General features: G+C 41.0%; 3 protein-coding genes across 4 annotated transcripts; all 3 read left to right on the top strand.

The window, feature by feature from the left end:
* Window positions 1-13,017: 13,017 nt before the first annotated feature.
* SHOC2 (SHOC2 leucine rich repeat scaffold protein) lies at window positions 13,018-59,465 on the top strand. Of its 2 annotated transcripts, XM_065894239.1 has the most exons (8): window positions 13,018-13,948; window positions 28,888-29,025; window positions 43,536-43,666; window positions 47,934-48,122; window positions 53,229-53,351; window positions 55,297-55,434; window positions 55,745-55,862; window positions 57,366-59,465. In XM_065894239.1, exons 1-8 carry the CDS (start codon window positions 13,246-13,248, stop codon window positions 57,572-57,574), a joined length of 1,749 nt encoding a protein of 582 aa, XP_065750311.1. In that variant the 5' UTR covers window positions 13,018-13,245; the 3' UTR covers window positions 57,575-59,465. The 2 variants fall into 2 exon arrangements, with proteins under 2 accessions (XP_065750311.1, XP_065750312.1); XM_065894240.1 differs by lacking the exon at window positions 28,888-29,025 and having other exon boundaries at window positions 13,246-13,948.
* A 21,705-nt stretch (window positions 59,466-81,170) lies between these two features.
* LOC136135979 (uncharacterized) lies at window positions 81,171-82,483 on the top strand. The gene is made up of 3 exons (XM_065893885.1): window positions 81,171-81,240; window positions 81,535-82,044; window positions 82,227-82,483. The coding sequence occupies exons 1-3, from the start codon at window positions 81,171-81,173 to the stop codon at window positions 82,481-82,483; spliced, it is 837 nt and encodes a 278-aa protein (XP_065749957.1).
* Window positions 82,484-83,210: 727 nt separating this feature from the next.
* Window positions 83,211-84,608, top strand: ADRA2A (adrenoceptor alpha 2A). Its single transcript, XM_065894305.1, has one exon. It carries the CDS (start codon window positions 83,211-83,213, stop codon window positions 84,606-84,608), a length of 1,398 nt encoding a protein of 465 aa, XP_065750377.1.
* Window positions 84,609-121,896: the final 37,288 nt, after the last annotated feature.

Raw genomic sequence — 121,896 nt, 5'->3', positions numbered from 1 at the left:
AATGTTTGGAGATTGCGAAGATGAGAAGGAACCAGCACAGGATACTGAGGAGTGCCAGTGAGATACCAAGGGAGAGTGGTATCCTGGAAGCCAATTGTAGAGTGTTTCAAGGAGAGAAGGATGATCAGTCTTGTTAGATGCTGTCGATAGTTTTGAGTAAGACAAGGATGAGGAACTGACTGTTAGACTTACCAATGTGGAAATGCTGAAAGTTTTTTATTAATATGTCAAAATATAAACTCTGAAAAATATTGTCTGCTTTTATGTGAAGAGGAAAAGGAATATACTCATGTTTAGAACTAGAATTATTTGGGGCAGGAGTCCTTAGTAGTAAGTTGGTTCAAAACAAATAAAATTTGTGACTTTCTGGTTCTGAGCCTACATGAGAAAAAAAAAAGGCTGCTATAGCCTAAAATATGATCTAGCTAATAACATACAGCATTGACATTGTGTCCAAATCAGTATAACTTTTCTTAAGTTGTGAGCTCCCAGGGAACAAAAGCTCTGTTTCCTCAATTCAGTTAATATAACACTTAACATGGTACCTAACTTTGTGGGAAGATACAAATAAGTGTGATTCTTGTAAATGATTTTAGTAAGTTAAATTCTTATGTATTTATATAGGAAAGAATTTGTAATAATTTACTCAAGTAGCTGGGTATGTTATAAGTGGAAATAACTTATCCATTAGATACGTATGTATGGTATAGTAGAATGCGGTAGCAGAAAGATCCCTAGAAAGTAAAGCTTTGGTTCATTCCTGCCTCTGCCACTGATTGACTCTGTGAATAAAGAATCAAAGACTTGGCTATCTAGAATCATCTGTCAGTACCTAGTTAGGTGACAAGAAAATGTTTATGTTGGCATTAAAAGGATAGTAAAGTCATTTTTTGTGCAATGATTTCTTAAAACACTTTTCTCTTTGAAATTAAGTTAAATATCTGATTTCATTCTTTTAATATGTTATATAGTCTTAGTTTGTAAGCTATAAATAAGTTTTAAATTTATCCATACTATCAGGGATACTCTCTCAATTTGACTTAGTCATTTAGCTCATATTTATTCAGCATCTACTATATTCCAGACTGATACAGATGCTAACAGTATACCTGTGAAGAAGACAGACAAGGACTCTATCTTATGGAAGTCTTATGGAGTAAGACTTCTTTCAGGGGACCTCAGGGAAAAATAGAATTTTTTAACCAAGAAACACATTATCTGAGGTAATCTCATTGCTCTGTCTTCTGTAGTTTTTTGTTTCAACCAGTACTTAAGAGCAGATTCGTTCAGCATTGAAAAAGTTCTGCTCTCATTGAACTTACATGCCAGTTGGGGAGAGGGAAGAGTATAAAGGCATATAAGAAACAACGAGTAAGGGCTCCCCTGGTGGCGCAGTGGTTGAGAGTCCGCCTGCCGATGCAGGGGACACGGGTTCGTGCCCCGGTCCGGGAAGATCCTACATGCCGCGGAGCGGCTGGGCCCGTGAGCCGTGGCCGCTGAGCCTGTGCGTCCGGAGCCTGTGCTCCACAACGGGAGAGGCCACAGCGGTGAGAGGCCCGCGTACCGAAAAAAAAAAAAAAAAGAAACAACGAGTAAAATACTTTCATATAATTTAGAGGTCATTGTCATAATAATCATAGGATATGACAAGAGTTATAAATAGTGGAAATAGGCTTATTAAGTATGTGGGTAGCATGAAGCTTAGATAAAAATTACTAAATTGAGGGCTTTGTAGAGTCACCTGTGTAGTTTCATTTACTGTCCATATGTGCCTAATTGCCTGAAGTGGCTTCTGTGGGCTCAGCAGGTTTTTACAATCCATGACTTTAAAGACCACCCTACTATACCAGTCTAGCCCTGGTCTGTTCACATAGAGAGGCAAGGGTCTGGAGAGAGAGCGCAGAAGCATGCAAGGCCTCTTGCAGTCTAAATTGGTACAAAATTGTTTTTGTTACATTTTGTAGGTTAATGAAAGTTAAAAAGGCCAGCTCAGGTTGAAGGCATGGAGAAATAGGTTCTAGCACCTAAGTTTTGCCTCGGGCCTTATTTTCTGTGAAGCTCAGACTATGAGATTGTCTGTCACGCTACAGTTTTGTTTTGTTTTGTTTTTTCTTTAGCCAATGTCCTTGAATATGCTTAATTTTTTTTTTGGTATAAGTACTATTAAGGTAGGATTAATAAAAATAAAACAATACAACATTGTAAATCAACTATACTCCAATAAAAAATTTTTTAAAATTATATATAGTCCCATTACCTCCACAATAAAACAGTCCATTATTTTCCAATTTTCTTTTCTAATGCTTTTCCATATACATAAAACATTTTGCAGTAATTCCTCCTTGGCTACTTATCATAATATATTCAGCATTTTTCCTTTTTTAACCTCACCCCAACATGATAGTCATTACCACTACTGAATTATCTTCAAAAATTTTCCTAATGGCACAATACTCCAAATTTTGAGAGATCTGACAGATTATTTTCATTTTTGTTCTATTATTGACTCTTTGTGGTTTTACTATTAATGATACTCATAAAAATTTATATATATTTTCTGACCTCTGCTTTTCTAACATGTAGCATGATTGAATAAAAGATCAAAGAACTTGATATGAACAATCAGTATAAAATGTGTTGCAAAATATAGTCACTAACAATAATCTGATTGTTAGCTTTATAATTTTGTGCAGTTTATATAAAAGAGATGAATTGTTTGATTTGTTCACTCAAAAAATATTTGTCATATGCCAGGCATCATTGTAGCCTTCTTAAATACAAATACAAATAAAATATGGAATTGACCTAAAAACAACAAAAACAAAAACACCCTGCTTCTTCGGATACAACTGCTTGCAACTTGTGGTCTGTGGTACTTTTGCTAGTTTTATATCTTTGTATATATATCAAGGACTCCTTGTCCTAAAGTTTCCCTCACTGCATTCCCACTTAAATTTTTTCTTTCTGCTTATAGTCCAGTCAGTTGAAATATGTACTTTCCCAAATCAAGTGATATCTATGAATGGGTATATATTTTTATCTTATACTGAACAAGATTGAGAGAATCTTTTCCCAGCCAATTTGAATTGCTTATTCACTTATTTTAAAAAATTTTGATTTTCAAAATATGCTTTTTTCAAATGTGCCTTTTAAACTTTCACTTATTTAAGAAACGCCAGTATACTTCTTTGTAATCTACATACGGTAGATTTGTATCGTCCATTGTATTTTATTTTTTACATTTTTCTTTTGAAATAATCTTAGACTCATAGAATTTATAAAATTATTAGTACAGAGAGTTCTCCTGTACCCTTTACTTATTTTTCACCAATGATAACATCTTACATAACTGTAGTACAATTATCAAAACCAGGAAGTTGACATTGGCACAATGCTGCTAATGAAACTACAGTTCTTGTTTGAGATTTCACCAGTTTTTCCATGCAGTCTTTTTTTGGAGGGTGGGGGTTCATAGTCCTATGAAATTTGATCACATGTGTAGATTCTTATAACCACCAATAACCACCACCACAAAGTACAGAGCTATTTCATCACTTCAAAGAAGCTCCCACATGCTACTCCTTTATAGTCACACTCCCACCCTAGTCCTAAGCCATGATAACCGCTGACTTGTCCCCATCACTGTACTTTTGTCACTTAAGAATATTATGTGAACAGAATCATGTAGTGTGTAACCTTTTGATACTTTGTCACTAACCCCTAATGCCCCTGAGATTCACCGAAGATTTTGTGTGCAAGGATAGTTTGTTCCTTTTTATTGTTGAATAGTATTCCATTGTATGGATGTACCACAGTTTATCAGTTCACCCAGTAAAAGGCGTTTGGGTTGTTTTCACTTTGGAGGTATTACAAATAAAGCTGCTGTGAACATTTGTTTACAGATTTTTGTGTGAACACAAGTTTTTATTTCCCTAGGACAAATATCTAGGGGTGCAATTGTTGGGTTGTGTGCTACAAGTGTATGTTTAACTATGAGAAACTGCCAAATTGTTTTCCATAGTGACTCTACCGTTTTACATTTTCATCAGTTTCTCCACATTTTCATCAGCACTCGGTAACATCTGTATTTTTAAATTTAGCTTTCTAGTAAGTGTGTAGTTATATTTGCATTTTTCTAATGGCTAATGATGTCCAACATGTTTACATGTGCTTATTTGTCATTTTTATCTTTGGTGGAGTGTCTCTACAAGTCTTTTGCCCATTTTCTAATTGGATTGATTGTTTTCTTACTGATTAAAGGTGTCCTTTATGTATTCTTGGTACATTTTCTCCCAGGCTGTAGCCTGTCTCTTTGTCCTCTTAACTGAGCGATACACAGTGCAAAAGTTTTTAATTTTGATGAAGTCCAGTTTATCAATTTTTTCCCTTTAATGTTTGTGCTTTTGCTGTCTTATTAATTCCTTGCCTAACCATAGGTTATAAAGAGTTTCTCCTATGTTTTCTTCTAAAAGTTTTATAGTTTTTTTTTTTTCACATAGATCTTTGATCCGTTTTGAGTTAACTTTTTTATAAGGTATGAAATTTAGGTCAAAGGTCTTTTTCTTGCTTATAGAGGTCCAGTTATTCCAACAGCATTTGTTGAGAGGCTGTTCTCCTCCATTGGGTTGCTTTTGCATGTTTGTCAAAATCAACTGGACGTTGCCAAATGCTAGCAAAGATGTGGAGCAACAATGCTGGTGGGAATGCAAAATGGTATAGCTACTTTGGAAGGCAGTTTGTTCGTTTCTTACAAGACTAAACATACTCTTATCATTACAACCCAGCAATCACTCTCCTTGGTATTTACCCAAATGAGTTGAAAGTTTATGTCTGAACAAAAACTTACACAAGAATGTTTATAACAGCTTTATTAATAATTGCCAAAACTTGGAGGCAACCAAGATGATCTTCAGTAGGTGAATAGATAAATTATGGGACATCCAGACAATGGAATATTGTGTAGCAGTAAAAAGCTATCCAGACCCAAAAAGAAATGGAGGAAACTTAAATGAAGGTCATTTTTTATTTCTTTCATCATTGTTTTATAGTTTTAAGCATACATATTCCATATTATATATATACCTAAGTATTTAATTTTTTGGAGTGATTGCAAATGGTATTAATTTTGGTTTCCACTTGTTTGTTTCTAACAAAGAGAAATATGATTGATTTTTGTGTGTTGACCTTGTTTCCTTTGACCACACTAAACTCTCTTATTAGTTCTATGAGTTTTTTGAGAATCCCTGTAGTGTTCTACATAGATAATCATTTCATCTCCAAACAGGGACAGTTTTATTTCTTCCTTTGTAATCTGTATGCTGTTTCTTTTTCTTGCCTTATTGCACTGGTTAGGATTTTAAGTACTGTGTTCAATAGGAGTAGTAAAAGCTGTATTGATTTGTTTATATGTCATTGAAGATTTTTGCATCTCTGTTTCTGAGAGCTGTTGGCCTGTAGCTTGCTTGCTTGCTTTTTTTTCCCCTTATTGTTGTTGTATTGTCTTTATCTGGTTTTGGTATCAGGATAATGCTGGCTTCATAAAATGAGTACTTCCTGGAAGAGACTGTGTAGAATTGGTGTTATTTCTTTTTTAAATCTTTGTTAGAATTCTCCAGTGAAATCATTTGTGCCTAGCAATTTCCTTTTTGGAAAGTTTTAAACTATTAATTCAGTTTCTTTAGCAATTATAGATAGGACTATTTAGATGATCTGTTTAATCTTGGGTGAGTTTTGGTAATTTGCAGTTATCAAGGATTTGGTCCACTTTATCTAACTTGTTGAATTTAAATCCAAAGAGTTATTTTTAGTGTTCTCTTATTATTCTTTTAATGTCTGTGGAGTATTTAACTATATTCTCTGTTTCATTCCTGATATTGGTAATTTGTGTTCTCTTTTTTTTTTTCTTTGTCAGAGTTGCCAGATGTTTATCAATTCTGTTGATCTTTTTAAGGAACCAGCTTTTGGTTTTATTGATTTTTCTTTATTGCTTTTCAGTTTTCAATTTCATGGATTTCTGTTCTATATTGTATTTTCCTTCTGCTTGCTTCGTGTTCCTTTTGCCCTTTTCAAGTTTCTTGATGTGGGAACTTAGATTATTGATCTGCAGTTTTTCTTCTTTTCTAATGTAATCTAATATAATCATTCAGTAATATGTATTTCCCTTTAAGCACTACTTAAGCTGCGTCTCATAAATTCTGATATAATTTTATTTTTATTCAGCTCAATGTATAGTTTAATTTTCCTTATTACTGTTTTTGACCCACAGATTATTTAGAAGTATGGTGTTTAATTTTCAGGTGTTTGGAGATTTTTGTTATCTTCCTATTAGTGATTTCTAGTTTAATTCCATCACAGTAAGAGAACATACTTTGTATGATTTCAGTTCTTTAAGATTTTTTATGATCTAAGATACAGTCTATCTTGGTGAATGTTGCATATGCCTTGAAAAGAGTATGTATTCTACTTTATCAAATGGAGTATTCTGCAAATGTCAATTTAAATCCATTTGATTTATGGTATTTGTTTGTTATCTTATATCCTTGCTAACTTTCTGTACTGTAGTTTGTCCGTTACTGAGAAGGGCTTTGAAATCCCCAACTGTAATTGTGGATTTGTGGATTTTTCTTAGTTCTATCAGTTTTTACTATGTCTTTTGAAGCTCTGTTCTTTGGTGCATACACAGTTAGGAAATGTTTTATCTTATATCTTATTGGAGAAATGACCATTTTCTTTTTATAGTCTAATCTCCCTCTTTGTCCCAGGTAGTTTTCTTTGCTCTGAATTTTATTTTGCTATTAATACATCCACTCAAACTTTCCTTGATTAGCATTTGCATGGTATAACTTTTTCTATACTTTTAACCCTCCCCCTTTGTTATTAAATTTGAATTGAGTTTCTTGTAGACAGTATATAGTTGGGTCATGTTTTTAAAAACTCATTCTGACAAATTCTTTTAATTGGTGTGTTGAGAATGTTTACATTTAATGTAATTATTGCTACGTTTGGATTTAAATGTGCCAGTTCATAATTTTCTTTTTGTGCCCTCTGTTTTTCTTTTTTCTCTTTCCCTGTCTTACTCTGGGTTGCTTGAACAAAGATTTCAATTTATCTGTAGTGTTTTTAAGTATACTTCTTTCTATATTTTTTCTTGTGGTTCTAGGAAATACAACATACATTCTTAAGTTATCCTAGTCTACTAGTATCAACATTTTGCCACTTCAAATACAATGTAGTAATCTTAGCATCACTCAGATCCTTTCACTCTCATTCCCTTGTCATATACTTGTCTTAGTACCTCTATATACATTGACAACCACCTCAGAGATACATTCTTTGCTTTCAGCAGTCAAACATAATTTACAAAACTGAAGAGGAAAAGAATTGCCAGTTATATTAATCCATATTATTACTCTTTCCATAGATCTTTCTTCATTCTCTATGTTCTAATTTTCATTCTGTTTGCTTTCTTGTCTGAAGGTCTTCCTTTGACAATTATTTTAGAGCAGATCTGCTGGCATCAAATTCTCTTTGTTTTCCTTCATCTCAAAATGTCATTATATTTCCTTCATTCCTGAAGAAAGCTTATGCTGAATGAAGAAGGCTTGGTTGACTTCTTTTTTTTTTCAACACTTGAAAAATATCACTTCCTTAGGCCTGTTTGATTTCTCATGAGAAATCCACTGTCATTCAAATCATTGTTCCCCTATAGGTTTATGTTGTTTTCTGGCTGCCTTAGTTTTCAGCAATTTTATTATCATATTCTGAGAATGAATTTCTTTGGGTTTTTTCTGTTTGGGATTTGCTCAGCTTTTTGTCTCTGTAAGTCCAACCCCTTCCCGCCAAATTTCAGATGTTTCAGTCATTGTCTCTTTAAATAATTTTTCAGCGCTATATTCATTCTCTTCTTCTGGGATTCTGAAGAAACAAATATTAGACGTTTTGTTTCTGTCCCACAGCTTACTGAGGCTCTTTTGAGTTTTTTTTTTTGCGGTACACGGGCCTCTCACTGTTGTGGCCTCTCCCGTTGCAGAGCACAGGCTCCGGACGCGCAGGCTCAGCGGCCACGGCTCATGGGCCCAGCCGCTCCGTGGCATGTGGGATCTTCCCGGACCGGAACACGATCCCGTGTCCCCTGCATCAGCAGGCGGACTCTCAACCACTGCACCACCAGGGAAACCCTCTTTTGAGTTTTTAAAATCTATTTTCTTTCTGCTGCTCAGATTGGATCATTTCTACGGATCTTTCTTCAAATTCACTGAATTTTCAATAATCTCCATTATCCTATTGAGCCCCTCCAGTGAGTTTTAAAATTTATTATATTATTTGGCTCTAAAATTTTCATTTGATTCTCGATTTACCTTTTCTTTGTTGAGACTTTATAGTTATTTGTATGTTTTCAGAGTATATGTAGTTGTTGGAGCATTTTTTTGGTCTTGTTTTTTGAGACCTGCTTTAGAATCCTTGTCAGATAATTCCAACATCTGTCATCTTATTGTTGGTGTCTGTTGATTGTCTTTTCCCGTTCAAGTTGATATTTTCCTAGTTCTTGGTATGATGAGTAATTTTGGATTATATCCTGGACGTTTTGAGACTTATAAAATTTTGATTTCTTTTTAAGCCTTCTATTTAGCAGTCAACCTGTTTTGTTTCAGAATACATGCCCTAACCCATTTTTGTGGTTTTTGGTTCCAATATAGTTTTTTTTTTTCTTTTACATCTTTATTGGAGTATAATTGCTTTACAATGGTGTGTTTCTTTTATAACAAAGTGAATCAGTTATACATATACATATGTTCCCATATCTCTTCCCTCTTACGTCTCCCTCCCTCCCACCCTCCCTATCCCACCCCTCCAGGTGGTCACAAAGCACCGAGCTGATCTCCCTGTGCTATGCAGCTGCTTCCCACTAGCTATCTACCTTACGTTTGGTAGTGTATATATGTCCATGCCTCTCTCTCGCTTTGTCACAACTTACCCTTCCCCCTCCCCATATCTTCGTCCATTCTCTGGTAGGTCTGTGTCTTCATTCCTGTCTTACCCCTAGGGTCTTCATGACATTTTTTTCCCTTAAATTCCATATATATGTGTTAGCATACGGTATTTGTCTTTCTCCTTCTGACTTACTTCACTTTGTATGACAGACTCTAGGTCTATCCACCTCATTACAAATAGCTCAATTTTGTTTCTTTTTATGGCTGAGTAATATTGCATTGTACATATGTGCCACATCTTCTTTACCCATTCATCCGATGATGGGCACTTAGGTTGTTTCCATCTCCAGGCTATTGTAAATAGAGCTGCAGTGAACATTTTGGTACATGACTCTTTTTGAATTATGGTTTTCTCAGGGTATATGCCCATTAGTGGGATTGCTGGGTCATATGGTGGTTCTATTTTTAGTTTTTTAAGGAACTTCCATACTGTTCTCCACAGTGGCCGTATCAATTTACATTCCCACCAACAGTGCAAGTGTTCCCTTTTCTCCACACCCTCTCCAGCATTTATTGTTTCTAGATTTTTTGATGATGGCCTGGTGTGAGATGATATCTCATTGTAGTTTTGATTTGCATTTCTCTAATGATTAATGAAATTGAGCATTCTTTCATGTGTTTGTTGGCAGTCTGTATATCTTCTTTGGAGAAATGTCTATTTAGGTCTTCTGCCCATTTTTGGATTGGGTTGTTTGTTTTTTTGTTATTGAGCTGCATGAGCTGCTTATAAATTTTGGAGATTAATCCTTTGTCAGTTGCTTCATTTGCAAATATTTTCTCCCATTCTGAGGGTTGTCTTTTGGTCTTGTTTATGGTTTCCTTTGCTGTGCAAAAGCTTTGAAGTTTCATTAGGTCCCATTTGTTTATTTTTCTTTTTATTTCCATTTCTCTGGGAGGTGGGTCAGAAAGGATCTTGATGTGATTTATGTCATAGAGTGTTCTGCCTGTGTTTTCCTCTAAGAGTTGGATAGTTTCTGACCTTACATTTAGATCTTTAATCCATTTTGATATTATTTTTGTGTATGGTGTTAGGGAGTGATCTAATCTCATACTTTTACATGTACCTGCCCAGTTTTCCCAGCACCACTTATTGAAGAGGCAGTCCTTTCTCCACTGTACATTCCTGCCTCCTTTATCAAAGATAAGGTGTCCATATGTGCGTGGGTTTATCTCTGGGCTTTCTATCCTGTTCCATTGATCTATCTTTCTGTTTTTGTGCCAGTCCCATACTGTCTTGATTACTATAGCTTTGTAGTATAGTCTGAAGTCAGGGAGCCTGATTCCTCCAGCTCCGTTTTTCGTTCTCAAAATTGCTTTGGCTATTCGGGGTCTTTTGTGTTTCCATACAAATTGTGAAATTTTTTGTTCTACTTCTGTGAAAAATGCCAGTGGTAGTTTGATAGGGATTGCATTGAATCTGTAGATTGCTTTGGGTAGTAGAGTCATTTTCAATTTGTGGATTCTTCCAATCCAAGAACACGGTATATCTCTTCATTTATTTGTATCATCTTTAATTTCTTTCATCAGTGTCTTATAATTTTCCGCATACAGGTCTTTTGTCTCCTTAGGTAGGTTTATTCTTAGATATTTTATTCTTTTTGTTGCAGTGGTAAATGGGAGTGTTTTCTTGATTTCACTTTCAGATTTTTCATCATTAGTATATAGGAATGCCAGAGATTTCTGTGCATTAATTTTGTATCCTGCTACTTTACCAAATTCATTGATTAGCTCTAGTAGTTTTCTGGTAGCATCTTTAGGATTCTCTACGTATAGTATCATGTCATCTGCAAACAGTGACAGCTTTACTTCTTCTTTTCCGATTTGGACTCCTTTTATTTGCTTTTTTTCTCTGATTGCTGTGGCTAAAACTTCCAAAACTATGTTGAATAAGAGTGGTGAGAGTGGGCAACCTTGTCTTGTTCCTGATCTTAGTGGAAATGCTTTCAGTCTTTCACCATTGAGGACGATGTTGGCTGTGGGTTTGTCATATATGGCCTTTATTATGTTGAGGAAAGTTCCCTCTATGCCTACTTTCTGCAGGGTTTTTATCATAAATGGGTGTTGAATTTTGTCAAAAGCTTTCTCTGCATCTACTGAGATGATCATATGGTTTTTCTCCTTCAGTTTGTTAATATGGTTTATCACATTAATTGTTTTGTGTATATTGAAGAATCCTTGCATTCCTGGAATAAACCTCACTTGATCATGGTGTATGATCCTTTTAATGTGCTTTTTAGGGATATTCTGGTTTGCCCTGTTTGTATGCCACCCCAAGGCCAATCTGAAAAATAGGTGATATTCCACACTACTGTTCAGTTCTCAAAGCATTTGTTGTTTTCATTCTGGTTGGTTTCTTGCTGAGCTTCTAAGGAGTGTGATTGGGAATACACACATTGAAAGAATCCCTTTCTCCAGCTCCCTCCTCTCCATAATTTTCTCCTTCCCCCTCTAGTTGTGAAGGAGTGGTGTGCTGTCTCTTTGCTAACATTTGCTTAGTGCACGGCAGGGGATGATCCATAGGATTCTTCCTCATAGTACAGCTTTTGCACCAGTGGGGAGGGAGAGGGCTACCACTTCTTGGCTGACATTTACTAAGTACAGGGTGGGGATGGTCAACAGGGCTCTCCTCCATAGTTTCCATGGCTGCAGTACTGATGCCAAGCGGGATGTGTACTGCTTCTCTTCAAGTTAGTGCAGAGCTGGGTGGTTGGCAGAGTTTTACTCTACAGTCTTTGTGGCTTCAGTGCCAGTTGGGAGGGGTGGGACATGACTTCTTATGTGGTGTTCAAGTGGAATAAGGAGGGGTATAGTCAAAAGGGTTCCATCCTGCAGTGCTATTCTCTTCATAGTCCTTTGACTAGAGACAGCAGACTTTTCTTGGACCTTGTTTTAGTCCATGCTTATTGGTGTTTTGGGTTTATGGGCTTCTCTACTGCCCAGGCCAGGATATATAGGAAATAAAAACAAAGCAAAACAAAAAACCCCTAGAGTACTAACCACCAGGTCATCTGCAAACCAAGGTTTCTAACCAGTCTGCCTTCTTTTCTCTACCTTTCAGAATATTCTGCTAGTTGCTTCATGTATTTTGTCAGGGTTTTAAGTTGTAATTAATGTGAGGAACAAGGTAGAGTGGGCTTATTCCATCTTGTATGGAATCAGAAGTCTTGTTTATTGTAATTCAAGATTCAATATTGTAAAGCTTTCACATCGGCATTTAATGTAAGACTAAGGAATATATTTAGTATATATGGTCTATTGATGTGGTTTTTTAAGTAAATAATTATTAAATGTGATAATCATTATAATCTTATACCAAGAATAGATCTTATTAGGCTAGTGCTGTCTCACTTCTACCTCCCCTCATCTTTTCAATCTCTCTGGATCATTTTGGGTCAGGCATGTTACCAGTGAACCTTTTGTACTTCTAAGAACCTTTAATCCTTCTCACTATCAACTAAAAAAGCTACCTTTGCAGTTCCTAGAATCTGGTAATTAGCTGCAGATAGAGCAGTTTTACCGTAGTGATTAAAATATAGGCAGTGTACCACCTACATTGGAATCTCAGCTCTGCCACTTTTCCAGGATCCCAAAGCTAATTACTAAAAATATTTCTGTGCCTCAGTTGTCCCTGTGTGTAAAATAGAGATAAGAATTTATCTCATAGAGCGGTTATAATGTTTGTAAATTCAATACAATAGTGCTTGTACATAGAAAGCGCTCAGACATTAGCTGCTGTTGTGATTTCTCCCACTTTTCAGCTCTTAAAAACATTTGCAGTTTGGTGACTTGCATACCTATCTTACCTCTTCCTGTTAGATTGTAAATTCCTTAAAGAGAGAGCCCGCCTTGTTAATTTTTATAATGTTTCAATGGATTTTGCAAAGTAGAAGGTGTTCAATAAATATTTACTGTATCAAATCTTAGGAAAATAGCAAAATTTTCAGTAAGATTGTTTTACAGAGCCCATTTACTTAATATAAATTTATAATCTAAAGTAATATAATACTCTCTCTGTATTATATTTCAGGAATTCTAATGAATCATTGATTGACCAGCACCATTTTACCAGTTGGAATGAGTTATCAGAAATGGGCATAGTGCTTTTAGATCCAACACGTAACAGATGGCGATTACTTCTTCAAGCCAACACCTTTTTTGATTGTGTAGGATTTTTGTCTCTTCATCTTTGAATTCCAGTTTCTGTTGTTGGCAAATAAAAGGAGTTCATGTAGTTTTTGCCCAAGATTGAGTCACCATGAGTAGTAGTTTAGGAAAAGAAAAAGACTCTAAAGAGAAAGATCCCAAAGCACCATCAGCCAAGGAAAGAGAAAAGGAGGCAAAAGCCTCTGGAGGTTTTGGGAAAGAGAGCAAAGAAAAAGAACCTAAGACCAAAGGGAAAGATGCCAAAGATGGAAAGAAGGACTCCAGTGCTGCCCAACCAGGGGTGGCTTTTTCAGTTGATAATACGATCAAACGGCCAAATCCAGCACCTGGGACTAGAAAGAAATCTAGCAATGCAGAGGTGATTAAAGAGCTCAACAAATGCCGGGAAGAGAACTCAATGCGTTTGGACTTATCCAAGAGGTCTATACACATATTGCCATCATCAATCAAAGAGTTGACTCAATTAACAGAACTTTATTTATATAGCAACAAATTACAGTCCCTCCCAGCAGAAGTGGGCTGTCTAGTAAATCTCATGACACTTGCTCTAAGTGAAAATTCACTTACCAGTTTGCCTGACTCTCTTGATAACTTGAAGAAGCTGCGGATGCTTGATTTACGGCATAATAAACTGAGAGAAATTCCTTCAGTGGTGTATAGGCTGGATTCTCTTACCACTCTTTACCTTCGCTTTAATCGAATAACTACTGTGGAAAAAGACATCAAAAACCTGTCAAAACTCAGCATGCTTAGCATTCGAGAGAACAAAATCAAACAACTACCTGCTGAAATTGGTAAGAGGCCTTGGGTTACTATTATTGTTTGTAGTATTTGTTATACTCAATAATTTTGTCCAGTGCTTTTCCATATCAGAAAATATCTGATACTTGTCTAAAAAACAGCTGGTTTCTAAGTTTTGTCTTCTTTATGGTTTACTTTAATCAGTTATAGCGATATTAATAGTACACGGTTTGAGATTATTTTATAGACCTAGATAATTAGTTAGAATGTAGATGTAATTGGGCCTTTTTCACACAAATCTAATCTGCTTTCATTTTCATTGGAAAAAAGTAAATTTGAAGCAGAAAAAAATTTTTACCTAATTTTTTAATTGTTACCACCTGTTTTTAAAGTATTTACAAGATATGATTATATAAGGTGCTTTAAGGCTGCATTTTCTCATTCTCTGACATCTTTTTTACCTAAAAAGTGTTTGTTTAAATTCATATTACTTTTCTACCTAATTTACCACAAAAGATTGGCATATCAGAGCCTTGTGAAGAAGCAGGGTTGTAAGAAAGTTGAAAAAAAAATTTCATTTTGAAAGTACTTACATGTTCATTAAAAACAATCTAAGGATACAGAAAAGTAGAAAAGTTAGCGATAGTTAATGCCAACACTGTTAGTATTTTGGTAGATTTCATTCTTGTTTTTATATGTAAAGCTAAATTGTACTGAAAAAAGGGGACTGTTTTTAAAAGAATAGATAGTAGAATAAAAAATAGGAAATACACGTGTGTAAACAAGTCAGTAAAAAGAAGTTGTTTTGATATTTTTGATTAAAAAAAAATTTCAGCAACTTTTGGAATGTAGTCAACCGTTGACTTACCAATTTTGAGAAATTGATAGAAGGTATTATCTTTGTGGGCCCTTTTTATGAGAGTTTGAAAAATTGACATAAAAATTGATTATACAGCTTTTAAAGGGAAGTTTCCCTTTTTGTGTGTGAAAGACAAATTTATTCTGAATAAAACAGGTTAAATATATTGGTTGAGCATTGGTCTTATAGTGGTTGATGAAGGAAACTTTGTTTTTAGGCTGTGCAGCTATGTAGAGATATAATATTCTCTGGGTGTTTTAAATTTTTTATTTAGCTTTGAGAAAGATGCAGTTTAAATTTTAGGTATGGTGTTCTATTATATTTAGCTCTAACCAGACACTTAATTTAATTTTGGTTTAATTAAATGTATTTAGAAAATCCACAGTCATTTTTCTCAAGCAATGTACTTGTATTTATAAAGTGTGACACACTTATGAGATACTAAAATATCCCTAGGAATTCGAATGGATATGTTCCTTTCCATGTCTTCAGATAACAATGTGGTTGTTGAATGACATTTGATTTTTGTACCAGATTCAGTCAAAATTTGACCTGTTTGTATGACTCATTGTAGAATAGAATTATAAGCTGTTGGGGAAAGAAATGCTGAATTTTTATGTAGAAATATAAAATGTTATTTCCAGTCTTTGTACTTATTGTTGTTTTGTGCATGTGTTACACTCCATTCTAAAACGTTGGCTTTCATTCATATGAAAGTCTTTCTTTAAGGATTTTTTTTTTTCTTTAAAAGATGTTGTCAAATTACCTGGGAATTAAGAACATGCATTTCTTAAGCAGGAAATTATTTCATAGGACTTTAAATTTACTTCACTTTGCTCTTGAGCAGATGGTTACAACATTTTTACTAAAAAGTGAATTTATTTTTAAAAATTGGCAAATTATATTTAATTAAATGGTTGATTTTTGTGGCTGCCTAATCTTTGGAACTTTATTCCTAAATTTGTAATTTATAAAATAACCATTGATTTGTTTTTTAATGAGCGGCCTCCCACCATTAGTGACATTGAAGTTTTGTGTTCTTGTAATTTCTGTATTTCTATAAAAATAGTAACTTAATAAATGTCATTTATTTCCGAGCAGAGCATCAGATAGAAAGTAAACTGCTTTAAAAAATAAAACAATATTTCTTATAAGGAGTTAGAATTTATAAGGTTTAACTTACATGCATGGATTTGGGAGAAACATTGCTGAAGTCTGCGTTATCTGTTTCCTTATAGGGAAAAAGAAAATAAAGATCTAGTAAAAATAACGTAATTGTAATAATAAGAGTAGCTGTTGTTTGAGCACAGTATGTCATATAACATACACTATTTTGTACATGTAAATTTACATCTAATATCTCATTAAATTCTTACAGTAATCCAATGAAATAGGTACTTCTCACCTCATTGTACTGAAAAAGGAACTGAAAATTTAGTGAGATTAGATAATTTACTAAAGATCATACAGTTAAGAAGATGGCATAGTCAGAGTTTGAATCTAGGTCTCACTGTACTGCTCCCACTAGTCTAGAAGAGTGGGTCTCATCCCATAGATTATGATTTACTGGTCTGGCAGGTCCAGGGGATCTGTACTTTTAACGAGTAAGTTGGGTTATTCCAAGTGTAGCTGCAGTTGAAAGCTATTACAGTAGATTTTTTTTTTTTTGAGAGGAGACAATGTTAACAGCTTAATTGAGATATAATTCACATACCATATGATTAATGCATTCGAAGTATACAATTCAGTTGGTTTTAGCATGTTCACAGACTTGTTCACTATCACAAACAATTATGGGAGATTTTCATCACCCCAGAAAGAAACTCTGTTCTGTTTGGCAGTTACCCCACCCCACCCATGTTTTCTCCCAACTCCTTAGCCCTAGGCAAACACTAATCTACTTTCTTTTTCTATAAATTTACCTATTCTGGACATTTCATATAAATGGAATCATAAAATATATAGTCTTTGGTGGCTAGCTTCTTTCACTTAGCATAATGTTTTCAAAATTCATCCAGGTCATAGCATCTATCAGTACATCATTCCTTTTTATTGCTGAATGATATTCCACTGTATGATTATACCACATTTTGTTTATCCACTCATCAGTTGTTGAACATTTGGGTTGTTTTCACTTTCTGGCTATTATGAATAAAATAACTATGAACATTTGTGTAAAAGTTTTTGTGTAGACATTTGTTTTCATTTCTCTTCGGTGTATACCTAGAAGTAGATTTACTGAGTCATATGGTAACTCTATGTTTAATCTTTTGAGGAAATACTGGACTATTTTCTTAAGTGGCTACACCATTTTACCTTCCCATTAGCAGTGTATGAGGGTTCCAATTCCTCTATATTGTCAACATTCTTGTGATTATCTGTCTTTTTTTATTATAGCCATTCCATGAGTGTGAAGTGGTATCTCATTATGTTTTTTATTTATAGTTTCCTGATTATTACTGATTTGTTTTTAACTCTTGAAGGCTATCTTTTATTATAAAGGAAAGACAGAAATAGTTATTTTCTGTGATGCAGATCTTGCTTTACTGCTTTTTTAATTACAAAACCCCCCCCAAATCCTGAGCTCCTTTGAGAATGCTTACAAAATAAGACTCATGCACCCAGATCAAATAAAATGGAATTTGACATTTCTAAAAGTTATACGTCTTTAACGCAATTTGACTTACTGCTGAAACTCATAACAAGAGAATTTACAATTCAAAATATGTGCTAATTATCATTTTGTTAAACTTTCATTTGTACGTATTAGATCCACATTATTATAGATATATATATATTAGATTTATATTATGCATATTAAGTGCTTATTCTTCTCTGTTGTTTTTATGAGTATACCACTTTCAATCATGCCATCCAGTTTGTGTTCAGCAGTATATTTGAGGAATGTGAGAAATTAGAAGTTTGTGAAACATAGCCTAGTATTTAGTTTAAATAATGTATTTGGAATTTAGCAGCTGTGCTGTTGCCTTTATAGGGAAATTATATTAAAATCTGAATACCTGTTTAAGCATTAATAGTATCTTTATTAATGCCATGTGATTTGATACTAATGATGCATATTCACGTGGGTGAATACTGGCAGAAAGCAGTAAAAGGATACTGAAAGACATACGAAGAGCCAGACATAATACATTAGAGAGCAGCCAAGAAAACTCTTCACTTGGTAATATTGATTTACTTTTTTCCTTTTGTATGGTAAGTCATGGACAAATAAAGTAAATGTCCTATCTTTTTGTGTTAAATAAGATAGATGGAAACCTTAGTCATTGCTTTTTTAGATTAGTGTTTCATTCTTCCTGCCCATACCTCCTTTCACCATTTTTAATCTTGAAAGAGACTGTTCACTGAACACCAAGGCACTCAAGAAATCATGTTTTCAGAGGGAAAACAGTAAATAACCACTCCCATACCCCATCCTTCCCTGCATCGCCCCCCCTCCCCCCGCAACTGGCCCGGTTCCTTTGAGTTTCATGTTAGAGATGTGCTTTTGTAAATTTTTTTGGGTGGGCCTGAATAGATTAGAGTGAGGGTCATCAGGTTGTCAGTTTGAATAATTAATCACTTTACTTAAGGAAACTGATTAGTGAAGTTTTAAATGATTTTGTTTTTCTAGAAAGAAAATGATTACTCTTTGAAACCAGAAATAAACTCCATCTTTGTCTCTTACTAATATTCCTACAACTTTTCCTTCATTGAATTAAAAGCTGGTTTAAGATTGCTTCTCCTTAAAGTTTCCTCCTATTTATTATTATTTATAAAAATGGCTAAGTTAGAGGGAATCTTAAAAAAATCTGTCCTATATTGTATGTTCAATAAAATGCTACATCATTTATATTGTATACAATTTTGTGTAAATTTGTCTTAGGAGAATGATCTGCTATGTTATGTATGCTTTTTGAGAACCCAGATCATTTTTACTCATTAAAAAACAAAACTCACAGCATTCAGATATATGAGAAATTAGAAACAGCAATTTTTTAACCCATATGACTCATTAACATTTATTGAAAACAGTCAGTTTTCTACTATATATACTATAGTACTGCAGTTATATTTTATGTCAAGTAATATATAATAAATGTGTATGTATGTATAATCAATATATATAAAAATACTAAGAACAGAATCAGCAATTTTTTTAAATTGAAGGACCTTAGAGATCTTACTTAATTCCCTATTATGTAATTTTCTATGAATTTTTGCAGGTAATAAATGGTGGGTTTTCAGTAAATGTGGCTTGAAGTGAATTTAGTGAAGCCAAATACTATTACCCAATTTTTAATATTAACCCAAATTGTAACCCTTAGTTCCTAAAATTCTTGAAGTTCTCCTAGGACTGCCAGAGGTGCTGCAATTGCTTTCATGGTCCAGGTAACATTATTTAATGATCTCATTTGAGTGTTTTGTACAAGTGCTAATGAGTAACTTAGTTTGGCAGGAAAACGAAATCAGGAAAGGGAGTTCATAGTTGTTAATAAATAACTTCTTTTCACTGGAAATCAGTAAGAAACCTTAGAGGCCTAGAAATGAACTGTTAACTTAGTTGATTGTTATCAAATTGTCAGGTGTTTCACTAAACAACAGAAACCTGGAAAAGTTACTCTTATTGCTAAAGGAGGATGTAAGAGAACAGAGAAAAAAGCAACACTTCAACCATCTTAGAAGGATCTGATAGAACCAGAGGATACATTTGACTTCCCACACTGCTAAGGTGTAGGGAGGAGGGCAATCATTGTACTCTAATGATAGCATGCTATCCATTCAAAGAATATAGACACTGTTGTCCATGTTGCTTAGTTACAGAAGCGCTTGCTCAGAAGAACTACTAAAGTTTTCTTTGCAATGAAAGGGAGAATTAAGCTTTCAAGACAAATTTATGCAAATATAATAGTGTATATTCTGACCTAAGTCCCTAAATCTATTCAAGCTTGTGTAATAAGTATTTCCAGCCCTTGTTAATTATGTAGTTTTACAAATGTATTTTAGTAAGATTTGATGTGATTTTTATAGAGCTAAGCTCTGAATGTTTGAAAAGTAACCCTATAAGCTCAGGAACGAGAGTTACTTTAAAAATGTAAGCATCCTTATTAACGTGAGTCAAATGATAATATACAGAAGGCCACAACTTATGAAAGAAACCTAAATTATTTATTTACCAGTATTTGAGTGCCTGTTAATAGATATGTTTTAATAGGGCCTTTCTGTATGTTGCTAGGTTTAATTTACTAAAATTTAAAGATTTTTTGCATTTATATTCATCATGGATATTGATCTGTAATTTCTTTTTTTTCTTCTATTTTTTTGTAATGGTTTTCTGTCAGGGCAATGCTGGCTTCATATTGTGGAATGAGTTGGAAAGTGTTCCTCTTATGTTCTGGAAGAGTTTGTGAAGAACTAGTATTATGTCTTCAAATGTTTAGAAGAATTTATCAGCCTTGTAATCTGGGACTGGGGTTTTCTTGGTAGGAAGGTTTTAAATGACTAACTTAATTAATAGGAAGTTATTTGGGTTTTCTGTTTCTTCTCAGTTGAACTATGATAGTTTGAATCTGTCAAAGCATTTGTCTATTTTATTTGATCTGTTGAATTTTTTGGCATAAAGTTCATAATGGTTCTTTATTCTTCTAAGGTTTGTAATATATATATTATCACATCCCTCTTTCATTCAGTCCTGATATTGGCTTTATTGGTCCTTTCAAAAAAACTGCTTTTGATTTTATTATTTTTTAAATTATCTTCCATTTTTTTTGTTTTCTGCTCTTAATTATCTAGTTCCTTATTACTTTATGTTTAATATGTCCTTTGTCTTCTGTCTTAAGTTGTTAGATTGGTTTTGTATCTTTCTTCTTTGCATTATGTAAGGGCATTGATAGCTATAAACCTCCAAGTACTATTTTAGCAGCAGCACATACATTTTGATATGTTCTGTTTTCATTATTATTTAGTTCAAAGTATTTTCTAAATATCTCTTGTTATTCTCTAATCCATGGATTATTTAACAGTGCATTGTTCAATTTCCAAGTATTTCAGAGATGTTTTCATATTTTCTTTCCGGTTTTTTAACTTTTTGGCTGCACCATGCGGCTTGTGGGATCCTAGTTCCCTGACGAGGGTTCGAACCTGAACCCTCAGCAATGAAAGTGTGGAGTCCTAACCATTGGGACTGCCAGGGAATTCCCTATTTTTTGTTACTGATTTATAAAATACAGTCTGTCTTGGTAAATGTTCTATATGCAGTTGAAAAGAAGGTGCATTTTGCTGTTATTTTTGGAGCAAGGTCAAATTAGTTGATGATGTTATTAATTTCTTGTATACCCTTATCGATTTTCTGTCTACTTTTTTCTTCAATTAGTAAGAAATGAGTGTTGAAATACCCAACTATAGTAGTAGATTTGTCTTTCTCCCACTAGTGCTATTATTTTTGCTTCTTACATTTTGAAATTCTGTTATTAGTTGTATATATATACTTAGGATTTTTTTTTTCTGATGAGGCAGTTTATATCATTATGAACCATCTGTCTTTATGGTAATATTTCTGGTAGTATCTCTTTTTCTAAATTCTGATTTTATTTGATATAGCCATATCTTTTTCTGTCTTTTTCTTTTTGTGTCTTTATATGTATTTAAAATTGTTTCTTGTAGACATCACATGGTTAGGTCTCTTGTTTTAGCGTGACAGTTTTTGCCTTAATTGGAGGGTTTAGACCATTTACATTTAATATAGTTATCAATATGATTGGTTTAAATCTGTCAGCTGGCTAGCTATTTTCTATTTGTGCCATTTGTTACTTTTCCTTTTACCCTTCATTTCATGCCTTCTTTTGGATTTTTTTATAGATTCCACTTATCTCAACTGCTGCATATTAGTTGTACATCTCTGATACCTTTTTTAAGTGTCTGCTCTAATATTTACAGTACATATCATAGCAATACAGTCTACATTTATATAATATTATACCACTTTACATGTATCCTAAGAACCTTACAATAGAACACTTCTGTTTCTCCTGTTTTTTGTGCCATTATTGTTATACAATATATGACAATATACGTTATATATATTATGTTATTCATATATCATAAATCCCATAATAATATATTGCCATCATTTTTACTTTAAACTTTATCTTTTTTTTTTTTTTTTTTTTTTTTTTTGCGGCACGCGGGCCTCTCACTGTTGTGGCCTCTCCCGTTGCGGAGCACAGGCTCAGCGGCCATGGCTCACGGGCTCAGCTGCTCCGCGGCATGTGGGATCCTCCCAGACCGGGGCATGAACCCACGTCCCCTGCATCGGCAGACGGACTCTCAACCACTGCGCCACCAGGGAAGCCCTAAACTTTATCTTTTTTAAGCTTTCCATTTTGGACAAATTTTAGAGTTAAAGAAAAGTTGCAAAACAAATACTGAGAGTTCCTTGGTGGTTCTTCCCCAAAACAATTATTACTATATTCTAATGATGATTTTTTAAAATTTCCCTTGTTCCTTTTGCATTTATTAATTGAAATTCTTCTATAAGGAAGAGCTGTCCTTCACATTATTCATCATATTGGTGTATATAGTTAGAGAATATTCCTTCTCATTACTGCATAATATTTCATAGTGTGAATATACCATGATTTTATTTATTCATTCTATTGTTGTTGGTTGAACAATACCAAATGCTGGTGCAAACTCTAATTCATTACTGTGGGAATGCAAAGTGGTACAGACAGTTTGGAAGACGAAGACAGTGGCAGTTTCTTCCAAAGCTAAACATAGTCTTACCATACAGTCTTATCAATCATGCTCCTATTTACTCAGATGAGTTGAAAACTTATGTCTATGCAAAAAACTGTACACAAAATGTTTTTAGGTGTCCTATTCATAATTGTTAAAAATTGGAAGTAACCAAGATGTCCTTCAATAAATGAGTGAATAGTAAACTAGTACACCCATACAATGGAATATTTGTTCAGTGGTAAAAAAGAAATGAACTATCAAGCTACAAAAAGACATGGAGGAACCTTAAATGCATATTGCTAAATGAAAGAAGTCAATCTGGAAAAGCTGCATATTATATGATTGCAACTATACAACATTCTGGAAAAGGCAAAATAAAAGATCGATGGTTGCCAAGGGCCCCAGGAGAGAGATGGATCAATGAGTAGTGAAGCACAGGGGATTTTTATTTTTATTTTTATTTTTTTATTATTTTTTTTTTTATATGTAAGTACAACTTTTTTTTTTTTTTTTAAACATCTTTATTGGGGTATAATTGCTTTACAATGGTGTGTTAGTTTCTGCTTTATAACAAAGTGAATCAGCTATACATATACATATGTTCCCATATGTCTTCCCTCTTGCGTCTCCCTCCCTCCCACTCTCCCCATCCCACCCTTCCAGGCTGTCACAAAGCACCGAGTACACAGGGGATTTTTAGAGCAGTGAAACTTCTGTATGATACTGTGATGATGGATACATGATATTATGCACTTATCAAAACCTGTAGAACTGGACAACACAAAGAGTGGGTGGCGATGTAAAATATGGACTTCTAGTTAATAATAATAATGTATAAATGTTGGTTCATCAACTGTAACAAATGCACCAAATGCAGGATGTTAATAATAGTGGAAACTGTGGGGAGGTGGGGTATGTGGGAACTCTGTACTTTATGTGCAGTTTTTCTGTAGACCTGAAACTGCTCTAAAAACAAACAAAAAAACTACTCTTACTACCCTCACCACTACCTCCTTAGTCAAAGCTGAAGTCCTTACCTTAGCCCACAAGACCCTGACTCCGGGCTGCTTCATCTCCTATCACTTTCTTCCTTACTCATTATTCCAGCCACACTGGCTTTCTGTTGTGTTTCAAACTACTGTCTTGCCTCAGAGTCTTTGTGTTTGCTGTTCACTCAGCTTCCCCCAGATATTTCCATTGTTTCTTCTCCCATTATTCAGGTGTATACTCAAATGCTACTCCATCGGGGTTACTTTCCCCTTCTACTTACTATCAATATCTCTAATCTCCCCTTCCCCCCATCACACTCTTTTATCCTGCTTTATTTTCTTTTATAGCTTTTATACGTCCTCACCTTGGTTATATATTATTTATTTTTTCCATATTAAAATATAAGTTCCATTAAGGCAGGAATTTTTTTTTGTTTTGTTTGTTTGTTTGCGGTACGCGGGCCTCTCACTGTTGTGGCCTCTCCCGTTGCGGAGCACGGGCTCCGGACGCACAGGCTCAGTGGCCATGGCTCACGGGCCCAGCGGCTCTGCGGCATGTGGGATCTTCCCGGACCGGGGCACGAACCCATGTCCCCTGCATCGGCAGGCGGACTCTCAACCACTGCACCACCAGGGAAGCCCAAAGGCAGGAATTTTATCTCTTTTTTCCCTATTGTATCTTCAGTCCCTAGAATAGTGCCTAGTACATGGTAGGTGCTTAATAAGTATTTGTAGAATGGATCAGTGAATGAAGTCTGTGTTCTCTCTGTAGGCAAATCTATGTAGGAAGTCAAACTTAAAAGATTGCTTACTAAATATGGAATATGAGTCATAAGATGCATCGTATTAATGGCTTGTGTCATCAATATGATAACATGATGTGTTCATTTTCACTAAAAGATACATCTGCTCCACAGACAGGAAACTTCTATTTAAGAGTCAAAAAATGCTCTTCCATGTACAGTGTAGGAGAGACTGCTAGTATTTACCTCCTGAATCTCCCTTTTTTTTTCTCTTTAGATTAAAAAATGTGTAAAAACAAGGAAAAATCACAAAATACAAATATATAAAGTAGAAAATAAAAACCACTCTTCAACCCAGCCAGAGACAAGTCACTGTTAAGATCTTGATTATTGTCCTTTAGAACCATCTGAGATGAACTTATATTTTGTTAATAATATTTGGATCATATAGTAAAATGTTTAAAGTACTAACTGGACAGAGTATAGAAATAATAAATAGTGTGAAAGTAGTTTATGAACTCCTTAAATATTTAATATTCTGTCTTTTGTGATTTGTAACACAAGCTCTTATCCTGGCACAGTATTGTCTAGTGCAGAATTTATCATATATTCAGAATTTTCAAATGGTTTTGATTATTTGAATATGAACAAGAAAAGCTTGGGCAGTTAGGAGTGTTGCTCTAAATAAGAGAGATCTTAAACTCCTTTTTTTCCCTCCTCACACTAAAAATGTTTTGTTAATTGCATTTAATAGGACATTTTGGATTAGTTCCAAAAATATTTTAGATTTTTCTGGAAACTATCTTTTATTAATTATAAACTTTCCTGAAGTTTTTAAGATCTTTTTCATTAGACTGAAGAAAATTCAAAGTTCCTAAGAGAAAATGTTTTGCATGAGTCCTTTAAAATGTATACGTGGATTTTGGGGAAAATCTAAAGTTTCAAATTTAACTCAATAATATATATAATTTACTTGTGAGTTTATTGTATTTCATGGACTAAAATAAAATTTAAAAATCGTGTTACTTTTGTGTGCTGATGCTGTTAAAAACTTAAATCACATTTCCTGAGTTTTAAGCATTTTCAAAACTTTTCGTCATTACTAGATTGTGAGAAAGAAGTATTAGTGTTATTAGATGACACTCTTCTTAATGTATCAGTGTTAACATGATTTCCTGACTTTTCAGAGTGTTGTATTGCTGGAGGATAATTTTCTGGAGAGAATATATACTCAAAATAATTCAGTTATTATATGGTGACTTATATAAATCAAAAAAGGATTTAGGGTTTAACTTAATTTGAGTCTAGATAATTATATTCCCTGCTTCTTAAAAACACTTATTTTTTAGTTTAATATTAGATAGTCATATGTAAGTTCCTGTCCTAAGATATTGGTAATTCATCTGCTTCTGTGTTCAGAGGTGTCAAACTGACATCCTGAACATTGAAAAAAGCCCACAGATACGTTCGATAACACAGTGTTTTGTTCTGTTTCAACCTAAAAATTAGTTGTTAGTATTTGAACATTAGAAGATTTTATATGAAAATATAAATTTCCAGTTTCTTTTGACAAGCATGAGAATTGGACAATATTGAGCTTTCTCGTCCCAACATTGCTGTGATTCTCAACCAGGGGCAATTTTGGCAGTGTTACAAAAAAGGACATTTGTCAATGTCTAGAGATAGTTTTGATTGTCATGACTTGGTGGGGAGGTGCTATTGGCATCTTATGGGTAAAGGCCAGGGGTGCTGCGTATGCACAGGACAGCCTCCTACAGCAAAGAATTATCTGGTCCAAAGTACTTCAGTATTGAGGTTGAGAAGTCCTGTAGTGTAGCAATAATTGACCTGAGTTGAATCATATCTGTTCCGAATAGGCTAAAGTTAGCGACAGTCTCCTCCCGACTTGCTTTATTTACTTGCTGGGACTCTATACACTTTTGAATTTGTGCATATTCCTTTAAAGTAGTGGGATTTACTTTCATGGGAACTGAAACAACTTCAAGTATTATTAGAAAGGTTGCGGCAAATACAAAAAATATTTATTACTTCTGGCCTGAAGAGTATTAGAATCCAAGTTTTATTTTCCCCAGTTATCATCATTTATTCTTTCAGTTGAACATGGTTCTGTGTACTAAGCACTATACTAGATATGGAAGAGATGAGCAGCTGCTTACACTTTAAGGATTATTATGTCTTGGAGATATGTTCTGTTTATCATTATGTAATGCTTTCTATATCTCTGATAATTTTCCTTGCTTTGAAGTTGACTTTGTCTGAAATCTATGTAGCTACTTCAGCTTTCTTTTGATTAACATTAGCATTGTGTTTCTTTCTCCATCCCTTTATTTTTAATCCACCTGTGTCTGTTTTTCGAAGACAGTACTATTTAGTTGGGTCTCGTTTTTTAATCCACTTTGATAGTCTCTGTCTTTTATTTGGTGCATTCACATTCACATTTGAAGTGTTTATTGATTTAGTTGGCTTTTTTTAAATTAATTTTTATTGAAGTATAGTTGCTTTATAATATCAACTGTATTTGGAACTGTTTTCTATTAGTTGAACTTGTTCTTTTTTTTTTTTTTGTCTTTCACCATTTTTCTGCATTATCTGGGTTTAATTGAGCATTTTGTATTATTTCATTTTCTCTCTCCTTAACATATCATTTATACTTGTTTAAATTTTTTTTGTGTGTGTATGTATGTATGTATGTGTGTGATTGCCCTGGAGTTTGCAATATGGATTTACAGCTAACATAAGTCCACCTTCAAATAACACTGTACCATTCAGGGGTAGTGTGGGTACCTTAAAACAGAATATTCCCAGTTCCTCCCTCCTGTCCCTTGTAACACTGCTGTCATTCATTTCATTTATCCTTAATCTATAATCACCTGCTATATTGTTGCTGTTAATACTTCTAACAAACTGTTATCTGTTAGATTAAGAATAAGAAAATAAAAGATTTTATTTTGTCTTTATTTATTACTTCTCTAAAGTTCTTCCTTTCTTTATGTAGATCTGAGCTTCTGACCTATATCATTTTCCTTCTTTCTGAAGAACTTATTTTAATATTTCTTGCAAGACAGGTCTGCTGGCAACAAATTCCCTCAATATCTGTTTGTCTGAGAAAGTCTTTATTTCTTCTTTACTTTGAAGGATAATTTCATTGGATATAGACTTTTAGGTTGGTGATTTCTTTTTTTCTCTCAACACTTTAAATATTTCATTCCGTTCTCTTCTTGCTTGCATGGTTACTGAAGAGAAGTCCAATGTGTTCTTATCCTTATTCCTATATAGGTAAGGTGTTTTTTTTTCCCCCTCTATCTTCTTTCAGAAATTTCTCTTTGTCTTTGATTATCTGTATATGATTTTGAATATGATATGCCTAAGTGAAAATAGGAGGGGACTTTTATATTCACCCTGAGAACCTGGGGTGGGCCTCCTGGAGGTAAAGCACAAGGATTCCAATTTCTCCACATCCTTGCCAACATTTGTTTTGTTTGTTTGTTTTCTTTGTTTTTTTGTTTGTTTGTTTTGATTGTAGCCATCTTCATGGGTATGAAGTGGTATCTCATCGTATTGATTTGCATTTTTTAATGATTAGTGATGTTGAGCATCTTTTCATGTGTTTATTGGCCATTTGCGTATCTTTGGAGGAATGTCTGTTCCACTTCTTTGTCCACTTTTAAATTGGGTGGTTTGTTTTTTTGTTGTTGAATTATGGGAGTTCTTTATACATTCTGGATAATTAATCCCTTAGCAGATATGTGATTTGTAAATATTTCCTCCTATTCTGTGGGTTGTCTTTTCATTCTCTTGATAGTGTCCTTTGATACAGGTAAGTTTTAAATTTTGATGAAATCCAATTTACTTTCTCTTTTGTTGCTTATGTTTGTAATATGTGGCTTAATAATATGCCCTACACCCATTTTTCAGTTTTATGCACTTCATTTGCTTATCTTCCTTTTTCAGTATTTCCAACCGCTGCCAAAAAAAAAAAAGGAAAATCATGAGAGAGCCAATATAACTTTTATAAATAAGTTTTTGAAGACAGAAAAACACTAAGAATAATCTGAATTGCCAAATACAGTCCTTTCAACCAGAATGAGGAGAAAAATACCTTATTTTCTATCCTTTTGGAGTACTATTAAATTGAGAAGCAGTTTTAATTTATAAATCTCAGTTTACATATTTATATAACATCAGAACATATGCTTATTTGAAAGCATACATATTTTGAGGTAAAGGTGACCCTCAAGTTAAACTCAAGATGTATCTGATATTATTGTGTTTAATTTGGTTTAAAAAATTAGTAAGCTGTTTTTGAAGTAATGGAATATACAAATGTAAATGTGGTTAAATTGGTTACTTTAAGTTAAAAAAATATATAATATTGGTTGGTACTGATTTACAACCAACATTTTAACATTATCAGATGTCATTTTCCTTTTTTCTTTAGGTATAATTGACATATAACCTTATATTAGCTTCATAATTCAATATTTGCAAAATGTCATTTTCAAATAACAGCTTCAAATTTTGTGTTTGACTTTTACTTTTTCAGAAAAAGTATAGTTATGATATAGAAAATGTTTTTTCTTTCATTATTTAATATATTGTTTAAAAATTCTTATTAAATTTTTATGTTGGTCAATTTACAGGTGAATTATGTAACCTCATTACGCTGGATGTAGCTCACAATCAACTTGAACACCTTCCAAAGGAGATTGGAAACTGCACACAGATAACCAACCTTGACTTGCAGCACAATGAATTGCTAGACCTCCCAGATACTATAGGTATGAGAGGAGAAAGAAGATACTGTTCATCATTTATAGCTACTTGGACATTAAAATCCATTTTGATAATAAAAAATTAAAATTCAGTGTTGTCAAAGTGGTAAAACTTCTAAAAGACAGTATTTTAAAATCATTTTTTAATTTTCCAGGCAAAGAAAATAACTAAATTTTAGGAAATGGTCTCAATTAAATTGTAAAGGAGATAGAATATTGAGTAATATGTATATGTTCTATAAATCTGCTTAAATTGCAGAATGGGTGCATTTTCTGTTTTTGCTTATTTCAGAATGTTGCATGCTCTTGTATAGGGTGCGGTCCCTTCTTTGCTAAAATAGACCACACTGAAAAAATAAAATCATTGCTGTTTAGTTTTTAAAACATGGCCAGTATATTTTAAAGTTTGTTCATCTTAATATTGAGGGACTAAAAGATGTCTCAGAGTGCAAAATGTGTTTTGAAAGTGCATAGCCAAAGAACAGAAAGTTGGATTGCACTTACTCTGATGTGTTCCATATTTATATATTCTTGTTTCTTTTTCTAAATGACCCCAAATTTATACAAACAGTAGAGGGAATTTTTACATTAGAAAAAAATTACTCTGTACTAAGTTTATATAATTTTGGTAATGAATATTTGCAAGGTTCTCTTACTAAATCATTTGAGGCCTATGATAATGTTATCTTTCTCCAGAAGGATTTTTGTTTTTTTGTTTGCTTCTCTCAGGTACCTAGGGTGACCACTTTATTCCATCTGTGTTCTAAGGTTTGTGATTTTTCTGGTCCCCCCAAGTGATTCAGAGACAAGCGGCAGACTAATTGGAGGGTTGTTTTAATTCCGGTTTACCCCTTGTACTAGGGTGCAGCCCTGTAGGGTCCCAGTTGATATTGATTACTAGACTCCCCACCCTTGGCAGGCTCTAGATTTTGACTTTTGGTGGAAACATGCCTTAGCCTTTCAGCTGCATCTTCTAGCTAGGAAAGCACTCTCGGGACAAAATCTTCTCCAGTGTTTTGCTTGTTTCTGGGTTCCCAGCTGGTTTCCAGCCTGGTTACTAGTCATTATCTTGTTAGCTTTCTGATTTTTGTTTTAGAAGTGTTTTTAGTTTTCTTCAGTGGGAGAGTTGCTTGAATTATCTAGTCTACCACTACTTGAAACAGAAGCAATTGTTATGGAATTTTTTAATAAGTTACAATAGACTGTCTTTGGTTAGATGACACCTGTTCACAGAAGAGTAATCTGAGACTTCTTCAGGATATAATAGCTAGCCATTAGAACCTATATCTTTCTGATTCTTGTCCCCTAGAGTCTAGAACAGACAGAAGAATACCAAATAAATACAAAATAAATGAAAAAAAAAGTCATGGGAGACAGGACTAGAAGTTCTAGAAAGAGAATAGAGTAAGACAATGAAGAAGCTATAAAATATAATTTAATATTTCCCTGAACTTGACAAAAACCCAGATAATAAGATTGAAATTGCTTACCAAGAAGAAATAATGAAAAAACATACATTCTGGTAGATGTTTTAAAAATTAGATTTACTTAATTAATTTTAACAATATATTCATACATAATGTTATAAAACCTGTTTTTGTCTAGTTTCAGTTTCAGGGTAATCCTGGCCATATATAATAAGTTGGGAAGTACTCCCTTCTCTTCAATTTTTGCAACAGTTTGTATAAAATTGACATATTTTTTCCTTTAATATTTGATAAAATTAATTGGTAAAGCCACCTGGGTCAGGATTTTTCTTTGTTGGAATGTTTTTGAAAACAATTTCAATTTCTTTGATAGACATAGGGCTATTTAGGTTATCACTTTCTTTTTGAGAAAACTTGGTCATTTGTGTCTTTCAAAGAATGTGTCCATTTCGTTTAAGTTGTCACATTTAATGGGCATAAAATTGTTCATAATATTCCATTATTATTTCAATATCTATAGAATCTGTGGTAATGCCATTTCTCTCATTCCTGATATTGGTAATTTATATCTTCTCTCTCTTTTTTTTTCCCCCTAATCAGTCTGGTTAGAGGTTTATCAATGTTACCAGTTTTATTGATTGTCTCAAAGTATTGATTTTTCTCTGTTCTTTCCTTGGTTTTTGTTTCATTGATTTCCACTTTGACCTTTCTTCTTCCCTTTCATCTGCTTACTTTGAGTTTTATTCTTTTTCTAGTTTCTTATGGCGGAAGATTGAGATTATTGATTTGAGACCTTTCTTCTCATACAGGCATTTAGTGCTATAAATTTTGCCTTACATACTGCTTTAACAACATCCCACAAATGCTGACATCTTGTGTTTTCTTTTTTGTTTTGTTCAAAATACTTTCTAATTTACCCTTTTGTTTTCTGTGATCTGTGTGTTATTTAAAAGTATGTTATTTAGTTCCCAACATCTGACAGTTTTCCAAGGGTTTTTCTGTTATTGATTTCTAGGTTAATTCCGTTGTGGTCAAGAACATACTTTGTGTGACTTGAATTATTTAAATGTATTGAGACTTATTTTATGGCTCATTGTATGGTCTATCTTGATAAGTGTTCCATGTGCAATTGAATGTGTATCCTATTTTTGTTGAGTAGAGTAATGTAGATGAGGCAATCAGTGAATTTATTCTACTACTTGCCCTTTTTGGTCTCTTTTCCTCCCAATTTTTATTAGCTTTATTATTAGGACATGCAACATTTATGTTATGTCTTGTTATGCCAGTCTGTATTTTTATTTTAATCATAATGTTCATCATCAATGCTGTTGCCATAATTGCCCAAGTCATTTCTTGGTTGGCTGAAGTCAATCTTGTAGTAGTTTTCTCAGAAATGGTTCATGAACAGTAGTTCCCTAGTTCTTGTATGTTTGTAACCTTTATACTTAAAAAACAGTTTGATGGATGTAAAAATCACTGGGTTCAACTACTTTTCCTTGAGCATTTTAGGAGAACTAGGAGGTAGCTCTGTTGTCTTCTGGAATTGAATATAAAGTATGAGGCCAGTCTAATATTTTTTCCATTATAAGTGACTTAATCTTTGTGCCTGGCCACCCAAAGTGTTCTTTATTTCTAAAGTTCAAGAACTGTATTATATCCCAGGGCCCATTTCCCTAGGATACTCTGAGCCAGTTCAACATATAGGTTTAATCTTTATTTCAGTATAGTTTTCTTAAATTACATATTGACATATTTACTTTGTGTTGTATGTTCTTACATTGAAATATGTCTAAATTTGCTTATTTTGAACAACCAACTAATTTTAATAGTAAAGGAGGAAAGAAAGAATAATGCATTTTAACATGATCACTTTTCGGTGGAATGAAACATGAAAGCACTTTAGAAAAGAAACTTATAAAATTAAAGGCTTGCTCAGTCTTAGAAAAAAGTAAAGGTTGTTTACTCTAGCAAATCAGACAGGGGAACTGAAATTAAAGATGCTTGAAATGTTATAAAGTTACGTCCTTATCACTCTCATTGAGGGATAATTATTGTATATTTCTTAGGATATTATAGATGCATATACTTTATTGTTCCTTGAGCATATCAGCCAAGTTCTAGCCTCAGGGTCTTTATACTTCTCAGTTTCTCTGCTTAGAACTCTTTTCTCCTAAATATACACATGATTTCCTCTACTCTTTCAACTGATCATATGGATATATAGAGTTCTATAATGGGCATGATCATCAATCAGCCCTGTTCTTACTCTCAAATTATCTAACAATATTTTGTTATTTAGTATTTTATGCATGTGTCTGTTTTCCTGTCTTGTTAAATAACAATCAAAGAGGGATGCAATTAAAGTACTAAAATGAATAGTCTTGGCAAACAGAGATAGCATAGGTAGTGGAGGATGGTAAAATCATCCAGTTAGTAAGACTAGGGTCCTATGGATTCACTTCCTCTGACAAAGGGTAACTTCTCCATGTATCCTTCTTTCTCCTGGCTTTCTTAATTTTACATTTCTTTTCTCTCTTCTATCAGAAGTAATTCTTCTGTATTTCAAGTGTGTTTATTAATATGAAAACATTTGACTTCATTATTAATCTCTACTAGTTGACATGTTATCTCAGAATAACACAGGTGCCTCACTTCTAGCACATTCTACATGGTCAGATTACAAATATGTATTGTAAATCAGTGAGAACTGAAACATTAACAGTAATAAAAATTTAAATATCTCATTTATTTTTATATGCTTTGATAGTTGTCAGCAAACTAATACAGCTGTTATTCCAAGTAGTAGCAAAGTGAATAAGTATTGTTTATTGAAAGTTTTTATAATATTGTAGTCATTTATCATATACCATGTTTATTAAAATAATTCTTTTGCCTTTCTCCATCCCTCTCATTCCCCATATTTTGATTGTATAGCGGAAGGTTGAGATTTGGTGAGAAATCAGAACATTTTGGTCTTGGTCTGTTACAAATCTCAGCAGTCATAATTGACCTTTGAGATCCTCCCTCTCATCTACTGGAGAAGAGCAATTCACCCCAAACCGTTAGTGGCAGACTTTTAGAATATAGTTTTCCTGATACTTTTCTTCTCTTTTCTGGTCTGCTTCTTGAAAAGTATAACTTAAAATGAAAAACAACAACAAAAAATAACACCTATCCTGCAGAGTTGATGCTAGTCCCACAGAAGTTGCCCTGCTCTTTTCCCTGGTCTAAAGAAACTAGCCCTAAACTCACAATTGAAAAATCAAATCTTCTATCGCCTTAAAATCACTTTTCCAAAAATCACTTTAATTCTTTGCCTTTTCTTTTTCTTGTAAGTAGACCCAGATATTTTAAACCCTCTCTTTATTTAACACAAATACTCCTAGAGTAGTTACCATTCTTTGGCAGCACGCACTGCCATTTACTTCCAGGCTGAGCAGTGCCAGGATCACTGACAACTCAGGATGTGAAGAAGAGGCAGAAGGAAATGGGGAGAGGGGCAGCTGGTTGCTGTTAAGTGAAAGAGCGCTTAAAAACATATTTAGAGTTTCTCTGATTTAACCATTAATCTGCCCTGTTGAAGAGTATAAAGTATATTCTTTTCATGTGAATATTTTCTAATTCAAGAATCAGCTATAAACTAAAGAAAATGTTAAGATTCATTATAGAAGTCGTTTTGTTTCAAGCTATGAACCTGATATCTTGAAGCCTTCTGAGGTCTCAGGTGGTTTTATGAAATCAGGGAGAGGAGGGTCTGAAGTAGGAAAAAATATTTTATTTTCTATTTCTTTTCAGAATGAGAGAAATAAGCAACAAGTCCTTGCCTTCAAGGCTGGAGCACAGAACAATTCACAGAGGTCTTTTTGTTGCAGTGGTCTCTGAAGAAGCGTTACAGTAATTATGGTTATATCAGCAAGCAGAGTTTTAGTGATTCAATTTTAGGTAATTACAGTGCTGCTTACATGTAACAACTTGTTTGTTTGTTTTTTAATGGTGGCATTCTTTTGAGTTTTTAACTTTTAAGAATTTTTGTATAACTTTTCAGTTTATTTTCAGTTTCTCAGTTTAATGTTTCTGGAAAAAATTGTACCTTTGACATTATTTCATCGTTATAACTTGTGTGCCTTTTCTACTGATTTTTTGCTACTTTGTTAAAATAAGATAAAGACTATTTGAGGTAGAGTCTTACTCAAAAGACTAAATTAACCTAAAAATGCTGATTATATTTGCTGAAATTGAAAGCATCTAATTTTAACTCATAGCCATTTGATGTTTCCATATTTTAAAAATCTGACAGCATAAGAAAGCAAGCTGTCAGAGCAGAACACAGAGCAACTTACAGTCAAAGTTAAGCACAACTGAATGCCAGTGATTGGCAGTGATCAGCCTACATTTATACACAGAAGCTCAGCAACATTGATTTTATTTCTTAGTCACAATGGATCAATATTAAAGCAAGCTATGGCTTGATTTCTAGGTTGCAGTTTAGTTTGTGGTTAAAACCACTTATTGAAAGAGGTTAGAGTTGAAACCACTGCAGGGGGTGAATCACGGTAAATGCCAGACTTCTGATGTCAGGTTTTCTTCTGGCATAAGAAAGCGTTGATATTTTATCCTTACTTTTTTTCACCTCTTTTGTTTTGCTGGGAGTAACGGACTTTGACAAAATGTGGATGACTCCTTGAACATGCCATGCTCTCAAGAAAGTGACAAGTGCTTTGCAAATGTTAGTTTCTTCATCAGAATAGCATATTCTCATAGGTTACAATTTTTAAAGTTCAGGCTCTTCTACACCACCCTCCACCCCCCAAAAAAAAGGAGAAAAGAAAAAAAAAATGTTTAGGAAAGTAGGAGGTATCATTTTTGTTTAAATAACCACTAGTTTTGGTACTAGATAATTTCATGTGGCATTTTCACTACTTCGTTTTCATTTTATAATTTTTATTTTTTTTTTTTTTTTTTTTTTTTTTTTTTTTTTTTTTTTGCTGTACGCGGGCCTCTCACTGTTGTGGCCTCTCCCGTTGCGGAGCACAGGCTCCGGACGCGCAGGCTCAGCGGCCATGGCTCACAGGCCCAGCCGCTCCGCGGCATGTGGGATCTTCCCAGACCGGGGCACGAACCCGTGTCCCCTGCATCGGCAGGCGGACTCTCAACCACTGCGCCACCAGGGAAGCCCCTATTTATTTTTTAATTAAAATTTTTTTTTATTTTTTAGTTTTTTTGGCTGTGCCGCACGGCATGAGGGATCTTAGTTCCCTGACCAGGGATCAAACCTGTGCCCCCTGCAGTGGAAGCACCAAGTCCTAACCACTGGACCACCAGGGAATTCCCCATTTTGTAATTTTTAACTTCTAGAAACCTATTCTGACTTTAAAACTGAGAAGCTTATTTTGCTTTTGGAAGAGAAATTTCAGGAATGTGGTTCTATTTACTGGGTTTGTGAGTTGATAAGCATTTAGAATTTGGTTACCATACTAATCTTTGTTACCAGAGAAAGTTTTTGGGTTTCATTGAGAATAAAAATTGGTTAAAATATTGTATTCACCTACTTTTCTACTGTAAACAATTATTGAGGCATGTCAGTTGGTGGAGCAAAATTATGGGGACTTTCTGCTATTAATAAGCCCTTTCCTCTTCTGGCAGATTTCATAGACCCTTTGGTAAATGCTTCTGCCATTTTATTACGATGGAACAACTTTCTTTCATAGGGAAAGCAGTGGTATGAAGGAGAGAAAGGGATGAGCTTCTTTACTTCCAGTTCTTTTTTAAGATTGAGCCTCTTTTATCTTCAACTTTGTATAGCAAATTAAAATTTTATCAGAAGATTTTGACATTCTTTGTAGTCAGACATTATCACTGCTTGCAAGAAAATTTCCACCTTTACCAGCCTTGTAGCTATAGTGGCCGTGGGCACGGGATAGACAAGGGATAAAATATTGATACCTTCCCTCCCTCCCCATTTTGAAAGGATATGAGTAAATGGCCGCTGTCCTTCAATTTTGGTGGGAATGAAATCGATATAGCCTAGTGGCACTGTCTTATCAAGATTTAAAATATCTATATCAGGGCTCCCCTGGTGGCGCAGTGGTTGAGAGTCCACCTGCCGATGCAGGGGACGCGGGTTTGTACCCTGGTCTGGGAGAATCCCACATGCCGTGGAGTGTCTGGGCCCGTGAGCCATGGCCACCGAGCCTGCGCATCCGGAGCCTGTGTTCCGCAACGGGAGAGGCCACAACAGTGAGAGGCCCGCGTACCGCAAAAAAAAAAAAATCTATATCTTTTGATACATCAGAAATATTTTCACATGTACGCACAGGTATGTATTAGAATGTCCATTATAGAATTCCTTTTAAAAAATTAGAAACAAATGCTGTCAGTTGGGGAATGTTTAGATAATGGTGCACATCGTAGAATACAATGGTTAAATAAAATGAAGTATATCTGAATTTACTCACCAGAAAATATTTCTGTGACCTGTTATATAGGGGGAAAAGTACGTAAAATGATCCCATTTATGGAAAAATAAACACGGAAACATTAAAAAAAATCCTGTATTTGTATATGTGTAAGTAAATGCTTACAGAAAGATCTCAATAGGTACATATTAGACTACAAACCATTGTTCTCTGGGGAAGAGAGTAAGTTGCATGTATATATTTTGTAATTAAAAAATGATTTGGTGGGATGGGAGGAGTGCAAAGAGTTGGAAATGATTAGTTCGTTCTCTGATATTTAAAAATGGGCTGCGTAGACATTGGGTGTCTCAGAAAAAATTATTGCAGATATTTGTAGAAGAACTAATTTGTACTCAGACCAGAGAAATCTGATATGTATTTTAAAACCATGTCCAGTTAACATCTGTGTTTCATAGACAGGCTATTTTATAAGATGAGAATGGGTCAAAGAAAAAATCTTTTTATGAACCTTTCATATAATTTTAAGTTTTTGCATCTTGTTCCTAATGGAAAGGAGGACAAAGTGAAATATTTTAGCTTCTATAATTATTAAGAAAGTATGAATGAATGCCTGCTGTGTGCTTAGCACTGAATTCTGTATGGAGACAGAAGTACATAGCAACCTCCCTTACTTAAAGGATTTTCAGTCTTTTGGGGGAGGTAACTAATCCATGAAACAGCTAACAACATAAGACCAAATATAAGTAAATGCCAACGTATGATGAAAACAATGTGTGGCCATGAGTCCAGTTTATAGGGAGATCAATAAGGTCTTCATAGAATGGCCAGAGAAAGCTTCATGAACAAATATGCTGGACTCAGTATGGAATAGAAATGCATTCCATGAGCACAACAAGGACAGTCAAACAGCGTGGAGGCAAGAATGAACATATCATCCTTCTGTGTCAGGAGGAAACAAGCTCACTGGAGCAGAGTCGATGAAATTCACAAAAAATGATTACTTGATAAGGAGCCAACTGAGTTTGATTCTAGCTCTGCCATTAATTCACTTTGCATATCTTATGCTAAAGTCCGTGTTGAGTACTCTCAGATGGCTCTTACAGCTACTTCTTGGGTATCTTTCTTATCTCTTGTCTTTTTTATCAGAATGGCTATCTAAAACTTCAAACTACCGTGCTCTGTTTTTCCACAACTTAGCTCATATCCTCACTGTATGGAGAAAATGAGCCTCACAATGTAAAATGTCCAAACATCTTGGTCTACATTAGTATAAAACTTCTTCAAAATGTAAAATATTCATTGAATAAAAGGCTGGTATAAAGATATCACAGTTTTTAAAAGTAAAATGACTTTAGAATTATAGACTTTTTCTTTATCAAAAGGGTGTTTTAAAATTACAAAATTATAGAAAATTAAGGAAATTATAGACAAGTTTACAGAAAAAAATTTAATCTTCCATAATTCTATCATGCAGAGATAACTGTTAGGGTTTTTTTGGTTTTTTTTTTTTTTTTTTTCTTTTGCGGTACGTGGGCCTCTCACTGCTGGGGCCTCTCACTGCTGTGGCCTCTCCCGTTGTGGAGCACAGGCTCCGGACGCGCAGGCTCAGCAGCTATGGCTCACGGGCGTAGCCGCTCTGCGGCATGTGGGATCTTCCCGGACTGGGGCACGAACCCGTGTCCCCTGCACCAGCAGGCGGACTTTCAACCATTGCGCCACCAGGGAAGCCCTAACTGTTAGTTCTGATGTGTTTTTCCCCACTCTTTTTGCATGCATGTGTTTTTTACAATGTTGAGGTAATAAAAAGCATGTGATTTTGTTATCTGGCTTTTTTCATTTAATATCATAACTTAGTCTTTCACATCTTAAAGATTTTTGTAACATAATTTTAATAGGTACAGACTGTAACAGAATATAGAAATACCGTAGAATAAAATCATGTTTTGAAGATCTGTTAGGTATCAGTCATTGTGCTAAGTATCTTACACACATTGTGTGAGTGACCCTGTCGGATAGGTGGCATTATCCCCACTTTATGAGTGAGGAGATAGACTCTTGTTAAATAACTTGCCCAGGGTCACATAGATAATATAATATCCTTTGTTTTTTCTATTACACTGTGGTGCCTTCAATTTCATCTATTCTTGAACATATAGGTTGTCCCCATTTTTTGCTATTAGAAATATGACTATAATTAACATACTTCATCATAAAGCAGATTATTTTTTGCCATCCCAACTTCTAAGTAACATTTGTATCAAATTCAATGTCACAGTGCAGTGACAACAATAGTAAATATTATTCTTGCCCTTATTTCTGATCTCTAAATTCTCTGGAGCTTTGAAAAGTGACCCAGCCCTCTGCTTGTTTGTTTTTTCTCCCCTTCCAAAATTGACACATCTCACTGGAGTGTCATCAGAAAGATACTAGTGAAGCATCCTTAGTTAATTTAGAAAACAATTTAAAGGCAAATTTAACTTGTCTTTGCTAAGTGGTAGTTTTTATTGTTGCTTTTAAATTCAGTTTTCTGCCTGTTGGAATCTTAATTAATCATAAATAGCAAACTCTGGGCCCAGTTTCCAAGCACTGTTATAAGAAAGTAATATAAATGAGCATAGCATACCTCTGTAATAGTTCTAATTGCAGGAATTGAAATGGTTGCTAAGGTTTTTTTCACATTATAGTTGGCTAGACTTATGGTATAGAATTATCATAGTATTTTTAAAAAATATTTATTTGGCTGCACCCGGTCTTCGTTGGGGCATGTGGGATCTTTAGTTGTGGCATGTGGGATCTTTAGTTGTGGCATGCAGGATCTAGTTCCCTGGCCAGGGATTGAACATGGACCCCCTGCACTGGGAGCACAGAGTCTTAACCACTGGACCACCAGCGAAATCCCCAGAGTATTTTTTTTTTTTTTTTTTTTTGGCTGTACGTGGGCCTCTCGCTGTTGTGGCCTCTCCCGTTGTGGGGCACAGGCTCCGGACGCGCAGGCTCAGCGGCCATGACTCACGGGACCAGCTGCTCCACTGCATGTGGGATCTTCCCGGACCGGGGCACGAACCCGCGTCCCCTGCATCGGCAGGCAGACTCTCAACCACTGCGCCACCAGGGAAGCCCTCCCCAGAGTATTTTTGATAGCAATACTAGCTCTTGAAAATGTAAAGGGTAAAAATTAGCTCCATTTAGTCATTTCTTAGAATCTTGATCACTGTTTTCTTCAGCAAAAGGGAAGGATGCAAATGAGTGTAACAGGATAAGGAATATGAGGCATGGTGACTGCCCTCCTAGGTTTAAGACTTAACTTATTCTATAGGCTAATATATATTTTCTGTAAATATTGGAGTAATGTTAGACATATCTAAGAAAGAAAATTATTCGTACAGCAACTTTTTGAAAAATGGTCAAAGCAAAAAGAAAGAAATGGACAAACATCAGAAAGTTGCTGAAAGTTGAAAGGCGTAAAAATATTTATCTCCAAAAAGTTAAGTGTGACACAGGCATCCACTTCTATACAGGCATACCTTGGAGACATTACAGATTCCATCTCAGACCAGCACAACAAAGCGAATATCACAATAAAGCATCACACAAATTTTTTGTTTCCCAGTGTATATAAAAGTTATGTTCATACAGTACTGTAGTCTGTTAAGTGTGCAATAGCATTATGTCTAAAAAAATGTACAAATCTTAATTTAAAATAGTTTATTGATAAAAAGTACTAACCATAATCTGAGCCTTAAGGGTCTTGCCTTGGTCCTCATGGCTGCTGACTGATCAGGGTGGTGGCTGCTGAAACTTGGGTGGATGTGGCAGTTTCTTAAATCAAACCACATAAAGTTTGCTGCATTGACTGACTTTTCCTTTCATGCAGCATGTAATGGTATGTAATACCATTTTACCCACAATAGAGCTTCTTTCAGAATTGGAGTCAGTTCTCTCAAACCCCTGCCGCTGCTTTATCAATGAAAGCTTATGTAATATTCTAAATACTTTGTTGTCATTTCATCAGTCTTCACAGCATCTTTACCAGTAGAGTAGGTTCCACCTCCAGAAACCACTTTCTTTGTTCATCTATAAGAAGCAGTGCCTCATCTGTTAAAAGTCTTATCATAAGATTGCAGCAATTCAGTCACATCTTCAGGCTCCACTTCTAATTCTAGAAGTCTAGAGAGTCAGCTTGTCTGAAGCTTTGAAGCCAAGCATTGACTTCTCCTCTATAGCTGTGAAAGTTCTAAATGGCATCTTCAGTATAAGGCTGTTTTGTCTACATTGAAAACCTTGTTTAGTGTAGCCGCCTTCATTAGTTATCTTAGCTGCATCTTCTGGATGACTTGCTACAGCTTCTACATTAGCACTTGCTGGTTCACCTTGTACTTTTTTTTTTTTTGCGGTATGTGGGTCTGTCACTGTTGTGGCCTCTCCCGTTGCGGAGCACAGGCTCCGGATGCGCAGGCTCAGCGGCAATGGCTCATGGGCCCAGCCGCTCCGTGGCATGTGGGATCTTCCAGGACCGGGGCACGAACCTCCGTCCCCTGCATCGGCAGGCGGACCCTCAACCACTGCGCCACCAGGGAAGCCCACCATGTACTTTTATGTATGGAGAGCCATCTCTTTTCTTAAACCTCATGAACCAACCTCAGTTAGCTTCTAACTTTTCTTCTGCAGCTTTATCACCTCTCTCAGCCTTCATAGAATTGAACAGAGTTAGGGCCTTGCTCTGAATTAGGCTTTGGCTTAAGGGAATGTAGTGGCTGGTTTGATCTTCTATCTGGACCACTAAAACATTCTTTACTTCAGCAATAAGGCTGTTTTCCTTTTCTATCATTCACGTGTTCACTACAGTAGCTCTTTTAATCTCCTTCAAGAACTTTTCCTTTGCATTTGCAACTTGGCTGACTGGCGCAAGAGGCCTAGCTTTCAACCTAGCTGTCCACATGCCTTTCTCACTAAGCTTAATCATTTCTAGCTTTTTATTTAAAGTGAAAAACATGCGACTCTAACTTTCACTTGGTTAGAGGTCACTGTAGGGTTATTATTGGCCAAATTTCAATATTGTTGTATCTTAGGGGAGAGGGAGAGAGACAGGGAAGCAGCTGGTAAGTGGAGCAGACAGAATACACACAGCATTTATCAATTTAAGTTCACTGTCTTAAATGGGTGCAGTTTGTGGCACCCCAAAGCAATTATACTAGTAACATCAAAGACCACTGGTCAGGCTTCCCTGGTGGCGCAGTGGTTGAAAGTCCGCCTGCCGATGCAGGGGACACGGGTTCGTGCCCCGGTCCAGGAGGATCCCACATGCCACGGAGTGGCTGGGCCCGTGAGCCATGGCCGCTGGGCTTGCGCGTCCGGAGCCTGTGCTCCACAATGGGAGAGGCCACGGCAGTGAGAGGCCCGCGTACCGCAAAAACAAAAACAAAAACAAAGATCACTGGTCATAGATCACCATAACAAGTATAATAATAATGGAAAAGTTTGAAATATAGCAAGAATTACTAAAATGGGACACAGAGACATTAAGTGAGCAAATGATATTGGAAAATGGCACCAACAGACTTGTTCAATGCACGGTTGCCACAGACCTTCAATACATAAAGTTGCAGTATCTGTGAAGCACAATAAAGCAAAGTACAGTAAAATGAAGTATGCCTATCATTTCTAATACTGGTGATACTGTTTAATTTAAAACTAGAGGCTACATTTAACATTTTAACCTAGCCCAACTAAAAACGTTATAGCAACAATTGCAATGTGGAATCAGAAAAGAAATTAACCAGTCATGGCAAAGAAATACATTGAACTAAATTCTCATTACTCTTATCTTTTTTGCTATCAAAATGAACTTATTTTCTGATGTATATTTGGGAAATTAAATTTGATTTAAACCTTCTATGATAGCAGATATCATCATATTCATCCATGTAGTTTACATGTAGCTTGCCATGGGTCTTAGCAATAAAAGTAGAAAATGTCTATTTTTATGCTTTGCTTATTTTAGTTATTCAATAGTGGCTAATATGCTCAAGCTGGATATGTTTAGATAATAAGAGAGACTATAACTTTCACTTCTGTTTGTAAAAAATTACTTAAGAGAAATTTTTTTACCATCAGGTCAACTTTTTAGAGAAATTTTGTAATGTTTATATTTAAATTCATGGAAAATATCGAACCTTTCTGATCTCACAAAATAGTTGTGCATCTTATATTTTAAATAATACCATTTTAGAAATTTGAAAATTTTTTCTTCAAAATTACATGTACATTTTTATATATAGCCACTTGTTCTATATTGGATCACTATCGCATAGATACAAATGGGATTAACTATTATAAATTTAAAATATTTACTACTTGATGTTTTACTAATTGATGTTATTCAATTAGGCCTTATCTAAAGGTTATTTTTTTATTAAAGTATGACAATACTTTACAATAATTGATTTTTAAAATTGACTTATAGCTGTGTATTTCATTATTTCTCTAAGAGGGCACGAAAGTGGTTTCAGTTTCATCCTAATTGATAGAGTGTAGTGTGCAGTTTCTTGGTACAAAAAGTTAAGGATCTTGCTAAAATAGTGCTTCAAAGTAATTCATAAATACTGGTTGATAGCCTGGGACAGTGACAGGCTCATCGGATTAAAAGAAATTCCCTTTTTTTGTGTGTTCACAGGAAACCTGTCCAGTTTAAGTCGTCTTGGTCTGAGATATAACAGACTGTCAGCAATACCCAGGTCATTGGCAAAATGCAGTGCACTTGAAGAATTAAATTTAGAGAACAATAACATTTCTACTTTACCAGAGGTAAGAAGTGGATTACGGTAAACTCTTGAAACAAGCCTGCAAGATAATGAAGGGAAAACTAGTCAATCTTTACAGCTGGGTAAATAATATGATGATTGAAATTGCTTAAATAATGGGTATGCTGTGGACATATAGCCCACCACTAAGATAAAAATTCCGAAAAAGAAAGAGTAGATATGATTATAGGAACAGAAAGGAAGGTGGAAAATCAGTGTTCTACTTTCCACTTTAGTACCATGTAAATCTTTCTCATGTCATTTGGGACTTGACAATAAAAGCCATTGAGGAGAGGTTGTATAGCTGGTTTTAAAACTCAGCTACCCCACCCAGTTCAGTAATAAAAGAAAAAAGATATTGTAGAAAGATGATAAAAGAATGACTATATAGAATACACTACTTATTATCCAGATTAATATGAGCTGCAACATGCCTGTGACTCAAATTATTGCCCTGCTTATACAATAACATTAAAGCCTGTTTAGCAATACCAGTCACCAGAATCTGCTATTTTTTTTAACACATTATTTTAAATTTGGGTTTTGTTGGTTCTGTTAGAAAAATATTTTCACTTTTGCATAGAGATTAATTGGGCAAGATGCAATATTCTTTTTTAAATTGTTTTTCTCAACTTTATTATTTTTTACTCTTGCCATTTCTTTTGCTACCTGCTGTTTTAGCGTACCCAACAACTAGTAAGTTTGCTTGTAGTTATTCAAGCATAATATCTTACTGTAGTATTCTAACAAGCAAAAGAATGGAATTGTGGAGTTATGGATTGATTGAACTTTGCAGTCTTTTTTCTCTAATAATTAAAACTATATAAGTAGCCCTATTATGTTTAGATTATTACTAACTTTCCCATCTGTGTGTGTGTGTGTGTGTGTGTGTGTGTGTGTGTGTGTGTGTATTTGAATTAAGAATAAAGGTGCTTTGGATGAATGTTTTTCAGATGTATGCTTTGATTTATAATGAACAATTTGAGTAGGTGAGGCTCTAGGTTTGTAGCAATTAGTTTATCAAATAAATTTATTTAATTAATTTGTTTCTTAGGCATACAGAAATAAAGTAGCACCTATTAATTTGGTTCCTATTAATCTAGATGCTTGCGTTTTCAGAAAAAACTTAGAGTACAAAAATGAGTTTCCCAGGATTGTAGTTTCTAGTCTGGACCAGTTCACTAAAACTACTATGACAGTATATCACCTGTGGCAAAAGAGTACTATTGTTAGTAGTAGTTTAAGTGGGATAAGGATTAGACTCCACAGATTGTAGATATCGCCCTGACAGCTAGACTGTTTGGATTTTTTAATTTCTGTGATGGTGGTAATTTACAGTGATCAGAATGGATGAGGTTCTACTGTTTAATGTCATCCTCTTTTTAACAGTAATTCATATCCATAATAAGGGAAATAATTAGCATATTAATTAGACCTTGTTGGGATTTTTTTAAGATGTGATTTGTGAGCTTAAGTAAGACTGACTGCTTTTACAATGTCAGTATGCCTAAATATAAAGACTGGGTGTATATCAAGTTTCACCAAGTGAGAAATTTTAATATTTATTTATATATCCAGTCTTATTGTTACTGAAGGGAAACATAATTATTGGAAACCTCTTAGGATAAAGACACGTGCTAAGTATATAATATTTTGTTACTGAAATAAGTTAGGATTTATTTTTGATAAGAGAATTATAAAGAAGACAGCTCTCTTCAGTCTGGCTGTGGAAGAAAGGGTGTATGTGTATTTAAACAGGCCTGTTTTCAGATAGAGAAGCTATGGGAGAAATCCTTGATTGGCCTTGTTCAAATATTGGAAAATATTGTTTTATTTAAAAGTAGTCTATGTGCTTTGGAAGTAGTGTATTCTTAACGCAAATGTGTAATTATCTGCGTTTATAATCACAATAAGAAAAATAATAAAATCCATTAAACAGCACTTAGACGTTCAAGCTGGCAAGAAAAATCAGGAAAGTGGTTTTCACTGGGGGCGCATTATATTGCTGAAATCAGAGCTGGCAAAATGACTACTTTTCCATTTGAAGACTGTCTGAAAATGGACTAGTTTTAATGTAGACATAAACACAAAAGGAGAAAGAACTTAATGAATTTAAGCACATATACTCAAGGCATAAAGCTAGGAGCTCTACATGTATTATTCCATTTACATCTTCACTATAATCCTACTAGTTATTGGGGTAGTCGCATCAAATAGGGAAATAAGACTTAAGAGAAGTCATGTTTTTGGCCAAATTTGTCACGCTTAAATATTTTTTCTGGAAATATGGTGAGAGATATATTATCTAATTAATTCACCAAAGATCACAAGGCTGGTAAGTAGAAGATGTGAGATGGGAACCCAGATGTGCCTGACTCTAAAGCAATGATAAGCAACCCCAAAGCTTCATAGCATGACCTAAGAATGGAAAGGTTGGAGAGCTGCATTCTTGTTGCCCCTTTTCAAATATCCTCAGGTGTTAACATTTTTTCATAAAAGAATATCAATTCAATAAAGTAAGTCAGCTCTAAGAATAATAAAAATAACATTTTTGCCATGAGACTCAATAGAACTCCTTTATTTACAGTGAAGTAGGATGTAGACATTTTCCCTGAATTGACTGCCGTGAAAGTTTTCTCTTTCTCTATTCTTTCTTTTTTCTGTGTATAGCAATTGACAAATGTTGAGTAGCTTATTCATGTTCATCATAAAGGACAAGTTTCAGTTCACTTCACTAATTATAACTTCAATTATATAGTTATTTTTTTCCTTCAGTGGGCCTTGCAAATCACAGCTGACACTTCAGGTACTAAGTCTTCAGTTTCCTCATGGTGGATAGCCAAAATTAGAACATTATTTAAAACACACACCTCATAATGTTTGTTTTCTCCTTGCTTGGGCTTTTACATCAATCCAGAATATTTTCTTCTGCTTCTCTGAGTATTTAAAATTTTTTTTCATCCTTTAAGATCTGGCACACTCTCAGACTCTCAGCCTTCTTCTTGCTTTTCTGGTTATTCCAGTATTCTTTTCTTTGAATTTAAATAAAGAAGTGACTTAAAATTTGAGCACTTATTATAATGCGAGGTATTGTAAAGCTGTTTATATATTTTTATTGCTTTAAAAAAACTCTATTATAGCCTATAAAATAAGGCATCATCATTTTACAAATGAATAAAACTAGTGTTCAGAGAAATAACTTGCCCAAAGTCACAAGCTACTAAAAGATAGGGCCAGGATATAAAACTACTTTATAGCCTGCACCAGTGTTTCTCAGACATTAATGAACATACAGATTACCTGGGAATCTTAAGACTCATATTATGATTCTATAGGAGTGGGGCCTAAGAGTCCTCATTTCTAGCATGCTCTCAGGGGATTCTGATGCTGCTCTTCCTTGAGCCAGACTTTGAATAGCAAGAGCCTATTCTGTATACTTTATTACTGATTATATACAGTTATATATTATTTTCTTTTTCCTATCTGTGTGCTTTATTTCTCTAAGTGGGATTTAGTCTTCTTAATGGCAGAGACTCTTATAACACCTAGCACTGTGGTTACATGGTGGGAGACTGAAGTAAGAGGGAATATGGGGTTATATGCTAAGTAAATACTTGTTTGGTAGATGTATATTCCCTCAGAAATTTACTGTATGGAAAAGCAATATATAATATGAGGAAGTATATTATCTTCTGAATTTAATATCCCTAAAAGGAACATTTAAATTACTGAATGACACATTACTCTGTGCTAAGCATTATATTAACCTTAGTAATAATTTAGAGATAGGTACTTAACTAAGACCTGGATAGGACTGATCACATAGCAGGTGGCAGAGTCAGGACTCAGACCCAGGACTGTCTGATACCAATGTTTCCGCTTTTATAGAAGTCTAAAACTAGCCACTCATGAAACACCTCTTACCCACAGATATATTTTCTTTACCCTGTAGACTGTTTTAAATAAATTAAAGCCAAAGAATAAAAATCAAGAGATTTAATATAAGTAAATGAATTTCCTGTTTCTTTGTAAAGTCTGGAAATCTGACTACATTGGCTCCACATTCCTGCAAGGCAACAGTTAGCTAGAGCTGAGTAGTGAGTGACTTTTCTCAAGGTGAGGCATCACAGAACCGGTCCAACCGGTCTCTGTCATTTGTTACCTGCAAGGCCCTTTGAGGCATTTGTTTGGGACTGCTGCTCTGTACTCTACAGAATAAGTCTTGTTACAGTTCTAATTCTTATGTTTATTTCATTTTTTTTTTTTTACAGAGTCTTTTATCAAGTCTTGTGAAACTGAATAGTTTGACCTTAGCTAGAAACTGCTTCCAGTTATATCCAGTAGGTGGTCCATCTCAGTTTTCCACCATCTATTCCCTCAACATGGAACACAATCGAATCAACAAAATCCCATTTGGAATTTTCTCCAGAGCAAAAGTATTAAGTAAGCTGAATATGAAGGTAAGCCTCTATTTGTATTAGGGGAAAATAACTACTATGACTAGTACTTCTAATATTTATGGTTTATCAGAATGGGTACTTGTTTCTTGCTGATGGGAATCTAAACTGATAATAAGGATACTTCAGGACAATTTGTGCTAGACAACAAATAGCTTAGAACCATGCAATATCCTTAGCAGTTTGAATAATCATGAATATCCATAAAGCATAGTTGTAGGGATATTTATTGCAGAGCTTTCCATTTAACTGGTACCAACTTACTGAAATTAATAGGGATTTCATTTCTTAAAAGTACTATATCTTCAGTGAAATAATATGAAGCAATTACAAATACTCTAGTTTAGAAGAATATTAAATACCAGTTGAAATACTCTCAATTTATTAAGTAGGAAAAAGTTAAGCATGTAAAGATTCTCTTTGTACACATTGTTTTGAAAAGCTGTTTTTAATGTGTTCAATTATATATTAAATATCTATAAATTTATATGCATACATATAGCCAGTGTTTACTAAAATATAATGTTTATCTTTGAATATCAGAATTATTTATGGGTGATCTCTTTTTTTTTTATCTTTTTTATTGAGGTATAATTGACCTCTTACATTATATTAGTTTCAGATGTACAACATAATGATTCGGTATTTGTATATATTGTTAAATGATCACCGCAGTAGGCCTAGTTAAAATCCATCACCATACATAGTTACAGAATTTTTTTTTCTGTGATGAGAACTTTTAAGATTTACTCTCTCATCAACTTTCAAATATGCAATACAATATTAACTGTAATCACCATGCTGTACTTTTGACTCTCTTCATCCATTTCATCTACCCTCTACCCCCTGCCTCTTGCAACCACCAATATGTTCTTTTTCTCTCTGAGCTTGGTTTTTGTTATTGCTGTTGCTTGTTTGTTTTTTTTGGATTCCACATATAAGTGAGATCATATGGTATTTTTCTTTCTTTGTCTGACTTATTTCATTTAGCGTAATGCCTTCAAAGTCCATCCATGTCCTCACAAATAACAAGGTTTTTATACTTTTTTATGACTGGATAGTATTCCATTGAATATATATACCACATCTTCTTTATCCATTGATTCATTGGTGGACACTTAGGTTGTTTCCGTATCTTGGCTGTTGTAAATAATGTTGCAATGAACATAAAGGTGCATATTTCTTTTTGAGTTAGTGTTTTTGTTTTCTTTGGGTAAATACATTGGAGTAGAAATGCTGGATCATATGGTAATTCTCTTTTTAATTTTTTGAGGAACCTCTATACTGTTTTCCATTGGGACTGCACCGATTTACATTCCCACGAACAGTGCAGAAGGATTCCTTTTTCTCCACATTCTCACCAACACTTGTTATTTCTTGTCTTTTTGATGATAGCCATTCTGACAGCAGTGAAGTGATATCTCATTATGGTTTTGATTTGCATTTCCCTGATAATTAGTGATATTGAGTACATTTTCATGTATCTGTTGGCCATCTGTATGTCTTCTTTGGAAAAATATCCAGATCCTGTGCTCATTTTTTAATTGGATTGTTTGGGGGTTTTTTTGCTGTTGAGTTGTATGAGTTCTTTATATATTTTGGATATTAATCCCTTGTCAGATGATTTGCAAATATTTTTTCCTAACGGGTGATTTTTAGTTTCTTTTTACTTGTCTGTATTCTCTACAGTGAATGAATTTCACATTTGTAATAAGAAAAAGGAATTTTATTGCAAAAGGAGGAAAGAAATGAAAAATGATTTGTCCAGTGATTTAATTTGTAGTGAACAAACTTTAGGCCCACAGGTAATAATAATTGGCCACATAAGTAATTCATGGCTGAGGTAGGAATCCAGGAAGCGTAGATTTCCTGCTTTCAGGTTTAGTGTTCTTTATATTGTATCATACTACATCCTTTTGTCTTTGAACCATTTCAGAATAATTGTGGTTCTTTAAACTACAGTCTAATTTTTAATTCTATGTATACTTCTTCATAAGTATATGTATCTTTTATAATTGTTTGGAAGTATATAATAAGTGAACCAGTGGAAGTTCAAAATAGTCTTATAATCTTAAACAAGTAAAATGTACTGTTAACTAGTCTGGTTATATATATGAGGTTTACCAGTGGTAATGGCATTAGTTCTGAATGTTTAATTTGTAATACGAGGCTTAGACAGCAGTCCACGTATTCATTTGGTTAAACATTTTCTTTAAAATAAATTTATTCATTTATCTGTTTTTGGCTGCATTGGGTCTTCGTTGCTGCACACGGACTTTCTCTAGTTGCGGCGAGCAGGGGCTACTCTTTGATATTGTGCACAGGCTTCTTATTGCAGTGGCTTCTCTTGTTGCGGAGCACGGGCTCTAGGCACACAGGCTTCAGTAGTTGTGGTTCACAGGCTTTAGAGCACAGGCTCAGTAGTTGTGGCACATGGGCTTAGTTGCTCCATGGCATGTGGGATCTTCCCGGACCAGGGCTCGAACCCTTGTCCACTGCATTGGCAGGCGGATTCTTAACCACTGCGCCACCAGGGAAGTCCCATTTGGTTAAACATTTTTATGGATATTATGTTATTGTAATATGTTAGCTTGGAAAAGCTTGCTGTTTTCAGTGAAATGATAAAAAAAAATTTGCATAGAGCTTTGAAATTAATTTTTCTTCAAAATCGAGACAAATGGTTAACAGAACTTTTTCTTGAAAGAAGTCAAAATGATGCCTGACATTCTCCTCCTCACATAAACATCAGTAGTAAATTTTTTTAATGAAAATGCTTTATCGTGCTAATAACTATCAGTAGTTTGGGCATAGGTAGATAAGAAGTTTAAATAGGTAATAAGTTTAAATATTATAATAAAAGAAAAACTTGGCTTTCCAATGGATGTTTGCTACTTGGGATTTCTCTTATGGATGATTTTGTGTAAAATGAGATCAGTAATTAATGTACATTGCAGAAAAAATTTTAAATACAGATGAACAAAAAGGACATAAAATTTTAAAATTCCACTGCTGTTAATAAATTGGCATATATCATTGATACCCAACTGGGACAGGGAATACTGATGGTCCCATCTCAGTACCAAAATACCCTGAGCACACAACAGTGTGGTAATATAAGTGAATATGAGGAAGCGGGGAAAAAAAACTAATGAATCACTGGCATGTATTTCACTATATTTTCTGTGTATAGCTATATCTAATTTTTAAATAAAATTAGAATCACAGTGTTTCATCATTTGTTTTTATTATTTAATGATAAGTATGTTTTTACCATCTTTTCGTATGGATTCTTAAAGTAAAATCATGGAGACTTAGTGTTTTAATGATTTAATTTGCTTTCTTATTACAACTTTTTTCCTCTCCTACTTTATTGTTCAGCATCTCTAGAATTGCTGAGCTTATCTGGATTCCTTGTGGGCTATAGTCAGATATGTCTTCTTCCATTGTGCTCATGAACATTCAGATTTTATTCAGTGATTTCTATACATTACTGTGAAGTGAGAAAAACATTATATTTATCACTGGGACCTTTGAAATCTTAAGTGTTCATCTGTATAGTGTATTCTTCCATATCCAACACAGATAATCGCATAGGGAACAAACTTCTAGTTTAGACTTAAAAATAAAAACCTAATTACTGTTTGAAAAACTTCGGAGACTTAGAGTTTTTGTTCCTTTTCTTTTCTTTCTATTGGGTGGGCCAGAAGGTTCGTTCGGTTTTTTCCGTAAGATGGCTCTAGTAGCACTTAGTTGTCTTTAACTTCATTCAAAACAATTTCGTTAGATTGTATGTGACAGCTGTCATGTCATTGTGCGTTTAAAAAAAGACTTACCAAAATTGGTGAATTTTTGTGTAGCCATTTTAATATTGAAGAATAAGAAGAATATTGAAAAAAGCAACATTTTTGGCATATTATGCTTTATTATTTCAAGAAAGGTAAAAATGCAACTGAAATACAAAAAGAAGATTTGTTCAGTGTATGGAGAAGGTGCTGTGACTGATCGAACGTGTCAAAAGTGGTTTGCGAAGTTTCATGCTGGAGATTTCTCGCTGGACGATGCTCCACGGTCAGGTAGACCAGTTGAAGTTGATAACGATCAAATTGAAACAATAATTGAGAACAATGAACATTATATTATGCGGGAGATAGCCGACATACTCAGAATATCCAAATCAAGCATTGAAAATAATTTACACCAGCTTGGTTATGTTAATCGCTTTGATGTTTGGGTTCCACATAAATTAGGCGAAAAAACCTTCTTGACCATATTTCCACATGCGATTCTCTACTGAAATGTAATGAAAATGTTCCCTTTTTAAAACAAATTGTGATGGGTGATGAAAAGTGGATAGTGTACAATAATGTGGAATGGAAGAGATCATGGGGCAAACAGAATGAACCACCACCAACCACACCAAAGGCTGGTCTTCATCCAAAGAAGATGATGTTGTGTATATGGTGGGATTGGAAGGGAGTCCTCTATTATGAGCTCCTTCTGGAAAACCAAATGATTAATTCCAACAAGTACTGCTTGCAGTTAGACCCACTGAAAGCGGCACCTGACGAAAAGCGTCTAGAATTAGTCAACAGAAAACGCATAATCTTCCATCAGGATAACGCAGGACTGCGTGTTTCTTTGATGACCAGGCAAAAGCTGTTACAGCTTGGCTGGGAAGTTCTGATTAATCTGCTGTATTCACCAGACATTGCACCTTTGGGTTTCCATTTATTTCGGTCTTTACAGAATTCTCTTAATGGGAAAATTTTCAATTCCCTGGAAGACTGTAAAAGGCACCTGGACCAGTTCTTTGCTCAAAAACATAAAAAGTTTTGGGAAGATGGAATTATGAAGTTGCCTGAAAAATGGCAGAACGTAGTGGAACAAAAGGGTGAATACGTTGTTCAATAAAGTTCTTGGTGAAAATGAAAAAATGTGTCCTTTATTTTTACTTAGAAAACCAAAGGTGCTTTGTGGCCCATCCAATATATTTAGACATCAAAAAAGGGAATGACTTTTTCTGTTTAAGAATTCTCTTTCTATAGGGAGGTACATATGGCGCTTTGATTTTGTGGTTTTACCTTGAATGCTTCTTTTTGTCTTTGTCAGGACAATCAGTTGACATCACTTCCCTTGGATTTTGGAACTTGGACCAGTATGGTAGAATTGAATTTAGCTACAAATCAGCTCACGAAGATCCCTGAGGATGTGTCTGGTCTTGTTTCTCTTGAGGTGAGTATAAAGAGCATCTAGAACTCCTTAGACTCTTCCACAGTTTTCTCACTTGTGAAGTTTCCAGTTAAACAATTTCTAAGTGGGTGAAGATCATAATTACCGGGATTGGCCAAAAAGTTCGTTCAGGTTTTTCTGTACGATGGTACGGAAAAACCCGAACGAACCTTTTGGCCAACCCAATAGAAATGTTAGTGCTCTCGGGACTTCCCTGGCAGTCCAGTGGTTACAACCATGTGCTTCCAATGCAGGGGGCATGGGTTCCATCCCTGGTCTGGAACTAAGATCCCACATGCCATGCAGCATGGCCATAAATAAATAGATAAAGTCCAGATTTAATCAGTTAAGAAAAAGAAAAGAAAAAAAAAAGAAATGTTAGTGCTCTCTTAAACATGCAGCCCTATTAGGATGATGAAATATTGACTTAATCTGGGCTCAATGCTTTTGAATTACTCTTGCCCACTGAAAGTTGGTAGGTTTGAATGCTATAAAGTATCTTTGAAAGAAAGGGTCTCTAAAACTTAGCATCTTTTAGAACATATTTTTTTCTTAGCTCTATTTAAGAATGTTGCACCATTGCCCTCTAAAATAATTATGGGGTCCTCAGATGGGAATTCAGAACCCTTCATGTAATTCTGACCTACTTTTCCGTCCTGAATACCCACCTCCTCTTTTATTTACTAAGTTGATTATTTTCTTTGTTGGCAGTGTGTGCATATTTCTAGCTCTGTACCTTTAGTCTTATTGTTCCCAATATCTAGTATGCTCTCTTCTCATCCCCATAAATTTTTCTTCTAAAATTATTTCTCATAATTAAAGATCCATCTTCCTGTCACCTCCTCAGTCAAGGATGATTTCTCCTGCCTCTAAGTTACTAACATTTTCACCCTTTGATGAAAAAGTTTACTAATAGTAAATAAGCATTTCTAAAAATGTCCTCTGTATTCATGTTTTTAAAAAATCTAATTTCTCTATTATTATTGTATTTAGTAAGGTGAAATAGTACGATGTAGGGGTTAATAGCAGGAGCTTTGAAGCCGAACAGATCTGGGTACAGTTCCACTTTAACTCTCTCTATTTATGGATTTAACATGCCCAAGCTTCAGTTTCCTCAGCTGTGAAATGGGGATGATAGTATTCTCCTCATAAAGTTTTAGTTAGGATTAAATGCAATAATGCACATTTCTCATTTAGTACAGTGCAATGCAAATAGTAGTACACTCAGTAAATGATAGCTCAATAAATGATATCATTTCTTGGTCTTACTGAATATGTTTACTTCATTATGTGTAGTATAACTTTGGGAGAAATAAGTGGGCATAAAAAATTAGCCAGAACTTTATATAGATCTTTTCATTTAGTGCTCTTTTCACTATCCCTGTACCCAGTATTGTTTCCCCACCTAACCCTCCCCCATTGTAACTTCTCTGAGAATAAGGATTGTTATCTTCTTCAACCTTTTTTTTCCCTTCTTCAGGATATTTCAGGATGCCTTGCAATGTAATAAATTTTCTACAAATAATAACTGTAGTGGATTGATATGGGCAGTTTAGAAGTCATTTGTCTCCCTTAGATGATGGTTAGTAAGGAGTTTTGAATAAATAATTGGTTTCCTATTAGATACATATTTGTAACTATTCAGTATCAAAATACCATTAACTATGAATCTTAGTGCAAGTAGTTAATAATTTTATATTTTTTGTAATTTAGTTAAAATTAAATTCTTTCCTTTTGCTTTTATTAGTTTTGTCTTAAACTATTTTGTTTCCAATAACTATGGTGATTTTTTTTAGAATAGTAAGTTTAATGTCTTGTTATATAATTAAACATTACCCTTAATATTCACTGTTTAGAAAATTAGCATTGCTTAATAAATTTTAAGCCACACAATAATACATAATTCTGTTTTGTGAGCTGTCAAACATTATCAAAAATTTCTCTTTAGGTTCTGATACTATCAAACAATCTTCTAAAGAAGCTTCCCCATGGTCTTGGAAACCTTAGGAAGTTAAGAGAGTTGGATTTAGAGGAGAACAAATTAGAATCCTTGCCAAATGAAATTGCTTATCTTAAGGATTTACAGGTAAAACATTATCCTGATGATTTTATAGGTATATAATTAAGGTTTTTGTAATGCATTCCAAATTGCATGTTATTCTTGGACCAAACAGATTTTCCTGTTATATAGCATTAGGGCTGAATTTTATGTTCATGTAACCTATCTGCTTTTGTCTTCCTAACAAATGATGTTTTTTGAAAGAAAAGCTTATTTAGTGATTCTTATATTATCCAATCTAATTTCTATGTTTATTTTATTGGTTTTGTAGTTTTTAAAAATTTACATGTTATAGGAAATATATATGTAACCGTCTTTTATTTTGTTAATCTTTTAGAAATTAGTCTTGACAAACAACCAATTAACCACTCTTCCGAGAGGCATTGGTCACCTTACCAATCTTACACATCTAGGCCTTGGAGAGAACCTACTTACTCATCTTCCTGAGGAAATTGGTATGAACCCTTTGGATACTTGACTTTGTAGTAATAATTTGCTTTTGTGTGTTCAAGCAGTATTTCAGATAAATATAACAAATCTACTATTTTTTTCATCTTAATCAGGTTACATCAGGCTCATGATTTTTTTATAGAGCACCAGTAGTGGTTGGTTGGTTGGTTGGTTTTGATTAGGTTTCCTCATGGGGTTTTAGGGTTAATGTTATATTTGACAATGTTTTAGCATACTTACATTTCAGTAGATTTAACCTCAATTTAGAAGAGTTATTTTTCTTCCAAATTTAAAAATTACACAAGCTTGAATTAAATTAGTAGTGTCTTATGCCAAAAGAACCTTCCCTTGTGAGGTTTTAGGATTGATATTAATATTTGATTAATATTAATATTTGAGAGTACTTTAGAATTTTCTAAGTGTTTTCATATCCATTATTTCATACTATCAATGTAAACACCTTAAATTTTAGGCAGTGTAAATTGCCTCATTTTACAGAGAGTTAATTGATTAAGGTCACATAGTAATTCTAAAATTAGTAATCCCATGTATTATATTCTCCCATCTATATACCATGCTGTTTCAGAGGCACTATAGATTAGTGGTTAAGAATGGTTTTGGAGTACAATAGACAATTCAAAATCTGGCTCTGCTGCTTATTGGTTTTGTGGCTTGGATAAGGTACAAGAAACTCGCTAAGCTTCAAGTTTCCTACCTGTAAAATAAGGATAGTAGTAACTTCTCATAGAGTTGCTCTGAATAATAAATAAAATCTTAAATGTGAACAAATCCATTACCTAGTAACTGTTGTTTTCTTATTTTCTACATACCACTATCAAATAATTATAAATTTTGAAGTTTAAAAATTGGAAACAGTAAGGCAACTATACACTTTTATTTCTAGTATGTTTATCCATCTGGCCTCATGCAATTGCTAGAAACATTTGCCTAGAAAGTATGAGTATCCTAAGACAGTCTAAGAAAAAATTTTAAAAGATTACATAAATTGATTTTTGGCTTACTGTCAAATATGTAATAACTCTCTTAGTGAAAGATTTATACAAAGTAACAAAAACCTTTCACATGAGAAATTTATTACTGAGAGAGATTATCACATTTTCTCCAAGAGGAAAGTGATTTATAGGCACTGACTGTATAATAAACTTACCTCTGGAATTTTGAAAATATACACATGAATGCCAAGCTATCCCAAACAGAGTCTCTGGAGTTGTAGTATATGTTTTTTCAAAAAAACTCCAAGCTTGAAAACTAACCATAAAGGAAGAGATTCTGATTTAATTAGTATAGAGCATGACCTGGACATCAGTTTATGTGAATATGCGGGAACGTTTGAGATCCACAGTTGTAGAGAGTTTTAAAACTAAGAGAAGAGAGTAAAAGGAAATGTGTGTTCAGTATGCATAATACCCAGGATAAGGATCATGCCCAGTTGAACTTTTTAAATAGTAATTAATTTTCTTAAAAAATAATTTTGTTTTTTAAAACAGGTACACTGGAGAATCTAGAAGAGCTGTATTTGAATGACAACCCCAACCTGCATAGCCTTCCCTTTGAGCTGGCTCTTTGCAGCAAGCTTTCAATCATGAGTATTGAGAACTGTCCACTCAGCCATCTTCCACCTCAGATTGTTGCTGGGGGTCCTTCTTTCATCATTCAGTTCCTAAAGATGCAGGGTCCATATCGTGCCATGGTCTGATACAAATCTGCTGGTCCCACACACTGTTCTTAAATAGACTGCCATTAATGTTTCATATCTATATCTGTATCTATTTATGTAGATATTGATATATTTGGCAGATTTATAAAGACTGCGTTATGTGTTTCTGCTAATAGAGGAATCATAGCCATTTAGATTTTTTTAAATTCTGTACAAAAGGCTTATATAAGTTTTCTTTGCTGAACTTGATGGATGTTTTCTGTTGTGTAAAATGATATGCCAGTTTGCTTAAAACATTTGCCAACAAATTATGAAGTTATTAAATTTAAGGGCCAGAGGTAGTATAGTTAGATATACTTTCTCTTAGCAAAAATACTGGGCAAACAATTTTGTTGCAACTTTTCATATATATTTTCCCCTTACCAATTGTCAGATCTTTATAGTATATAGGCCCTGAAGGTATAATTTTTCTTTAACTTATTTTGAAATTTGAGATTTGAATTTTATATATTGTTTACAGTCAGAGTAAATCACTGGATTTTTTTTTTTTTTTTGGTTTTGATTTGCTCTGTTTTGATCAGTGAAATCTAGAGTTTATATCCTCTGCTAAAGAATTTACATCAGCTGATTTAAATATTAAAAGATATTTGCTTGTTAAAACAACTGGCAAAGTGAAAAGATACAGTCAGAAATTCTAGAATTCCTTTAATTATGTTTCTCTGATCAATTGTGAAGCAGAATATCTGAAGTGAGTCTTTGGGTTTGGGGGGAGGGTATTGAGACCTTTTCTAGTATAAATATCTTTTCTTAAGTTTGGGGGAACAGAAACTTGTAGTGTAAAGGAGTTTTCATTCCTGAAAGTTGCAGATCCACAAAAACTAACAGAATAATTTGGCAAAAAAAAGACAAAGATACACGTAAACACACATTCTATATATGTATATACAATGCTATATAGATATGTATTTATTATATCATAAACTACGATAGGTAACTTTAAGGATTTCTCCCTAGCCTTGTACAATGAAATTGAATGTTTTTCTTTGAACACTGCAATATATGTATGTTTCAAGGTTATTTAATAGTGTACTATGGTTTTATATCTTGACTTGCCTTGTACATCTTTCAGTTCTGGAATATCTGCGTCTAAGCACAATATCTTCACACTGTGCTATATTGCTGCTGAACTAAATGCACTTTTCCCCACATGTGGAGTACTGGCTTCAGACAATTCAGTTCAGTACCTTTGATTTCAATCTCATCTTTCCTTTTTTGGTAGTTAATACAGTTATGGAAAAGAGCACATTGCATAGAAGCCATTGATAGTTCAGTGGAAGTTCTGTAAGATATGCATGTGCTGTTTGGTATATTTTCTTTTGCTTTACTGCTTTGAAGGCTAGCAGTATTGTGTGTGCCCCTTATTACAGTATGCTTACTTTTGATAGTGTCAGTCTAGTCGATTTAAGTTTTGAAGAGACTCACAGAGCAAGTGCATTCTAGATATCATCCTAAAAAACACTTCCCATATAATGAATAACTATTATGTATAATTACATATTGCTGCTTGGTTTTCTTTTCTTTTTTTTTTCCATTTAGATGGGCATTGTAGTTTAAATAAAACCATTTTTGAAGTAAAGTTATAACATTAAGATAGAAATTTGGAGTGGTGTTTTGCTTTTCCTGGCACTCAAAATCAGGACTAAGTTTGAGGTTCAACCTGTAGACGTAATTGGCAATTTTTAAAGGAGCAACTAAGAAATGGAAGGCAGGTAAAGATATAAAACCGTAGAATGCTTAAATGTGCTGTAAAACTATTGTAGATGTCACTGGATTTTACCAAGTAATATCCTTTCTTCTTTTTTTCCATCTACTGTGGCTTTTCAGTTAAAGTTGTGTTTATAAAAGGAATTTGTTTATTACAGCTCTACCTAGAGCTTGTGTGTATGTGTGGTTTTTAAAAATCTCATTTCCAGATGTGTTTATATCTTAAGATAATGGAACTTGAACTTTAAAGGCAGTAACCTAATGTCTTTTTTTTTTTGAAAAAAATATGGGTATTGTTTCTTAAAAATGAATATAGATATGGTTTTTAAAACATTTTGGTCCCCCTACTCTCATTTATGTTAGTTTGCAGGAGAAATGCAAAGTGATCACAGTCCTACATGTAGAAGTGATATAACAGGCAAACCATCTATAGCTGAGGAATTATATATATATTTTTAAGATGCATAAAATGTGTCACATGTATGGCTGCCGCCTTGCAAGAACTCATGAATTTCATTACTTCTAACACAAAACTAAAATGGACTCTAATTTCCCAATTATCCTGTGTGATCATATTTAATATTTAAGTAGTTTGAGTATAGTAAGGGATATTGTTGAATGACTACATATGAACTAATATTTTCCTAAAACTGCAGTGGGACGAATTGCCATGTCCATCAATTGTCCTTTTTTTTTTTAAAAGAAATTAAGTTTGGTTTCTCTGTGAGGCTCAGTAAATAGAAAATGTCATAGAATGTTACACTGTAAAAACATAGCTCTAAACTTTGCTTTTTGTTAATATATATAGTAGCAAACTGACAATGTCAAACAATCCTTTTGTGGTAGTTTAATACTTTTAAAATCCCAAATGATTATTTCATACAGAAAGAATCGGGAGATGCTAAGTAATTTATGGATTTGACGGATACATATGAAAACAATAGAAGATAGAAACTCTTGCAGGAGAAAATACACATAAAATATTTATTTGTACTTTTAGTAAAAGGTGGATAATACAATTGAAGTGAGCTCTATAAATGTAATTGCGTATTTCTAATTTATCTCACTGTAAAAGCCTGAATCATTTAAAATAGATAAACTGTTATACATCACAATTTAGTCTTTCTCTGATAACTTTTGTTGTAACTTTTGCTTTTCATCTCAGTTATTGCTAAGCCATGTATAAATAGTCCAAATTTCAGCTTGCAGAATTTGTAATTGTTCATCAGTAAGAAAGGGTCGTGGTTAAAGTGTATAAAGTGGTACACTTTGAAATGGAAAGGGGGCTATAAATTGTTGTGTTGGGCCAGTAGCCATACATCAGAACTGTCTGGAAAACCAGGATATATGGTTATTCTTGCATGATTAAAACTTAGATGAAAGCAAATGACACAACCCAAAATAAGAAAAAGAATACATTCCTGAAATTTTCAAATTTAACTAAAATACATAACTTGTGAAGAAAGATTTCCTTCTGCCTATACCAGAAGAAGATGGTATACCACATATCTTTAGCTAGAACTTTTCTCTTGCCTTATTCTTTTGGTTGGTTTAGCCTTTAAGAGCCAATTTGGGGAACTGGAATACACATGACAATCTTTGGTTAATTATCAAATCTCAGAATTTAAATATGCAAGAGTTGTAATACTGATTTGGTATCTAAGGGAGTATCTTGAATGCTGTTGTATTACAAAAATATTATGAGAATGTTTTATAAAACATATCAGTACTTTGTTATTGAATAGAATGTCGTCTTAAACCTGACAACACTAATTCTAAGGAAACATTTGTGGGTTTAATTTTTAATTTTGAAATTTAAGTTAAAGTATAAATAAGGTTCGAATTTTTTTTTTAACTTTTAAAACTGAAGTTGGTCCTCAGTACCTTTCGAAAAACTTTACACACTTACTTTCCTGTTGATAGCATACATTCTAAATGTAAAGTGTTTTGAATATAAATACCTGTTAGTGATTAAGACTTCAACTGGATAGTAGTTTATAGTGTTTCAGACTGGGGACTTTTTAAAGTTTGGTAGGAGGAACAGTGTCCACTATTGAAAGTAGCATGGGCAGGGCTGTCAGGTACGGGTTTTGCAGGTTGTGCAGCGTACATGTTGGGGGGATTTAGTCACATCATAGATTTGCATATTTATTATGACAGTTTTTCAGCAGATGGCAGTAAAGTGCCTTGTTCTAACAAAATCATGATGTTATGTCAAATTTCTGATACATGGAAGTAAAGAGTCTTGAGGAAGGAGCATTTTCCCTCCTCATTTGCACAAATGGCACTAGGTGGAATAGTGGAGAGAATTTGATCTTCATGCAAATTATTAGAGCTCCATCCTAACAATCCTAATAACAAATAATATTTAAATGACATTAAAATCAGTTTATTTGTTATAGGTACTACTAAAAAGGATCTTACTCTAAAAGTCTAATTAGAGCCTGTAGGTGCTTTATCAGTGACCATTATTATTTAGATTTCATATGTTATCTAATTTACCTTTTATCATTACTGGTATTATTTATATGCTGAATTTAACCTTCCACTGGTCTGATGAGGCTTAATATACAAATAACATTTGCATTAGTCATCTATACCACTTTTATCATGATTTTGTAGAAATTATTTTTCAATATGTCTAGCTAGCTAGCTAGCACATAAAACCTCATTCCACTGCCAAAGGGAATGTTTCATATATGGCTCAAAACATTTAATATTAGTCTTTAATAGAAAAGTGTACTGATGTATATTTTTTCCTCATTTCTCACCTCGAAACTCATTTTTAACAAAGTTCAGAAAGTTATCTTGTAATTAAGAAAGAAACAAAGTATTTTATATGATGATGGTGTCTTTTGATTATATTTCAATCTGCACACCAGAACTTGTTTTTAATTAGATACATGATAATTTACATAGTACACAGTTTACAAGGAATAGACAGAACACTACAAAAATGATACCTGAGAACAATATTTAACAGTTTTGACTTTTCTCCTAGTAAAAATCAACCTTCCACTGATGTTTAACGTGGTTTGTGCTATTCTGAGTTATGACTCAAGGCTAAAAGGTATAAACAGCCTTCAGAAAATGTACTTTTAACCTGATTTATACTGTTGATTATTTTGACTACATAAAAATTACCTTTTTTAGTCAGTCATTAGTAGTAAGGTATTCAGTATAAATAATGTATTTTTTAATGTTTTGCCATTGAATCTTTTAAGAAAGCTCCAATCCTATGTGTAACTGAAGTTGGACATGAAATCAGTCTTTGCAATGTCATTGAACCACAAGAATGTGGAACTAAGAGAAATGACTCTTCACTACCATTTAATCTTCTGGAAAACTTTAAAAAAGCAAATGGCATGCATAAGATATACAAAAGCAGATGCACAAAAAAAGTGCAACAAAGTATTTTGTGTGGTGAATAGTGACCTTCAGCATAATTATTATATTGTTCATATTTACTATTTACAAAATTCCAAACTTACAGGATTTTGGGGGATTTTTAAAAAACAGTATATAATGAATATATCCTGTAATGAAGACTATCCTATAATGGAGACATTGAATTATTAGAGGTAATTCGCCATTCTCTGAGCCTTCATTGAAGAAAATGCTTTCTGTTTTGTTTGTAACCTTTTATAAGAAAGTCTGCCGTTTAAGATGTCTTGGTAACTAAAGGTGGAAATTGAGTACAGGATTCCTAGAAAAAGAAAGTTTTAATATTGGCTAATAAAGACCATTAAGTTGTGTTTTCAAATGTTAATGAGAACAAAAGCTATAAGGGTAAAAGAGACCTTACCCAGTGGGAACTATTTAATTGGCTGAAGAAAACTTACCAGGGCAGGTAACAAATATTTGTCCTGTTCACAATGTGATTAACTGTCATCTTTCCTCTTAACATTCTATGATATGTGTTGAATATTTTTAAAACTTCACTCTGGCCATCTTGAGAAGAATGGATTGGAGGGAATCAAAACTAGGAGCCAAGTGGCCACATGGGAGGCTGTTGGTGTGATCCAGGTGAGAGATGACAGTGGCTTTGATTGGGATTGTAGCATTGGGGATGGAAAGCAATAAACATTTAAGGGAGTCTTAGGAAGAAAGTTTAGTAAGACTTGATGACTGGTTGGAAAAAGTGAGTTAGAGAATCAAAGGTTACTTCCAGGATTATGGCGTAAGCACCTGCATGTATTTGTTAAACTATGGTACTTTGCAGGAGGACCAGGTTCTTTTAGTTGTCTGGGTGTGAGGGGAAGATGCGTTCTAGTACCTGTGGGACATTAAGTGGAGATGTCAAGTAAGCAATTAGATACTTAGATCTGGTGCTTAGAAGTTAGGCCTGGAAACTGATGATCCAGCAAATAGATGGTAATTGAAGCAAGAATTTCCTAGGGAGAACATGGAGAATGGGAAGAGGGTGGAATACTGATGAACTCCAACATTTAGCTTTTGCAGAGAAAGGGAAGAATCTGCAGAAATTGAGAAGTAGCTGTAGTAAAACTGTGAAGGAGACAAGGAATATGGTATTTTGGAAATAGAGTAGTCTATTTCATTCAGAGTTTAGTTTTTCTAACCTCTCAATGTATTCTTCAATATCATTTTACTTTCTATGCCCATTTTTCTAGGACTCTGCACTGTCTGAAATAGTTGCCACTAGCCACATGTGGCTAGTTAGATTAATTAAAATTAATTTCTCAGTCACACTAGTCACGTGTATGTGAGTACATATATATGAATATGAGAAAGAGCACAATGGTGAAAACATAAATGAAGTGAACTTTATGTGTTTTAACTCAGGCAGGTGACTGATTTGTAAAGAAGTTCTCTGGGTTTTCTTGATTTGGAGGGTTGTTATGTGTTGCTCAGTTTTATTATAGGTTCCATACTTTTAACTAGCACTATTACTTGGTGCAAAGCAATGTTTATCATATATCTTGTCAAACACACACTACGGACACAAAATTTTGCCTTTGAGGAGATTACAATCTAATGAATTTCACACCTATTTGAGTAATCTGCTTTAAAAAAATTAAGAATAGCTGATTTCATTGAGAGTTCAGTTTTTCTAACCTCCAGAGCAACTCCTGTTACTGTTTAATAAAGGCCACCCCAAGGCAATTGAGGACACTAATTGAGTTATTAAAAGTACTGATAGACTGGTTTAGAGAATAAAATATTAACATAATGAGTTATGAAGGAGCCTGGGTTTGGAGTGATAACCATTTTTCCACCAAATGTTTGGTGATTTCTTTTTCCTTCCTTGAACATCAGCGTAGATGCAAGTAATCTACACATTTTGACCTTTGATGTCAACTTGAAAAGAACCCTGTACAGTCAAGAATTCTTCTAAGTAACTCCTAATTCAGATTGCAGAAGCAAAATTTTTCTAGTTTTATGCTTTTGTATAGTCATAACTTATTCTGTTACTTTTCCCAAGACAATTAGTCTTACCACATTGATTAGATGCTATCACAGATGAGATATCTGAGTATTAGGATTTACTTTTTTCGTTTTATATGCATACACACGCATACACACACCACTCACTCTTTGTCGAGATTACGTTTCTCCAGTTTGAATACCATGTAGTAAATGCCAGCTTTTTAAAATATTCTAAAATATACAAATAATTCTTTCAAGGGAAGTCTTTAAAACAAGTTCTAAGGTCAAAAAGGGTTTGCTTATACCAAGTTGCCTTGGCAGTTATTTTATAACTTTCCACTCTATTATTATTTCTCCAACAGTGAATTTTAAAATAATTTGAATTACTACAATTCCATGGCCTATGAATTTTATTGAGGATTCAATTTTATTAAGGATTCGGTTTACTTCTGTATCTTAAAAAACAACATTGATAATTTTTCCTACTTTCTTGGTTTGGGTTATGTTTAGCTTTAAGGATCAATTGTGTATTACTCTAAGTAACTAAGCTAGTTTCATTATTCCCTTGCTGTTCTTTTAGTTTTTATGTAAATCTGACTCCATTATCTTTATTTTCAAGATGAGAGAATATCCAGGGTAATTAAATGAGTTACACACTGGTGAGTATCATGTCAACATTGAAATTAGAGCCTGCGTCTTCTGACTCCTTAGTCGGTATTCTTCCTACTCCACTCCCAATAAACCACGTCATCTGCACAGCCCCAGTTGAAATAGGTCACTCAAGTGAAAGCTGATGAAGTGAGGCCTGATTTAAACAGGTTAACCAGGTGAAAGCCAAATCAAATTTTCCTCCGTTAAGAATCTGCTAATTTGAAGAAAAATACATTGTAACAGCCATAATTTTGAACAATTTAGATTGAGTTCCCCACTTCTTTCCTTCTCATCCTTTTAAACCAAGTGCAAGATACAGAGTGTCAGACTTAAGTCTATAATGTGTAATTTATATACTTAACTGCTACTGTTTTTGTGTGGGTAGTCTTTCAACTTGATTATAGGTGAAATACTACTAATGAAATATTTGTTTTGGACAAAGGATCAATGATTTTAGAATTGGGGATTCAAAGACATCACATGGACCATTCCCTTTCAGGTAGATATTACCTATTTTAAAGATAAACCAAACCAAAGAGCTTGTTAAGTCAACTAATAAGTAGTGCAGTGGACCTGGGGACTACCTCTACTAGTGCAGTGTTCTTTTGACTCTATCATGTTGACTTTGTGATGTTGTATGCTTAGCTGTGAACACATTCTCCTTACTAAAAATTCAGCTTTGGGAGAGAGATGTTTGGAGCTTTGTGAGTAGTAATTAAGAAAGGTGGCTTCCTGGCTAGCCATCCTGATCAGTTTAAATTAATCCAAGGGAACAATGGAGTGACAGGTGCTGTAACTAGATTTCATTTGCTTCCAAGACCATTGAATCCAGGTGGCCTGCCGGGTATAAATCCAAAGTAAAGTTATCACAGTTATCTTTTGTGGTATGGCTGATAGAGGATTCTGCATTGAAGTTCATTTGTTTTTCTATACCCTAGACTTGGATATGAAGAAATGGTGGGCATCCATTCAGCAAATATTTGAGCACTCTCTGACATGCCAGGCACTGAGCTAGGTGCAGGATATATTAGTGAGCAAAACACCAGAATAAATGAAACTTACATTCTAGTGGAGTAAGGCAAGTGATGAACATAATAAAACTTCCAGTCTATTAGAGGCTGATAAATGCTATAAAAAACAACAACAACAACAAAAACAAAATTCGAGTTTCTAGTCCTGCATGTAAGGAGCTTGGGAGTTGTCACTATGTCCTAACAACAAATGGAAAGCTAAACAAACTGAAAACAACTCTTATTAGATTTGTCAGAGAATTGAGGTCACAGGGAAAATTGCTGCCCCCCAGATTGGAGAGGTGAGTGGATACAGATAATCACAATTACCAGAGCAGAAATCGATGAGCATAAGTTTCCATGGAAACCAGTGCTGGGGTAGGAAACCTAAACTGTAATAATTGCTGATGGTTCAGCATGGACAAGTCTTGAGAATTAAAAACTTGCTGTGGCCCAGTCTAAAGGGGTCCCCACACTTATTTTGAGTTTCTATCTCCAGAAGCTCTAACAGGTTCTCACAGTGAAGATTGGAGAAGAATCTCTTCATACTTCTAGCATGGGGAGGTAAAAAGTAGCCATTTTGAAATATACGGAGAGCATTTCTGTTCTTAAAAAGCCCTGCCCTCAAGAGAAATTATTTTACCAGAGCCTAACCTTTGGGGTTTTATCAGGGCCTGACTGTTCTTGGGGAAGAGAAATATCCAACTATAGGTCCCTCCAGCTCTCCACGTGTGGGAATGGAAATATCTAATTCTAACCTTCCTGTCCCACTGAAGGTGGGGCAGCGGGGAGTAGAACTAAGTATTTCTTGGTCACAGCCTAGGAGCAAAAGCACAAAGATGTGGCTATGCATAAGGCTATGGAGCACTTCCCTTTCCCCCAACCTCTTAGCACCACATCACTGAAGCCGTATCTACATCAGCTCCTTTTACCCAATATGTCATGTCTAGCTTTCAACAAAATGTTATAAGGCATACTAAAAGAGATACTTGAAGAGACAATCATCAGAACCAGATTCAGATATCACGGGGATGCTGGAATCATCAGACCAGGAATTTAAAATAATGACTAACATGCTAAAGACTCTAATGGAAAAAGTACACGATGTGCCAGAAAGAAGGGGTAATATAAGCATAGATGGAAATTTTAAGAATTTTAAAATGGTAGAAATGGAAAGCCATAACAGAAAAGAAGACTGCCTTTGATGGGTTCAGTAGATGACACTGCTGAGGAAAGAATTAGCTTGAAGATATGTCAGTAGAAATATTTCAAATGAAAAGCAAAGAGTAATAAGATCAGACAAAAAAAAAAAAAAAAACCAAGAACTATGGGACAGGGACATCCCTGGTGGTCCAGTGGTGAAGAATCCACCTTACAACGCAGGGGATGCAGGTTCAATCCCTGGTTGGGGAACTAGGATCCCACATGCCGTGGGGCAACTAGGTCCTCATGCCACAGCTACTGAGCTTATGCACCTCAACTAGCACTTGCGTGCCACAAACTACAGAGCTCACACCCTCTGGAACCCGTGCGCCACAACTACAGAGCCCACGTGTCCTGGAACCTGCGCACCACAGCTAGAGAAAACCTGCAAGCCACAACTAGAGAGAAGCCCTCGTGCCACAATGAAGAGCCCATGCACCACAATGAAAGATCCCGCATGCCTCAATGAAGACCCTGTGCCATAACTAAGGCCCGCTGCAGCCAAAAATAAATCAAATAAATAAATCTTAAAAAAAAGAACTATGGGACATCTACAAAAAGTTTGATGTACATGTAATGGGAATACCAGAAGGAGAAGAAAGAGAGGAACAATGTTTGAGCAATAATGACTGAGAATTTCCCAAATTTAATGTCAGATGCCAAAGTACAGATCCAGGGAGCTGAGAGAATACCAAACAGGATAAATACCCTCAAATATATACCTAGGCATAGCACATTCAAATGACAGAAAAATTAAAAGTAAAGGAAAAAAATTTGAAAGAAGCCAGAGGGAAAAAAAACCTTACGCATGGAGGAGCAAGGAGAAGAATTTCATCAGACTTGTTTTCAAAATCATGCAAGAAGAGGATGGAGTAAAATATTTTGTGTGTTGAGAGGAAGAAAAAAAAACCAACCTAGAGTTCTGTACCCTGTGAAGTATTTCCTTCAGAAATACTTCCTTACACAACTAAAATTTAGGGAATTTGTCACCAATGGACTTGGCTTGCAAGAATTGCTAAAAGAAATTCTTAAGAAAGAAGGAAAGTGATATAGGTGAGAAACAATCTACATAAAGGAAGAGCATTAAGGAATAAATGAAGGTAAAATAAAATCTTCCATTTTTCTTAACTGATTTAACATAACTGTTCAAAATAATAACAATATATTTGGTGACTATAGATTATGGATAAGTGAAATGGCAGCAATGTTATATATAAGGGATGAGAGAGAGGAATTGGAAACACTCTACTATAAAGTGCTTGCCCTACCCATTAAGTGATGTAGGTATTATTTGAAAGTGAACTTGGATTAGTCATAAATGTATATTGCAAACTCTAGGTCAACCACTAAAAAAAGTTAAAATATACTTAATATGTTAAGAGGAGAGAAAATGGAATCATAAAATGCTCCATTCAAAGCACAGAAGGCAGAAAAATTATGGAAGACAGAAAAAGAGAACAAGGGTAATGAAGTTAGATATTAATTCAACTATATCAGTGATCACGTCAAGCACCAATGAAAAGAGATTGACACAGTAGATAAAAAAACAAGACCAAATATATGTTGCCTCCAATAAGCACACTTTAAATATAAAGATACATATATATTAAAAGCAAAAGAATGGAGAAAGATATACTGTGCTAACACTAATCAAAGTTGGAGTAGCTATATTAATTTCGGACAAAACAAACTTAAGAGCAAAGAAAATTACCAGAGGTAAAGAGGCATTACAAAATGATTAAAAGATCAATTCTCTAAGAAGACATAATTCTTAATGTGTGGATGCCTAACAACAGAGCATCAAAATACGTGAGACAAACACTGATAGAACTGACTGTAAGGAGAAATAGATCAATCCACTGTTACTGTTGGAAACCTCAATACCCTTCTGTCTCTGAGGGATAGATCCAGCAGTTAGAAAATCAATACGGACATAGTTAAACTCAATAGCACCACCAATCAACTGATCTAATTGAAATCTATAGACTATTTTACACAACACTATATGAAGAGAAGGCTTTATGCACTGATATGGAGTCACTTGCCGGAGGTAACTTGTTCAGTTAAAAAATGGAAGTGGAGGGCTTCCCTGGTGGCGCAGTGGTTGGGAGTCTGCCTGCCGATGTAGGGGACGTGGGTTCGTGCCCCGGTCTGGGAAGATCCCACATGCTGCGGAGCGGCTAGGCCCGTGAGCCATGGTCGCTAAGCCTGCACGTCCAGAGCCTATGCTCCGCAACGGGAGAGGCCACAACAGTGAGAAGCCCACATACCGCAAAAGAAAAGAAAAAAAAAGGAAGTGGATATTGCATATATACTACCTTTTGTTTAGAAATAAGGGGAAAGAGGAAAAATAAATATATGTTTATCTTTATAGAAGGAAGACGATTAAGTTTGTTCAAGTGGTGGTGTATTACAGACCGGAAGGGATAAAGGTGGGAGTGACACTTCTCTGAGTATAACTTTTGGGTATAGCTTTCACTTTTGGAAGCATAGTCAGCACATTCACAATATAAAATATGCAAGGATTGGAATGGGAAATTGAAAAACCCAAAAACTGGAAGCAAATGTACAAACTCAATTGTATTTGACTGTATTCCCTCAGTCTTTGGGGTTGCAGGATAGGGGAAAACTGCTTATGATTTCTGAATTCTTTTAAAAAAAAAATTAGGTGAAATTCACATAACATAAAATTAACCATTTTAAAGTGAATATATCAAAGTGGTCTTTAGTACATTCATTATGTGTAACCACTACCTCCATCTGGTTCCAACAATTTTTATCACCCCCAAAGAAAACCTCATACCCCAAAGCAGTCATTCCCTATTTCTCCCTTCTCCCAGACTCTGGCAACCAGAAATCTGTTATCGGCCACAGTGAATTTACCAATTCTGGATATTGCATATAAATGGAATCATATAATATGTGAATTTTGTGTCTGGCTTCTTTCATTTAGCCTACTGTTATCTCTGAAATCTTTTGAGGAACTTGATTTTTTTTTTGTAGTGGTTTAGGTGAAGTGATCCTGAAATTGTTTTATATGTATTATAAAATTGAGCAAATGGATGAGAGCCAGGATTCTCACTATGAAAGAGGTGTCATACACATTTGGAATGGGGAAAGCAAGACAGAACCCTGTGGGGATGGACTGACACTGGAAATAACAATGTAAGCTCATGATTTCCAAAATATGTACATGTGCACATGTATGTGTGTGTGTGTATCTAGGTGTGTGTATGTGTATATACATTTGTATATTTCTTAGCTCACTGGAAGGACCTAGAAGCAGACACCCCAGGAGCAAAGAGTACTCCTCGTATCCAGATCTTTGTTTCTATTACCCCACTAACAGAATCCAGGGCTCCTCAGAGAAATGGCTGATTCCAAGGCTGCAGAATCCTTGAAACATCTTGTTAAGTAAGAGCAAGAAAGTGCTCCCCAAATTAATGGGAGCATGTCACAATGACAGAGAAGACAGCTTGAAAGACTGGCCAAATCTGGGATTATTTGGACACCAAAATAAGAGCAGTATTTAATTATAAATCATGAAAAAAATAGGAAGCCATGAATCCATATTTGTGATAGACACATAAACAGGGAAGAAGTGAGGGTTCTGTGCAATGTCGTAAATGAAGAGGCAGTGCTGAGAAAATAATTTTGCAACCATCACAGTAAAAAATGATTCAAGCAAGTATCAGTGATGATAATTTTTTATTTTATATTTTGGCCTCGCTGCATGTGGAATCTTAGTTCCCCGACCAGGGATCAACCTGCGCCCCCTGCAGTGGAAGCACGGAGTCTTAACCACTGGACTGCCAGGGAAGTCCCATCAATGGATGTTCAATCTAGGGGAGAAGTTTTGATGAGGAGCAGGACATTTGCATGACCAAAAAGTGGGTCCCCACAGATTGCTCATTAGTTGCAAGGGGGAAAATCATAGTTATTTTTTTAAAAAACCCAATAAACATCTTAGCTAGGTGATTAAAATTAAGATCACCAATGAGGGGCAGATGGATATGAAGTTACTCTGGATGTGATACACTAAGAAGGATACAATGTCACACATATTAGTATTCCTGCTGGGAATGTATAACTGGAACCTAATCAGGAGGACATCAGACAGACCCAAAATGAGGAATCTTCTATTAAAAAACAAAATGAAACTCTGTTCTTCAAAAATGTCAATGTTATAAGAGACAAAGAAAGGCTGTAGAATAATACGTTGGCGGCTACTATAAAGACATGACAAGTACAGTAAGTCCCCTACATACTAACGAGTTCCATTCTGAGAGCCCGTTCGTAAATCCAATTTGTTGGTAAGTCCAACAAAGTTAGCCTAGGTACCCAATTAACACAATCGGCTATATAGTACTGTACTGTAATAGGTTTATAATACTTTTCACACAAATACATAACAAACACAAACATTTTTAATCTTACAGTACAGTACAACGGCTGGCATACAGGGGCTGCCATCAAGGGAACGGGCAAGAAGAGTTACTGATTGGAGGAAGGAGAGGAGGTGGGAGATGGTAGAGCTGAAGGATCGCCAGCAATAGGAGATGGAGGGCAAGCTGCAATTTCACTCACGCCTGACGTTGATGGAACACATGTTCTCATCTTTGAAAATTCGCAACTTGAAGGTTCGTATGTAGGGGACCTACCGTAAATGCATCCTAGACTGACTTCTGTATTGGAGAAAAAAATGCTGTTGGGTCAATTGACAAAATTGAAATACAAAGGGAGATTGATAAAATAATGTACCAATGGAAGTTGATAACTGTCCTGTGATTATGTAAAAGAACATTTCTATTCTTAGGACATAAACACTGAGGTATCTAGAGGTGAAGTTCCACGATATTTGCAACTTACCCTCAGGTAGTTCTGAAAAGTAATATTGTGTAATTATGTGTGTGTGTGTGTTTGAGACACAAACATACATACACACATAGAAAGTATATGATAAAGCAATTGGGATAAAATAGGTGAATCTAGGTAAAGGGCATATGAATCTTCTTTACACTATTCTTATTTTTTGTAAGTTTGAAATTATTTTAAACAGTTTCTGTAGAAAAATTATTTGGTGATTGCCTGACATATACACAAAAAACTAGTTTAGCTAGATCAAAAAATAAATAATTTTCATTTATTTCTTATTAGAAACCAAAATATTCAAAGTCTGGGAAGATAAAAGGCTTTTAATACTTAACAAACATCTCTTTAAGGCACAGCCAGGAAATCCTTACCTCTGCTTCCTTTAACCTAATATCACGTTGGGGTGATTCTTCTTTTGCCAGAGAGTTTTAAGAATTTCCATTAGCTTAGAAATATGTGCTATAATTACTCTGTCTTCACACTTTATTCACCCTCAGTTCAAAATCTGGCTTTCAACATCAATAGACCAAGAAGTGAAGAGTGACCATTAAGAGAAAATGAACGTGCCCTGTCTCTTCGCAGCCACCAGGTATCATTATCCTGTGTCGTATCATTGGTCATTTTGGTTAGAGGTTGATCAATTTTATGTATCTGTTCAAATAATCAGCTTTTGGTTTTATAGATATTTTCTCCATAGTTGTCCTGTTTTTAATTGATTTCTGCCCTTCATTTTTCCTTCCTTGTTTGTTTTGGGTTTAATTTACTTCATTCATTCATTCACTTAGTATTGAGATATAAATTAACATATAACATTTTATTAGCCTCAGGTATACAACATAATGATTCAATATTTGTACATACTGTGAAATGATCACTACAATACATCTAGTTAACATCCATCACCATATATAGTTACAAATTATTTTTTCTTGTGAGAACTTTTAAGATTTAGTCTCTTAGTGACTTTCAAATATGCAATACAGTATTATTAACTATAGTCATCATGCTGTACACTACATCCCCATGACTTATTTATTTTATAACTGGAAGTTTGTACCCTTTGCCCTTCACCCATTTTGCTCACCCCTTATTCCTCACCTCTGGCAATCACCAATCTGTTCTCTGTATCTATGAACTTGGTTTTTGGTTTTCTTTTTGTTTGGTTGAATTTTCTTTAGATTCCACATGTACAAGTCAGATCATATGGTATTTGTCTTTCTCTGTCTGACGTATTTCACTTAGCATAATGCTCTAAGGGTCCATCCATGCTGTCACAAATGGCAGGATTTCTTTCTTTTTTATGGCTGAGTAGTATTCCATTGATATATACCACATTTTCTTTATCCATTGATCTACTAATGGACACAGGTTGTTTCCATACCTTGGCTATTGTAAATAATGCTTCCATATCTTGACTATTGTAAGTAAAGCTGCAATGAACGTGAGGGTGCATGTATCTTTCTGAGTTAGTGTTTTACCCAGAGGTGGCATTGCTGAACCATATGGTAGTTCTATTTTTCATTTTTTGAGGAAACTCCATACTGTTTTCCATAGTGGCTGCACTAATTTATGTTCCCATCAATAGTGCACAAGGGTTCCCTTTCTTGTCTTTTTGATAATAGCCATTCTAACAGGTGTGAGGTGGTGTCTCATTGTGGTTTTAACTTGCATTTCCCTGATGATTAGTGATTTTGAGCACCTTTTCTTGTACCTGCTGGCCATCTGTGTGTCTTCTTTGGAAAAAATGTCTATTCATAGCCTCTGCCCATTAAAAAAAATTAGATTATTTATTTATATTTTTGTGATTGAGTTGTGTGGATTCTTTATATATTTTGGATATTAACCCCTTATCAGATACATGATTTGCAAATATATTCTCCCATTCTGTAGGTTGCCTTTTCATTTTGTTGATGGTTTTACTTTGCTGTGCAGAAGAAGCTTTTTAGTTTTATGTAGTCTCGAGGCAAGGGACTTCCACCCCCTCCCTTGCCATTTGCACACACAAAAAGGAATAAATACCTGTTAAAACTCATGAAAGTCACGTTTCCCCAGTTTTATTTTGTTTTTTAATTCTTATTTCTCATGCCAACTTAAAAATATTTATTTTTGGCTGCATTGGATCTTCATTGCTGCACGCAGGCTTTCTCTAATTGCGGTGAGCAGGGGCTGCTCTTCAATGCAGTGTGCGGGCTTCTCACTGCAGTGGCTTCTTTTGTTGTGGAGCACGGGCTTCTCACTGCAGTGGCTTCTTTTGTTGTGGAGCACGGGCTGTAGGTGCACAGGCTTCAGTAGTTGTGGCACATGGGCTTAGTAGTTGTGGCACACGGGCTTAGTTGCTCTGTGGCATGTGGGAATCTTCCCAGACCAGGAAGCAAACCCATGTCCCCTGCATTGGCAGGTGGATTCTTAACCACTGCACCACCAGGGAAGTCCCTCTCATGGCAATTTATTAACTATCAAACTTTAAGTGGGCAGGTCTTAGGATCTCTTTGCATCTGTCTGAGGAAGAATCAGATTAATAAAGAAGAGAGTTTTGCCAAATAAACAAATGTACTTAATGCATGTCAAGCATTTATTAAATACTGAACACTGTGTTATGTATTTTCCATGTATTTGTTCATTTAACACTCACTTAAGAGCCTGCATGAGGTGCTTACTACTATTTTCCCCATTTCCATATGAGAAAACCAAGGTCCAGAAGGTTAAGTAAGTTAATACTGTTACTAAGTGACAGAAGCAGGACCAGAGCCCAGGTTTATCTTATTCCAAAGCTCAAATTCTTAATGACTCCACTCTAATGCTTCCCAGGAGCTGGCAGGCACCCCTCCCTTTAGAAGGGAGAAGCTTGTGCTTTGCTGGTGTCATTAACTAGGGAGAATGGGAAAAAAAATCATTTCCAGGGAGCAGAATGACCAGATTACCTTTTATACTGTGTGTGTGTGTGTGTGTGTGTGTGTGTGTGTGTTTCACGCAAGGGGTCTCCATGGTTTCTTTACGTGAATGTGAAGGGTGATTCACCTTACCTAATTTGGTTAATGAATGTTAGTTTAAAAGTTATTAATGTTGGTGACAGATATCTCCTTTACACCCAAGGGCCAGTGGCTCTAGCTCACCTGTGTGCCACAAATAGCCATCACTCGCCATAACTGATTCAAGGTGTGCTTTTTCTTATGCTTCTGGACAAAGCAGTCAAGGCAATTCACCTGGATGTGGTGGGAAAGGGCCCTTATTTGTGAGAACTGACCTGGAAAACTCAGGAGGTGATAGTAAGTTTCATGTGTGCGGACAGCTCTCAGCAGTCACATTTTAGGGGAAACACACATATGTCCTGCAAGGTTGGCAGCAGCAAAGAGCCAGATGGGAGCCCAACCTTTCTTGGCATCCTTAAGATAGAGTTGATCCTGGCACAGACTGCTGTCTTTTGGGTCTTGGCCGGAGGCCCTTGCAGGGGCAGAAAACACTTGGCTTCATCTTCCAGGTGGGGGCAGGATGGGCTAGCACCTTGGAAAAAAGATGAAGGTGGCGGTAGGACTTCACACTTGTTTTCATGGGAAAAGCAGGATGGACCTGCCAGTCAGTGACGAGAAACACGGAAGGTGGTAAGTAAGGCGGCTCCTTCCAACAACACTCTTGGAGGTGATGCTTTTCTTTTAGCTTACATTCACCTTCAGGAACAATGTGCTTGCAAAGAGCTCCAGCACTGGTAGCAAGAAAGTGGAGGAATTAAATTATAGCTCAGAGGAAGCAATAGATATTTTTCTGGTGACTGCCACCCCCTCCCTGCCCCTGCCCCTGTGTCAGCAATGCAGTGACTTGACAGATGTTTGTAGTTTACTGCAGCATTCAGTTCCAGCTGTGTGTGGGGCATGGGCGGCAGTGGGAACATTGTGTTCCCCACCTGCTCATCACGTTCAGACGGATGACCGTGTGTTTTTTGTTTGTTTTTGTTTTTTGCTGTACGCGGGCCTCTCACTGTTGTGGCCTCTCCCATTGCGGAGCACAGGCTCAAGACGCGCAGGCCCAGCAGCCATGGCTCACGGGCCCAGCCGCTCCGCGGCATATGGGATCTTCCCAGACCGGGGCATGAACCTGTGTCCCATGCATTGGCAGGCAGACTCTCAACCACTGTGCCACCAGGGAAGCCCCGATAGTACATTATTATTGACTAAATTCCCCACACTGTACATTTCATACAGGTGACTCATTTATTTTAGAGCTGAAAGTGTGTGCCTCTTAATCTCCTTCAGCTATTTTTCTTCTCCCCCACCCCCTCCCCTCTGACAAACACCTATTTGTTCTCTGTATCTATAACTGTTTCTATTTTGTTTTGTTTATACATTTGTTTTTTAGATTCCACATATAAGCGAAATCATGCAGTATTTGTTTTTCTCTGACTTATTTCACTTAGCACAATACCCTCAGGGTCCATCCATGTTGTCACAAATGGCAAGCTTTCGTTGTTTTTTATGGCTGAGTAATATTCCATTGTATATATATATAACACATCTTCTTTATCCATTCATCTATTGATGGGTACTTAGGTTGCTTCCATATCTTGATTATTGTAAATAATGCTGCCGTGAACATATATATATATACATACATATATATTTAAATTTTATTGGAGTATAAGTTCATTTACAATGTGGTATTAATTTCAGGTGTACAGCATAGTGATTCAGTTATAAATATACATATATTCATTCCTTTTTCAGATTCTTTTCCCATACAGGTTATTACAGAATATTGAGTAGAGTTCTCTGTGCTATACAGTAGGTCCTTGTTGGTTATCTATTTTATATATAGTAGTGTGTGTATGTTAATCCCAAGCTCCTAATTTATCCCTCCCCCACCATGTTTCCCCTTTGGTAACCATAAGTTTGTTTTTGAAATCTTTGTTTCTGTTTTGTAAATAAGTTCATTTATATAATTTTTTAAAAAATTAGATTCCACATATGAGTGATATCATATATTTGTCTTCCTCTGTCTGACTTACTTCACTTAGTATGATAATCTCTAGGTCTATCCATGTCGCTGCAAATGGCATTATTTTGTTTGTTTTTTTATGGCTGAGTAACATTCCATTGTATATATGTATCACATCTTCTTTACCCATTCCTCTGTCAATGGACATTTAGGTTGCTTCCATGTCTTGGCTATTGTAAATAGTGCTGCAATGAACATTGGGGTGCATGTATCTTTTCCATTTATGGTTTTCTCTGGATATGTGCCCAGGAGTGGGATTGCTGGATCATATGGTAGTCCTATTTTTAGTTTTTAAAGGAACCTTCATATTGTTCTCCATAGTGGTAATGTAATTGTACCAATTTACATTCCCACCAACAGTGTAGGAGTGTTCCCTTTTCTCCACACCCTCTCCAGCATTTGTTGATTGTAGACGTTTTCTCTTTCCTTTTTCCTTTTTTGGCCATACCACACAGCATGTGGGATCTTAATTCCCCAACCAGGGATCAAACCCGAGCCCTCTGCAGTGGAAGCGCAGAGTCTTAACTACTGGACCACTGGGGAAGTCCATAGACTTTTTCATGATGGTCATTCTGACTGGTGTGAGGTGATACCTCGCTGCAGTTTTGATTTGCATTTCTCTGATAATTAGTGATGTTGAGCATTTTTCTTGTGCCTTTTGGCCATCAGTATGTCTTCTTTGGAGAAATGTCTATTTAGATCTTCTGCTCATTTTTGATTGGGTTGTTTGTTTTTTTGACATAGAGCTTCATGAGCTGTTTGTATATTTTGGAGATTAATTCCTTGTTGGTCACTTCATTTGCAAATATTTTCTCCCATTCTGAGGGTTGTCTTCTCGTTTTGTTTATGGTTTCCTTTGCTGTGCAAAAGCTTGTGAGTTTAATTAGGTTCCATTTGTTTACTTTTGTCTTTATTTTCATTACTGTAGGAGGTGGATCAAAAAAGGTATTGCTGCAATTTATGTCAAAGTGTGTTCTGCCTATGTTTTCTTCTAAGAGTTTTATAGTGCCTGGCCTCATATAGATCTAAGTCTTTGATCCATTTGGAATTTATTTTTGTGTATGGTGTTAGAGAATGTTCTAATTTCATTCTTTTACATATGGCTGTCCAGTTTTCTTAGCACCACTTATTTAAGAGACTGTCTTTTCTCCATTGTATATTCTTGCCTCCTTTGTCATAGATTAATTGACCACAGGTATGTAGGTTTATTTCTGGGCTTTCTATCCTATTCCATTGATCTATATGTCTGTTTTTGTGCCAGTACCATACTGTTTTGATTACTGTAGCTTTGTAGTATAGTCTGAAGACAGGGTGCCTGATTCTTACAGCTCTGTTTTTCTTTCTCAAGATTGGCTAGTTGGGGTCTCTTGTCATGAACATATATATTTTTTGCATATATCTTTTCTAATTAATGTTTTCATTTTCTTTAGTTATATACTCAGGAGTGGAATTGCTGGATCATATGTTAGTCTGTTTTTAAGTTTTGAGGAATCTCCATACTGTTTTCCACCATGGCTGCACCAATTTACATTCCCACCAACAGTGCACAAGGGTTTCCTTTTCTCTGCATCCTCACCAACACTTGTTATTTGTGATCTTTTTTGATGATAGCCATTCTGACAGGTGTGAGGTGATATCTCATTGTGGTTTTGATTATTTGCATTTCTCTGCTGATTAGCGATGTTGAGCATCTTTTCATGTGCCTGTTAGCCGTTCGTATGTCTTCTTTGGGAAAATGTCTATTCAGATCCTCTGTAGTATCTACTAGTAGAAATAATAGTGAACCCCCCTTTGTGTGCCCAGGAGTGACTTCTCCTCAGGCCAGGAATGCCAACCTCCATATTTACAGTGGCTCTCAACTGTTTGTTATGCCTCATGTGCCTGGAGGGTTGTGACACCCTCCTGGCTGTCCCAGAAGAATCAGGACAGTTATTCTCAATTTGGAGCCCATTCTTGGTAGCTCAGGCTGGCTTGATAAAAGTTCCCAGGTCATTTGGACACCCCCTTCTTGCCCCCACCAAGGCAATTGCTCATCACTCCTGCCCCCACTGAGATTTATTACTTAGAGCAGTGAGTCTTAACTGAGCACGCATATTAGCATCTCCCACAGAGCTTCGTTAAAATACACACTCTGCATCCCATCGCAGACCTGATGAATCATAATTACCCTGGTGGAGCACCAGCAAGTGTATTTCACCTTCCCAGGCGATGCTGATATACAGGCCTGGTTAAGAATTATCGTCTTTGTGGCTATCTCTCTGCTCAATGCTGTCTCACTGAGCAAGCACAACACTAAATCTTCTAGCAATAAATAAATAAATAAATAAATGGCATCCACACAGCTTTTTAAAGCTCAGAGATGCTGACCATGAGTGTCAAACTAAGGAGGCAGTGCCTTTGGTGATAAGATATGTGTATCCAGAGGAAGAACTCTGCATGTAAGAGGGCTCTGTATATAGCCCTGGACGTGTTGCGTCCTAGGAACTTAACAAAAGGCAGCTATTGTTATTATTAATAATTGTGGTGTATTGGCCTCCGAGACCCTAGCTCTTTGAAAAGCCTGTTTCCATTTTAGGAGAAAAGTTTCCAAACCCAGGAATTAAGAAAATGACTGGCTGTTTGGGAAGCATTTAGAAAATGTGACAAGAGGTATCATACACAGGCTAGCAGCAGAGATTCCAAGAAAGGAAAGCACTGTGGCCTGTATTTTCATTTCCCTTTTTGCTTCTGAAATGAGATAGGAAGGAGAGATGTGTGTCAGCAGCTGGTGTGGAGATGGGAGTTGATGGCCTCTCAAAACTCAGTCCCTAAGGTCTGGGAACAACACAGTGAAGTCCACATTGCCATGGGCTTTGGTTTTGGGCCCTCTTAGCATTCATACTTGAGGTTTGGGGCTCCTAGTTTCTGTGCAAAGGTGAGTGTAACCACATTTCCAGCTGAGCCTAGTGCAATGTCTCTGCCCCCTGACAGAATATACAGAGCTGAGAATTGGTTAGAAGATGGAAAAGAATGGACTCAACAGAGGGAGGAAATTCTGCCTTAACTTTCTTCAGATGCTCCAGAAAAGGGGATTAGAAAGGCTCTTCAGAATTAAGACTGGAAAGGAGGTCATCCCACTGGAGCAAAAATCGGGAGATAAACGTACTCAAGTCACATGAGACACCTGTGAAGTACTCTGAAAAGTACAGACTTCAGGACTACCTACCTCAAGAGCAACAGCATCAATCACTGTATCACTGGCCTGTATCACTGGTGGGGGCTGTAGACATCAGCTGCTGTTGAGGGTGATGCTCAAGGTCCTTAATCTAGTCCTCGGCCCCTGATCCTGAACCCTGCCAGGCAGAGAGGCAATCTGCTCAATACTTGGAACTTCCAGCTTAGTTGACTACATAAGGTATTTTGGTTTAGTAGGTCCTTAAATAAGACAATTTTTCTTTAGGTCTAATCTCTCTCCTGCTGACAGTTCCTATCCTCCTGGGCCTCACCCTTAAACTGCCTGCTGTTTATTTGAAAAGTGCAGATAGCACAATGCAAGCTGGTACTCTAGCAAACGTTAAAATCTATCTCAGGACATCTAGCAGGCAGAGGAAAACTGCACTCACCCCCACTCCGTGCTATTCCTATCAGAGAGGACATAGAAAATATTCTCTCTTCTCTTGGCCGGCATCCTCCCCTTACTGAAAGACGCAGCGTGTGTGCATCTGAAATGGAGGTGTGGGGGGGTGGGTGGAGTCTAGCTTTCTGGCCTCAACAAAGACACAATGGTTCAGAGAAGGCCAGAGCAGAGCAACCAGCCAGGCAGAATCCAGGCCTCTCGGATCTGCGGGAAGGGTGGGCTGCCCTGTGCCGGTCCAGGGTGGAATGCCAGTCCTGGGCTCTGTTGCCTGCCGAGCCCTTCCTGATGTGACTTTATCAGACCAATCCTCACTCTCGCTGGTGGAGAGGGTACACACACAAGAGTGTATCCTTAGGAAGATTTCTCCAACATGACAAAGTGCAATTAGAAATCTGGGTTCTCTTTTCCTGAGCTTGGACACAAATTTGTCCTGAGATGGGAGAAGGCTCTGTAGGCAAAGGACTGCAGGGGCGGGAGTAGGCTACAGGCGCTGGCCTGTAGCTTCGCAGCGGTGACGGCAAGCGGCCGGCAGGTGTCAGTGCGCCCTCGCTCTGCCGCCGCGCGTGGCCTCCGCTCCACGACCCCTCCTCACCGCGGTCTAGGGGGCGCGGTTCAGATCCTGCCTGCTAGTGTCTCTCAGACAGCTCTGCAGCTGGGACAAGTGGCCGTTTCTCCCCAGAGCGGAGCTCTGAACTCTGGCGGGGCCCGCTCCCCGGGGGATGCTTCCCATTTCGCCCCAGGGGTTGGATTCGGACGTGCACCTTCCTCTCTCACCAGCCCCACTGCCCCGCCGCCAGGAGCACTTGCGGGGCTGCTCCGGATGCGACCCGTACCGGTGGTTGCGTCTCCCGATTCGGCCGGGGGTCCCCTACCCTTTCCGCCCGAGTCCCACTCAGCTCGATGTGGGCACTCCCGGGTGCCCGACGCGTTCTGCTCGGCGGTCCCAGAGATGCTTGGCCAATTCCCAGCAGGGACCGCTCCTCACTGCCCGGGCACGCTCTTTAAATCCCTTGCTCAAGGTACCCGCCTCCCCAAAGGGCCAGTTTTGCCAGGGGGCCAGGGCTCCAGTGGGTCCGGCGCCCGGCGCGGACTCCAGACCCGCGGAGGGGAGGCGCAAGGGGCGGGGGAGGGTCGGCTTCCCACGTGGGGGTGACGCCGGCTGCTCGGCAACGCCGGCTTGATCCTGGGGCTATAAAACCAGTCCACCGTGAGCGCCACGGAGAAGCACCGGCCCCAGCTTCGGTGCAGACGCCCAGCAGCCGGCGCGCCGCTGCCCGGCCACCCCCAGCACCTTCTCCCCCAAGCCCTGCGCTCCTGCCCCAACTCACGCTGCCCTCGGACCCCAGCTGTCCCGTCGCGCTCAGCGCCCGAAGCTCGCCGGGCCGACGCCCAGGAGACCCCCTGCCTCGGCCGCGGCTCCTGGAGGGCCGATCGCCCACCCGCCTGGGCCCGCCTTAGGACGGGGGCGCCTTCATGCGGCCCGCACACCCCTCACCCCGCCGCCGCCTCCGACCTCCGCGCGCTGCGCCCCAGCCCCTGCAGGGCACGCAACTTTGGAAGTCCCGCGGCGCTCCGAGAGGCGGCAGAGTCTGCGCCCTGGCCCCAGCCCGGGCCTCGCCGACCCCGCAGCGTCTGGGGGAAGCGAGAGAGTCGATAATCGCTTCGGGGATGTAAGGAGACAGACATAGGACCCCAAGCCAGCATCAGCACCCCTCGGCTGCCTCTCGGGTTGGGGGCGGGCCCCGCACACGGTAAGACCTCTTGCTTTCGCTCAGGCTCCAGAGTCAAAGATATAGATAGAGATATATTTAATTTCCTGTTATCCTTCCAAGTCATCAGGCCACCGATGATTTTTGTTCTCTCTTCTTGAAGAATAAATCTCTCTTTCCTCATCGGCTCGACCTACTACTCTCTCCCGCCGCTTAGAAATAAAACTTGGCTGTGCTTAGGAGCTGGGAGCGAGAAGGCGCCGACCCCGAGCGCTCGAAGCGCGGGCCGGGCGCGCTTCCCGGGAGCCGGGCCCATGGGCCATTAGCGGTCCCCCAGCTCGGGCTCGGCCTCCCAGAGGCCGCTTCTCCATGTGAGCCGCGGCGGGGCGAGCGGGGCGCAGGAGGAAGAGGAGGCTCAACGGGCGCCGGCCGGAAGGCAGCTGGCAGCAGGCCCAGGCGAGCGGGCACCCGCGTTCATGTTCCGCCAGGAGCAGGCGCTGGCCGAAGGCAGCTTCGCGCCCATGGGCTCCCTGCAGCCTGACGCGAGCAACGCTAGCTGGAACGGGACCGAGGCCCCGGGGGGTGGCGCCCGGGCCACCCCCTACTCCCTGCAGGTGACGCTGACGCTGGTGTGCCTGGCCGGCCTGCTCATGCTGTTCACGGTGTTCGGTAACGTGCTTGTCATCATTGCCGTGTTCACCAGCCGCGCGCTCAAGGCGCCCCAGAACCTCTTCCTGGTGTCTCTGGCCTCGGCCGACATCCTGGTGGCCACGCTTGTCATCCCTTTCTCGCTGGCCAACGAGGTCATGGGCTACTGGTACTTCGGCAAGGCATGGTGTGAGACCTACCTGGCGCTCGACGTGCTCTTCTGCACGTCGTCCATCGTGCACCTGTGCGCCATCAGCCTGGATCGTTACTGGTCCATCACCCAGGCCATAGAGTACAACCTGAAGCGCACGCCACGCCGCATCAAGGCCATCATCGTCACCGTGTGGGTCATCTCGGCCGTCATCTCCTTCCCGCCGCTCATCTCCATCGAGAAGAAAGGAGGCAGTGGTGGCCAGCAGCCGGCCGAACCGCGCTGCGAGATCAACGACCAGAAGTGGTACGTCATCTCGTCGTGCATCGGCTCCTTCTTCGCGCCCTGCCTCATCATGATCCTGGTCTACGTGCGCATTTACCAGATCGCCAAGCGCCGCACCCGCGTGCCGCCCAGTCGCAGGGGTCCTGATGCCGCCGCCACGCTGCCGGGGGGCGCCAAGCGCAGACCCAACGGCTTGGGCCCGGAGCGCGGCGTGGGCCCTGTGGGCGCCGAGGCGGAGTCGCTGCCGGCCCAGCTCAACGGTGCCCCGGGGGAGCCCACGCCGGCAGGGCCGCGGGACGCCGACGCGCTGGACCTCGAGGAGAGCTCCTCGTCCGAGCACGCCGAGCGGCCCCCGGGGACCCGCAGGTCCGAGCGCGGCCCCCGGGCCAAGGGTAAGGCCCGGGCGAGCCAGGTGAAGCCCGGGGACAGCCTGCCGCGGCGCGGGCCAGGGGCGACGGGGCCGGGGGCACCCGCGGCCGGGCACGGGGAGGAGCGCGGCGGAGGCGCCAAGGCGTCGCGCTGGCGCGGGCGGCAAAACCGCGAGAAGCGCTTCACCTTCGTGCTGGCGGTGGTCATCGGAGTGTTCGTGGCGTGCTGGTTCCCCTTCTTCTTCACCTACACGCTCACGGCCGTCGGCTGCTCGGTGCCGCGCACGCTCTTCAAGTTCTTTTTCTGGTTCGGCTACTGCAACAGCTCGCTGAACCCGGTCATCTACACCATCTTCAATCACGACTTCCGCCGCGCCTTCAAGAAGATCCTTTGCCGGGGGGACAGGAAGCGGATCGTGTGAGCGCGGAGTCCGCGCCCCGCGAACAGACTCGCGCCGACAGCGGCCGCTGGGATCCAGGGCCGCGTCTACGCAGTCCCGGCACTCCGAAATCTGGGTCCTGCCTATTCCGAGTTTCTTGGCCTGAGGGTTGCTCTGCGGCGCCCTGCCGGCATCTGCACTCCTACCAGAGAAAAGTACTGGCTGGGGGGTGGGGGGGGACCGTGAGGGCACACGCCGCCCCCCCAATTGTTCTTAGGGCCGCTCCTCACTCGGAGCCATCTTCCTGGGTTCTTGGGCGGGCCCCCAAATCAGTATTGTTTCCTAAAAGTATTTTCACCTCCCCCGGATCCAGCTCTCACTGTGGTTCAGAGCAAGCACGAGAGCTCAGAGGGGATGGCTCTCGAAGGGTTAATAGATGGGGGTACCCAGCCCTGGCTTTCCTCCTCCCCCGACTCTATTTTTAAACAAAAGCTCAGGGCAGCCCTGCCCGCCCTCCCATCCCCCCCTTGTAAATATACACTATTTTTGATAGTACACGTTGTCCGCTATGTCGCTTGGCTTTTGATGTTGGCATCCTGGCTGTTGGAGATGCTCTCCAGGCAGACACATTGTGGCTAGCTCAGGGCAAGCCTCTTTGCAATGTGAGCCCTTTTCTGTTGTCATTACCTCCCTCTGTGTCATTTTCACCAGCAACTGGTGACTGTCCCTTGGGACTGGACCTGCTTTGAGATTTCCTGAGGGGGAAAAGATTTCTGTCCATTTTTTCCCCTGTGCCTAACAGCATAATTGCCTTTTCCTATGTAAATATTACAATGATGGACCAAGACAGAAGTAAATGAACCTTTCTGCCTTGCAGCAGCCCTGTGTATAAAGCCATTATCCTCTGATGCATCCTTCTTCGCCCCAGTACCTCACTTTAAAACCTCCTCTTTCCAGTGTCCCCTCCCTCCTTTCCTCGGGGGCCACTGCTTGAAAAATATGTATGTTTCCATCTTGTATGTATGTGCACCCCTCCCTCCCCCAAAGTGCTGACTGTGGGGAATCTTTTACCTGCTGTTTTTAGACACAGAGAAGTGGAAATTATGTGGAAGAAGCAAACCTGATACAATTTGCCCAAGGTAAACAGTTTGAAGAGACAAATGGGCCTGCCAAACTGTACAGTTCCTGCCCCAAGAGCTCCTAGGTATCAAAGTGTTGTCCATTTTTTCCTCCCTGTTTTTTCTGGTTGAGATCAAGTCATTAATGAACTCCCAAAGTCAAGGGAGGAGGGTGGAGACCTTGTTTACATTCCAAGTTTCCCCATGTTTTAGACAGAGACTCTTTAAGGCCTGTGCTCTTATTTCACTAAAGGAAAACTAATGTCAGCACATGTTGTTAATGACAGTGGAATTTTTTTTTAAATAAAAAGTTTACAGATCAAATGTGAAATAAATATGAATTAAATGGTCTGTCTGTTATCTGAGTTTTCAAAATCATTAAGACTCTGGGAATGTCTGAATTTATGTATATTTGAAATTCAAAGATACTTATGCATTATAAAACACCTTTAAAAGTACAAGCAATAACAAAGCTGCCATTTACCATGTGTTTCTTCTGTGCTAGACATGATGGTAAGTCTGTTATAAGCTCCGTTTCATTTAATCGTCCCCCAAACCCCATGAGGTAGGTACTATTATGATCCCCATTTAACAGGTGAGGAAACTGAGTCTCAGAGGACACGTGATTTGCTCAAGGTTCATCACAGTGGTGGGAGTGCACTGCATGCAGCATGGTCAGGTTCTAGGGTCTGTGCTCTTCACCCTGCAGCCTCGCCGGAGTTACATCACTAACACTTTGCAGAATGCTCCCAGAAGTGAGGTCTCTACACAAGGTGTTCTGTATCCACAGAGCATGGGGTATATCCCAAGTGTGGAGATATACACAAAGTGTGTACGTGCTGTAAAGTGTCTTTATGCCCTAAAGTTTGTTATGCCTCAAAGTGTATATATTCCCCAAGTACGGTACATGCACAAAGTGTGCCATATATTCCAAAATGTGTGCCACACCTTACAGTGTGATGATATATAACATGTGGTATATAGCCCATAGTATGGTATATGCACCAAGTGTGGTATAAACACACCTAAAGGGAACCACGTATTTGTTGGTGGCTTGAATGGTCTCTGGCAGAAGGTTGGGGTGCTTCCTGTTGCATTCCTGTAATATCAAGTTCTGTCCTGATGTCCAGGAGGGCCTAAGACCCCTGCCCTGTGGTTATGGGTATGGCACTTTGAAGCTGGAAGTGTCCTTAGAGATCCAGGAATCCAGCCCCTCATCTTTCCAGAGGAAGTGACTGCTTAGGGTCCCACAGCTCTGGGTGACATTCAGTTAGAAGCAGCTGTCCAAGAGCGGAATAGTTCTTGGATGTGTATAATCAGATGCTACGCTGGTGAAGGAGAGACGCAGCCCCAGGAGCTGGGTTTGAGGGGCAGTCAGAAGTGACAGGTCACGGTTTGGGGGAAGATGGGTTTGTAAGGCCAGCCGCCTACAACACAGGTACAGCCCAGCTCTGGACACCCCCGGAAGCAGGGCTTCAGCTCTCCTCCACGTGTTCCCTCTGGGCAGCACCTGCAGCATCTCCTTATCTTATGAAGGAGGGTAGGTGTGCAGGGGTGGGAGGGTGCAGAGCCCTGAGAAGTTATCTGGGCTTTGAGGAGCCTGGGAGAAGAAAGACCATGGTTCTGAGGGGTTTTGTTAGAGGTGGGAAGGAGTTTCCACCGTCATCAGGGACCTCTGATGCTGAAGAGAGGACAGTGGGCAGGCCCTTGGCTCCAGCGACCCTTGTCTGGAGCTTCAGAAGCCATGGCCTTTGGCACCAAGGCTGCCTGGTCTCGGGCTGTGCCCTGCTCCCCACCCCCACTGCAGCCTCCTTGTCCCTCCCCGCTCAAGGCAACCATTGCCCCAAAGGCAACAGTACCAGACAGTAGGCCACCCTGGCAGGTCTCCAGGAACTGGGCTGTGTGTCCCAGACATGGGGCAGATACAAACACTGCTTGCTATTAACTCTGTGTTCTGCTCCGTCTTCAGGGAAGTGGCCCTGCTCCCTGGGAAAGAGGGAAGTGTGGGCATTGGTGCCACAGAGGGCAGGCCTCTGGTGTCATATACCACACACCCCCCTCCATTCCAGCTGCAGAGAAGCCTCAGAGATGGATGAGGCCTGGGGAAAGTGGGGGAGAGAGGGCTGGAGCCAGGCTAGGATGCTGGGGGCATCCCTGTTTGTTCACTGCAGAGAGCTCAAGCCACAGTCTAAAAGGTCTCAGGTGGGGAGGGGATTTGAGGAAGATAAATGGCTCACTCGGGGCTCTCAGCCTAAAAATCAGGAGAAGAGACGGTCACCCTACAGCTTCCTGTCCATACCTGGTCCTGATTATCTGGGCCTGTCACTGTGGTGGAGTCTTCTATTTTATGCGACTTTGGTTGGGGCATCAAAAACCACTGGCTTTGGGGTCTGAAGTGTGTCTTGCCAGATACACTCCCACGGGATGCCTGGAGTTAGGGGAGGGGCAGCCTTGTTTGAGCCTGGGCACCAGTGCTACATCCTCCCTGCAAGTCTTTGTTCAATTTCTTCTGTGCTAAAGGGCTGGAGAAGAGAATGACAACAAAGTGGCTTAGGCTTTCCCCTCTGTATGATTCTATGATAGAATTGCATCAGGGTTTTAGAGCTGGAAGGATCCACCTACATCCTCAACTCCCATGTTGTGTGGTGGGGGGCACTGAGACCCTGAAAAGCAGGCTGGTTCTGTGGCTTCCTGGGGTCCCTCGAGCCTGCACCTCCCCATGACTCTCTGCCTGTTGCCACAGATATCCAACAGGAATTCATCTCGCTGTTGGACATGGTGAGTTGCTACAAACGCCGAACACCCTGGCAGGCACTCTTCCAACCATGTGTGTGCCCTGCAGAGCCCAGCCCTCGTCCCTGGGAAGCTAGCAGAGATTAGGGCCTGCCCTGCGCCCAGCAATCCTGAAGGCGCTGTAGGGAGACAGGATGTGTCTGCGTGAGGCATTAAGTAGCCGCCATGCAACAGCGATAGCTGGGGGCAGTAGTGGACATTGAGTGTCCACTGAGGGTAACGTGCCTCCTTCTGGACGGTGAGCGTGCGGTGGGGTAGAGGTCGCTGTGGCTGCAGGAGCTCAGAGATGCCCAGGGAGCAGGGGCAGGAAGGCAGATCTGGTTCTAGCAGCTGAGCCCCATGAAGCAGTGCCAGGCCTAGGCGGTGCCCCGAGGCCTAGGTCAGGCCCCAGATTTCCTTTCTCCAACCCCATCCCTGGGGACAGCATGGCAAGTGTCTGTTCCCATTTGGGGACACACATCAGGAAGCCCGCCTCCCCAGCTCCAGCAGAGTAGCAGGATCCAGGTACCCAGAGCCAGGGCTCAACATCACCCTCACCTGCAGGCCTCTGTCCTGGGCCCTGCCACCCCGCCACGGTGGGCCTGGAGTCTGGGATGCAGGAAAGAGCACCTTCCTCAGCAGAGAGCACACTTGAGAGGGAAGCCCTGCGAATTCACTGAGTGCAGTCACAAGCACCAGGGTCTGTTTTGGAAATAGCATCCATCTCTTTCATCACCAGAAGTCCTGGGGGTTAGAGTTAAATGGAAAAGGAAACAGGGCCTATTGGAAAGAGCATTAAGAGGCCTGGGCTCTAGCGCCAGCTTTGCCTTTTACCAGCGGTGTGACCTTGGGCAAAGCCCTTTCTGAGCCCCCATGTCTTCATTATAAAATGAAAATCGTTGATCTGGATCCATGTTATTTAAAAGTCTGTTCTGTTGAATTTATGTAACTATAAAATCAGTCTCTCTCTTTCTCTCTCCCATCTATCATCTGCCTCTCTGTCTGTCTGTCTGTCTATCCATCTACATCATTTAGCTGATGAAATGCTGGGTTAAGTGACCTTTAACAAGTATCTTTTGTTTAGGACCTCTCAGAACCTTGGCTATGCCAGGGTGGATTGTGATTCTCAAAAGGGGATGATATGGTATGCTGTTTCCCAAACTCCCTGGACTGCAGAATCTCATTTTTCACAGAGCATCTCAGTGAATTGTGTTTTGCTGGAACACTTGTTGGATCTTGCTAGGCCAAGGGATCTCACCAGGCTTTTCTGTTGATGGGTTTTGAGCTTCTATGAAATGCTGGCTCTGCTCTCTCCTGTCCCTGCTTTAGGTGAGGCCCACTGGCTCGGGAAGGAATGTTCTTCTTGGGGACAGCCAGCTCTAAGAGTCATTGGCTTTACTGATGCTTGGGGTAAAAGCGAGTTTGGTGTGTTTTTCAAATGTGGGCTGTGCCTTTGTGTGTGTGTGTGTGTGTAAACATGTGAATAAGTGTGTGTGTGTGTGTATACATGTGTGAAAAGTGGATGTGAATATGTCTGTGTCTGTGAATGGATGTGTGTGTGTGAACACCTGTTTTAAATGGATATTTCACTCACCGGGATCTGGGGAGTAAGCAGCAGGGGAGTTGAGGGTAGATGTGTACGTACCGGATGAAGAGGTCATAAGGGGTGTGAAGGGAAGAGCAGGGTTGTGCCGTCAATCCTACTTATAAAAGCCCCTCCAGCTTGTGAGGTGCTCCCCCCGCCCCCCACACTGAAATTCCACTCGCCTGTCAGGCAGTGGAGCTGAGTCAGAAGGAGGAGGCTTGGAGGATGGGGTTGGCCGTTTTGGAGAAGCTGACGCGGGTTCTGTAGCAGTTTACTTAGCAGCCGGGCTGTCCTGTTCTCCATGGAGGGGGGAGTCTGACCCCAGGGAGCTCAGGAGGGTGTGGGAGCCCAGGTGGGAGTGGCCTTTAAGGCACCAGTCTGCTCAAGGGCAGGAACTTGGGGCCTCTTTGGAATCTGCATCTGAGGAAAACAAGATGGTGCACTGAGAAGGGGTGGATAAAGAAGATGTGGCACATGTATGCAATGGAATATTACTCAGCCATAAAAAGGAATGAAATTGAGCTATTTGTAGTGAGACCGATGGACCTAGAGTCTGTCATACAGAGTGAAGTAAGTCAGAAAGAGAAAAACAAATATCGTATGCTAACACATATATATGGAATTTAAGAAAAAAATTGTCATGAAGAACCTAGGGGTAAGATGGAAATAAAGACACAGACCTACTAGAGAATGGACTTGAGGATATAGGGAGGGGGAAGGGTAAGCTGTGACAAAGCGAGAGAGAGGCATGGACTTACATACACTACCAAACGTAAAATAGATAGCTAGTGGGAAGCAGCCGCATAGCACAGGGAGATCAGCTCGGTGCTTTGTGACGACCTACAGGGGTGGGATAGGGAGGGTGGGAGGGAGATGCAAGAGAGAGGACATATGGGGACATATGTATATGTATAGCTGATTCACTTTGTTATAAAGCAGAAACTAACACACCATTGTAAAGCAATTATACTCCAATAAAGATGTTAAAAAAAAAGGAACTATTTACAAGGTGCAGCTGGGTTAAATCTGACAAGGGGAGGTGAAGCGCCCTGGTGGGAGCTGTCAGGGGTGAGGGGAGGGGAGGGAGGGAGCTGTAACTCAATCCATTAGAACTGCAGTTTGGAGGGAGGATGGCTGGAAGGTGCTGTTGGTCGAGGGTCATTGTAGCCCACGGGCAGAGAGAGAGCCCTGGGGGTCAACACCGCCTCCGTGGCCACGTCACCCCTGCGCCCACACCTGCTGGTGTGTGCCCGCAGCCAGGACCCGAGAGCATGGCAGAGACAAAGAGGAAGGCAGCAGCTCCTGGGGGCCACCTTCCAGGGCTTGGAGCAGGTAGGCAACGGCAGGGGCAGGTGGACACTACCCAGCGCAGGACCCACCACCTGAGAAAGGCTGAGTGATGTCGCTGCTTTTCAGGATGGGCTGGAGGGAGGTCAGTGCCTAGTTCCTTCAATTTGTCCATGGCCAGCTGTGTGGGCCACTGGGCAGGTGTCGAAGAAAATCTCAGGCCCTCCTTCCTCCTGGACTTTGTGGATGGGAGGGCGTGTATTGGAGTCGTTATGAGCGTGGCCAGGCTGTGCACACACACAGATATACAGACATGCACAGACACACAGACACAGACGCACACACCTGCCAGCTGGCGCGTCAGGTGAGAGAGAGCCCCAGACACCCTGTGGCTGGCTCTTGGCCAAAGTTCTCTAGACCGTCTTCACATCTGTGGCTCAGGCCCAGCTTCGGAGGCCAAGAAGCAGACGCTGAGCTGATGATCCAGGACGCTGGGCCTGGGTGAGGAGTGGTGGGACTGGCCCAGCTCAGTGACTCCATCTGTCCCCTGGGTACACTAGGGATTCAGCTGCTTGTTACTCGGCCCCCGTGGACACCCCTTAGCCTTCCTTCCCAGCATATACGCACCTTTAGGATTCTTTTTCATGCGTTGGCCTCAGAGGAGGCACTGAGGGTTTTAATGCATGATAGATTCCTTTCTTCATTCATTCATTCCCTCAAAAACTATTTTTTGGAGCTGTCCCCAAACTCATATCACTGACAGCGCTCTATTCGTGTTTGGTGAGGCGGGTAGAGTGGTGAACACGATAATTAGATCTTTACCCTGCAGAGCTGCTTCTTCTGTGGGGCAGTCAGATATTAAGTGGGTACTGAGGAGTGGAAAGCAGGCTGACAAGGATGAGACAGTGGATGACAGGGACTCACTGTGCGGGTAACTGGCCTGGGCTAAGGTGTCAGGGGAGGGGCCTGGAGAAGTGACAGCCGGATGAGAACTGAAGGCTGGGCAGGAATAGGTCTGGCGAAGGGACTGTGGTTGAGAGTGGGAGAAACAGATGTTCAAGCAACTAAACGAAGTCCACTTTGGTTGGAGCATGTGTCGTGAGAGGCCGAAAGGAGGACGGAGAGGCTGGAGGAGGTTGGGGCCAGATCATGCAGTCACCTGGAAAGACTTATCTTGAGGGCAATGGGGAGCCCCTGGAGGGATTTTAAGCAGAGGGTGAACGTGATCCGATTTTTTTTTATTTGGAACAATATTCTGGCTGCTGGGTCGAGACTGATGGGCGGGGGTGTGTCGGGAGCAAGAACGTGGAGTTGGGGGCTTCCCTGGTGGCACAGTGGTTGAGAGTCCGCCTGACGATGCAGGGGACGTGGGTTCGTGCCCCAGTCCGGGAAGATCCCACATGCCGCGGAGCGCCTGGGCCCGTGAGCCATGGCCGCTGAGCCTGTGCGTCTGGAGCCTGTGCTCCACAACGGGAGAGACCACAACAGTGAGAGGCCCGCGTACTGCAAAAAAGAAAAAGAAAAAAAAAAAAAAGAACCTGGAGATGACAGGGGCCTGGAAAGTCTAGGGCCCCTGCCTCCCCCAAGGTCACTCAAGGGCAGGGCCAGTCTCCGTGCAGACCGAGATACTGGGATTTCAGAGGTGCCCTTGCTTGCAAAGTACTGTACACCACCGCCCCTACCCTCTGTGAATTTCCATCTCTAGAGGGTGGTTCTGGGCTCAGAGCTTCCTGTTGCCGTTGACACGAAAACATCTTGAAGCGTTAACTCCGTCATCTTGGTGGTCTGTAGACCTAACTGGTCATGCGACCTGGTCTGACTCGCTGCCCATTTTGAACCTCAGTCGCCTTGTCTTTACGACGGTCAGAGAGGATTAGAGGAGACCGTGAGAACAACAGGCTGTGTGCTCTACTGAGCCTCCCAAAGCCTCGTTGGCAATGCAAGAGCATGAGAGTTGGAGGCCCTCAGCAGCCCATGGATTCCGCTTGGGATCAGAAAATCTGATAACCCACAAATCGGGGACTCGCCCTGCTTACTCCTGCACCCGGCTTAACCAGGACTCTGCAGGAGAAAAGCCCCGTTTGCAAGGAGTTCAGGAAACCCGTAACTTGGCACACCTGTCTGTTCTGCCTGCTGCCAGGTGCTCTCAGCTGCAGACCCATGACTCCTGAGCGCCTCTTCCTCTGACTCTCTACACCTGCTTGTTTGCTTAAAACCCAATCCCTAGGCTTTCAACAAGTGCTTATTTGCTAGCGAGCTCTCTCTCCCAGGAGTTCCCAGAGAACGTGTCCAGGTCTTGGAGGGAATGGCTGGCATTTCTGAGAAGGACATTTTAAAGTTAAGACTTGAGAGTCAGAAGACCTGATTGCAATCCTGGTTCTACCACATCGCTTTGATTTTAACTTTGAACAGATGACCAAGCCTCATTTTCCCCACCGGTAACTTGGAGATAATGGTTCCTAGCGTTCCAGTGAGTTGCCCAGGCCGGTGCTCGCGTAGGGCAGAGACCAGTACTGTTAATCTTTTCTGCTCCAGTTTGGAAGCTGGAGGCTTCCTTTTGCTCAGGAAGCTGCTCTGGGCTGAGTCAGGCTGGGCTGGCCAGTTTGGGTGGTGCCAGCATCACGCCCTTAGAACCGCTGTTTTAGGGAGATTTGTGATGGTGATTTGAACTGTTAGGCTGTTAGCTTTCTCTCTTTCCAGCCGGATGAAAGGAAGACCTTGTGTTCTTTATTAGAGCCAGAGGGTGGGACTGGATGAACTCCAAGACCCAGACCAGACCCATGGTGACCACAGTGGTTTCTCTTGAAGCAACCTTGAAACAGAGGCCTCCTGGTGGCCAGGTTGGTGCCCTTCCCTGCCTTGCTGCACCCCAGGCTGTTTTGACTGTGTCCTGATGATAACACTCTTGCTCTTGCCTCCATAACTCTGCTTCTCCTACATGGGGAATGCCACACCACTCCTCCCCGGCTGCCTAGAAAAATCATACCCAAACTTTAAAGCCAAGCTGCACAACACCCTTGAATGTTAATAGTGGGAAGAACCTGGGATCTGACATCAATTATTCCAGGACTTAAACCTTGGGTCTGACCCCCTGTCACCTTCCCTCCCTGTCCCTGAAGGTGGCAAATGGGGGTGCATGGGGAGGGGTACTCTGCTTCTACTCAGAGGGGCTGCTCCTGGGCTTGCCGCCTGCCTAAGCCCATCCTCCAAGGCTCTGAGGGAACGTCTTTTCACCACTCCTTCTTGCTCAAATGGCTTGAGGCTGAGGACTGGTGTCTTCACCAGCTCTACTGTACCTGCTTCATGGGGGAACTTTTGTCAGAAGAGTTTCAGACATAAACCAAGAGGAAAATGTGAGAAATGTAGATATTTTGCTTTTGAAAAGTTCTCTCCCCTTTCAGCTACCCTTAGCCTACAAGTTCTCCCAAGCTCTCCAGCACCTGGGTAAGAGGAGCTTAGATTTTGGTGTTAGAAGTGGGGTCACACCGTGGCTCCATCTCTGGCTGTCTATATGACCTTGGACAAGTTGTTTCATTTTCCAGAACCTCAAAGTCCTTCTCTGAAAAATAGGTAACGTATTACCTTTCTCCACGGTGTTATGGCTGCATGGTTATCATGTCATATCCACGTGTTCATCATGTTTTATCCGTGAGAGTTTAAGTTCCACAAGGGGAGGGGCTTTGTTACCTGCTGAATCTCAGGCATCTACAACCCATAGTAGGTGCCCAGTAAACGTTTGTTAGGTAATGAGTGAATGACGCTTACTGTGATAGAGTACACCCAGGGCAGTAGACATGACCACTGAGAACCAGGATAAAACACAGAATGGTGAGTGCAAAAGTGAAGGCATGGTGTCAAGTGGGAAAAGGAAAGCCTAAAGCAGGTGCATATACTATGTGATGCTCCCCACATGTACCTGCCCACTGGGCAGGACAGAACAGGGGGTGTGCTGTCCAGCAGAGAAGAACCTGTCTCCAGGTGGATGAAGTTCTGTATCCTAAAGGTATTTAAGTAGGGGTTGATTTCGTCAAATGTTTCTTCTCTGGGCTCGGGTTGAATCAACCGAATTCGCAGGTCTTCTGACCTCCAAGAACTGCGGTTCTGCTGTGCTTTTGGTGCCTGAAATGACTAGAGAATGAAGGCAGGTGTTCCAGGGTATGTGGACAGACTTAAAGGCTGTAGAGATCCCAAGGGGCCTGACATGAGCACAGGCTGGAGGGTCATGGAAGGATCCCCAGAGAGAGTACTTCTGTGCAGGGCCTTGAGGGTATAGAGGAGTATGTGTGTTTATCTATCTATCTATCTACCTACCTATCTATCTATTATCTACCTACCTACCTATCTATGTAGATTAATTTTAGAGAATTGGCTCACACAATTGTGGAGGCTAGCAAGTTCAACATCTATAGGGTAGGCTGGCAGGTTGGAGGGCCAGTGAAAAGCTGTAGTTTGAGTCCAAAGGTGGTCTGCTGGCAGAATCCCCTCTTGCTTGGTGGAGGGGGGGTGTCAGTCTTTTTCCAGTAAGGCCCCCAGCGGAAAGGATGAGGTGCCCCCACATTATGGAGGTCAATCTGCCTTACTTAAAGTCTACCTATTTAAATATTAATCTCATCTAAATAAAAACGCCTTCTCAGAAACATCTTGAATAACGTTTAATCAAATATCTGGGTACTGTGGCCTAGCCATTTCATTCTTCAAATACAAATATGTGTATACAAATGTATAAAATTAACTGTCATAGATAGGTTTAAAACAGCCCTGATCTAGGAGTTTGTCTGTACTCAGGACATTGGAGTTGGCTGGGACAGGTTTTCCTGTCCCAGCTTTTAACCGAAACACAAAAGGTAGTCTCGGCTCATTAAGACTGGCCCTGACTCAGCGGGGAAGGACCAGAAAGGGCACAGAACTAATCACCTCCCGTGACTCAGTGCTTCACAGTCCTGATGACCCTTTGTGGGTGCGGCAAAGACACCAGCCTTTATTTTGCTCCCTGGGTGACTCAACTGCTCCCTGCCACTCTCCATGGAGACCGTGAGAGGAGAGCCTCAAAGTCAGGGTCACGCTGGGACTGCCTTAGTAGCTGCTCTGGGTTCTGTGTCGTGTGGCCTGGACCTGGCAGGATCTGGGCCTCCTTATCATCATGTTTGCTCAACCTTCAAGCAGCTCTGGCTGTACTCACTGTTCACAGTATTGGTCCTGAACCACTCATCGCAACTCACTTGCCTACACCATCGTGTCTGACTCCGGGCTGTCCTGGTGGCCATCGTGGTCACTGACGCTATTGTAATTTGTTGGGTTTTGGTTTTGGCATGTGCTCTTGTCTTCTGGGTCTTGGTTCCTCTTGGTGGTAATGATGATGGTGGTGATGGTGATGCTCGCTCAGTAATAGTGATGTCTGCTCTCTGTCCCAGCAACACACGGAGAATGTTTTGGGCATGCCTCCCTGACCCAGTCCCTGGGGCCTTACTAGGAGGGTGACAGGGATGACTTATACTCTGCTGGGCTCACCTTTGCAGATGAGGCTAGACAGTTCCCCTGGTGGGGGGCGGGCATGGACCATGGGGGCAAAGTGGAGGGGGGCAGTAGATGTAGAGTGCTTTTTCTAGGCTCCACCTCCAAGATCTTCATGGGGTCAGACACTTTGTCTGACCTTCTGCACATCCCAGCTTCACGGCAGCACCCCCAGGACTCTCCCCTGCACCAGGCAGAGGGAACAGAGGTGATGGTTTCTGCCTGTAGCTCATCAAGGTCACGTGTATGATGGAGTCCATGAGTGACAGTTGATCCGGTTGCTGTAGGTCCTGTGGTGAGCATTGTGCTTTGCCCCTGCCCCCCTCCCCCAGCCTCCATTCCCTCTCCAATGGGAGGGGCGTAACCACCCCTCCAATCTGCCTTTGGATGCGTTCCTCTCAGTCCATGTAGCTGGGGTGGGCCCCAAGGTGACCATCTGAGCTAAACCCAGGCCAGTAACCCGCCAGTGTAACTCCCTCCCTGACTTCAGTGATTGGGTCGTCATCCTAGTCCCTTCAGTCTGCTGTAACACAGACTATGTATCACACACGGAGTGGTTTTTTTTTTTTTTAATTTTTGCTGTGTTGGGTCTTTGTTTCTGTGCGAGGGCTTTCTCTAGTTGTGGCAAGCAGGGGCCACTCTTCATCGCGGTGCGCAGGCCTCTCACTATCGCAGTCTCTCTTGTTGCGGAGCACAGGCTCCATACGCGCAGGCTCAGTAGTTGTGGCTCACGGCCCCAGCTGCTCCGCGGCATGTGGGATCCTCCCAGACCAGGGTTCGAACCCGTGTCCCCTGCATTAGCAGGCAGATTCTCAACCGCTGCGCCACCAGGGAAGCCCCAATGGAGTGGTTTATAAACAACAGAAATGTGTTGCTCACAGTTCTGGAGGCTGGAAAGTCCAAGATCAGGATGCCAGCACGGTAACTGGAATTCTTTTCTGCTGTGGATAGGAGATGAAAGATTCCTGGTCATCTGGGCTTCCACTCCCAGGATCCAACTTATCCTTCCTGTGTTTCTAAAGAGGACAGAGCAGTTGTTCTCACAACTGTCTCCTGGCTGAGCAAATACTACAACATGGCCATCAGCACCAAAGGCAACCGAGCTCATGACCCAAACGCTGACTGTCCCTGAATAGGAGCTATTGCCACCCAGTGATTTATTTCATGGCTAAGCCTTCCAGGAAATGGATTTAGAGGTTGTTGGAATGCATGTGTATTTTTTTGTGTTCAGTTTTGGGGATATTCTTCTTTGACCTAGTTGGCAAAATGAAACCGTATGAGCTGAGAGCACGCGTCATTTGGGCTTCCAGCTTTCTGCATTTACATTCTGCCTCTTTTCACATTTTTTCAGATGTTCAGCCTTCAAAGCTGTGCAACGGTGATTGGGCACGAATCCTATAAGTGCCAGTAATATCTGCAAATCAGCTCTGTGTGAATGTGGGTCCAGTGAAAACTGAGGGAGCCCTGTGGTCAAGGATATGTACACTGGGTCTGCAGACCTGTGCTCCTTACAAGCTACTGTAATTGCTGTGATTCCAGAAAAAGAGGAATGTCTGGGGACCACATTTCTCTCATCTTTCCAAGATAAGCTGGGGTGTCACCAACTCTCCAAATTCCTCAGGTATTTTTCTCACTTAGGATCTTTCTCTGTTGCTTCCACCATGTACAGGGATGAATTCTGTATATTTGTCTTGCCATATGATTTGATGGGTTTTTTTGGGGCGGGGGAGAGGTTGGTCAATGTGAGCCTTTCCTTTGTCTCAAGCTAGCCTGAAACTGCTGGGTAGGTCAAGACTGTGCTTTACTTCTCTACAAATCCACCTCTCCTTCTCCCTCAACCCCCAGCGTCTATCGCAGGGCCCTGCTTATAGAGGGTGTTTGGCATGACCTTTTGCCCCCAGGCCTTTGCTGTCAGGGGTGTGGGGCGTGGTCAGTGAGTGTGAGGGAAGAGTCTGAGGGCAGACCTTGGGTACAGGAGGGGAGGTACAGGTGGAGTAGACAGAAGAGGGCAGAAGTGGCCAGTGAAAGGTGGAGGCTAAATGCCTGCTCTGTTGTCCAATCTGTGTTCAGGTGCTTCACAGCTGCACTGAACCTCAGTAGCGTCAGACTGGATTCATGGCTTGAGGCAGAAGCAGAAGTGACCACAGCCACTTACACGAGGTGGATTGACTTGCAGGTCTGGTGTCCTTCCCCTGGGCCAGCCCTTCCCGTGGGCCAGCCCTTTTGGGTGGTCTGTGTCCTGACCCATGACCTGTGAATGACATGGAAGGGCTAGAGGCCAAAGAGCTGTGGGCGAAGGGCTTGCCCTGGCCCTTCTTCCACAGAGAGCGTGGAAGGCATCTGGAGTTGTTTCTGATTCTCTCCTGTCTGCAGTCTTATCCTAAGGATCTCATGGCTGCAGGAATCTTGAAAGTCCCAGCCCTGTTCTCAAAATGGCTGCATTGATAGTGGGACCTTCTTCCCTACTATCTCAGCCCCAGGATGACCGCTACCCACTCCGTGGGAGACACCCCTCACCCACTGGCCTTGCACATCGACTCTGTGTTTGATTGTTGGCCAGGAAAGAAATTTAAGCTCCCCAGAGGAGCAGCCTTACCCCTCCCCCTCCCATCTGAGATGGCCTGGGGGTCTCTTGGATGCTGGATCCCAGACTCACCTGGGGGCATGTGTGCATGTGTGTTTGTGTCTGTGTGTATGGAGGAAGAGAGAGACAGACAGACAGACTGATTGAGCCCTGGACAGGAATAGGGGGCAGAGACAAGTGGAAAGTCACAGAAAGGACTTCCTCTCTCTCTGCTGCCCTGGTCCCCGGCCCTGTGGATGGTGACTGTCCTGGCATGAGGAAGCTGTGGTGGGAGTGAAGTACAGAGGGCCCAGGCACTTGCGGGACCCCTCACTTCCCGCAGTGGGCAGTGCGCTTCAGGGAGAGGAAACACATGAACAGCGACCTCTCCTTGGTTACCCAGCGTGTGGACAAAAATGGGCATCTGGGCCTGGCTTCTGAGCCAAGGCCCTGGGGCCATGTGAAGGCCGATCCTCCCACTTACTGTCTCTGTGGCTTGGATACATCATCTTCCTTTACACTGCCTTGACTTCCCCATCTGTAAAATAGGTATCCTACCACCACCTCCATAGGTCAGTCAAATGAGACCATGGACGAGGCAGCGCTTTGCAAACTGTAATGTTCCTGCTGTAGTGATGATGGGCAGGGCAGACGCCAGAGCACGGGAACCCTGCATTGCTGTGCTGTGGGTCTGCAGAGGGACAGGAGGGACAGGAGAGGCTGCTCCGAGGAAGGCAGTTTGGTCCCCACAGGCATCTCGGATCTTTCTCCTTTTGCGCTGGGGCAGGAGAAACCAGGAGCTCAGTGTGGTTTCGGGGTGGTGAGTGTAGGTGGCTGAAGTGGACGGAAAAACAGGCAGAGCGACCACTTTCCTCCTTGCCTCCAATTTATCCGGTCACTTGCCGCTGTTCTTGGAGCTGATGCCTTTGCCGACTGCAGCAGCAACTACAGGGGCCCTTGGACCTTCAAGTGTAATCTTTTAATGGAGGTGGTGTTTGGGGACTCAGGAAGAAAAGCAGCCCTCTGGCATTGTCTCAGTCTTGGCTGCCCCTAAAAATACGATGTGATAACGGCTAATGAGAAAGCACAGCAGGGCTGGCTCGGCATGACCTAATATAGCCTGGCGTTCGAGCCCAAACCAGGACAGAAATGGGGACTGGTAATTGAAAGCACAAGATGTCTCTCCGATGGGGCGGCAGGGAGCCTGCTGTGATCTCCAGAGCCTGCCCCCCCGGGGGCTCTCCTGGATTTCCCAGTGTGGTGGGGTGAGGGCCCGGCTGAGATCACCCTGCAGCCTCTTGCCCCCTCTTTGGCAGACGGCTCAGCATCAGGTTGACTGGCCCAATTAGCTCTTGTGGGGAGGATCAGTGTGCCTGTGCCACCAGGGCCGTCATAAATTCCATTCCTCTAACCCTTTGGAGAGCGGCACGGACCAGCCTGCCCTGCCCCCAGCCCTGTGGACCGCTGGCTAGCCTGGTCTTGGCCCTCCATCGATCTCTGAGAAACTCTGGCCCAACCCTCCCATCTCAAACGATGGGTTGATGCCAACCTTCAGTATGGAAACATGGCAGCAACAACAAAGCCTTACTCATCCTCTGTCTCCCTCCTTCTACATAGATGCGGTCCCATGGGTCAGCCGCGAAGCCAAAGGGCTCAGATGCTGCTCTGTGTTGACTTGTGACTCAGATCTGGGAAGAGGAGTTGGCAGAACATGAGAGGGAGAACCAAGACTGGGAGTGACCAACTCATTCCTCTTTGCTTGAGACTTTCCTGGTCTTGGCACTGAAAGTCCTGAACCCCAGGAAATCTCTCAGTCCCGTGAAAGCCAGGATGGTTGGTCACCCTACTGCATTACCCCCTGCGCCCCTAAACCGGCTCATTGTGGGGGTCCAGCCTGCTCACTGGAGTCTCAGGCGACCCGCCCAAGGTCACAGGGCTGCCAACCGGGAGAGCAAGGAGTTGAATCCAGGCCCTCTGCCTGCAAGTTCAGGGATGGACGTGGTGGTGATAGAGCAGAAAGAGGGCGTAGAGGGGGGAATTGGTCACCCTCGGGGGATTAAAGGCTCAGGGCTATGAGACTTAAAGAAGGGAAGAACTTAATCTCTGTTCTTAAGAATCTGACACTCTGGTTAGAAAAATGCAGCAGGCTGGCCTGTGGCTGCATGGCTGAGGTGCCACTTTGCGCCTCCCACCTCACACACACACACACGTGCACGCACGCACGCACGCACATACCAGGGAACAATAGATAACAGATACGGCTTATGGAGATTGTGTTACTCTCACTTCCCTTAAAGAACTTATTAGTTCAACAAATATTTATTGAATATTTGTTCTTAAACATGTTGTTCCCTCTGTCTGGAACACAGTCTTCCTCTCCCTCTTCCTTTATCTCTGCCCCATCCCTGCAGCCCAATTCCATCCATTCTTCTGGCCTCAGCTTAATATATCATATTTATTGAACACTTAGTATGAAGCACTTTGCACTGAATAACTCACTTAATCCCAATGAATATGGTATGAAGTTATTATACCCAGTTCACAGGTGAGGAAACTGATCGGTTAACTGGCTTGCCCAAGGACACATGGATCTTAACTGTTAGGCTGGGGTGCAGCCTGGCTTGTGCTTTTCCTGGAAGGAAGGCTTTCCCAATCCCCACTTCCCTGCTCCCAAAGCCCTCTGGTTGTTCCTGTTGGGACACTGGTCACAGAGCCATGAAACGCCTAGTCTCATCTGTTTCTTCCATGATACAGTTCCTGGAGGGCTGGGATCCTCCTTGCTACATCACGAGTTCTAGGCATTTAAAAAGAGTTTAGTAAATACCTGTTGAATGGATGGATGGGTAGATGGATGGATGGATGGATAGATGATTTACTTCAATGGCTGAAGGAGCTCTGAGGCTGAGGTCCTCAGTGAAAGCTTTTGTTTTGTCCCCGTGGGGCACCGCACACAACGTTGAGTCACTGGACTCTTGATGTCACAGGATAAACACAGCTCTCCTGTCTGGGGTGACACTATAACTGTGAGATAAGAGAACAAACTGATTTTTAAACACTAAGACAATCTTGGACTATGTTTTTGAAATAGAGTGAGATATTTTTGTGAATTCTTAGGATAAAACTGAGATTTGGGGGGAACTTCATACTTGTGGAGCCCTTGACAGGCAATTCTCAGATATTGCTTCCCTCCCCGCTCCGACCTTCCACTGCAATTTCTCCTCTGCTCTTCGGGGTGCTTTGGCGGAAAAAATTTGAGAAGCGCTACTCAGAGGAGTGGCTGGAACTCAGGGCTTGGGGCGGCGTGACTCAGTGTTGGGGAGAGGGGAGGCCATTCTGGGGAGAGCACAGCATGAGAAAGACGTGGAGATGGGAGCAAGGTGCAGCTCTGCTGGCCCCCGGGAGCTGGGTGACCAGTCTGTCACCGTCCCCACAACCATCACGGTGAGTGGCCTTGGCTTTGAGCTCGCCAGTAGCTGTTGAAATAAAGGCTTCATAGCCACATCCTGAAGTACCACTACAGCCTCTTGGAAAACCTCACACTATTTTTAGTCCTTTTAGCTCAAGAAAATGCCATCTCTTTTCCTCCCCACAAGCCAGTTCATTGTTGATCTTGCCTGGGTTTTAAAACCTCGTTCTCCTTTTTAGCTCAGGGAGACCAATCAGCCGTGGGGTGGAGTTCCTCTGTCCATTTCTATTTTCATATCTTGTGTCGCTCATTCACATGGAAAAAGTCCAACCATCTCCCCACACTGGGGCCCCGTGTGACCTGCTTTCTCAAGTAGGCCTGTGATGGTTGTGAATCACGTAGGGGGGCAGACGTGAATGAAGGAACATCAGGATTTAGGGTTCAAGGTGCCTGAAGTTGGTACAACTTGGGCTTGACACAGAGCTTGTTTATTTCAGAAAGCATTTCCAAGGCGAAGAGGAGGAACCAGTGCCTTCTAGGCTGTGAGGAACAAAGAGGGGTGATTTTCTCCACTGGAGGAGTTCACCCTACTTCATCAGGAACCAGGGGACGCACAGCAGTCAGTCCTCTGCAGTTTACCAAATGCTTTTCTTGAGTTGCCTGCCTATATGTGTGCTTCTGCATTAGGGAACTGAACACAAGGCTGTGGGCAAACAGATGATGGAGGGGCTGAGTCTGTCTGGAGGGATCAGGAAAGACTTCACAGAGGAAGTGACATGTTAGCTGGCTCTGAAAGGCTGAGAAGAAAGGGGGACATGTTCCAGGCAGAGGGAACAGCACATGCAACGCAAGGACGTATGAAAGGGCGCGTGCTGAGGAGGCTAGGGAGCCAGGTTGGGTCCAGAATTGGAAGGGCCACAGGTTTTGCTGGAGGCAGTCAGTGTCTATTTTGTAGGATGCTCACTCTGGAAGCTGGGTAGAGGCTAGACCATTCTGGAGTGTGTAGGGGGCTGTGCTGGGCACAGCATGTTGGACCCCAGTGTGAGACGACTGACCTTTTATTTTAAAGGTCATATGGCTACAGACTGGACAGGCCAGGGTGGGGAGCTTTAATTTAATCCCCCAAGTAGGATTCTGTTGGTGTTTTATAAACCAGTGGTTAGGCGTACAGGTTCTGGAGTGAGACTGCCTGTGTTCAAATCCCTGTTGCCACTTACTCTGTGAGTTTGGGCAAATTTGTTAATTTTTTAAAGCCTCACTTTCCCCATTGTATATTTCATAAGCAACTGTATCATATCATGAGAATCTTCATGTAAAGAACACAGCCAACGCATTTCATCTACTGTGTACCAGGTACGATACAATGATTATTTCTGATGTTATTCTTATAATCATCATCAAAATAGCTCCATGACAAAGTGTGTCCACATCACAGTAGCCATATCTCGATGTCATGTGTCGCTTGTGGGTGACAGAGAAAGCGGGCTCTAGCAGCTCCTGTGTGGCTGTGAGATTAGGGTGATGAGGGTGGAGGGCCTTGGGTAGGCTCTTACCAGGGGTTCTTCAAAACCCCTGTGCCCTAATATTTAATGTATTGCAGTTTCTGGGGGCTGGGAGTGTTGTTGGCTAGACTTTAAGTCTCAGCAAACAAGTCCCCTCTTTGCTCCTCCCCCCCCTTTCTCAGCTCCTCCCTCCAGCACAGAGAGAGCGGCCTGAATAATAACAAGAACGATGATAATAACAACGTTTGCCAGACGTCTCTTACCATGAATCCTCCCAACAACCTGGAAGCAGAAGCTGGGAAGTCACCTAAATCCTCTTGGCCGTTCCATATTTGTCAGGTTTTTTTTTTCCATCAATATGCATCTTCCAACAATTACTGTTGGGCCGGAGTTCTGCATCTTTTTCTTGCTACTTGGAGATGACCAGATTCTGCCACGTGAAGAGCTGCAGGCAAGTGTATGAAAACATCACACCTGTTGCTATGAGCTGGGAGAGCTCCTTGCTCTGTCCTTGGTGCTGGGACAGCTCCATGCCTGAAACCACTCCAGGTGGAAGAAACAGTGTTTGGATGGCAGGACCTGCCACCCTTCTAGGCAAATTAGGTGACAGACCCCTCCATTAGGTAGGGAGTGGGGCATACACGACCAAAGGGAACACTAGTCCTCTGCTAGGTGGCTGGGTTTCTGAATTCTTGAATCCTGTTTATGCAAAGACAGTCTTTCCAGCCAGCCCTGTTCCTTGAACCCCTATCATTTCACCCATGGCAAGTATATCTGGTCTTCTTTAGGTCAGGCTACAGACCCTATGGTTCAAATTTAGAAAAGGATATTTGAAGCCCTCGGTAACACCTTCTTTTTTTTTTTTTTTTTTTTTTTTTGCGGTACGCGGGCCTCTCACTGTTGTGGCCTCTCCCGTTGCGGAGCACAGGCTCTGGAAGCGCAGGCTCAGCGGCCATGGCTCATGGGCCCAGCCGCTCTGCGGCATGTGGGATCTTCCCGGACCGGGGCACGAACCCGCGTCCCCTGCATCGGCAGGCGGACTCTCAACCACTGCGCCACCAGGGGAGCCTGGTACCACCTTCTTAGAGCGTCTGGACAGGGAACTGCGATTATTGACTAATTGCCTTAGAGTGAAGATGAAAGTAAATTTATATATACATTTACTTCACATTGTTTATACATAAGTATTTTAAAGTAAGTAATAGATGACATAATAGGGACTTATTTTAACCCTGACTTCACACATGGGGAAACTAAGCCTCAGGAAGTAGAAGCAACTTGCCCAAGGTCACATAGCCACTGATTGGGGTGCCAGGGTTAGAACCCAGGGCTCCACCAGCCCAAAGTCTAGTCCTCTGCCCTATCCAGCTTTTCCTGAACAAGACTCAGAGCCCTTGGGATCCTCCATCTGGAATGGCCTCCATAGAGTCTGGGTGAGGGCTCTGGCTTAGGCTGGCTTTAGACCCTCGGTTCCAGGGCCTCAAGGAACTGGTGGGATGGGGCCAGGGCCCAGGCCCTGGAATCAGCTCTGCCACTTCCAGCTGCGTGACCTTGGGCAGATTACTGCATTTCCCTGAGCCTCAGGTTTCCCTTCTGTGCAGTGTGAGTGATAATTCCAACATCACACAGTGTGAATGAAGAGCTTAGTTCAGGGCCCGGTACTTACTAGATGTGGAACAACTTTTGCAGTCATTGTAAGGAATAGGACTCCCAGCTTGAACTGGTTTAATCGTGAACGGTGATGTTTGGTTCATGTAACCAGAAAGCCTGGAGGTGGGTAAGTTGCAGGACTGGTTGATCCAGGGCTTCAGTGATGTCACCAGCGACCCAGCTTCTTTCCATCTCTCTGTCTGATGCACAGTGACTGCCGGCTGCCTCAGGCTGCATAGCTGGGCTTATAGAGGCCAAGACAGAGTCTCAGGGATCCTTCTGACTGGGTGGGCTTTGGTCACATGTGCTCCCTCAGACCAAGGACTCTGACCAGGAGATAGAATGTACTGATTGGCTTAGCCCATTTGGGGCCTACCCCTTGAGCTGTAGGTTTCAGTTCCTGCAAAGCACGTGGTGTGTGTGTGTAAAGGGTGGCTATTCCAGTGTCGATCTGGGTTTGGTTGGGCAGAGGAAAAGAGGGCTGGGAGGTGAGTGGGCAGACAACAAGCACTCTTAATGGTTTTCTTTTTCCCTTTTCCTCCACCCCAGCAAGTATAAAGAAAACTGCCCCCCGTCCCATGACATCATAGCTGCCCTGTGGTGGACCTGGGCACCAAAATTTCTTCTCTGCCCCACAGATGGCCAGGAATCACTCCTGTACTGTGTTGTTTTCATTTTGGACACCCCCAGCCTGTCCAAATGGGCCCTCTGTGAGGTTTCTCCAGGAAGCCTTCCGGAGGCTTCCAGCCATCACAAATGGGAGCCTCCCTACACTGTGGCCTCACAAACAGGCATCCAGGAATACTCTGCCTGCCATGCTTTCTAACTGCCTTGTGGAGACTGACTCCCCACTAAATGAGTGGGTGTGCAGGAGCCCTCACCCTGAGCGTGTCCCCTGACTGCACTCCTGGTCCTTCACCCGGCAGGTGTCATCCCAGTCATGGGCTGAGCCATCCCTAACCAGGGTGGAGTGTGGAGGGAAGCACTGTGGCCTCCACATGGAGAACAGGGCTGGGCATTGATCTTGCAGCCCTAAATCCTCTTGCCCTTTTCCACCTCAGGGCCTTTGCACTTGCTGCACCATCTACCTGAAAATCTCTTCCCAGAGCTGGCTCTTTCACATCCGTTGGATCCTTGTGAATATGTTACCACTTTGACGAGGACTTCCTTGATCACCTTTCTAAAGCTGGACTCTATAATTCTTTGTCTCAGCTCTCATGTTTCCCTCACAGAACTGTCCATGATGTGCAGTTATTTCATGCATTTGTTTGGGTCCAGCTCTCCCAGCATAAGAAAGCTCTTCCATGGAGGCAGGGGCCATAGTTGTCATGTTCACCCTTATATACCCAGTGCTTAGCACAGGGCCCAGGGCAGTTGAGATAATTAATTTTGTGGAATGAATGAATGAACATATATGTAAAGAAGCAAGGGAATGAATGCTTGACCTGGAATCTGGCATGAACTCAGGTATCCAAGGGTCTATCCAGCTGCCCTTTACTTCGTTCATTGTCTCTGCTGTTGGTTTCCTGTGGCTTCTGTTCGGGTCCCATGAACCTCCCTGGCTGGGCCTGGAGCCACGCCCTGAGTCGTAGCTTGCACTATGCTTGTCAGAATTCTGAGACCCCAAGGTTGTCAGAGCTCTGAGACCATGTGGTTCTGAGGGTGTGATGGGGGACAGAGGGTTTCCCTTCCTCCATCTCATGCTGCCTGCAGGGCATTGTTTCCTCCCTGAGCTCACCCTGGAGGCCAGACCAGCCCCCATTCATAAGTTCATCCCTCTTCCTCCTCAAAACCGCCCAAACCTCAGCTGATTTCCAGGTTCAGATCTCACACTAAGTCAGCTTAGCCCTCCCTTTCTTCCTCTTTTCTCTCCTCCCTCAAGAGCCTCATCCTTGCCTAGTCATCCCCACTTCCCCACCTGGTGGGATGGGGCCAGGGATGGAAGCAGCCACAGCCCATGCCGTGTGCTCTCTGTGTTGGTTGATGGGCTGTGGGCTTATCTGTGAACAAGCCCTCTGAGGTAAGGGCTCTTCTTCTCCCCATTTCACAGATGAGAAAATTGAGTCAAGACAGGTTGGCCGTGAGCTCTGTTTGTTGGCCAGGGCTCATTTTGACTAGGAACTCCATGGGCCAGGCCTCGGCATCAAAGGGCACTCGTGTGAGTGGCCTGCTGCTGGTGGGGGCAGCGGGGCTCCCTGGAGCTGCTGAGGGGGGTGGGATCAAGCCCCACAGGTGATCCTTCCATGTGGACGCCTCCCTGTTAGAACAATACTCCAGACCTCTCTTCTCCCAAGGGAATGTGTGGGAGGAAAGCAGACAGGATTTAGCTGATGAGTGAGCTTGGGAGAAGAAACAGGTCATGAGAACCTTCATTTCCTCTTGCCTGAGTCTCCATTGTTGTCGTGGTTGTTGTTTTAAAGAAGGATTTTTTTTAAAAATTGAAGAATAGTTGATTTACAAGGTTGTGTTAATTACTGCTGTACAGTAAAGTGATTCAGTTATATATAGATATGCATTCGTTTTTAAAAATTCTTTTCCATTATGGTTTATCATAGGATGTTGAATATAGCCCTCTGGGCTATACAGTAGGACCTTGTTGTTTATCCATTCTATGCCATTTGCAGCAACTAGAGATTATCAAACTAAGTGAAGCAAGTCAGAGGGAGAAAGTCTCCATTGTTCTTGGTCCTGCCAAGGGTTAGGGAGATGGCAGTTCCCCTCCCCCACCCCGCCCACAGTAGGCCTGGAGGGTCCAGGGCTGCCTGGGGCTGGGTAGGTGATTTGTCTAATTCTGGGGTTCACTGTTAGGAGGCCCAGGTGCTTGCAGCTCTCAGCCATGATTCCCCCAAATCGGCTTCTCAGCCATCAAGGTGATATTTTGGTCTCCTCTCCTGCCCACTCCTCTCTCTTGGTCGTTTGCTAGGCTGTGGTAGGGAAGAGGGACCATGTATTGGGCCCCCTCCAGCCCTAACCCCATAGCACTGGGGGGGCATAAGGTGGTCTGTGGGGCTCTGTGAGCACATCCTAGGCTGCCCCAGGGGGTGTATTGGTGCCCCCCCAGAAGCCCCCCAGAGCAGTGGAACCATTTTGGAGCACAGTCCACTACTACGTAAGAGAAGATGAGGGATTTGGAGTAGAGTTGCAGGGAAAATATAAGATGCCAAGTTACATTTGAATTTCAGATAAACAAATGAATAATTTTTTAGGATAGATATGTCCCCAGTATAGTACAGGACATACTTATCCTAGAAAAAGTATTCCTTGTTTACCCGAAGTCTAAATTTAACTAGGCATCATGTATTTTTATTTGCTAACCCTAGTTTCGATAGGCTCTGGACGTTTCTCAAGCTGGATGTGGGGACAGGAGGGGAGATGGGATCCCTAAATCTCTTAGAAGGCCTGCAGCTGCTGGTAACAAAACTCTAAGTGGATGGACTTGGGCATACAGACATTTATTACTGCTCATAATAAGAAGTCCAGAAGTGGATGGACTTGGGCATACAGACATTTATTACTGCTCATAATAAGAAGTCTAGAGGCAGGGAGGTATCCCCCCTGCCCCCTGAGCTCCAGCTGCACCTGCTCTGAGCTTCTCTCAGCTCTGTCTCCAGGATGGTGCCCCTCAGGGTCACTGGAGGGATGCAGTATCTCCAGGTGACATATCCATGTTGTTGCCATCTGGTGGCCATCACCCACCCGCAAGGAGACCTTGCCCAGTGGCCCTCCAGCAGGCTTACATCTCATTGGCCAGAATCACATATCCAAGCCCAAAGGACCACCATGACTGGCTAAAAGCAACCAGACTCACCTCTTAGGGCATGGTCTCTACAGGAGCTTCTCACAGAGGAGAGGGTGGGTACCTGCACTAGTACTTGGGGTTCTCCAGGGTCTGAGGTCACCCCCTGCTCCATGGAAGGGGGACAGCATGTGTGAGAGCAGCTTCCAGGGCTCTCTCCTCTGGCCGCTTCCCCTGATCCCTGCATGTGGGTGTCCTTCTCTCCAAGTCAGTGTTTCTCTGAGCACCCCTGGATCCCAGGTGCATGGACTTAGTGTCCCTGTGCTTCAGATGCTCATCCCTGCCTTTCCTGTGACCCCACCTCACCAGGAACGACCCATATTCTCTTGTCATCTCTATCCTATCCCCTGGGAGCACTTCTCCACTGGTCTGTAAGCACCTCTCTGACGGATGGGGTGCTAGTTCTGTGTCCCCGCTAAAGCATCCCTGGGAACCCTGCAGATCGTTGTTGCATCTGTGAGAGGCCCCTGTGGCCCTTTCCACTGCAGCCTCAGATGATGGGCACTGGTGCTGTCATCGTTCTCCCTCCCTCCCTCTGCAGACTGAGTGCCCTGTTCTCCCCTGTAAGGGGCACAGAGCCTGGCACACAACAGGTGACCGACTGTTAACAGAGTTGTCTGAATAGGCCCAGTGCCAGGAGCCCAGGCCGGCTGGGGGTTAGTGCCCAGGCCCACAGTCGCCTGTAGGCCTTTCTCAATGGGTTGGTCAAGCAGCCAGGGAAGCCTGCTGGGGCCAATTGTGACAGGTGTGGGTCCAACTCCCTTCTGGACTCACTCAAGAAGCCCCTGCAGAGGAGGCCCTTTAATTGAGGACAGGATGGGCATCAGGCAGAGAGACATTAGAACATTCAGGCTAGAGCTGCCTGGGCCTGATAGACATAGGAGCGAGGCCTACTGGGAGGTCTCCCTCCCCGGCCCCTGGGCTGAAGGAGCTGTGACTTTGAAGCGGCTTCAGCTGCATGAGCCGTGGGCTCCCTGAACTCGGCAGAGCTCTTGTCTTCCCCGGGAGAGCTCGGATGGGGATGTCCCCATCTCCCTGGCCTTGGGTCCTGCTGACACAGGAGAGGAGGTGCCAGGACACAGCTGCCTCCACCCCTGGAATCCACTTTAGGACAGACCTAGGAGCTGGTGAGTATTCCAGACAGAACCTAGCTTGATTCAGTTTGATGGGCATTTAGTCAGAGGCCGCTCTGTGCCAGGCTTGGAGGCCAGGGTATCTCCAATGAGGTGTGATTCCCACGTTGATTCAGGATGGAATGCCAAGGATCAGGCTAAGTGTTTTATGTGCTTTAATCTTTTTTTTAATCTCATGACATCCCTGCGAGGCAGGTATTATTCGTATTCTCATTCCCATTTTACAGATGAAGAAACCGAGGTTCTGAGAGCTTTAGTTACCTCACAAGTACACAGGTATGAGCAACAGGGCCAGGACTTGAAGTTAGGACTATCTGCCTGACCCCCAGATCTGCCCTTGGCCTTGAGTGACTCACTGTTCCCGCAGGAAGAATAAGTGAGCCCCCATCTCCAAGAGGTAGGAGGACATGGAAGGCTGTTCCTTCCCGTGTTGGGGCAAAGAGTCTCCCTAGATGGTCCAACACCCAACCCCGCCGCAGCTGGGCCCAGGTACCCACCCCTCCCTACTGTGGTTCTGCCCTTTTCATCCTATTTCTCGCCCAGGCTTTCTTCTCTTGTACCGGGAATGTGGTGGGGGGCAGGAGATGAGGATATAAGGCTGCATGGAGCCACATGTGTTTGGGGAAGCAGTGTTTTCTCTCTCAGGAGGCTTTGCTCAGCATGGAGGGAATTATCAGCCACATGCATGAGGCAAGCAGCGCGTGGCCGGTGAGTCCTGGGGGCACATCCAGAAAGTACAGAATGACGAGCAAAATATTCCACAGCTGGTCACTGGCTATTGGGCAGACCAGACCCCCAGTGTGCCAGACATTAACCCTTTGGTTGCTAGACTGTGGGCATTCGGGGGTCCTAGGGTAGGGGCTGGGGCAGAGGGTACTGAGGGAACTGTCTTGACTGGTATAGATAAGGCGTTCCAACATCTGACCAAGCAGTGTGGCTGCCGGAGCATCCTGGCAACATGGCAGCCCTGGTCTGGGAGGCTGCGGGAGGACAGGCCCGTGGTTTCATGGGGGGGCGGGGGATGGGCTATTTGGACACGCTGCTTCTCTGGCCGGCACATGTACTGATTCTTTTTCCCATTTTCCTCCCAAAGGGCCTGGTAATGGAATTGAAGAAATCTGAATGAATTGTCTGACTAAGCTTGCAATGTGCCAAGTGTCCCCCGGGAGAGGCCCTTGGATAGCAGGGCTGGAGTGCCAGGATTGCACGTTGGAGAACATTCTCAGGGACAGCCACTGATGTCAGCTGCTCCAAGTTCGAGAAGTGCTTGGAGGGTTTGAGGAATCGTCCCATGGATTTGTGACACCAGCCTCGTGGCCTGGGACTAAGGGGTGGTGGTGCAGTTTGCTGGCCCGGCTCTGGGGGCGGATGGATCTCTCAGTCCACGCAGCACGCTTCACTTCTGGACAGCTTTGATTACTCTCAAGTCCTGTTATTGATCCCATCTTGACTTCCCAGGAAGCTCCATCTCTTGGTCTTTGTTTAACCTTCTGGAACCTTGCAGGATAATTCTCACTTCATTTCCACGAACAATCTATTTCAAGTGTGTTCAGGGAGCCCTTAATCATTTCTTTTTGGGGAGCCTTCACTCCCCCTCTGCCTCCTTTCTACATCGATTTTTCTCCAGGGAGAATGTTGTCAATTTTTAAATTGTTCTTCCTGTGGTTTTACGTCTAGGTCCCTTTACCATGCTCATCAGTGGATATGGGATTTATTTATAACTTACTTGACATGGACTCTTTAAAAATCTGGTGCACATAGTGTATTAATGGTAGTAGCCAACAGCTTTTACTGGGCTTGGACTCTGTGCCACTGTACTTAGTGTTCATTTTCTCTTTAATTTCACAATGACCTTTTAAAGTCGATACTATCATTAGCCACCGCTTATAGATGAGGGTACTGAGATTCATGCAGGGTAAGTACCACTCTTACTCAGAGTTATATAGCAAGTAAGGGGGTAGAGCTGGGCCTGGACCTGGGAATCCAATCCCAGGGCCTGTGCTCTTAACCCCTCCACCCTGTTCCTCAAAGTGTGGCCTTCAGACCGGCAGCAGGCATTCCCTGGGGCCTTGTGAGAGACGCTGAATCTCAGGCCCCCACCCGGGATCCCCGGTGATTCACTGCACATTCGAATCAGGACAGCTCTGGTCTAGCCTCCCTGAAAGCAAACAGGTCCCTTGACTTCTACTGATGCTGCCTGAGACCACACTGGAGTTGGTCATCACAGGCCCTCTACCCTAGTTGACCTTGCCCTCAGGCTCACCTTTGACCTGCTTAGGCCCTTCCCTCAGGAAACGCGATTTGTTAGAAAGAAGAGAGGACGGTTAATTATATGTGTCAAATTTGCTAGGCCTTGGGACCCAGATATTTGATCTAACATTATTCTAGATGTTTCTATGATTGTTTTTTTTTTAGATGAGATTATCATTTAAATCAACAGACTTTGAGTAAAGCGGATTGGCCTCAATAAGATGGGTGAGCCTCATCCTGCCCCCTCTGCTCCAGAAGATGGAGTGTCTCTACTCTTCAGAAGTTCATCCATCCAGATGGGGGGCAGACGTGAACAGGTAACTAACAGCTCGAGACCAAAATGCCAGTATGGAGCAGAGAAGGTTGGTCACTGGTCTGGGTGTACATCTGCCCCAGGAAAGCTGCTGGAGTTCTCTGGGAGCTGCCCCACTAGGTAGAGCTTGTTGTTCTCTGCACTTTGGGGAGAGAAATAGGATTCTCTCAACTCAGTTGACTTAAGCAAACATTTGTTGTGTGCATATTGTCCATCAGGTGTTGGGTCCCTAAAGACGAGCAGACTCGGCTCTGCCTTTGAGGGTTTCAGAGCCTGATGAGTGAGGCGGATGGGTGACCAGCACACGGGTGCTGCACGGGGTAGGGGGGAAGGCAGACGTGTCTTGGTTCATCAGCTGGTGAGGTGAGACTTCCATGGTGGTCCTGAATTGTGCCTGGGCTGTCTTGGCTTTGGGATAGGAATGTTTGAGAGCTCTGCCTTCCGTCCGTGCCACCTCCCTCACTTCCTATTCAGAAGTGGTGTTCCGCCATGTGGCCATTACATGAGCAACCGGGGACTGGGAACCTGCCAGTGTAGAGACTTTCCTGTTTGTTCTGTATATGTTGTACAGCAGAAGCTCACAGGGCTCGGACACCTTTGTCTCTGAGAGTGTGTAGAGTGGGCCTGGGGGAGTGCCTCAGGGACACGCATTGTGGGATTGTGGCTCTTTTCCTTTGGGGAGGTGTGAGTGGGCATCAGGGTCCTAGCTTCCAGCCCTCCAAATGGATACTTCTCAAACCCTAAACCTGTGCCTTGATGGTATAATATTGAAAATAGCTACAATCGATTGGGCTCTTCCACGCGCCAGGCACTGTGCTAAGTGCGCTCCGGGCATTCTCTGGATGCATTTGTACCTTATTCAACCTTATGCAGTAGGTCCAGGAGGAAACTGAAGCTTTACAGGACTAAGGGACTTGCCCAAGATCACACAGTTCCTACGCGGCACAGCCAGAATGTCCCTCAGCCCTGTCTGCTGGGGGAATGTCACCTGGGCGTGTAGGTGCTGAAAGGTGCTGGCTTCCAGTTCTGCATCATTCACTGCCCTGTAGGATCTAAACCTCTTGTCTGCACAAATGATGGACTCGTTGACCTTTATCACTGCCACTCAGGCTCTCCTCTGATGTACAGACTGTGCGGGAAGCCAGAGCAGATCTCTGCAGAGCCACCCAACTCAAATAAGCCCCCTGAAATGTAAACAAGATGGAAGGAGGCGGGGGACTGAGAACAGCATGAGACCTGACCGCCCAAGCTTCCCTCCCCTCTCCCCACAAGGGCAAGAAAAAGAATCAGAGGGCAAGCAGTGTTGCTATCAGACGTGGTGGGTGAGAAGGCACTCATCCTTCAAAGCACAGACACTCTTCTCTGAACACAACACTGTCATTCTTTGCTTTTGGTCTGACCCGTTCTGGTAGGAAGCAGGAGGTACTTCAGTCGACTCTGGTTCACATCCTACTCAGCTGGGTGTGGTGTCCACTGGGAGATGACAAGGGATCCACTCAGCCATTCATAATATGTGAGAACTCCACAGTTAGCAAAATCCTTTCATGTTTTATATGGTCTTCAGAATAACCGTATGTGGGAGGAACTCATCATCTCTGGTTTAGAGATAAGGAAACTGAGGCTCAGAGATGTCAAGTCACTTATCCCAAATCACCAACCTAAGATGAGTCTGGACGTTTATTTCACAAACATTCATGGAGTCCTGGCCAGCTCCAGGCCCTGTGTTAGGGGACTGGGGATACAGAGATGAGCCCAGCCCTGTTGTGCAGGGGGCCTGGGCACAGATGGCAATGTGGATACATTTCCCAGTTTGCTGCCTCTGTCTTAACAAGTCAAACCATTTTCTGAGTACCAACCCTGTGCTAGGCGCTCTGGTGGGTACCCGAGGGGCACCTGCCCCTCTTCATCACTCCTGCCCTCCAGGAGCTTACCGTCTCCTCACAGAGATAAGAAGTGCGTGTGAAACAGTAACCAATGCCATTAGGCCAAGTCAGTGCTGCTGGGGAAGTTGTAACATTTCAAGAAGAGCTCAGCTGGCTCCAGCTGCGGTTGGGAGGGGGCGGATCCCTAGAGTTGTCAGAAAGGAGGTGGGATTTAAGCTGTTTTCTGCAGGAAGAATAGTCCATGTTCAGTTAGGGAGGACGTGGAACAGAATTTTAAGGAGGAACATCATACACTTGGTGGTAAGGAAGCAGAAAACTTGTTCTGGAGACACAGAGTCCAGTCTGGTACAGCCAAGGGGAGAAGAGGAAGGCACTATGGGTCTTCATACAAGAGAAAAGAGAGATGTGTTGAATTATAGAAGGAAGCCCTCAAGTGGGTCCTGTAGAGGGGAGAGAGGAGATTGGGAAAGCAGATGTTAATGGAGGATCTTCATCTCAAGGCTCCTGGGCTTGGCACTAGTGCCATCTGCCCTCACAGTCTCGGCTTCTGCTACGGGCTGTGTTGTCCTAAGATTACAGTTGAGTCCTTACCACGGTCTTCAGGATATCTCTGACTCCCCTTGCAGTGGGGAAGGACACCCAGGATCTGGGTCAGGTAGCATGAACACACACCCAGAGCCTGCACAATCAGGCCCATGCTGACCTCTCTGAATCCACCTCCCATCACACCACCTGCCACTGCCCACTTGACTCAGTAAGCCTTCACCACACTGGCCTTCTGTCCATCCATCCAGCACACTGATCTCTTCCTGCCACATGGCCTTTGCACTTGCTGTTCCCTCTGCCTGGAATGTTCTTCTTTTAGTTTGGCACAGGTCTGGCTCCTTCTGACCCTTCACTTCTGATTTCAGGTGTCTCCTCTCAGAGTGGCCTTCCCTGAGCGCTCTGTCTAAAGTAGGTCTCTCTCCACCTCCCAGTTACTCTGTGACATCACACTGTTTTTCGTTACCTTGACAGTACTTACTACCTGCTGTAACTTCCTCATTTATTATCTGTTTATCCCCTCTATAAGATCTGTGAGGGCATAGACCTCCCACCCAGAATATGCCTGACGTAGTAGATACTCAATTGACATTTATCAAATTGATGAGTGAGCACTACTTCTCCCCAATCTGCTTTGACCATGGTAAGAAAGTGTAAAGGGTGGACCAGGCTTTGGAGGGGGGTGGGGAGCTATGGACCTCCTGGAATTGTGGGCAAGCTTCTATATTGCATTCTTTTCCCTGGGCAGTAGGTTGGTGGTAATCCTTAGTGTTCTTTACCAAATACTTCTGACTCTCTCTCTTCTGGGTACAGGGTAGGACTGTACTTCTTTTGGCTTCTTTGAAATGAGGCATCGCCCTGGGACTTGTTTTGGCCTTTGAAATGTGAATGGAAGTGACATAGGTCACTTCTGAGCAGATGCTGTAAGTGACAACGTGTGAGTCACTGTGTGCCTTTCCTCCACCAGGATGGTCATGGACTTTTACTTATATGTTGAGATGGAGCCTCCATCAGGCTGAGTCTCTGAGTGACCATAATAGGAAAAGCCCTGCTGACCCATGCTGGACGTGTAGCAGGAACAGGAAGTAATCTTTGGTTGTGTTAAGCCACAAAGATTCTGGACCTGGTTGTTACCACAGCACAGCCTTGCCCATCCTGACTGCTAAAGAGCCTTTAGTTTTCACTGGGTTCTCTGAGGGGTCTCTTAGCCAAACAAGGTCAAGAATCACTGGCTCGGGGGTCTGCTAGAAAGGTGTGGAAGGGCAGGGAAGCTCATATTAATTACATGCCCCATTACGTGCCAGACACTTTGCTGAGTGCTTCTCGTGTGTCATGGTGTTTAATCTCCAACAGCCTTGTGAGGTAGCTAGTGTGAGCCCCATTTTACGGATGAAACTGAGGCTCAGAGAGTTTAGGACATTGCTACTCAAATGGTCTGCAGACCAGTAGCATCTACATTTCTAACCAGTAGTAGAGCTTGTTAGAAATGCAGAATTTCAGGTCCCTCCCCAGTCCTATATCAAAATATCAAAATCTATGATTTAACAATAGCTCGCTAGGTGATTTGTGTGCACGTTAAAATTCGAGACACACTGATTTGGGGGATTTGCTTGACATTGTCTAGCTAGCTCATGGCAGATATAGATAAGGGATCCAGGCAGCCACCGTTCAAGAGATGGGGATGGCTCTACCCTCCACACCCACGTTTGGAGAGTGGGGACCAGGATGTGCAAAACTTGGGTCAGGCACCTGGATCTCGCTCCCAGATGGTGTTCATTGGCTCCCTGGCAGGCACATCTTCAAATAGTTTGAGTGGTTTATGCGAAACAGAGCTATTTATTGATTTACAAAACCACCCAGACTGTGTCCAGGGCGTATGTTCCTTCCAGATGTGGATTACTGAGTGAACGCGGATGGTGGGCTGGGAGTGGGGTCAGACACATTGTCCGTGGTGGGGAAGTCTCACTCCCAGCACACGGAATGTGACTGGAGACCCAGGATAACTCCTTGATAATGGCAGCCACATGTCTTGGGCCTCTGCATGTGGCCGAGTTGGGCCCCCTTGGCTTTGAGCTTGGTGTCTGCCTGGACTATGAAGTGCCCTGACTCCTTGGCACTGAACCTCCAGAAGATCTCACACAGTGCCTGGGTCCGGGCTCTGCCTACAGGGGCTGAGCCTTGCTGCTCTGTTATCACGTTATAGATGAGGAAGTGACCAGGGAACTGTGCCAGGAGAAAGACTGCTGCTCCCTGGGTCCATGGCCAGGGCTGGGAAAGGCAGGTTTCTGTGGCCCATGGCCTCTGGCACCCTTATCGGTTGGTGGCATTCATCTCTTTGGAGCCACAATGGAGTTGCTGAGGAAATCGGAGCTCTTGGTAGAGGAGCATATTTTGGCTTCTCTTTACTGGAATTATGAGATCGTCATCAGCTCTCCTCCAGATATTTAGATTCTCCGTGAAAAAAGGCGCAGTTCCCTGTCCCTTGGTTGTGATCTGGTTATCCATTCAGCTAAGTGAGAAATTTCATATTACAGAGAGATCAATTAATTCAACAAATATACATTGGGTTACCCGTTGAGTGTCAAGCGCTGGGAACACAAAAAAGCACTTTTGCCTTTGGTTAGGCTCTGGACTAGTTCAGATATAAAGAAGAAAGCAATAGGGCGGAGACAGGACTTCACTTTGCTGTGATGTAGATGACTGAGGAGCCTGTAGAGCATTCCCTGGGCCCGCATGGGAGGAGATGACAGTGCAGGGCAGGGGCTTAGAGTACTGGCTGAGGACCTAGATGTGGGTCCCTGTTCTGGCTCCAGCATGGGCTCCCTCAGGACCACATCTGTTAGACACAGAGAGCAGTATACCTGGCGGTGGGGAGGGAAGAAGACCATTGCCATTGATTGAGCTCTCCTTATAAGCCAAGTGTTGGACTTAGGCACAAGGATTATTGGAAGTTTGAATCAGTCGGTGCTTAGGGGATGTTGGCGGGGAGGGCATGACCATTTGAGAATCTCACGTATGAGCCGGGAATGAGTCACCCAGGGCCCCAGAGCCAGTTGGTGGCAGAGTTGCCTCCACCTCCCAGGCCTCTGGTCTCTTTCCGCATTGACTGGGCACTTGTCCCATTTTCCCAAGCTGGGCTCGGTTTTTGTTCTGGTATGGAAATGTGGCTGCAGGGGGATGAATGTAGCAGAGAGGCGCACGCAGGACCATCGCCAACTCCCTTCCCATAGATAAATGGAGCCTGGACCTCCATATGGCAATCAGCAGAAAAACAAATTAAAACAGAGCAGCTCTCATCTCCTTTTCCCCGCTCATCCCACTCTGACAAATTTATTTTGGAAAGCGACAGGAGGCTAATGGAATCACTTAATTTTCCTGATAATAAATTACCCCCAAGCGTGACAATTAAACGTTTCACAACAGTTTCCTTCTGCATAAGCTTCCTCACAGGCTCCTCCCACTCTGACAGCCCTAGCCCCGCCCCTACCCCATCCTGCCCCCCACCCCCCACCCCCACACCCCCGCTCTGCCCTGAGCTGGCCTGGCCTCTCTGGTGAGTCATTTTTATTTCCGGGCTTTGTGATCCTGACCAGGTAATAACAATAGCAGGAGGACCTGACAGGATTGAGGGAAGAAAGAAAAGAAAGTGTGATGAGAGAATCAAGCAGATCCTGTGATACGTGATTCACGTACAATTGACCGTGGAATGCACAGCTGTTGGATATTTTCAAGGCAACTGGCTCCATAAGACGGAGAAAATACCCAGGGCTCATACACTACAAGGTCTGGCCTTGGTGTTAGTTACAGACAGTAGGCAAGAGTCAGCCCTGCTCTCCCCCAGGCCTGGAGGATGGGGACAGGGTGTCTGGTGGTCCTTTCAGTGTCTGCAGCCCTGGGAAGGAACCCCTGGCAAAACATCCTGTATTCTGATGGTTTCCTCTTGTGTTACCCACGTGGCCTTGTGGGCTCCAGCCCTGGGCTCAGCTCACTTGGGATCCAAGATGGACAAGACACATGAGCCTGGCACCCAAGTACAGTCCAGAGGTGCCTCAAATGTATGCCCATCTCTTCTAAGGACAGAGGCAGGGGAAAGCGCTGTCCTAGGTTGGGGGACTTTAGAGAGGCACCCACCTCTAATTAGGAAAATGAGGAAGGCATCGTGGATGGTGGGTGAAAGGCACGCCATGAATTGAGCCTTTAAAAAATGTCATTTATGAGGGTAGCTGGGAGGAGCTACAGATCTGCTTTCTTGCATGGTCAGCCTACATCTTTGTGTCTCAGTCCCATCACTTACAAAGAAGAGATAATAGTTCCTGTTTCGCTTGAAAATTAAATGAGATAATGTCTGCCCAGTGTACAGCACATGCTGGACCTGCTGCAAGAGCTTGAGGGCAGGCAGCTGCTCTGATGCTCTTAGACAGGGTTATTCAGTCAGCTGAGTGGGGTGGGCAACTTGCCCTGAGCCCAAGATTTCCCTTCAGTCCTTTCTTCCGTTCTTCTGCCTGAGAATCTTTACACGTTTGTACTAGAATTGCTTGTCTGGGAGGGCGTGGCCTGAGCTGCCCAGGAGGGCTGGGAGAGGGCGGACAGCTCACCATGGCTCCTCCTCCTTGTGGAATCCATGCACCCCCCCCCTCCCCCGTCTCCCCCCCTCCCCCCTTCTTTCCTGCCTCCTTCAAGGATCAACCCCTTACCCTCTTGGACCAAAGCCACTCTGGGATGCTCATCCTGCCTGTCTTTGGCCAGCAAAACCAAGGTACCTCTAGGGCTCTGCCCCAGCTCATTTGGGAATAAATTTCAGTCTGTTTCAAAAGTCCAGCTTTCAGTTAATGGAATTTAGCTGGAACCTGGGGGGGTAATCCAATAACCACAAACACGGAGGATGAAAGCTGCACTGGCCTTGTGCTTGTTCAGGAAACCTATGGAATTAACTGGGTGGGAAGAAGGTGTTATTTACCCACCAAGCCCTCTGTTTGGCATGTGGCTCAGGTGAGAAACTTGAGAGGCTTGTGTGGCTGGAGCTGAGCTGTCGAATATCATAGCAGAGCATAATCAGTGCAAGTTAGGTCTGAAAAGGCCCCAGAGAGAATGCAGTCCAAGAGTCTCCTTTACAAGTGAGGGGACCCATGCTTAGAGGCTTAGAGAGGGTAGTGTTAAGCCTTCCCAGCTGGTTTTTCTTTCTGTAAGCTGAGTGCCCGATTTAAGCTTGGATTGTTCAGGCATATCCACTCCAAAGATGGCAAAGATTCACTTCTTGAATAAAAACACACTGCCAGCCACAGGACTAGACCCAGGCCACATTCCCTCACCCCTGACAAGTTCCTTTGTTTCAGAGATCTTTGGATGGCTTAGATAACTGACCGGTTGCCCACTTCTTTTTTTCTTTTCTTTCTGAACTTTAATTCCCACTCTTATGGGGTTTTTTTGTTGTTGTTGTTGTTGTTTTGCAGTACGCGGGCCTCTCACTGTTGTGGCCTCTCCCGTTGCGGAGCACAGGCTCCGGCGCGCAGGCTCAGCGGCCATGGCTCACGGGCCCAGCCGCTCCGCGGCACGTGGGATCTTCCCGGACCGGGGCACAAACCCGCGTCCCCTGCATCGGCAGGCGGACTCTCAACCACTGCGCCACCAGCGAAGCCCCCCACTCTTATGTTTTAAATTCACCAATAAAGAGTGAACCCCACCCTCAAACCCAGTAAAAGCAGAATCCCAGGCTCCCTGACCTCACCATCCACGAGACCTGGCTGTGTGGCCCCCGGTGTGCTGCGTACCTTCGAGGACTTGTGAGTAACGAACCCTCTCTTTCAAAGTTTCCTGATGGTTATTGCTGAGGGCGTCTTGCAGTCATAATAAGCACCACAGGGGTGGTCCAGCCACAACATGGGTTCTGAAAGGGGAACCCGGGCCCAGGAGACTGCCCCCTGGCATCTCTAGCATCACTATCATAGGCTGAGGCTGGCACAAAACAGAAAGGTGCCCTTGGTTCTCTGCAATGTCCAGTGTTCTGTTCTTTCCTTTGGG

This window comes from Phocoena phocoena, chromosome 16 (genome assembly GCF_963924675.1).
Source record: "Phocoena phocoena chromosome 16, mPhoPho1.1, whole genome shotgun sequence".
Classification (NCBI taxonomy): Eukaryota; Metazoa; Chordata; class Mammalia; order Artiodactyla; family Phocoenidae; genus Phocoena; species Phocoena phocoena.
The sequence above is the reverse complement of the archived record's forward strand: the minus strand, read 5'-3'. Positions and strand labels throughout refer to the sequence as shown.

Coding starts and splice junctions, on each gene's coding strand:
- SHOC2 (XM_065894239.1), top strand. CDS start 13,246: ATGAGTAGTAGTTTAGGAAAAGAAAAAGACTCTAAAGAGAAAGATCCC. Junction 53,352..55,296: donor CTGGTCTTGTTTCTCTTGAG/GTGAGTATAAAG, acceptor ATTTCTCTTTAG/GTTCTGATACTATCAAACAA. Junction 55,863..57,365: donor TCATCTTCCTGAGGAAATTG/GTATGAACCCTT, acceptor TTTTTAAAACAG/GTACACTGGAGAATCTAGAA.
- LOC136135979 (XM_065893885.1), top strand. CDS start 81,171: ATGGTTCAGAGAAGGCCAGAGCAGAGCAACCAGCCAGGCAGAATCCAG. Junction 81,241..81,534: donor CTCTCGGATCTGCGGGAAGG/GTGGGCTGCCCT, acceptor GTAGCTTCGCAG/CGGTGACGGCAAGCGGCCGG. Junction 82,045..82,226: donor CTTTAAATCCCTTGCTCAAG/GTACCCGCCTCC, acceptor CTATAAAACCAG/TCCACCGTGAGCGCCACGGA.
- ADRA2A (XM_065894305.1), top strand. CDS start 83,211: ATGTTCCGCCAGGAGCAGGCGCTGGCCGAAGGCAGCTTCGCGCCCATG.